The 144,179-nt window shown below is 32.2% G+C and overlaps 10 protein-coding genes and 2 long non-coding RNA genes across 22 annotated transcripts; 6 read left to right on the forward strand and 6 right to left on the reverse strand.

The window, feature by feature from the left end:
- Window positions 1–9,154: 9,154 nt before the first annotated feature.
- On the forward strand, window positions 9,155–42,671 carry LOC105779651 (indole-3-acetic acid-amido synthetase GH3.17-like). 5 transcript variants are annotated; one of them, XM_012603260.2, is made up of 4 exons: window positions 9,155–9,520; window positions 9,612–9,713; window positions 9,975–10,780; window positions 10,908–11,669. In XM_012603260.2, the coding sequence occupies exons 1-4, from the start codon at window positions 9,243–9,245 to the stop codon at window positions 11,462–11,464; spliced, it is 1,743 nt and encodes a 580-aa protein (XP_012458714.2). In that variant the 5' UTR covers window positions 9,155–9,242; the 3' UTR covers window positions 11,465–11,669. The 5 variants fall into 5 exon arrangements, with proteins under 5 accessions (XP_012458714.2, XP_052485706.1, XP_052485707.1 ...); XM_052629746.1 differs by lacking the exons at window positions 9,612–9,713; window positions 9,975–10,780; window positions 10,908–11,669 and adding exons at window positions 25,261–25,362; window positions 25,624–26,429; window positions 26,569–27,264 and having other exon boundaries at window positions 9,164–9,520; XM_052629747.1 differs by lacking the exons at window positions 9,155–9,520; window positions 9,612–9,713; window positions 9,975–10,780; window positions 10,908–11,669 and adding exons at window positions 24,737–25,169; window positions 25,261–25,362; window positions 25,624–26,429; window positions 41,863–42,605.
- Window positions 29,828–35,390, forward strand: LOC105779652 (indole-3-acetic acid-amido synthetase GH3.17). Its single transcript, XM_012603500.2, has 4 exons — window positions 29,828–30,247; window positions 30,339–30,440; window positions 33,720–34,525; window positions 34,654–35,390. Exons 1-4 carry the CDS (start codon window positions 29,835–29,837, stop codon window positions 35,208–35,210), a joined length of 1,878 nt encoding a protein of 625 aa, XP_012458954.2. The 5' UTR covers window positions 29,828–29,834; the 3' UTR covers window positions 35,211–35,390.
- A 2,504-nt stretch (window positions 42,672–45,175) lies between the features above and the next one.
- On the reverse strand, window positions 45,176–48,413 carry LOC105779655 (uncharacterized). The gene is made up of 4 exons (XM_012603505.2): window positions 47,999–48,413; window positions 47,859–47,912; window positions 46,554–46,679; window positions 45,176–45,810 (listed from the first exon to the last, which is right to left on the reverse strand). Exons 1-4 carry the CDS (start codon window positions 48,365–48,367, stop codon window positions 45,631–45,633), a joined length of 729 nt encoding a protein of 242 aa, XP_012458959.1. The 5' UTR covers window positions 48,368–48,413; the 3' UTR covers window positions 45,176–45,630.
- Window positions 48,414–50,541: 2,128 nt separating this feature from the next.
- LOC128040606 (F-box protein PP2-B10-like) lies at window positions 50,542–52,530 on the reverse strand. Its single transcript, XM_052629749.1, has 3 exons — window positions 52,184–52,530; window positions 51,434–51,552; window positions 50,542–51,243 (listed from the first exon to the last, which is right to left on the reverse strand). The coding sequence occupies exons 1-3, from the start codon at window positions 52,493–52,495 to the stop codon at window positions 50,790–50,792; spliced, it is 885 nt and encodes a 294-aa protein (XP_052485709.1). The 5' UTR covers window positions 52,496–52,530; the 3' UTR covers window positions 50,542–50,789.
- Window positions 52,531–59,370: 6,840 nt separating this feature from the next.
- On the reverse strand, window positions 59,371–63,745 carry LOC105779653 (putative F-box protein PP2-B2). Its single transcript, XM_012603502.2, has 6 exons — window positions 63,366–63,745; window positions 62,338–62,456; window positions 61,541–61,996; window positions 61,283–61,433; window positions 60,033–60,151; window positions 59,371–59,797 (listed from the first exon to the last, which is right to left on the reverse strand). Exons 1-6 carry the CDS (start codon window positions 63,672–63,674, stop codon window positions 59,371–59,373), a joined length of 1,581 nt encoding a protein of 526 aa, XP_012458956.1. The 5' UTR covers window positions 63,675–63,745.
- Window positions 63,746–64,858: 1,113 nt separating this feature from the next.
- On the reverse strand, window positions 64,859–68,834 carry LOC105779769 (uncharacterized). Of its 2 annotated transcripts, none has more exons than XR_008195396.1 (2): window positions 68,747–68,834; window positions 64,859–67,791 (listed from the first exon to the last, which is right to left on the reverse strand). It is a non-coding gene; the product is annotated as an uncharacterized LOC105779769 (long non-coding RNA). The 2 variants fall into 2 exon arrangements; XR_008195395.1 differs by having other exon boundaries at window positions 64,859–67,796; window positions 68,747–68,819.
- A 4,525-nt stretch (window positions 68,835–73,359) lies between these two features.
- Window positions 73,360–75,675, forward strand: LOC105779766 (probable serine/threonine-protein kinase PBL25). Its single transcript, XM_012603690.2, has 5 exons — window positions 73,360–73,471; window positions 73,822–73,985; window positions 74,130–74,319; window positions 74,393–74,784; window positions 74,878–75,675. The coding sequence occupies exons 1-5, from the start codon at window positions 73,360–73,362 to the stop codon at window positions 75,586–75,588; spliced, it is 1,569 nt and encodes a 522-aa protein (XP_012459144.1). The 3' UTR covers window positions 75,589–75,675.
- Window positions 75,676–80,059: 4,384 nt separating this feature from the next.
- Window positions 80,060–85,539, forward strand: LOC105779767 (protein TRIGALACTOSYLDIACYLGLYCEROL 3, chloroplastic). Of its 4 annotated transcripts, none has more exons than XM_012603692.2 (3): window positions 80,060–80,879; window positions 81,502–81,630; window positions 85,377–85,539. In XM_012603692.2, the coding sequence occupies exons 1-3, from the start codon at window positions 80,826–80,828 to the stop codon at window positions 85,488–85,490; spliced, it is 297 nt and encodes a 98-aa protein (XP_012459146.2). In that variant the 5' UTR covers window positions 80,060–80,825; the 3' UTR covers window positions 85,491–85,539. The 4 variants fall into 4 exon arrangements, 2 of the variants coding, with proteins under 2 accessions (XP_012459146.2, XP_052485710.1); XM_052629750.1 differs by lacking the exon at window positions 85,377–85,539 and adding an exon at window positions 82,040–82,381 and having other exon boundaries at window positions 80,062–80,879; XR_008195397.1 differs by lacking the exon at window positions 85,377–85,539 and adding an exon at window positions 82,006–82,381 and having other exon boundaries at window positions 80,063–80,879; window positions 81,502–81,616.
- On the reverse strand, window positions 82,781–83,595 carry LOC128040607 (uncharacterized). The gene is made up of 2 exons (XR_008195398.1): window positions 83,361–83,595; window positions 82,781–83,144 (listed from the first exon to the last, which is right to left on the reverse strand). It is a non-coding gene; the product is annotated as an uncharacterized LOC128040607 (long non-coding RNA).
- Window positions 85,540–102,551: 17,012 nt separating the features above from the next.
- On the reverse strand, window positions 102,552–105,438 carry LOC105779765 (receptor-like protein CLAVATA2). The gene has a single exon (XM_012603689.2). It carries the CDS (start codon window positions 105,084–105,086, stop codon window positions 102,888–102,890), a length of 2,199 nt encoding a protein of 732 aa, XP_012459143.1. The 5' UTR covers window positions 105,087–105,438; the 3' UTR covers window positions 102,552–102,887.
- Window positions 105,439–128,438: 23,000 nt separating this feature from the next.
- On the forward strand, window positions 128,439–130,558 carry LOC105781012 (auxin efflux carrier component 5). Its single transcript, XM_012605579.2, has 5 exons — window positions 128,439–129,184; window positions 129,275–129,360; window positions 129,756–129,913; window positions 130,112–130,188; window positions 130,265–130,558. The coding sequence occupies exons 1-5, from the start codon at window positions 128,511–128,513 to the stop codon at window positions 130,335–130,337; spliced, it is 1,068 nt and encodes a 355-aa protein (XP_012461033.1). The 5' UTR covers window positions 128,439–128,510; the 3' UTR covers window positions 130,338–130,558.
- Window positions 130,559–138,207: 7,649 nt separating this feature from the next.
- Window positions 138,208–143,527, forward strand: LOC105780445 (uncharacterized). Of its 3 annotated transcripts, none has more exons than XM_052629751.1 (14): window positions 138,208–138,413; window positions 139,008–139,130; window positions 139,418–139,471; window positions 139,588–139,683; window positions 139,796–139,876; window positions 139,970–140,088; window positions 140,182–140,283; window positions 140,757–140,873; window positions 141,027–141,095; window positions 141,278–141,359; window positions 141,648–141,701; window positions 141,779–141,895; window positions 142,619–142,657; window positions 143,047–143,527. In XM_052629751.1, the coding sequence occupies exons 1-14, from the start codon at window positions 138,396–138,398 to the stop codon at window positions 143,140–143,142; spliced, it is 1,167 nt and encodes a 388-aa protein (XP_052485711.1). In that variant the 5' UTR covers window positions 138,208–138,395; the 3' UTR covers window positions 143,143–143,527. The 3 variants fall into 3 exon arrangements, with proteins under 3 accessions (XP_052485711.1, XP_012460239.1, XP_052485712.1); XM_012604785.2 differs by having other exon boundaries at window positions 141,293–141,359; XM_052629752.1 differs by lacking the exon at window positions 138,208–138,413 and adding an exon at window positions 138,478–138,610.
- Window positions 143,528–144,179: the final 652 nt, after the last annotated feature.

A 144,179-nucleotide genomic window follows, 5' to 3' on the forward strand; every position in this document is an offset into this window, starting at 1 on the left:
AAGTTTATTATACCTCTCTAGCTTTGTACACGAGTCAGCATAGCGAATCACTTGAGAAGGCAGTTCTCTATTTTCTGTTACTTGGGTAGTCATCGAATGACCCACATCTTAGGAGGCATGCCTCCATTCAACCCTCCAATCTTTTCATAGGGTTTTGGCCAATAAGTTGTTCACTGTTGTGAACGAATTACCCGCTCCCTTCAAAAGGCCTTGTCTACCCGTCTTTGTAAATAGGCCACCTTACATATGAATGAATACAAACATTCTCTCAAAAATATAAAGATCTACTTTTTCGAGAGAAGTTTTCGTAGTGTCATTCTCAAAGATGTCCATTCAATCCCTCAATAAAATGTATAATCTTCTTGGGAAGGTTTTGTCCCTCTCTACAGAGAGCGGTGTACAGTTCATGGAGGAAAGTGCTTCAACCGTACGTGGGACGTACGACTACCCATCAAGAGGTGAATATGTCCCACGTACAGTTGAGGCGCTCCTTTTTTTGAAATTCTATTTTATTATTATACTACATTTACTTAATAACCCCATGTGTTGACTTAATGATCAAGGTATTCACTGCCCCATGAATGATCTGGATTTGATATTATACAATTATTGTTTTGCTAATATTGTAATAAATGATACAATATTATTTTAACTAAAGTAAACACACATTTTCAAGATATTGCATATGTTAATTAATTATTATTTATTTTCTAAAATTAGACTAATAACAATATTTTCAAACAACTATTTAGAGTAGATATTGACTATATAAAATATTGACATCATAATTTCATTTTTTAAATGCTAAATTTTCGATCATTTTAATGAATATCAATAAATTATTTAAATTTATTTTAAACATTCAACATATTATCTTAATTCCAAAATTAAACATTTATATTATTTATTTTACTTTCTCAATCATAGCATTCCTGAAATGTTATATTTTTTAACTAATTAATATAAAATTTTAAATTTGATACATATAATCTAATCCCGCATCGCATTTGAGATAGAAAACTAGCTCATTCTAAAGTTAAGTTTCACTTTAAATATAACTAAAAAAGAAAGCATTTTGAAACTCAAAGAAATAGCCTAAAATTTAATATTTCCACATATGCTTTTTTTTTGTATTGATACTAACTATTTTACGATCGAATGTATTAATTAAAATATATGAAAATATATATTTTTAAATTGAAGTGTTCCAATTAAAAATTTTTAAGAATATTTAATGACATAAATGTTTCATTCATTAGTTTGGATATATTACATTAAAATGATTTAAAAATTAAATATAAATTCGTATGTTCATAAAACTAAAAAATTAAAACTAATATTGTAACACCCTCATCTGACCCAATCTCCGAATCTAGGTATGGGGAGTCACAAATGGACCTGATTTGATTCACAAATTTTAATCTTATCAATAATTATTCTTACAATAAAAATCTTAAATAAGATTGACAATCTCAAAATTTCTGATTCTAAAGAAACAACTTAGATACAATGTAATGGACCTTGTCACATCTCTTTTTTGTAGATGATTTGATTTTGTGCGGTCAAGCGGATAAGACTCAGGCATAGGTTATCAAAGGAGTCCTTGATACCTTTTGTAACCTCTCGGGCCATAAAATTAATCTACAAAAAACTAATATTTTCTTCTCGCGAGGTGTGGATGATGATCTAAGGTGCAAAATTTGGGATGTTATCTAAGAGTGCCCCTATTCCATGACAAGGTAACCAACACTACCCTTCGTTTCATTGTTGATAGGGTGCGTAATAAGCTCTCAAGTTGGGATGCTCGAAAACTTTCTCTATCTGGAAAAGTTACCTTGGCTTAATCGGTGCTTCCAGCAATCCCAAGTTACTTCATACAATCCATGATGATTCTCAAGGGCTTGTGTGACGAAATTGAGCAGATGGTCAGGAAATTCATATGGGGTCTTATAACGAGACTCGAAAATCAGTTTTGGTTAATTGGGATTCGATCTGTCAACGTAAAGTGCATGGTGGACTTGCGTTGAGATACTTGAGAGATCACAACACTTCATTCATGATGAAGATTGGTTATAAAATTGTGACAAACACTACACCAAAACAGGCTTTTAGCGGCACTTTTAGCGCGTTTGGATAAAAAACGCCACTAAAGATTGAGCATTAGCGGTGTTTTTCTAAAAACGCCGCAAAAAACCTAAGCCCAACGATGTCATTTTTTGACCTTTCGGGGATTTAGCGGCATTTTTGAAAAAGCGCCGCTAATGGTAGGGGCTCTAGCGGCGTTTTTAGAAAAGCACCGCTAAATCTCAGGTCCTTAACAGCGTTTTTAAAAAAGCGTCGCTAAATCTCGGGTCTTTAGCGGCGTTTTTAAAAAAGCGCCGCTAATGCTCGGGTCTTTAGCGGCGTTTTTAAAAATGCGCCGCTAATGCTCGGGGCTTTAGCAGCGTTTTTAAAGAATCGCCGCTAATGCTTGGGGATTTAGCAGTATTTTTGAAAAAGCATCGCTAAATCTTGGGGCTTTAGCGGCGGATTTGAAGAAGCGCCGCTAAAAACATTAATTTAAAATAAAACACATGGAAAAATTATATTTTTTAAAATGAAAATCTTTCTTTTTTTCCCCCCTTTTTTTCCCAAAATCGACCCCTCATCCCTCCTGAAATCTCTTTTCTTTTTTCCTCATTTTATTTTCCCAAACCATTTCTCCCCTAAAACGATTCCTTTTATTTCCCCCCCCCCCCCAATTTCCCCAAATCGGCAGCCCTTTGCAGCCCATACACACTAATTTTGTTCTTTTTTCTTCCTGATTTTTTATTTTCTTGGTTGTGGCGGTGGTTTTATTTTTGAACGATTTCACGATCTTTCAGTTCCAAGAAGAAAATGAGTGCGGATTCTTCTAATTTGAAACGAAGCTTCAATTCAAATTCTTCGAACAATCAAAGTAATAGCAACAAGAAGAGGAAAAGTAAACAGAAAACCCTAGGCATGGCTTGGGGCAGCAATTCTCTATCTTCCTCTCGCTCCTCTTTTCGCGTGAAATGTCAATGGGGAAATGTTAGGTGATGCTGGAAAATGTTATGAAGACTACGAAAGTAACAACATAAAGTAGTTCCTTATTCTTTAAATTTTCCGATTTTCCTCAAAGAATGTGCCAACATTTTCCATCACTCTAGTGTCTTAAATCAATTGATCCAACAAAGAGTTTTTCTTATTTATTTTTGCGTTGGGGAGTATATTATGTTTCATTTTACATTGTATGCAGTAATCAGGTAGCAGTTAGTTGCTACTTTTGCTAACTCTCTTGCTAACTGTTTTTTGCTCACTGAAGCAAAGAGAAGAAGTGTGTATGGAAAATATTTTTATTGCTAGCTTTTTACTTCAACATTAATTAATAACTATGTTCATTTTATGTTATATATTAAAGCTATTTGTTTTTTTAATTGATATGATTTTTCTATTATTATTATTATTATTATTATTATAAAAAATCGAGGATTTTAGTAAGAAAACATAAAAAAAGCCTCAACCAACAGATTGGCTTCAGATGGGTGAGGTAGTCTCTACAATTCCAAGTAGGTTTGCCTTTGCTGGCTACTCTCTCAATTCTTCTTTATCATTCTTGTTTTGGGTTTTCATTTTTCTTCTAAATGACTGACAGCTTCGATGCACCATTTTTTTGAACTCTTTTTTTTGCAGCGATTGGGTTTAATGTAGAGGTTGTACAATACAACAACATCAAGTTTCAAGTATGGGATTTAGGTAAGTTAACGTTAATAAATCTGAAATAGCAGCTGATGTAGTTTATACAAATAGAGTTCAATTTAATTTATCGAATCATTGAAATTTGCCTTAATCCTTTTACTTAAAATTGAATCATTTAATTGGTCTAATTTATTTAACGTTAACTGTTGTGGTGTGTCTTCTAACTAATGGAGATGCAACCTCTTAAGTTACTTTGCTTCCTCTATTGATTTAATTCTGATATGCGGATATCTTGTGGGTTTTTCTGGTTGCTCTTTAGCTGGACATAGATACAATCAGTATATGTCCAGCTGCTCTTTAGCTGGTTACATAATTTTTTATTCAGTATTTGTCATATTCATGTCTTTGAACCTTACCACAAAGCTCTGCGAGAGCCATTTGACTACTATATGTTTGGTCAAAATTATATCCGTCCTTTGATTGATTTCAGGTGAGTGGACAGCTCCCATACTATTGTATCCGGTTTCTCTGCTGATATCAATTTCATTTGTAAAAGCTTCCTGAAAATTAAGCATGTGCTTTGTTGAAGGAATTTGTATTTTTAATATTTCATAATTCTATTTTGTAAGCCATGGTAATAAACTTTGAGGTTCATGGATATAGATATATATATAGAGAGAGAGAGAGAAGTGCAATAGGGACTGTAATTCTTTCTTAATTATTAGCTACTATTTGAGACCATCCAAGGTTAAGCTTATTCCATGTTTCTTATCTTGTGCATTCTTTTTTGTGTTTTTTTCATTGAGGGTTTCATAGGGTCTTTAGTAGTTTTTCTCTTCTTCATGTTTGATTGTTTATCATCAACCGAATTGACAAAAATGCAAAGAAAAAGAAGCATGTATTTTGTATATTTAACTTATTCACCTTCTTTCATGTGCTTCATATAACATTTATGTTATTCATATCTAAAATCACTGAAGGACATGTTCGGTCTCTTTTTTTAAAATTAAAAAAATCACTTCTCTTAACATCCGTGTATTATGTTCTTTGCAGAAATTCATATGTTGGCAATCTTTCTCTTTTCTATGAAATAGAGGAGAAGCTTAAGCAGGTGACTATGCTCAGTTTTCTTTTTCCTTTTACTTGATTCCTCTAAACAAGACCGAGTTTTGCTCCAGCATCTTTTTCACTAAGATGTCCTTGTCATTGTTTACATTTTGAACAAACATACTTTTAAAGATCATAACATGATTTATCAATCATAGAGCTGCTTGGTAGTAAGTTGATGAAATTTTTTATTCTGCATGCTACAATACTTGCATATTCTTTGATTAATAACTAACAAGAACGTGCATCTGAGGAAGATATAAAATAACAGGTTTGTATGTTAAATTTGTGTCCATTTTATTTTAATTTCTTAATTTTCATCAGCTTTAGATCATGTCAATTTATACTTTTGTTATGCAAGCAAGGCCGAAGTTATATATTAGTATTCAGAAGGAAAGTTTAATGGTGTTTTCCTTTCAATTTTGTATTGGCATAAGCTAAACATGGTCATATTAAGTTTTCAACATTCAGGAAACTTTTACGTGCAACTGGGACTTGACTGTACTTGGGTTCTGTGGTTGCAATAGCTGCCGGGATGGTACATAGCATGGCTATTACTGAAGATGGAGCATTATTTTATTGGGTTTCCTCAGATCCTCATCTTAGATGCCAACAGGTTCTATTCCATTGTCTTTGTTGATTTTAACTTCCCCTGGAGTGAAGCTTTTATTTACTTCATTTGGATGAATTTGTACAGCTATATTCCCTTTGTGAGAAAACAATCGTAAGCATTTCTGCTGGTAAGTACTGGGCTGCAACTGCTACTGCTATAGGTGATGTTTACATGTGGGATGGCAAGAAAAGTATGGAAAAACCACCTGTTGCAACTCGGTTACACCGAGTTAAGGGAAAAAAGATCCCTTAAAGAGTTGATTTTGAGAGTTGGTCATGAGAGAATGTAACTTGTAAACAATTTTCTAATATAGAATGTAACTTGTAAACAGAACTTATGTAATTCTAATGTAATTCTAATATAGAATGTAAACAATTTTCTTATGTAATTCTAATATAGAATGTAACTTGTTTTAATTTTCTTAATTTAAATTCATTAATTTTTATATTTAGCTTTAAAGTTAAAATTTTAATAGAAATTTTAATTTAATATTTTTTACCCTTAAAAGTATATAGTTTAAAGTTTAAATTTTAAAAATAAAACATAATATAATATTTATGATAGAAATAAATATTATTAAATTAAAATTTTTTTAAGTCATGTTTTTAGGGGCGTTTGTGGGAAAAGCGCCGTTAAAGGTCCTGGTCTTTAGTGGCGTTTGTGAAAAAAGTGCCGCTAAAGTTATTGGTCTTTAGCGGCGTTTGTGGGAAAAGCGCCGCTAAAGGTCTTGGTCTTTAGCGGAGTTTGTGGAAAAAGTACCGTTAAAGGTCTTGGTCTTTAGCAGCGTTTGTGGGAAAAGCACCGCTAAATGTCTTGGTCTTTAGCGGCGTTTGTGAGAAAAACGCTACTAAAGGTCTTACTCTTTAGCGGCGTTTGTGGGAAAAGCGCCGCTAAAGGTATTGGTCTTTAGCGGCGTTTTTTCTAAAAACGCCGTTAAAGTTAGAGACGCGTTCTTTAGCGGCATTTTTTTCGGCACTTCTCAAAGCGCCGCTAAAAGGCCTAAAAAAGCGCCGCTAAAAGCCTGTTTTGGTGTAGTGAAACTTTAATGCTCTATGGGTTTGTGTTCTTAGATTGAAGTATAATGTGAAAGATAGTTTGCCAGAGTTCCTTTCGAGAGGGCAAGCCTCTTTTCTTTGGCGTTCTCTTCACAAGGTATGGCCCTTAATGCGTGAAAACTTGCTGTGGTCAATCGAGAATGGAAAATATATTAATTGTTGGAAGGATCCTTAGATCCCAAAAGATTTGGGCTTTGGAAAAATATATCACTTCTGCTACGAATCTAGACATGAATTGTCCCCTCAGCGAGATGGTCGCAGATGATTGTTATTGGAACCTTGAATTCTTTAGTCTTTATTGTTTTGATGACATCATTGCAAAGATGGTAAGAATACCACCACCACATCCTACTCCAGGACCTAATAGAATCACTTAGGGGTGTTTTGCGACAGGCTATTTCTCTTTGAAAACCACATATGGCAAACTAAGAGAGGATTCATGGAATTCGAAAGAGGCCGTTTGGAAACTCCTTTGGAAGTTTTAAGGACCACAACGAGTTCGGGCCTTCATTTGGTTGGTTTTTAAGCAACGATTACTCACGAATGTGGAAAAGGTAAGATGGGGTATGGGCAGTGATAGTTCCTGTAAGTTATGTGGCCATGAGTTTGAAGATTTGTTGCAAACTTTGATTAGGAGAATTCAACAGCTCTTGATACAAGTGCATCATTGGCACATTCAACATATTCTGTTGCGAATGCTTTAGCCAAGATAGTTCGTGACAAAATACCTAGTGTGTGTATTTTGAATAAACCTCTATTAGAAAGTACATAAATACCAAGGACCTATGATATTTTTTTTATATTGAAAACTAGAAAATTTTGAATTTTCTAGCATTTGATTAAAATCCGGTCTAAAAGACAACAAAATGAAGCAAGGGAAAAAAACAAGGAAACTTAAGTTTTTCTTTTTTATTTTTCAACTACCCTATTCTGTCACGAGACTAAAACTTTAGTTTGGCAAACTGCGCGGCCTTAGGCGATTTTTTTGTTCAATCTGTCTAAGTCAGCCTTACTCTTGAAAAAGTGAGAACTCTGTCAGAAATTCTGTAAGGCAACGAAATAAAGCGAAAGAAACTCGAAAAGATAAAGGGACTTGAGTCGAACAAAAAAGCAATGAGAAAATAATAGCACACCAAGCGTTTGAGTAAATGCTCTAAAAATATTCTTTAGCTCAAGAATATTGTACAAGGGATGAAGTGATTATAAATGAGGGGAAAAACATCTATTTATAGTTGAGCTTCCCTAGATCCAGTAATACAGATTAAATTACATCGACGATTAAGATTAGTGCTTATCTACAAAATGAGAGTCTTAAGGGATTTAAACTCTATACATCTTTATCTCTTATGATTTACAATAATTACCCTGGTAACTCTAGTTTTACTAGAGTGTTTCACTAGACCACCAAGACTAAGTATATGAACTTCTTCATGTGTTCCACGAATTTGGCTAATTCAAGTGGGTCAAATAAGTTTCATTTAATTAATTGATCTTCATGGGACAACCTGCGTGCATTTCATCACAGGCTTTGATACAACGGCCTATGACATCCCATTAAACATGAAAATAAGAGAGGAAATAAATGCCTTTTATATACGGGAAACGTGAAGGGTTATTTGCAACATAAACTCCTTAATATTTTTAATTTATTCTATCAATGGTTTTTGCCTTTTTAATTTTCTCATTTAGTCCCCACCATTTAAAACATTATATAATTTTAGAAATATGTTAATAATATTAACTATTTTAGTCTCTATAAATTTTATGTTACTTAAGAAAAGGAATTTATCTTATTTAATTTTCATTTTTGAACCATTAATTTCCATTTTAATTTCTAATATCATGCTTTTATGAATCTTTTAAAAAATACTTCTACTACAAACATTATCTTATAAAAATAATTATATTATTTAAATATTAATAAAGTATTTTTCACATACATCATTTAATTCTTTTTATTAAAAGCGACAATGATTGTCTGAATTATTGTAATATCTAAATTTTATATTTTATATAGTGTTTTAATTTATTTATTATTATTTATTTATAATTATTATTAAGAAAATTTTAAAAATATCAAAATGATTTTTTAACAATAGTTCATGGACCAATTAGCTATTAACCCTTTACATTAAGGTGCATCGTTACTTTTTTAAAGGAAGAGTGATAAAAAATGTAACAATTTGATAATGTTAATGACTATTATATAACTTTTGAAAGTTGAGTGACTGAAATATAATTTTAAACAAAGTGTAGGGACAATTGATATAATTTACTCTATATAAAAATTATTTTATTTATTCGAGAAGTTTGTGGAGATTCGGATTTGTCCCAATTTTTTATTTCAAGGTGCGTTAGTGTTTCATGTCATTTATTACAAAAATCAAATATGTACCACAAAATATTTTATCAAATAAAATTGTAGATAAAGACAAATTTTTTATGATTTACTAATTATCCTCTCTTTGTTGGGTTTTTATTTTATCATTCTTTTAATTAATTGAAAATTGTTCATAAAAAAATAAAATAAAAATATTTTTATTTTATCAGACACACATGTCTAATTAGCTTTTGAAAATTGGAAGAGGCATAAATTGGTACGCAACCATTTCGTTGATGCCACGTTGTGTATTATGCGTGTCGACATGTGTGGGTCAAGTCCCATGAATCTTATTCTATTTAGCGTAGGTAGAGACTCCATTGCCAATAGCTAGAACATCCCCAAAAAGAAAACAGAAAAAGCTGTCTGGATCTCAGTAATAGGGCTGATGGCAACGAATGGGTGTGAAGGTAGGTTGAAGATGATTGAGGAACTTACCACAAATGCTGAGCAAATTCAAGACGAGGTATTGGGGGAAATACTACGTCGAAATGCAGGAACGGAGTATTTAAGGGGATACCTCCATGGTCAAACCGAGAAGCAGCTCTTTAAGAAAAATGTTCCCATGGTTACTTATGAAGATCTCAAGCCTTACATAGATAGGATTGCTAATGGGGAGACATCAGATATCCTTTTAGCTGAACCCATTACAGGGTTCTTTTTAAGGCATGCATGAATTTGTTGCTTTGTTTCTGTGTGTTTCGGGGTACTGTTTGGTTCCTTCTAATAGTTCTATCATCTGTTTGATCAAATGCAGCTCTGGGACTTCAGGCGGGCAGCCAAAGCTGATGCCTGTCACTGCTGAAGTTGCTAATAAGTGGGAATTATTTCGTGGCTTGTACGAGTCTCCTGCGATGAAGTAAGGAACCCATCCCTATTTTCTTCTAGTTTTTCTTTCAGCTGCTTGTGAATATATGTATATAAGTTACCAGATTAAGCAAATACATATAATATGAATATATGTATAATATACCACGCAGATAGTAACACCCGTATTTAGTAAATACTACTTGTACATATATAGCTATAATATACATAGTTGCTTTTCTTGCTTTTTGCATTTACAACGGCAACTTAGTCCTAAAACTAACTATTTGCCTTTATCCGTCTAATTTTAAAGGCACTTTGGTGACATCAACCAAGCCGGTAAAAGACTGGAGCTTATGTTTGCCAGACCAGAGATTGAAACTCCTAGTGGCCTCAAGGCAGCATCTGTTTCAACGAGCATATACAACGAGTGTAATTTTAGAGCCAATTTGCCTAAGCTTTACACAAGCCCCGTTGAGACCATCTTTTGCCCAGACCCCAACCAGGGCTTATACTGTCAATTACTTTTTGGTTTAATCCAACGAGACGAAGTTGTCAAGGTTGGTTCAGTCTTTGCATCTACGGTGCTAAGAGGTATCAAGTTTCTAGAAAATCACTGGCAAGAGCTATGCTATGACATAAAAACAGGTCGATTAAGCGATTGGATCACCGACTCAGGATGCAGAAATGCAGCATCATTGGTCATGAAGCCTAATCCAGAACAGGCTGACTTGATAGAAACTATATGTAATTGTAAATCATGGGAAGGAATAATCAGAAAGTTATGGCCTAAAGCAAGGTATATTTGGTGCATTTGTACTGGCATTATGAGACAGTATACTACAGAACTCGAGTTCTATTGCAGAGGGCTCCCTTTAGTTTCAGATTTATATGCTTGCTCGGAAGCTATTTGTGGGATGAACTTAGAACCTCTATGCAAACCTTGTGATATCTCCTACACATTTCTCCCTAACATGGCTTACTTCGAATTCCTTCCAGTAAAGAATGAACGTGATGGATCTATTGAAATGAAGAGCAACAATGAAGATACTGAACTTGTTGATCTTGTAAATGTGAAGGCTGGTCAGTGTTATGAACTAGTTGTCACAACTTGTGCAGGTAAAAGTTCCTGTTTTGAATATAATCAATTAATCAAATGCCATGTTCTAGTTTGCATTATGCTTCCTAGTTCCTACATTAACCTCTTAGATAATGATCTAATGTAGTTTGATGATATTCCTTTCAGGATTATATCGATATAAAGTTGGAGATGTTCTTATGGTGAGTGGTTTCTACAATAATGCACCTCAATTCCAATTTGTGGAGAGGAAAAATGTTATCCTAAGTGTTGATCAGGAAAAAACAAGCGAAACAGACCTTTTCAAGGCTGTGACAGAAGCAAAGGCTCTTCTCGATCCACTCGGATTCATCTTGACAGAGTACACTAGCTACGTTGATACTTCTTCTGCACCAGGTCACTATGTATTATTTTGGGAGATCAAGGGAAAAGAAGGCACGCATTGCAAAGAACTTGACCCAAAGATAATGGTAGAGTGTTGCTCTAGAATGGAAGAGTCATTGCATTATACATATAAAATCTATAGGAAAAGGAACATAATTGCAGCTTTGGAGATTAGGGTGGTAAAGCAAGGAAGTTTTGAGGCACTAATGGATTACTATGTGTCCAAAGGAACTTCATTGAGCCAATACAAAAAACCTAGTTGCATTAAATCTGAGGAAGCCATGAAGATATTAGATTCAAGAGTGATAGGAAAGTATTTCAGTCCCAAATCACCGTTATAATTAGTTTGCATCAGTTCTTGTTTAAGATTACCTAATCCTTCCTATGTATAAAAACTCAGGAGAATAATCCTTCACTTTATTGTGTAGGCATACATTAATGTTTGGTAAAGTTATTAATATCTTGTTTCGAACTTAAAGTCAAGCAATTGTTACACGCGTATTCTCATGTAAATTTTCTTATGAATCGTTTGATACATTGTGGGAACGTTGATATGGCTATATGAAAGGGCTTTATATGCATGGAAGAACATATTTGGGATATTTCTTAACGTAGTGGCTGATGCTCTCTATAAGGTAGGTTAAGTGGAAGAAGTTGTAGAATTGGGTGATGAGATGAAGGGTAATTTCCCCCTGATATTATTCACTACACCACTTTATATGCTCTTTATAACGTATTCTCATGTAATTTTCTTATGAATCATTCGAGGACATAACGAGCTTGTTTAAAAAACAAATGTAAATGTAGAAATATAATTATTAAAAATGAAATAAAGGTATAAAAAATTATATTTTTACCAAAAATTAATCCCTTATTTTATTCTTAACTAAAATGAGAAGAAATAATAAATTTGCTTGTTTAAAAACAAATGTAAATTAAAATGATATTTATTTTATTGTATTTATTAATTAATATAATTTATTATTAAAACTTAATTCTAAAAAGGGAGTCACTTTAAATATAATTAAAAGAAAAGGAAGTATTTTGAGTTTTTGATTAGCTCTTTCAGTTTCAAAATACTTTCTTTTTTAAATTAAGTTTATTATAAGCCAAATTACCAAAAAAAAGCCCTTTTTTTTAATAATTACGGAAATGGGCCAGTTTTTTTAATTATTTACCGGAATGGGCCATTTTTCGCGAAATCGCGGCCACGCCGTAGCGATGTCGGGTACATGACGAGAGATCGCGTCACGTCGGTAGCGACTGCCGACGTGGAAGGAAATCGTGTCCTTGAGGAAGCGATTTCCTTCACGTCGGCAAGCTCGCACCGACGTGGACGCGATTTACCGACGAAGCTGATGCACGGGACGCGATTTTGACGCCGATTTTACGTTTGTGTTTTCTGGCTTTTAGGGTTTAGGGTGCAGGCTTTTTAGGGGTTAGGGGTCCTGAGAAAAAAATTTTCGAGTTGACGTATCCGGTCAAATAGTGGGAAATCGCTTCTACTAGGATGCTATTTGAGAAGAAATTGTGAAATCGTGGCCTCGTGGACGCGATTTCGCTATAGTGGTCATGTAAGAAATAAATTTTTTTTGACGTTTTCTGAGCAAATAGTATAAAATCGCTGATACAAGGATGCTATATTAGGCAGAAATTGTTAAATCGCGCCCTCGTAGACGCGATTTCGCTACAGTTTGTCATGTTGGAAATAATTTTTTTGACGTTTCTGAGCAAATAGTGTCAAATCGCGCCCTCGTGGATGCGATTTTGCTACAGTAGCAAGTTTGGGCTGAGGCTATAAATTAGGCAGAAAATGTTCCATAGAATGCATAACTCACAGCAGAAACATTTTAGAGAGGCTAAGAAACTTAGAGTTTCAAAATGAGTGAACGTATTAGTGCTGTTATTTACTACGATGGTGAGGTTTGCCACACCGAGAATGGTGTTATTTTTTTGTCGGAGAATACGGTGCGACTGTCATTTAGCCAAAACATAGATTTGACAGAACTTTGTAAAAGAATTAGGCGTAAAATCTTGAACGACGCCAATGAAAGTTCATCAATGACGATCGATTTTGTTCTTCGTTGATCCGGTGACATATGACTCATTCGGACGTAAAAGGTGCTCGTAGCTTGGAGGCAATGGTGCGACTCATCTTGCTAGCGAGCAACTTATATTGAGTTATATGTACGCTTTACGCCGCCAAATGATGTACTTCGTCCGGTGTTCGAGATGTATACGACCCGGCCGACACTCGGTTAGCGTGTTACAAAATACGGAACAGCCTATGTTCGGTAGCGGTGTCGAATGCACTTCCCCCCCAAGACACTCTGTCGATGGATGGGACATGTACGTCGGTGGCTCGACGTTTGACGCAGGAAATACGAGCTGGGGTTCTGCATCAAGTTCTACTAGATGGCAATCTACATCCAATTGGGGACGTTATCAAATGCCCAGAAGAAGGTATGACGTACTACCTACGACATCAACCGGTGAGGGGACGTCGTACGCTGCAGATGATTGTGGGTCAGAAGGTGACTCTGATGTTGATTCACCTCGAGAGCCCGGGCCGGATGGTGCAGAGGTGGGATTATTTTCTGAACCGGAGCCTATTCCAACAGAAGGTGAAGATGGTGATAGGAGTGCAGATGATGAAGAAAATCCACGATTCAGAGCATACTCACCTCCAGCCCACATGCATAATGTCGATCTGTCAAATGATGATGCGTTAGAGTTTCCAAATCTACCACACCGGGTGCGTGATCGTACAAGTTTGGGGGTAGATCTCGGTGAACTTGAAGTTGGTAATCAATTTACCAATAAGGATAGTTTTATTGGTGCTTTGAAACAGCATAGCATCAAAAACGACGTTAATTACCACGTCGTTAAATCAAAATCTGAAAAGTTTGAGGCGAAGTGTGCGGTGTAAGACAGCACATATTCATGGAAAGTCGTCGCCTCGTTAAGGAAGAGGACAGGGTTGTGGGAGATAAAAAAGTACAGAGGTCCACATACATGTGCTGCAAGTACAATTAAGCATGTCTCTGAATAATATTTTTATTTTCTAATGTTGCATTATTTAATGTACTCCCTCCCTCTGTAGGTGTTTCAGAAGATCATCCAAAAATGGATTCAGCTATGTTGGCTAGCTTGATACTACCCACGATAAAAGCAGATCCTCGAACTTCAGTGCCGGTGATAATTGCCAATATCCGTAGCCAAATGGGGTACACGCCCTCTTACCGCAAGGCTTGGATAGCTAAGCAAAAGGCATTGGAGAAGATGCATAGTGGGTGGGACGCCTCATATAATGAAATATGGCAATGGTGTCAGGTGCTAGAGAGATACATCCCAGGTGCCATCACAGACCTTCAAACGGAACATGCGTACTACAACGGCCGATTGCTACGTGGATGCCAAGTGTTCAAACGCCTATTTTGGACCTTTAAGCAATGCCGAGACGCATTTCCGTACTGCAAGCCGTTGGTACAAATTGACGGTACCTTCATGTTCGGTAGGTACACTCATCGGCTATTGGTTGCAGTGGCACAGGACGGCGGTGGGAGAATTCTTCCAATTACATATGCAATAACACCGGGGGAGTCGTCTGATGACTGAGATTTCTTTCTCTCTAGGTTAAGGATGCATGTGTGCCCCCAACCTGATATCTGTGTTATTTCAGATCGGGGCGCCGGGATACTAGCTGCATTTGATCGGGAGGGAAGCTTATGGCAGCGTACACACCATAGATATTGCCTGAGACACGTTGCTTCGAACTACTACAGGCAATATCCGTCTAAGACGGAACGACGACAAGTGACCAACATGGGTATTTACTGTATAACTGTATTATTTCGTTTGTCAAATTGAATTAGTTTTATTGCTAGAAGCGGTATAAAATATTCGCTATGTTCTTATATTGGTAGGATATGAAATGAATAAAGATCGTTTTCATGAGATGTTGGCAATCTTGCGATCCCAAAACATAGAAGGGGCAGACTACCTTTGTAATATACGTTTCGAACAGTGGGCACAAGCATACGACGGAGGCCTACGATATGGCCATATGACGTCGAACCTGGCGGAATGCATAAATTCTGTTCTTAAAGGAACGCGCCATCTACCGATAACAGCGGTTGTACGAGAGACATATTTCCGTTTGGCGGCGCTATTTCCAAAGCGAGCAGCAACTTATGCAGGCCAGATGCAGGGTGGGCATGTATGGTGCAGTAAGGTAGTTCAAGAAATTAACAAGGCGAAGGCGAGGGCAAACATCATGCACGCTGTGTGTCACGATTGAGACAATTTATGGTTTCGCGTGACGGAGTTCGACATACTGCACCAAGGTGTTGTTGGCGGGCAATATCGTGTACACTTGCGAAACAGGACTTGTGACTGTGGGAAGTTCGATGCACTTCGTTATCCATGCGCTCATGTTATTGTAGCCTGTCAGAAACTCCGCCTGGATCCGCTTAGTTATGTGGACGAAGTGTACAAATTAGAAAACATGTACAACGTATGGAGACACGTTTTCCCACCGGTCCCAGATGAATGTAAGTGGCCGCCCGTATCTCTTGCTCCTTTTAAGTCATACGGATAGAGAATTACGTCATAGTCGAAGGGTCGACCTTGCTCCGAAGAGAATACGGAACAATATGGATATCCAGAAAGCATACGATCAACGTAAATTGTGCGGATGGTGTAGGAACCCAGGCCATTCAAGTCGATCATGCCCTAATCGCAATAGTTGAATGTAATTATAGAAAAAGCTACCTTTTATTCAATTATAGAAAAAGCTACATTTTATTCAATTATTAATTGATAATTGTATTAATTGTTAGTAAAATTATCAAATTACTACAATTTCTTAAATGTTAGTACCAGTCAAAACAGTTTACGAAATCCAACATTATGTAAAACTACAATTTCTTGAATGGTTAGTAAGATTATCAAATCCGCTGTTGTATGTTAGGGTTAGGGTTTATTAGCTTAAGGTTAGGGTTTTACATTAAGTTAGGTTAGGGTTTAGGGTTAAGTTAGGTTAGGGTTTTAAATTAAGTTAGGTTTTAATTTTAATTAAATTAGGTTAGGTTAGGTTTTTAATTCAATTAGGTTAGGGTTTTAATTAAATTAGGTTAGGTTAGGGTTTTTAATTCAATTAAGTTAGGGTTTTAGGGTTTTAATTAAATTATGTTAGGTTAGGGTTTATAATTAAATTAGGTTAGGGTTTTAGGGTTTTAATTAAATTAAGTTAGGTTAGGGTTTTTAATTAAATTAAGTTAGGGTTTTAGGGTTTTAATTAAATTAAGTTAGGGTTTTAGGGTTTAGGGTTCAATTAGGTTAGGTTTTTAATTAAATTAGGTTATGTTAGGTTTTTAATTAAATTAGGTTAGGTTAGGGTTTTTAATTAAATTAGGTTAGGGTTTTAGGGTTTTAATTAAATTAAGTTAGGTTAGGGTTTTAATTAAATTAAGTTAGGGTTTTAGGGTTTTAATTAAATTAAGTTAGGGTTTTAGGGTTTAGGGTTCAATTAGGTTAGGTTTTTAATTAAATTAGGTTAGATTAGGGTTTTAATTCAATTAGGTTAGGTTAGGGTTTTTAATTAAATTAGGTTAGGGTTTTAGGGTTTTAATTAAATTAAGTTAGGTTAGGGTTTTTAATTAAATTAAGTTAGGGTTTTAGGGTTTTAATTAAATTAAGTTAGGGTTTTAGGGTTTAGGGTTCAATTAGGTTAGGGTTTTTAATTAAATTAGGTTAGGTTAGGGTTTTTAATTCAATTAGGTTAGGTTAGGGTTTTAATTAAATTAGGTTAGGTTAGGGTTTATAATTAAATTAAGTTAGGTTAGGGTTTTAATTCAATTAGGTTAGGTTAGGTTTTTAATTAAATTAGGTTAGGTTAGGGTTTTTAATTCAATTAAGTTAGGGTTTTAGGGTTTTTAATTCAATTAAGTTAGGTTAGGGTTTTTAATTCAATTAGGTTAGGGTTTTTAATTCAATTAGGTTAGGTTAGGGTTTTTAATCAAATAATGTCAAACAAACTCGGAAAAATTTCTATGTGTATTACATCGTCATTAACTTCTATTTCATTACATGGGTATTGATACATGTTAATACGATAGTCAATGTCTATGACCGGGGGATTCGGTTCCACATGGCGGCCGTCGACGGTTACGCGCTGGATTCCTCCTTCCTCTAGCTTCCGGCGGCGGTTGTTCTTCCTCGGGTGGTGATTGTTGTTCTTCCGGTTCGGCATCCGCTTGTCAGACTTGGGACGATGATCCACCTTCAAAGAATAGTGAATGTGGAGGTGTTTGCATCATGAACGGCGATGGAGTTTGAAAGCCATGTGTTGCTGGCGATTGGTAAAAAGGAGAGCTCCCCGACAGCCCCCCTTGCGACCTCTCCTGCGGCGATGGCCTAGTTATCGGTGGTCCGCTCGGCATTACAGGAAATGGAGCTGATCCGGGCATTTGGCTCCAACCTGCCATAGGATTCGGAAAAGGATACATGTACGGGTTAAGGTACATATAAGGGCTAGGAAACTTACCTGGCATCATAGGGAAAGGCGATTGCGTGGGTATCATCTGTTGAATTGCTGCATCAGGTGTCTGCGTCGGTGCTCTCGTTGGGGACGGTGCTTCTATGGCCGTTGATGATGAGCCGGCTGACTGTCTGGGCCTCGTTGATGGGCTGTCCTCGTACTCTTGTCCCCTTGGATTTAGAGGCTCGCGCCTTTCCCTTCCGACACGTATTTGCCGCCGCCTCTCCTCTGGCGTAAGTAAATACGGCTTCCCATGGATCCTAAACCATGGCATGTATTCTGGAACGCACGCTAACTCGGGAACGATGATTTGTTCCCGAGTAGGTAGATACTCATGCCGATTTTCCCACATTTCCGTGTAGTCTGACCAGTATCTAGGCCAATCCGTACCTAATAGCCGAAGGTCGATTTTGTGGTACTCGTCAAACACCTCAGGGTCCGCAGGGATCGGTTGTCTACATCCAAACTGTCGTAGGACTCTGTCTGTCTGGTGGGGCTCCACAGTTGCGTAGTTGATCAACACCACTTTCACGTGCCAAGAGTTAGGGTTTTGTAAAAACTCTTCCGGGATTACTGCCCGGATTGCCGGATCCTCGTATGGTGTCCATTGAAACTACATGAACATGATAGAAATATTACTTATATACATAATACTAAATATCAATCCACTAGCGAATGTATGGAAATATCTATTTGCAATAATACTTACTTCTGCTTCCGACCGTTGGTCCAATAGAAGCCGTATATCTTCAAGTTCGGACGGTAATCCACGATAACTCGCCGGATGGTTCCACCTAACTAAATAAATTTTTAGCATACTTTTATTCTTACAAAATCTACATAACAATTTCAAAATGTAATATAAAATTTACCTCGTTACGAGTGGGAATGTCTATGGGTGGTTCACTCGAGGATGTAGAAATGGAAAGCGAAACCGTGCCCATGATTGCAGTAGTGACAGACATCCTCCGATTTTTGCTCTCCTCAGTTTCGTCGCGCCACACATCTCCCGATATAATGTTGCCAAGACGGCAGACCCCCAACTAAATTCACCGGCTCCTCTAAAATCAACAAGTTTTAGCAGCCACCTTAGATGTACACGGTTCCGTGACGTGTCGGCCATGAGATAGCCTCCAATTATTTGAAGAATGTATGCTCGAGCATATCGGAGTCTTTCAATTTCGGTTGAATCTTCATTCAGATCGGGGAAGGTCGCACGTAACCAGCCCATCTCCACCTTATCTCCATCCATTTTATCCGGAGCGGCGCCCAAAAGCTCGTAGCACACCGCCTCCCAATTACTAGATTGGGCAGACCCGGTCACTGGGTGCCCGTCCACCGGCAATCCCAAATGTAGATAGACATCTTCTAAAGTGATATAGTGCACTCTCCACATGGAAGATGAAATGTGTGCGTCTCGGGTCTCCACCTCTCGATCAACGCACTGATCAGTTTCGGCTCCAACTTGCATCCCCGGCCTACCGTCGCCACGTGCCAAAATCCCGCTTCCCGGAGGTAGTTCTCTACTAACGGTGATGGAGGAGCATGCATATTCCGAATATTGCATTCCAATACGCGATCTTTATCCTTTTATAACAAAAAATAAATTAATAAATATCTAAAAATACATAAATAAAAATATCTTAAATACAATTTAAAATTTAAATTTAATACTTACCATGTTCATTTGCTCCACCGATATGTGATTCCTATCAAGACGAATCAATGATCCGGCCATTGTTGAAAATTTTAAAAATTTTAAAATTATTTAAAAAAAATTGTATAATTTTCTTAAAAAATGAAATTTAATGGAAAAATAAATTTAATATGGATTTGGAGATTTTTTGAAGGAAATTGAGAGGATTTTGGAAGGAATTTGAGAGTTTGAGAGAATTTTGAAAGGCAATTGAGAGAATTTTTGAAGGGAATTGAGAGAATTTTTGAAGAAATTGAGAGAATTTGTTTGTGAAAATAAAATGGGTGGGGGGTTTATATAGTTAAAAAAAAGTTACCGTTGGCACGCGCGGGGCAAATCGCGTCCACGTCAGCGCGACCTGCCGACGTGGAAGGAAATCGTGACGTGGACGCGATCTCCTGTCATGTACCCCGACATCGCGCTGACGTGGCTGCGATTTCGCGAAAAATGGCCCATTCCGGTAAATAATTAAAAAACCGGCCCATTTCCGTAATTATTAAAAAAATGTGCTTTTATTAGTAATTTGGCCTTTATTATAGCCCTCTATCTTTGAACAGGAGTCAGTATAGCAAATCACTTGAGAAGGTAGTTCTTTGCTTTCCACTACCAAGGTACTAATCAAACGATCCACATCATGGAGGGCATGCCCCATTCAACCTTCCAATCTTTTCGGAAGGGTTTTGACCTCTCGAGGATAAGTCATTCATTATTGTAAATGAACTACCCACTCCCTTCAGAAAGGCATTGTCTATCTACCTTTGTGAATAAGCTACCTTACATATGAATGAATATAAACATTCTCTTATAAATATAATTATATTTATTTAAATATTAATAAAGCATGTTCCAAATTCATTATTTAAATAAGGGTAGTCAAAAGTCAACAAAGGGCACCTTAGTTAATATATATATTAAAAAGTAATCAGGATTGAATCTTAGGGTCTGTTTGGTTGACTAAAAATGGTTTCTGAAAAATAACTTACTTTTCTAGAAAAGTTAATATTTTCTGGTGTTTGGATGAATCTGTGTAAAATATTTTCTGTTGTTTGGCAGATTTCCTGAAAATATTTTAGGAAAACTATTTTAAATAAAACAAACATTTGAGAATTTATTATTATTTCATTGTTTAATTGAGTTTATTTTATATATATTGCAATGATTTATTTATAAATAAATACATTAAGTTAAATATATCATAGTCTTTGGATTATTAAGCTCGAATATTAACAATAAAAAATTGAAAACAACCAAAGCGAATAGATGATTACTAATTGTGTTATAAAAAACAAAGATTAAATAATAATAATAAATTAGCTTCCAAACCACAATTAATACTACAAATTAATAATATTATCCAAGTGCATAATTAGTAGTATATCACATGGTAACTACAATATTTTCCAAGTCCATAACTAGTATTAGACCACATAATTAGTACTACACCATATTAAAGCATCAATATATTCAACCTTGTGAAAATTTTTGAAGTCAAATTTTTCTATGCTTCGTACTTTTAGTTAAAAAAGCTTTGGCCTTAGATTTATAACCCACAAGATAATCAAATACACTACAAAAGAAGTCGTCATTAAATCCTTCTAACTCCATCCATGTCACTTCTTCGTAAGGAATATCTCAAACAAAGGAACACTAACTAAAGCAATAACGAGCTGCCTGACATAAAAGAGAATCAATCAAACAAGGTCAGAAAACAATCATTGAAATTACAAATCAATAAGTACGAGCAAGAAGTATAAGAAAACTTGAGCCAATTCAAAATGTATAAACAAGAAATGCTCGTAACAGCAACACAAATACATGTACAGACCAACAAACAAATGATGTATAATACATATGAAAAACGGGAGTGATTACCTAGGACACAAAATTAAACACTATCATTCAATTGAATCAAAATACATCTACAAACCAACAAACAAACGTAAACTTATACTAAAATCAATGATTAAGTTCTCTTTTAGAAAATACAAAGGTATTAGTTGTCTTGTTGTGATCATGAATCTATTTACAATATCAGATATGGTTTTGTTAAATACAAATATGGCCCAAACCCAATAGGAACTAGGGTTTCAGAACCCTAGTCCCTCCTCCAGCGCCGCGCCACTTGCTACTATGTGCGTCTGACGCCTCCTGCCACTGCTACACGGTCACCTGCAAACACGCAACAAGAGAAGCAGAAGTAGACAAGACTAAACAATAGCAAAAATTGAGTTTTTATTTTCTTTCGGCTATAAAGTTGAATGTTGTAAAAAGAAAAATGGGGGCTTCTTTTTGTACGAAGACATTAAAAAGAAATACAAAAAAGAGAAAAGGTTAAAACTTTTTGAAAGGTTTTTTTCAAATATATTGTTTTTTTATATTTATTTTATACAAAAATAAAAAGAAAATAGGAACGTACCTAAATCGCCCAGTGGTTCCATTGACGGAACTCCTTGCGCCGTCGTCTAAATCGGGCTTAAAGAAGGGGTATAGTTTTTTTTTCTTTTGGCCTCTCGGGTTGAAAAGGGTCGGGCCTAGGAGTGCACTGTGAAACGAGGCTGAAACACTTTTTTTGTGCAACACCAGCCACCGGCCACGTGGCTCTACGGCAGCGGCCACGGCCGGAAACCTAGGCTGGATTTTGAGGGAGGGTTTGAGTTGAGAGAAAGTTTTGTTTTTTTTAGAAGAAAAGAAAAAATGAAGGATTTAAATTTTTTTTTTTGGATTTTATAGCATTAGAAAACGACACTGTTTTGGAGTTTGGGTTCAGAGACCAAAACAATGTCGTTTTGGTCTCTGACCCACGCACGACCCGACCCACCAGAGAGGATTCGCTTGTTTTCAATTAGGGGGATATTTGCGCAATAGATTCCTCCGCTTTCGCGCCGTGGTGCAATCTGGTCCCTATTGTTTATTTTTATTTTGGCCACATAAATTATACATTTGTTTCATTTTGGCCCGCATTGAAACGCTGCACTGCGAGGCTAGAAAATTGCCTAGTTGGTCCCTCATCCTTTGAGCGTGTCCCATTTTAGTCCCAAACCACCCCTTTTTCTATTTGTTTACAATTTAAACTTTCGAAATTTCATTCAGATTTCAGTTTAATCCTTAACATATTTAATTTCAATTGTTGTTTATTATTTTTAAATAAAAAAGATTTTATTAAATATTCCATTTAACATTTTATTTATTTATTTATTTATTTACTTGTCTTTAACTTTTAATCTAACTTATATTAGTTTTTATTTTATTATTATTATTATTATCTGATTGGCTTGTTTATATTATTTTTACCATCATTAGTGCCATGTTATTCCATTATTTATTTATTTATTTATTTATTTGCTATTTTTTATATGCTTTCAAAACTTTGGGCTCGTTATTTTTATGGTTGTCGTCGTTATTGCTGTTACTAATATATTGCCATTTGTATCATTACTTTTATTCATGTATGTTTGCATTAGGGTTTGTTAGTATTAAGGCTATATAATTATTCTATTATGCATGTCATGTTATGGTTATTTACTATTAGTTATGTATGACCCTTTTCATTTCAAGTAAATTTTTAAATAATATATTCAAATTGTATATATATTATTTTAAATATTTCATAATTTTTATCCAAATTCAAAAAAGGAAATTTTTCTAAATAATATAATATTTTGCGTTTGGAAATTTGAGAAAACATGCCGTAACGTGCTGAGTTTCGATTTCTCGTTTGACCAAATAGTCAAATATACTCTTAAAATTTCAAAGTATTGGTTTTGGAAACCATAAGGTGATCTTGGTTTCGAGGGTTTAAAGTATCGTATCCTAACGTGCTGGATGTGATATTTTTTCAGAACAAGAGAATCCTAAATTCTAACCCATGTTATTCGAGTTTTTTTTAAGGATTGTATTTTTAAAACTTTTCAAAATTTTCAATCTTCGACATTAAGACACTAATTTCGTACGTAACCGACTCCCGAACCTATTTTTCTGAATTTCGTAGACCAAAATCATTGTTTTAATAAAATCAAATCGCTTATTAAAAACAATTACTTTTCGACGTCTTCCGATTACACCTCATCAAAAAGGATTGGTAGCGACTCCCATTTTCATTTTCATTTTCAAAATCCAAGTCGATCCCGTATTGTCAAAAAATTGGTGTCAACACAGATCATTTTAACTTAAAACAAAATTATGTCCAAGACAATAACACCCATAACTTCTGCAGCAGATTATCAGGAAATTACTAACCAAAATCTTGTTGCATTACGAATCTGAATTACCTAAAAGTTTACAATAATTCATCGAAATGAATACAAAAAGAGAAGAAAAAACATGCAATTGATTCATTAGATCAATTATTAGAGAAGGGTAAATAGAGAAAATGTACCATAATGGGTCAAAATTCGAGCTAATCAATTATTTATATAAGAAAAAAAGGTTCTTTTTTACCCCAAGAAAGAGGGGAAAACAAAATTGATTTCTATTGGAAGAAAAAAGAAAGGGAAGAAAACAAAATCATGCCCACTAATCTCATTTTGAACAAATAATGTGTGAACTTAAAGACTTTGAGTTTTTGCTCATTAGTTGTGCCTCAGCCACCACCACCATTACCATATCTTAATTATTCCATTACCACCAACAAGAATCCAGCTTGCACAGTTCAAGGAAGATGAAACGTAAAAATAACAAAAACCATAAAAAAATATAAAAGAGGGATTAACCAGCAACCAATTGGGCCAAAACAACATGTTGCTACTAAAAAACAACCACATATTTCTTCCTTTTTTTCATTCTTACCTTCGAGAGAGGAAGATGAACACCATCGTTGATTGGTGCAGTGAAAATTTCGACAACGAAAGGCAAAAAGAAGGAAAATCAAAGGTGAATGCCGACGACTGGTGTTGGGAACCGTTGCTGGCTGACTGCAAGCACTAGACCAGAGTGGGAAGGAAGGGGGAATTGGAAAGAGGCTTTGGGTTAGTTTACTGCTTAAGAAAAAAATTTTGGAAAATGTCTTACCAAATGAAAATGTTTAGATATTTTCCTAAAATAAAGCCTTCTTTTCTCGTGTTTTGGAGAAGGTTTTACGGTGAGAATTCATTTTCTATCAAACAAACAGTGAAAAAAGATGTAAATATTTTCCTTAACATATTTTACAGGTAAACAAACAAAGCCTTAAACAAAGTAAGATATAATTGATGACACAAAATTATATAAATCATATCAACTACACCACTTTCGGCGTAAAATTAGCTGTTACATTGGCTTTTGAAGATTGGAAGAGGCATAAATTGGTACTCAATTCCATTAAATACAACTTTCTTATAATTATTTTATATCCACGCTTAGTTTTAATATATTACTAATTCACGTTTTAATCATTTCATTGATGCCACATTGTTTATTATGCCTGCCGACATGTGTGGGTCAAGTCCCATGAATCTCTTATTATATTTAGCGTAGGTAGAGATTCCATTGCCAATAGCTAGAACATCCCCAAAAAGAAAACAGAAAAAGCTGTCTGGATCTCAGTAATAGGGTTGATGGCAGCGAATGGGTATGAAGGAGAGTTGAAGATGATTGAGGAACTGACCACAAATGCTGAGCAAATTCAAGAAGAGGTATTGGGGGAAATACTAAGTCGAAATGCAGGAACAGAGTATTTAAGGGGATTCCTCCATGGTCAAACCGAGAAGCAGCTCTTTAAGAAAAATGTTCCCATAGTTACTTATGAAGATCTCAAGCCTTACATAGATAGGATTGCTAATGGGGAGACATCAGATATCCTTTTAGCTGAACCCATTACAGGGTTCTTTTTAAGGCATGCATGAATTTGTTGCTTTGTTTCTGTGTGTTTCGGGGTACTGTTTGGTTCCTTCTAATAGTTCTATCATCTGTTTGATCAAATGCAGCTCTGGGACTTCAGGCGGGCAGCCAAAGCTGATGCCTGTCACTGCTCAAGTTGTTAATAAGTGGGAATTATTTCGTGGCTTGTACGAGTCTCCTGCGATGAAGTAAGGAACCCATCCCTATTTTCTTCTAGTTTTTCTTTCAGCTGCTTGTGAATATATGTATAAAAGTTACCAGATTAAGCAAATGCATATAATATGCATATATGTATAATATACCACGCAGATAGTAACACCCGTATTTAGTAAATACTACTTGTACATATATAGCTATAATATACATAGTTGCTTTTCTTGCTTTTTGCATTTACAACGGCAACTTAGTCCTAAAACTAACTATTTGCCTTTATCCGTCTAATTTTAAAGGCACTTTGGTGACATCAACCAAGCCGGTAAAGGACTGGAGCTTATGTTTGCCAGACCAGAGATTGAAACTCCTAGTGGCCTCAAGGCAGCATCTGTTTCAACGAGCATATACAACGAGTGTAATTTTAGAGCCAATTTGCCTAAGCTTTACACAAGCCCCGTTGAGACCATCTTTTGCCCAGACCCCAACCAGGGCTTATACTGTCAATTACTTTTTGGTTTAATCCAACGAGACGAGGTTGTCAAGGTTGGTTCAGTCTTTGCATCTACAGTGTTAAGAGGTATCAAGTTTCTAGAAAATCACTGGCAAGAGCTATGCTATGACATAAAAACAGGTCGATTAAGCGATTGGATCACCGACTCAGGATGCAGAAATGCAGCATCATTGGTCATGAAGCCTAATCCAGAACAGGCTGACTTGATAGAAACTATATGTAATTGTAAATCATGGGAAGGAATAATCAGAAAGTTATGGCCTAAAGCAAGGTATATTTGGTGCATTTGTACTGGCATTATGAGACAGTATACTACAGAACTCGAGTTCTATTGCAGAGGGCTCCCTTTAGTTTCAGCTTTATATGCTTGCTCGGAAGCTATTTGTGGGATTAACTTAGAACCTCTACGCAAACCTTGTGATGTCTCCTACACATTTCTCCCTAACATGGCTTACTTCGAATTCCTTCCAGTAAAGAATGAAGGTGATGGATCTATTGAAATGAAGAGCAACAATGAAGATACTGAACTTGTTGATCTTGTAAATGTGAAGGCTGGTCAGTGTTATGAACTAGTTGTCACAACCTGTGCAGGTAAAAGTTCCTGTTTTGAATATAATCAATTAATCAAATGCCATGTTCTAATTTGCATTATGCTTCCTAGTTCCTACATTAACCTGTTAGATAATGATCTAATCTAGTTTGATGATATTCCTTTCTTTCTTTCTTTCAGGATTATATCGATATAAAGTTGGAGATGTTCTTATGGTGAGTGGTTTCTACAATAATGCACCTCAATTCCAATTTGTGGAGAGGAAAAATGTTATTCTAAGTGTTGATCAGGAAAAAACAAGCGAAACAGACCTTTTCAAGGCTGTGACAGAAGCAAAGGCTCTTCTCGATCCACTGGGATTCATCTTGACAGAGTACACTAGCTACGTTGATACTTCTTCAGCACCAGGTCACTATGTCTTATTTTGGGAGATCAAGGGAAAAGAAGGCAAGCATTGCAAAGAACTTGACCCAAAGATAATGGTAGAGTGTTGCTCTAGAATGGAAGAGTCATTGCATTATACATATAAAATCTATAGGAAAAGGAACATAATTGCAGCTTTGGAGATTAGGGTGGTAAAGCAAGAAAGTTTTGAGGCACTAATGGATTACTATGTGTCCAAAGGAACTTCAATGAGCCAATACAAAAAACCTAGTTGCATTAAATCTGAGGAAGCCTTGAATATATTAGATTCGAGAGTTATAGGAAAGTATTTTAGCCCCAAATCACCGTTATAGTTAGTTTGCATCAGTTCTTGTTTAAAATTACTTAATCCTTCCTATGAAGAAAAAGTCAGGAGAATAATCCTTTTCACTTTATTGTGTAGGCATACATTAATGTTTGGTAAAGTTATTAATATGTTGTTTCGAACTCAAAGGCAAGCAATTGTTACCCTTGCACGCGTATTCTCATGCAATTTTCTTATGAATCGTTTGATACATTGTGGGAAAGTTGATATGGCTATATCGAAGGGCTTTATATGCATGGAAGAACATATTTGGGATATTTCTTAACGTAGTGGCTGATGCTCTCTATAAGGTAGGTAAAGTGGAAGAAGTTGTAGGATTGATTGATGAGATAAGGGGTAATTTCCCCCTGATATTATTTACTAAACCACTTTAATCAATGGATATTTTCTTCAAGGTATAGCTAAAGATGCATTGAACTTGTTCAAGGAGATAATGGAGAATAGTCACAAGCCTTTGATATTGTTTCTTACGGTGTCTTTGTTAGGGGCTTAGCTAGAACTGCTCTTACAGAAGAGGTGATCAATCTCTGGGATTATGTAGAGACGCAAGGTTTGAAGTGTAAAACTATCGTGCACAACATGGTCATTAAAGGTTTATGTAAAAGTGGGAAGGTGAAGGAAGCTAAAGCCTTCTTACATACGATCAATTTTGGGGATTAATTGTTACACCTCAAACTTGACTTGAGAGTCCAGTCAAATTCGGACTCGATCAATCATTCAATTAATGCGATTAACAAATTAATTCATTTTAACAAATTTAATTATCAAATTTAAAACTAAAAAGCTCGAATAAATTAATCGTTCAATTCAAACACGCAAAGATCGCTTTCCTTAAACTAAATATTTAACCAATATAAAAATAACTCACAAATCCGATGGACCTAAGTACATGCCAAAGCTAAACTAAGTGAAAACATCGTGACAAACTAAGGATTGCGAGGACTCTTTAGTGATGTTGCTCGATCTGAACTTACGAATCATCTATATTTAATGTATGAAATTAAAAATCCAAACGCTAAGTAGTTTACAACTTAATAGTAATCTAATACATTTTAAACTACCAAATATATATATCTAACTCTACTTTGAAATTAAAAACCAAATATATCACAAGAAATTAAACACCTAATTTAACTTAGCTAACCGATATCCAATATCGACAACTATTTGAGCGAGCGATCAGCGGCTATTTTGACGATGGACCAGCGATATTTTGGAGGAAAGCAATGGGGCAATAAACAAGGCTTTTGGATGGAGATTCGAGGGCAATTTGGAGGCACTTTTCAGGGGTTAGCCAAATCTTGCATAAATAAAAATCCTATTCTAAAAAAACCTACAATCCCAATTTTTTAGGGTTAGCCACAGTTCTTTCAGAAAAAAAAATTCCCTAATTTGATTGTATAATATAATATTTTATCAGTCAAATATTCATATATTTGGTAAGGGAGATACAAAGCAAGTTTTCCAGCAAAACATATGTATATTAAAATATTGTATGTAAGCTAACACTGGGTTGCCTATTGCAATGTTGGTGTTATTTTGGTGATGATTTTTTATTTTCATTTTCTTCTCTTTTCCTTTTACATTTGAAATATATGCTACGAGTGATTAAAAAATTGTTTCTAAGAATCCCCTGTGTTGGCCTAATGACAATGATGTTCATCGCTCTAAGTGTGATTTAAGTTCAAATCGTGTTGCTGTTAAAATTTTACCCTCCTCTTATAATCCATCCAAGAAAATAAAAAAAATATTTTTTAATCTTTTACATTCTGGTTAAGCTAATACTAAAATTTTATATTATGCTGATTACTAAAATTAATTTTTTATTTTTATTGAATTATATTCATAATTTACAAACGTAAATAAATTAGAGAATGAATTAAGTATACGAATTAATAATATAAAATTATATATTTTATTATTGTAAATTATTAAAAATGAAATAAAGGTACAAAAATTATATTTTTACCAGAAATTAATCCCTTATTTTATTTCTAACTAAAATGAGAAAAACAATACATTTACTTGTTTAAAAATGTAAATTAAAATAATATTTATTTGATTGTATTTATTAATTAATATAATTTATTATTAAAACTTAATTCTAAAATGGCAGTCACTTTAAATATAATTAAAAGAAAAGGAAGTTGATTATACCTATTTAGTTATGGACACGAGTTAGTATTGCAAGTCATTTGAGAAGGTAGTTCTCTATTTCTTACTATCTGAGTAGTTATCAAATAACCCATATCTTTGAAGACATGCCTCCTTTTTCTTAAAATAAGTGTTTACTGTTGTAAACGAATCACCCGCTCACTTCAGAAAAGTATTGTCCGTCCATCTTTGTGAATAGGCCACCTACATATGAATGACTACAAGCATTCTCTTTTAAAATATAATTATATTTATTTTAATATTAATAAAGCATGTTTCACATTCATTATTTAAATAAGAATTGTTTGAATTATTTCCGTCGAAAGACAGCAAAGAGCACTTTAGTCAATATATATTAAAAAACATATTATTTAAAAATCAACTAAACCACTTTCGGCGTAAAATTAGTTGTTACATTGGCTTTTGAAGATTGGAAGAGGCATAAATTGGTACTCAATTCCATTAAATTCAACTTTCTCATGCTTAGTTTTAATATATTACATATTCATGTTTTAATCATTTCACTGATGCCTCATTGTTTATTATGCCTGCCGACATGTGTGGGTCAAGTCCCATGAATCTTATTATATTTAGCGTAGGTAGAGATTCCATTGCCAATAGCCAGAGCATCCCCAAAAAGAAAACAGAAAATGCTGTGTGGATCTCAGTAATAGGGTTGATGGCAACGAATGGGTGTGAAGGTGGGTTGAAGATGATTGAGGAACTGACCACAAATGCTGAGCAAATTCAAGACCAGGAATTGGGGGAAATACTAAGTAGAAATGCAGGAACAGAGTATTTAAGGGGATTCCTCCATGGTCAAACCGAGAAGCAGCTCTTTAAGAAACATGTTCCCATAGTTACGTATGAAGATCTCAAGCCTTACATAGATAGGATTGCTAATGGGGAGACATCAGATATCCTTGTAGCTGAACCCGTTACAGGGTTCTATCTAAGGCATGCATGAATTTGTTGCTTTGCTTCTGTGTGTTTTGGGGTATTGTTTGCTTCCTTCTAATAGTTCTATCATCTGTTTGATCAAATGCAGCTCTGGGACTTCAGGCGGGCAGCCAAAGATGATTCCTGTCAGTGCTGAATATCATAAGAAGGGGGCATTAGTTAGAACCTTCGGCCAGTCTCCGATGATGAGGTATGAACCCATATCAATTTCTTTTTTTCAGTTTTTCATTCAGCTGCATGTGAAATCAAACCTTTTACTCATTGCTCAATTACGGATAAAAATCCCTTGCCTAGAGTTGCCATTAACAATAAATTGCGGTTTACTTCTCCGATTAAATAAAAAGATACAGGTAAACTACGTAGTTACTCATCTAACAATTAAAAGTTCAAAATAAAAAATAAATAAAAAAATTGTTAGTTAAGCAATCAGTTAGGCTATTTTGTTCGCTCCCGTTAAAATTAAAATCACAAATGTTAGCATGGTAGTTAAAAAAATCGGTATAATAATAAATTTAGCCCTAAATTTTTGCATATTATATCAATTTAGTCATAATTTTAAAACATTAACCCTCAAAATTTACAATCTCAATTTGATCTTAATTCTAAAAAATAAAAATAAAACATAAATATTTTCAAAAATTATAATAATTGTTATTAAATAAATAATAATAATAAAAGTAAAAAAGAAAGAAAAGAAATAGGAGAACAAAGAGAAATGCATATTTTATTGATCAATGGAGATGTGTACAATGTTGTTCCAAAATCCATATTTATAGACATAATACATATAAATGAAATAAACTCTACTTCTAATTAGTCTTAAGAGTCTTGAAGTACATAAAATTTATCTTGATATTGATGGACATCCACCTAATAAAAAATATTTATAACAATAATAAATTTAAAATTTATATTAATAATATTAATATTAAATAAATATAATTATATTAATTACTAAATTGATATAATATGTTAAGGGCTAAATTTATTATTACACCAATTCTTTTAATTGCCACATCAGCCTTCTGTTGGTGATTTTAACGAGAGGGACCAAAATGGCCGAACTAGGTATCGTGGGTGTTCAAATTGTAAATATTTTTTAGTGTCTAAAATGAATTTTTTTATAACTGAGTAACTATTTGTATAGTTTTTTCTTTAAAAATGTTCTCCTCAATAAAGACAGCCCAATACTAACTCATATATAATATTATAATGTAAATATTAAGATAATTATGTATAAAATTTTAATAAATAAAAATATATATAAAATATTAAATATTAGATAAAAATAATATATATTAAAAATTCCAAAAATAAAAGTAAACTTAAGTTAAACATTTACAATTATAGGGGAGCTTGGACAATTTTAAATCCATATTTCAAATCGGGCTAAACTTAGATAAATATAAAATTCGTTAATATCATATTTAAGCTAAAATCATGAACACTTTTGCTTAAAGTGAACTATTAAATTATATTGTTGATTAGAAGATTCAAACTCGATAGGATAATAATCCATTTTAATATTAAATAAAACATTATATTAATGATATATTTAATTAGAATCGATATTAAACATATTATAATATATTAAATGTATTAGGAAAATATTTGTACGTTGCAAGTAGAGTTTTTAGACTCTACAAGTAAGGTTAACAGTTGATACATATTATATAGGATATAATAAAATATTAAAAAATAAATATTAAAAAAAAGACAAATGAATTTTTTAATTATTTGTAAAATAAAATAAGCTCACTACTAATATACCAAATATTAACCCAATATATTATATATATTACTTATGCATAGTACTAATATAAGTTTATTATATATTTAAATATTATACAATATAGCATTATTTTCTATGATATAATAATATTTTAGCTTCCTAAAAATATATATAATTTTAGCTTTCAAACAAGAATATATTTTTAATTTTTGTATTTATACTAATTAATAAATTCCTTAATTAAATTGGTGTCACATGTTAACTGAGCACCACATGTTTAGTTAGGAAAATTATAAAAATAAAATTCCGTACTTAAAATAAATTATATTATTTAAGGATATTTTACCTTTTTAATAAAATCTATTCATATTGTGAGATTTGAATCCAAACTAGGCCTGTCCATGGGCCGGGCCGAGCCGAGTTCGGGCGGGGCCCGGGAAAAAAATTCGGCCCGACTCTTAGGCCCGGGCCCGACCTGGCCCGAAATATGGGCCTGAAATTTTGCCTAGGCCCGGCCCGGGAAAAAAATAATAAGCCCGAGCCTGGCCCGGTTTTTAATAAACACAAAAAAATATTTTAAAAAATAAAAAATAATAAAAATATTTTTAAAGTATTTTAAAATTAAAAAATAAAAATAAAAATAAAAAAAATATTTATTATATTCGGGCCGGCCCCGGGCCAAAAAAGTTGAGCTCGAGCCCGGCCTATTTTTTAAACGGGCCTCGCTTTTTTGCCAAAGCCCATATTTCGGGCCTATATTTTTACCCGAACCCTCCCTTATTAACAATGTTCTTGATTGAGTTATTGTCACAAATTAACAAAACACCAACTCAGGACTGATAACACAACAATGATAAACAATTATATTAGGGTCTGTTTGATTGACGGAATTGATTTTCCGGAAAATCATTTCCAACTTTTCCAGCGTTTGATTGGCGGAAAACATTTTCCATTTGGAAAATGAACTCCAAAACAAGGGAAAATAGGTTACATTTTAGGGAAAATGTCTTACCCTTTCAATTTCCGTAAGACATTTTCCGTGCTCTCCTCTCTATCGCCTCCTTCATTCCTTCTTTCATTTCCGTAAAAACTCGCTTCATTTATCGATTTTCCAAGAACTTATTTTTTAATTATTCAATACTTGTTTTTTAACACAATTACAAATAATTTATTTGGTATTAGTTTTTCAATTTATAACGATTAATATTGTAGCTTAATAATTGAGTATTATTATAAATAAATCATTGCAATATATGTAAAAATAATTTAAAATATAAAATTTATTAATATATATTAATATATGTAAAACAACTTTTCGAAAAATATTTTCAAAAAATGCCAAGCAGAGAAAATATTTTACAGATTCAATCAAACACCGTAAAATATTTTTCAGAAATCATTTTACGAAAAGTAAAACATTTTCCGAAATCATTTTACGGAAAATATTTTACTGGCAATCAAACAGACCCTTAATTTAGTATTTTTAATCGATGTGTTTTTATGTTTAAATTTCATTTTACTCACAACTGAATCTATTTTTATTTTATTTTAATATCACAGATATTTCACGTGTTACTAATAATTAGTTCTAAATTATTTATTGTATATTATTTTTAAACAAGTCTTTATATTCTAAATATGTGATTTCCTTATGTATACAAATGTAATAAAATTTCTAATTTTCATTAATTAAAGTCATATCATTTTAAACAAGCCTTTATCCGTCTAATTTTAAAGGCACTTCGGTGACATCAACCAAGCCGGTAAAAGAATGGAGCTTATGTTTGCCAGACCAGAGATTGAAACTCCTAGTGGCCTCAAGGCAGCATCTGTTTCAACGAGAATATACAACGAGAGTAAGTTTAGAACCAATTTGCCTAAGCTTTACACAAGCCCCATTGAGACCATCTTTTGCCCAGACCCCAACCAGGGCTTATACTGTCAATTACTTTTTGGTTTAATCCAACGAGACGAGGTTGTCATGGTTGGTTCACTCTTTGCATCTACGGTGCTAAGAGGTATCAAGTTTCTAGAAAATCACTGGCAAGAGCTATGCTATGATATAAAAACAGGTCGATTAAGCGATTGGATCACCGACTCAGGATGCAGAAATGCAGCATCATTGATCATGAAGCCTAATCCAGAGCAAGCTGACTTGATAGAGAGCATATGCAATTATAAATCATGGGAAGGAATAATCAGAAAGCTATGGACTAAAGCAAGGTATATTGGTTGTATTTGTACTGGCGCTATGAGACAGTATACTACAGAACTTGAGTTCTATTGCCGAGGGCTCCCTTTAGTTTCAGCTTTCTATGCTTGCTCGGAAGCTTTTTGTGGGCTTAACTTAGAACCTCTATGCAAACCTTGTGATGTCTCCTACACATTACTCCCTAACGTGGCTTACTTTGAATTCCTTCCTGTGAAGAATGAACGTGATGAATCTTTTGAAATGAAGAGCAACGATGAAGATACTGAACTTGTTGATCTTGTAAATGTGAAGGCTGGCCAATGTTATGAACTAGTTGTCACAACTTGTGCAGGTAAAAGCTCCTCTTTTGAATATAACCAATTAATCAAATGCCATGTTCTGATTTTGAATTATGCTTCCTAGCTCCTACAGTAACCTGTTAGATAATGATCTAATCTAGTTTGATGATATTCCTTTCAGGATTATATCGATATAAAGTAGGAGATGTTCTTATGGTGAGTGGTTTCTACAATAATGCACCTCAATTCCAATTTGTGGAGAGGAAAAATGTTCTCCTAAGTGTTGATCAGGAAAAAACAAGCGAAACAGACCTTTTCAAGGCTGTGACAGAAGCAAAGGCTCTTCTCGATCCACTCGGATTCATCTTGACAGAGTACACTAGCTATGTTGATACTTCTTCAGCACCAGGTCACTATGTCTTATTTTGGGAGATCAAGGGAAAAGAAGGGAAGCATTGCAAAGAGCTTGACCCAAAGATAATGGTAGAGTGTTGCTCTAGAATGGAAGAGTCATTGCATTATACATATAAAATCTATAGGAAAAGGAACATAATTGCAGCTCTGGAGATTAGGGTGGTAAAGCAAGGAAGTTTTGAGGCACTAATGGATTATTTTGTGTCCAAAGGAACTTCATTGAGCCAATACAAAAAACCTAGTTGCATTAAATCTGAGGAAGCCTTGAAGATATTAGATTCGAGAGTGATAGGAAAGTATTTCAGCCCCAAACCACCGTTATAATTAGTTTGCATCATTTCTTGTTTAAAAGCTCAGGAGAATAATCCTTTTCACTTTATTGTGTAGGCATGTGTTAATGTCTGAAATGTTAAGTAGGGACATACAATCAGATAAACATACCATGTCAGCTTTGCTACATGATATCTTGGAAGCTAATAAAGTCCTTTGAGATTCACAGGTGCAGTGAAATGTTTCTAAGTACATCGAGATTCACTCATATGGGATGTTGGAAAAATCGATGAACATTATCTTTAATCTTCATGCTCGTTCAACTTGTCTTTTAAACATGTCTATGCCCCTTCAGTTAGCAATTTGTATAAGTTCATCGATGAACTTTATCTTTACTCATTTATTTGCTGTAATTAATTCGAAAATCGAATATACGAAACAATTAAACCACCGCACCATATAGCACATACAATATAAAATTACACCACACCAAGTGCATAAAGTGCAATCGTATCATAGAATCCTTCCCTCGATAGCACATATCATTACAAACATGGCATTAACCTCCACTACACCAAATGAGCACAAAAGTGCAATATCAATCTCCATATTATACACATCTCATACTTAATTAATCCCGTACACGAAATAGACGTGATATTGCTAATAGTTTTTATTGACATGTCAACTATATCTAAATCATCCTAGGGCATTCAACAATTTCTCGTATATTCATCACAACCAAAATCTATATTTATAGACATAACACATAAGACATATAAATGAAATAAACTCTACTTCTAATTAATCTTAGAGTCTTGAAGTACATCAAACTTATATTGATACTGATGGAAATCCCCACCTAATAAAAAATATTTATAATAATAATAAATTTAAAATTTATATTTATATTAGTAATATTAATTATTAAATAAAATAAAATCTCCCACCTCCCTCCCTCCCTTCCTTGGTTGTAGAGGCTATGGAAAGAAAGAAAATTTTAATTTACTAAGAATGTTTGAATTGCCTTATAGAGAATTCTCTAATGAAATTAAAACCCCAAAATAATTCTCTAAAAGGAAAAAAGGACAACTTCCTAAACAAGACATACTTAGAATTTTAGATTATATTTCTTAAAAATATTTATGTATTTTTATATATTTCGTTGAACTTTTTAGAATCGGGATGAAATTGAGTCTATTTGTAAATTTTAAGGTTTAATCTTTTAAAATTATAACTAAATTAATATCATATGTTGAGGGATAAACTGGATATTATATCGACTTTTTTAATTGCTACGTCAGCATTCCATTTGTGATTTTAACGAGAAGAACCAAAACGGTCAAACTAGGTAACATGGATGTTTAAATTGCAAACTTTTTCTTAATGTCTAAAATGATTTTCTTTTTTCTTTTTATAATTAAGTGATTATTTGTTTTTTCTTTTGAAAGTTCTAAATAAATTTCAGTGTTTAAAAATTAAATGTATAGTAATATATATAATGAGAAAATAATTGGTACACTACGAGTGAAGTTTTAGACTTCACAAATAAGGTAAGAGTTGTCAAGTGTCTTATAGCCTATAGGAGTATGATAAAACATTAAAAATAAATATTTTTAAAAAAGTACAATATTAGTGTACCAAATACTAACTCATATATAATATTATAATGTAAATATTAAAAAATAGTAAGATAATTATATATAAAAATATTGAATATTAAATAAAAATAATATGTATTTTTAAAATTTCAAAAATATAAGTAAACTTAAAATGAACTTAAGTTAAACATTTACAAATATAGACGAGCTTAGACAATTTTAAATCCATATTTCAAGTCGAGCTAAACTTAGATAAATATAAAATTTGTCGATATCATATTTAAGTCAAACTCATGAACACTTCTACTTAAAGTGAACTATTAAATTATATTGTTGATTAGAAGATTCAAAACTCGATAGGATCACAATTTATTTTAATTAATGATATATTTAATTCAGTAATCGATATTAAACATATTAGAGAAAAATTTTGGCACATTGCAAGTAGAGTTTTAAACTCCACAATCAGGTATAATAAAATATTTAATAAAAAAAGATAAATGATAATTTTTTTATAATTACTTGTAAAAATAAATAAATTCCCTACTACTATACCAAATAAATGATCATACGATTCCACATGTTATGGAAAAAGCTTACCCAGTGTCGCCTTTTACAAGTAAAAAACAAGTGATAAAAAACTAAACAATTTAAATCATGTTATGGAAAGGATGAACGCATGTTGCAGAAGTCATCCCTTATGTCTTGCATTACATACGCCATCTTATAGCAGTAAGTGATACCTTAATAACAAGATTATTGGCAACAGTCCCAATGAGAAGAGGTCCAGCAATGAGCAAATGGTAGTATCCATGTGGCAAATATTAAGCATCGAAACATCCAACCAGATAATGCAAACCAAAGGAAGAAAATTGTCTGCAAACAGATAAAAAATTTCTATTATCCATTTGATCTATACCAAGCACAATGTATGTTGGTTATTTTAATATTAATAAAACATGTTTCACATTTAAAAATCAACTAAACCACTTTCGGCGTAAAATTAGTACTCAATTCCATTAAATTCAACTTTCACATGCTTAGTTTTAATATATTTAATATATTACTAATTCATGTTTTAATCATTTCATTGATGCCACATTGTTTATTATGCGTGCTGACATGTGTGGGTCAAGTCCCATGAATCTTATTATATTTAGCGTAGGTAGAGATTCCATTGCCAATAGCCAGAGCATCCCCAAAAAGAAAACAGAAAAAGCTGTGTGGATCTCAGTAATAGGGTTGATGGCAACGAATGGGTACGAAGGTGGGTTGAAGATGATTGAGGAACTGACCACAAATGCTGAGCAAATTCAAGACCAGGAATTGGGGGAAATACTAAGTAGAAATGCAGGAACAGAGTATTTAAGGGGATTCCTCCATGGTCAAACCGAGAAGCAGCTCTTTAAGAAAAATGTTCCCATAGTTACGTATGAAGATCTCAAGCCTTACATAGATAGGATTGCTAATGGGGAGACATCAGATATCCTTGTAGCTGAACCCGTTACAGGGTTCTATCTAAGGCATGCATGAATTTGTTGCTTTGCTTCTGTGTGTTTTGGGGTATTGTTTGCTTCCTTCTAATAGTTCTATCATCTGTTTGATCAAATGCAGCTCTGGGACTTCAGGCGGGCAGCCAAAGCTGATTCCTGTCACTGCTGAATATCTTAAGAAGGGGCCATTAGTTGGAACCTTCAGCGAGTCTCCGACGATGAGGTATGAACCCATATCAATTTCTTTTCTTCAGTTTTTCATTCAGCTGCATGTGAAATCAAACCTTTTACTCATTGCTCAATTACGGATAAAAATCCCTGCCTAGAGTTGCCATTAACAATAAATTGCGGCTTACTTCTCCGATTAAATAAAAAGATACAGGTAAACTACGTAGTTACTCATCTACCAATTAAAAGTTCAAAATAAAAAATTGTTAGTTAAGCAATCACATTATATAGTTAGTTCGGTCCCAGTTAAAATCACAAATGTTGGCGTGGTAGTTAAAAAATTTGGTATAATAATAAATTTAGTTTTAAATTTTTACATATTATATCAATTTAGTCATAATTTTAAAACGTTAACCCTCAAAATTTACAATCTCAATTTAATCTTATTTCTAAAAAAATAAAAAAAACATAAATATTTTCAAAAATTATAATAATTGTTATTAAATAAATAATAATAATAAAAGTAAAAAAGAAAGAAAAGAAATAGGAGAACAAAGAGAAATGCATATTTTATTGATCAATGGAGATGTGTACAATGTTGTTCCAAAATCCATATTTATAGACATAATACATATAAATGAAATAAACTCTACTTCTAATTAGTCTTAAGAGTCTTGAAGTACATAAAATTTATCTTGATATTGATGGACATCCACCTAATAAAAAATATTTATAACAATAATAAATTTAAAATCTATATTATTAATATTAATATTAAATAAATATAATTATATTAATTACTAAATTGATATAATATGTTAAGGGCTAAATTTATTTTTATACCAATTCTTTTAATTGCCACATCAGCCTTCTGTTGGTGATTTTAACGGGAGGGACCAAAATGGCCAAACTAGGTAACGTGGGTGTTTAAACTGTAAATATTTTTTAGTGTCTAAAATGAATTTTTTTATAATTAACTATTTGTATAGTTTTTTCTTTAAAAACGTTCTCCTCAATAAAGACAACCCAATACTAACTCATATATAATATTATAATGTAAATATTAAGATAATTATGTATAAAATTTTAATAAATAAAAATATATAAAAATATTAAATATTAGATAAAAATAATATATATTAAAAATTCCAAAAATAAAAGTAAACTTAAGTTAAACATTTATAACTATAGGGAGCTTGGACAATTTTAAATCCATATTTCAAATCGGGCTAAACTTAGATAAATATAAAATACGGTAATATCATATTTAAGCTAAAATCATGAACACTTTTGCTTAAAGTGAACTATTAAATTATATTGTTAATTAGAAGATTCAAACTCGATAGGATAATAATCCATTTTAATATTAAATAAAACATTATATTAATGATATATTTAATTAGAATCGATATTAAACATATTATAATATATTAAATGTATTAGGAAAATATTTGACACGTTGAGTAGAGTTTTAGACTCTACAAGTAATGTTAAATGAGTTGATCCATATTATATAGGATATAATAAAATATTAAAGAAAATAAATATTTAAAAAAAGACATGAATTTTTTTAATTATTTGTAAAATAAAATAAACTCACTACTAATATACCAAATATTAACCCAATATATTATATATATATATATATATTACAATATCATTATTTATTTAAATATGTATACTTATGCATAGTACTAATATAAGTTTATTATATATTTAAATATTATACAATATAGCATTATTTTCTATGATATAATAATATTTTAGCTTCCTTAAAAATATATATAATTTTAGCTTTCAAACAAGAATATATATTTTTAATTTTTGTATTAAACTCCTTAATTAAGTTGGTGTCACATGTTAACTGAGCACCACATGTTTAGTTAGGAAAATTATAAAAATAAAATTCGTACTTAAAATAAATTATATTATTTAACGATATTTTAGTTTTTAATAAAATCTATTCATATTGTGAGATTTGAATCCACACCAATTGCATTGGTACAGCTTTAAATTTACCACTCAACCAAACTTTTTTTATTTCTTTATACGTTTTAATTTTATTATGCACAATTTATTACCTCCATCAATTGTATATATTGTATTCTAAATACATAATTTCCACATGCATACATGTTTGATAGAATTTCTTGTTAACAATGTTCTTGATTGAGTTATTGTCACAAATTAACAAAACACCAACTCGGACTGATAACACAACAATGATAAACAATTATATTAATTTAGTATTTTTAATCTGATGTGTTTTTATGTTTAAATTTCATATTACTCACAACTTAATCTATTTTTATTTTATTTTAATATCACAGATATTTCACGTGTTACTAATAATTAGTTCTAAATTATTTATTGTATATTATTTTAAACAAGTCTTTATATTCTAAATATGTGATTTCCTTACATACACAAATGTAATAAAATTTCTAATTTTCATTAATTAAAGTCATATCATTTTAAACAAGCCTTTATCCGTCTAATTTTAAAGGCACTTCGGTGACATCAACCAAGCCGGTAAAAGAATGGAGCTTATGTTTGCCAGACCAGAGATTGAAACTCCTAGTGGCCTCAAGGCAGCAACTTTTTCAACGAGCATGTACAGCGAGAGTAAGTTTAGAACCAATTTGCCTAAGCTTTACACAAGCCCCATTGAGACCATCTTTTGCCCAGACCCCAACCAGGGCTTATACTGTCAATTACTTTTTGGTTTAATCCAACGAGACGAGGTTGTCAAGGTTGGTTCACTCTTTGCATCTACGGTGCTAAGAGGTATCAAGTTTCTAGAAAATCACTGGCAAGAGCTATGCTATGACATAAAAACAGGTCGATTAAGCGATTGGATCACCGACTCAGGATGCAGAAATGCAGCATCATTGATCATGAAGCCTAATCCAGAGCAAGCTGACTTGATAGAGAGCATATGCAATTATAAATCATGGGAAGGAATAATCAGAAAGCTATGGACTAAAGCACGGTATATTGGTTGTATTTGTACTGGCGCTATGAGACAGTATACAACAGAACTTGAGTTCTATTGCCGAGGGCTCCCTTTAGTTTCAGCTTTCTATGCTTGCTCGGAAACTTTTTGTGGGCTTAACTTAGAACCTCTATGCAAACCTTGTGATATCTCCTACACATTACTCCCTAACATGGCTTACTTTGAATTCCTTCCTGTGAAGAATGAACGTGATGAATCTTTTGAAATGAAGAGCAACGATGAAGATACTGAACTTGTTGATCTTGTAAATGTGAAGGTTGGTCAATGTTATGAACTAGTTGTCTCAACTTGTGCAGGTAAAAGTTCCTCCTTTGAATTTAATCAATTAAATGCCATCTTCTAATTTTGCATTCTGCTTCCTAGTTCCTACATTAACCTGTTAGATAATGATCTAATCTAGTTTGATGATGTTCCTTTGTTTCTTTCAGGATTATATCGATATAAAGTTGGAGATGTTCTTATGGTGAGTGGTTTCTACAATAATGCACCTCAATTCCAATTTCTGGAGAGGAAAAATGTTATCCCAAGTGTTGATCACGAAAAAACAAGCGAAACAGACCTTTTCAAGGCTGTGACAGAAGCAAAGGCTCTTCTCGATCCACTCGGATTCATCTTGGCAGAGTACACTAGCTATGTTGATACTTCTTCAGCACCAGGTCACTATGTCTTATTTTGGGAGATCAAGGGAAAAGAAGGGAAGCATTGCAAAGAGCTTGACCCGAAGATAATGGTAGAGTGTTGCTCTAGAATGGAAGAGTCATTGCATTATACATATAAAATCTATAGGAAAAGGAGCATAATTGCAGCTCTGGAGATTAGGGTGGTAAAGCAAGGAAGTTTTGAGGCACTAATGGATTATTTTGTGTCCAAAGGAACTTCATTGAGCCAATACAAAAAACCTAATTGCATTAAATCTGAGGAAGCCTTGAAGCTATTAGATTCGAGAGTGATGGGAAAGTATTTCAGCCCCAAATCACCGTTATAATTAGTTTGCATCAGTTCTTGTTTAAATGCTCAGGAGAATAATCCTTTTCACTTTTTTGTGTAGGCATGTGTTAATATCTGAAATGTTAAGTAGGGACATACAATCAGATAAAAATACCATGTCAGCTATGCTACATGATATCTTGGAAGCTAATAAAGTCCTTTGAGATTCAGAGGTGCAGTGAAATGTTTCCAAGTACATTGAAATTCGCTCATATCGATGAACATTATCTTAATCTTCAAGCTCGTTCAACATGTCTTTTAAACATACCTATGCCCCTTCAGTTAGCAATTTGTATAAGTTCATCGATGAACATTATCTTTACTCATTTATTTGCTGTAATTAATTCGAAAATCGAATATAGGAAACAATCAAACCACCACACCATATGGCATGTACAATACAAAATTACACCACACCGATCGAATCATAGAATCCTTCCCCCGATAGCACATATCATTACAAACTTGGCATTAACCTCCACTACACCAAATAAGCACAAAGTGCAATATCAATCTCCATATTATACACATCTCATACTTAATTAATCTCGTACACGAAATAGACACGATACTACTAACAGTTTTTATTGACATGTCAACTATATCTAAATCATACTAGAGCATTTAACCATTTCTCTTATCCTCATCACAACCAAAATCTATATTTATAGACATAAAACATATAAATGAAATAAACTCTACTTCTAATTAATCTTAGAGTCTTGAAGTACATCAAACTTATATTAATATTGATGGAAATCCCCACCTAATAAGAAAATATTTATAATAATAATAAATTTAATTTTATATTTATATTAATTATTAAATAAAATAAAATCTCCCACCTCCCTCCCTTCCTTGGTTGTAGAGGGTATGGAAAGAAAAAAAATTACTAAGCATGTTTGAATTGCCTTATACATTGTGGAAGATTGTTAAAAGTAAAAGTTATAGAGAATTCTCTAACGAAATTAAAACCCCAAAATAATTCTCTAAAAGGAAAAATAAGGGACAACTTCCTAAACAAGACATACTTAGAATTTTAGAGAGCTGAATGGCGTTGAATTTATTATTATATTTCTTAAAATATTTATGTATTTTTATATATTTCGTTGAATTTTTTAAAATTAGGATGAAATTGAGATTATTTGTAAATTTTAAGGTTTAATCTTTTAAAATTATAACTAAATTAATATCATATGTTGTGGGAGAAACTGGTTATTATATCGACTTTTTAATTGCTACGAGAAGAACCAAAACGGTCAAACTAGGTAACGTGGATGTTTAAATTGCAAACTTTTTTAATGTCAAAATTATTTTTTCTTTTTATAATTAAGTGATTATTTGTATAATTTATTTTCCTTTCTTTTGAAAGTTCTCAATAAATTTCAGTGTCTAAAAATTAAATGTATAGTAATATATAATGAGAAAATAATTGGTACACTACGAGTGAAGTTTTATTAGTGTACCAAATACTAACTCATATATAATATTATAATGTAAATATTAAAAATAGTAAGATAATTATATATAAAATTTTAATGTATAAAAATATTGAATATTAAATAAAAATAATATTTTTTCAATTTCAAAAATATAAGTAAACCTAAAATGAACTTAAGTCAAACATTTACAAATATAGACGAACTTAGACAATTTTAAATCCATATTTCAAGTCGAGTTAAACTTAGATAAATATAAAATTTGTTAATATCATATTTAAGTCAAACTCATGAACACTTCTACTTAAAGTGAACTATTAAATTATATTGTTGATTTGAAGATTCAAAACTTGATAGGATAACAATCCATTTTAATTAATGATATATTTAATCCGTAATCGATATTAAACATATTATAATATTATTAAACATATTAAAGAAAATATTCGCACATTGCAAGTAGAGTTTTAAACTCCACAATCAAAGTTAATAGGTGTCACATAAGGTATAATAAAATATTTAAAAAAGATAAATGATAGTTTTTTTAAAATTACTTGTAAAGTAAAATAAATTCCTAATACTATACCAAATATTAACCTATCATATTATATATTACAATATCATTAGCTATTTAAATATGTATACTTATGCACAATACTAATATAATTTTATTATATATTTAAATATTATGCAATATAGCATTATTTTCTATGATATAACAACATTTTAGCTCCTTCAAAAAAAATTAACTTTCAAACAATAATATTATCTTAATCCAACTATAAAATTTTCAATTTGGTCACTAATATTTTGAAATTTGATTCTTTTGGTCATCTTACCCTTAAGTAAGTCTAATGTCTATTTTATTGGAATAATAATAAACTTAGCATTCTAATATTTACACATTCTATTAATTTGGTCCTATTTCTAAAAATAATATAAAAAAGTTAGTATTTGATATACTGAGAGTGTACTATTTTTATTTCACAAGTAAACTTAAAATTGTCATTCGTTTTTTTTTTAATTTAAACTTTAATATTAAAAAGAGAGACATGATAATTTTTAAAGTTTCTTGTGAAATAAAAACACACACTGTGAGTGTACCAAATATTAATTCAATAAAAAATATCTAAATAATTTTAGAAAAACATAAAAATATTATTAAAAAAATACACTGCCAGTACACACTGATCCAGACTGGTATTGATAAAAATGGACCTAAACACATCGAAACACACCAAAATTTTGACATGAAAGACACTTAAATTATTTGGCACTGATTTAGGACTGAAACAGAATGGAAGAGATCAGCACAGATTGAACACCAATTTTACTGAAATCCAACTCTTCCTACCCCTAAAATAAATGGATGAACCATTTTAATTTACATTTAAACAAGGCCACTTCTTTTATCACATATCAAATTCTGCTACTTGTTCTTCCCACTTCACACAAATATATAAGCAAAAATTATTCTACAAACATAGAGCATTGTGATGGCTTAAGACATCGGAGTTCAAACTACAACCTATACCTTATGAAATGAAACATTTTCTATAAGAAAAATATTAGCGTCCTCTTTCTTTAAGTTTCCTTGTATATAAAGAGACTAAAACTGAGAATCATGCTATACACTACAGACAGGTACCAATGGCAACACGAGATTTTCAAAGAAACCAAACCTCGAAAGAAGTGAGCAAGAACTGCCTTTCAGTCTCGTTTGACTCCAGAAAAAGTGATGGATCACTTGTATGATTTGAGAACATCTTGTCATTTCTCCTCAAATTCAACGTCGATAATGTCAGGCTCTGACTTTCTTGAATTGGTGCCCTTGCTATCTCTGCGAAAGAAGTCTCCTTCGGGTTGCCATACAATGTTTCCACAGCTCACACAACGTACTATTTGGTTTTTATAGCCAACAAACTGTCTCTTACAAGCTGGACAAGCACCCTGTCCAATTTTAACATGGAACGAATTTTAAGTACAGTTTTACAACTAAATAGAAATTGATGAAGGTAATACATGGATTTCATAACATAGACAACGCCAAAGCACATTGATATATACCAAGCCACAAGCACAATAAAATAATTTTAAAATGTTTTTGGAGTGAATTTGAGAGAATAAATGGACTCCATTTTCTTTTCATATGACTCCTGCCGAAACCACGCTAGCAATAATTATTTGAAGGAAGATCTTCCTACATTTTAAGGATGTTCTTAATTATTATCTTACATCGGTATTAGATTGAATCAACTATTACTATAGTATGGCATTTAAAACTATATATGCTAGTCTGTCTAAATTGTAGTCCGTCATTCATATTAGTAAATTCATAGTTAACAAGAAGGAAAGAAATGTTGGAAGCTCTGAACATTCGTTGTCACCATTCTGCACCAAAATAACCACACTAAAGCAGCTTAAACTGTAATCATCAGAATGGCATGTAAATATTTGTTCAGTATTACTGAAGTAGAATTAAAGAATCACATGCAGGAAATACACTTTAATTTTGATCATACGATTCCACATGTTATGGAAAAAGCTTACCCAGTGTCGCCTTTTACAAGTAAAAAACAAGTGTTAAAAAACTAAACAAATTAAATCATGTTATGGAAAAGATGAACGCATGTTGCAGAAGTCATCCCTTATGTCCTGCATTACATACGCCATCTTAGAGCAGTAAGTGATACCTTAATAACAAGATTATTGGCAACAGTCCCAATGAGAAGAGGTCCAGCAAATGGTAGTATCCATGTGGCAAATATTAAGCATCGAAACATCCAACCAGATAATGCAAACCAAAGGAAGAAAATTGTCTGCAAGCAGATAAAAAATTTCTATTAACCATTTGATTATACCAAGCACAATGTATCTTGGTTATGATAAAAACTCTCCATAAAAATTTGACTAATGTTCTCTGCATTGAAAAATAAACTCTTTGAAAAGATTATATTTCTAGGCAAAAGATATTTACGAATGAGTCATAAGCATCATACCTGAACCAATTCATAATAAGTTAACCAACTTGAATTTAAGATCAGTACACAAACAAATAGTGAGTTGACATGACATGTAAAACCACATAACACTCTCCCTTAAGTGTGGTCCATATATAGAACACTTGAGAACAATAGGCCTATCATATTGACTCCCAGAATGAAAGCAACAAACAACTCAGGCATATTAAATTTTCAATCTAAAGCTAACTTGTAATAGGTGTTGAAGCTCAACTTCCATAAAAGGCACCATAAACACCAAATATAACTGATGTTGAATATCCACTACTTAACATACGTAAATGACCCATCCTCCTAAATTAGCTACAGACCACAAATACGTGATATTGGATATTTGCAAATTAAACTATTGTCACAAGAGTTTTGAACTTCACCAATTACTTAACAACCCCCCACCTGCAGCAACCCATGCTAATAACTTCTTTCACAATATAATCATTTTTAAACCAGATAAACGGAACAGACAGGGAGAACGGGGGACATATGAACATAAGGTATTATTAGCATCTATGTTACGCGGACTTCAATGTGAGTGCTAGAGACGAGCATGGTTTCCATGTTTTTTCATCTATTTGGAGGATTTTTGAAGACCATATCCCCATATTTATGTGTTGGAGAGTGTCAGTAAGGCTAGCATCAAAAGCAAATCGAAAGACAAGCATTTAATACTTTTGTCTAACTGTTACTTCTGCTGCTTACTCTTCGGCATTACTTTTTCTTTCAAAAGGCAAATCCAGCATTTAGAAGTGTAAGTTGCAAAATTTTTGAAAAATTATTTTTTTTTCCTAGAGAGTAAAATGCACGAGTTTAGGTTTAAATAAAAAAATAATCATTGAATTAAACTTTGAATCAAAGTAAAGTAAGTATTTTTAATCAAGTTAGAACATTTGCATTTTACTTCTTTTGCTTTATGACAAATTTTATTTTTATAATTACCAATGAAAGCAAGTCATTGATACTGGGCCTAATGTTACTTACAGCAAAACTTCTTCCCAATGGAGTATCCAAGAAATCATTCAGCTGCTTCCTGTACTGCAACCATATCAATAGAACCCCAGAAATATGTAAGCATATAAGTTCCAAATAAAAAATAAATACGAAAAAATAAGAACACCAACCCTAGGCCAATTTCTACTAAAATCCATAGAAAAAGTCCGCCAACGGAGTCCAATCTCGAACTCCCGGTCAATCTCACGAGCACGGTCCGCAGCGGATTGGGCGGCGGAGGAGAGCCGGCGGGAAACGGAGTACTGGCGGTCCAAGCGTTCAGCGGTCTTTTTAGCTTCGAAGACGAATTGCTCGAAGCCGTCGTTGGCGGTTCGCCAGGCGTCCTTCAAGGCCTCACCAGAAGCCATACGGCGAGTGAAGGTGTCGAAGTCGCTCCGCCTAAAGGATTGGACTAATAAGGGGCGCCGACGCTGAAGAAGCGGAGGTTGCGGCTGAAACTTTGTTGCGTGCCATACTGTAGATGGCAGAGCTGTGGCCATAACCCAGAATCTGAAATGATGATTTTTCAGTTTTTTCTCTCTTTCTTTTTTTCTGCCCTTTTAAATATATTTTACCATAATTGAAGAATTAAAAAATTAGGTAAACTACATAATTACATTTTTTTTTAATCACACTTTTTATTGAGTATAATGGTAATTTTATTTTTTATTTTTTATTTTCTGATTTTAATTAAATATTATCAGTTAAATTAACATTAGCAATTTATTTTTTATATATTTTATACTTGTTTTAACCAAAAAATAAAAATAAAACAGATAAATTTCAGTTCAATTAATTTTTTGAAAAAATTCAATTAAAGAATTAAAAATTTAGGTTAATTTTATTAATACTAGTTCCATAATTAACCAAATAATTAACCTTTTGAATACCCCAAATATAATACTAAGAAATAAAATCCTATTAATATTATCTTGATTACTCCAAATATCATACTTTAAACTAATTTCTAATACTTTATTTGACTCATTTTACAACAGTTGAATAAAATTATATTTACAAACTCTTATATTAATATTTGATTTACTATTTAAAATTAACTTTGAAATGAACTTCATGTTCTTTTTTTTATAGAATAAGCTCAATACCCAAAAATTGGATAATAATATGAATATTATAGTAATTGAAGACATTTTAAACTTTATTTGTACATAAAATGTGATGACACTTTTTAAAATAAATTTCTTTTATTATAATACATTCTTAATTTTTTTATATTAATATAAAAATATATTTTGGATAATACATTATTTATCATAAAGAGTAAAATATTGACCAATACATAAAAATGACACAAACAAATTTATTAATTCTATAACATATAAGTGATAAGAATTAGAGGTGAGGGTTCGATCGAATCGAATGAAAAAATTTCGAGTTAATCGAGTTGACGAATCATATTTTATCATCTTAATTTGGTTTGAAATTTTCTCGAATCGTGTCGAGTAAGATGGAATTCGAATCGAATATATTTGTTTGAGTTAAATTTTAAAAAATAATTTTGGGTCCTTATAACTACTGTCACCCACCGTAATAAAATTTGTCCACTGTAATCAAATTTTTTATTAAGTTTTATCACCTCATAATTTATTTATTAATCTTTTATATACAGGTTAGCTTCTTTGCTTGCTTAGTTGTTTCAATTATCTTCAAATTCTTGTCACTATGTATTTTGGAATTAAAAATATATTAAATCTAAAAATGTGATTTTTAATAAAAGCTATTAAAGATAAAATGTGAAATTGATACCAATATAAAATTTTAACACGAATATTTTATGGTATCATTGATAATTCAATTTTAATATAAATATTCAATATGACTAAACAATTCAATTATATAAATAATATAAAATGTGAAATTTAATTTAATAATATAAATAGTAGATATAAATAAAATTATTACTATTTATGTTTAGGGATTTTTTTTGGATAATTTTGATTTTTTGTTTGGGAGTAAAAGGTGAGAAGTAAAAGTTTAGGAGGAAAATAAAAAGTTTTCGGGAGTAAAAGTTTGAGGGAAAGTAAAATTTTGGAGGGTTTGGAGTAAAATTTTGGGGAAAAATAAAAAGTTTTGACCGTTTTTTAGAGTAAAATTTTGAAGAAAAGTAAATGGAAGAGTAAAAATTTAGTGAGAAATGGATTTTGGGTAGATGGAGGTTGGGATGGGAGTAAAAGTTTCGGAGGGAAAGTGGGAAGGAGTAAAAGTTTTGAGGGAAAAAAAAAAAGATTTGGGAGTTTGGGGTAAAAACGTAAAATATTAGAGTTTGATATTCGATTTATTCGAATTATTCGAATTTGAAAACTCAATTCGATTCGAACTTGAAATTTGAAAAAGAAATTCGAATTGACTTGAATAACTCGATTCGTTTAACTCGAAATTCGAATTTTTTTCGATTTTTTCGAGTCGAATCGAGTTTTACTCACCTCTAATAAGAATATTGGTATAATGAGAATATATATATATAACACCATATATAAACGTTGAATTGTTTCACGTAATATATATTTCGACCGTCAAATTTATTTTCCTAAATTTCGAAAAAAAATAATTTAAAATTCTAATTTACGTTTAAATATATATATGGGTGAAATTTCAAATAATTCATGTTTCAAAGTATTTTTTCTTTTCAAATGTAATTTTTACTTGCGTTGAATTACTCAACAATTAATTTATTTGCCAGCAATATTGTTCTTCTTTTACAAAAGAGAGCATGGCTCTAAATATCAGAAAAGTAAACTATGAGACGATATTGTAGGGAGCTATGTTCCTTCTTCCTCTGTTTCTAAATATCAGAAAAAGTAAACTAAGCCATCTGAAACAGTAAACAAGAAGTCTCACCAATTTTATTTATCTTAAACATACACTTATAATTCACTGTGTCTGAGCCAAGTCCTAGGCATATCAATTAGGTGTGATGGCCCTGATCTCAATCCCCTGGAAAATGAGGCTACCTTTCCAGCTACCGCCCTCAATCTCCACTGCACTCATTTCCAGTTCCCCATCATCAACGCATCCCTCATTGAAGAACTCACCCATCTCAACCTCTAACCACCTGTCTACTCTAGCCTTTGGGAACTGAACATCATCACCCGGTGTAGGTTGTTCCTCTCTTATCTGCCAATATAGCCGTCTCCGTCGTTCTTTTCTTGGTTGCAAATAGGCACTTCTCTTGCTACCTTCAGTGCCAACAACTCCAACACTAAGATTCACTGGATGATAGTCAAACCCATAAACCTTATTTGCTCCGAAAACAAGGTAAGCCTTGTAGTGCGTCATGGGTGAAAGCATGGAGATACTAATCCTTCCACGGATTTCAAACCAGCAAACGCTCCGAAGCTCTGCTACCTCGTCAAACCTATTTTAACAACAATGGAAAATGAATTGCCAAAGAGAAGTTCTCTTATTCAAACACAGGAATCCATCAAAGATGAATAAGCAAGTATTTTCTCTTAAAAGATTTTCAATTATTTTGAATTTAAAAGATGGATAAGCATCCTATTGTTATCATTTACACCCAACCAGCATGGCAAGGAGGAGAGAAAAACCTGGCCTCGGGTATAGACACCCATCTCCAATAATCTGGGGTGTCACTCCATATAATGGAGAGGTCCCTGGGTGACAGCATGTAACATTTCTTCCCACTCACTCTTTCCAGCCAAAAACTCTGTTTCATCAATACCAACTAAGTTATATGTAAAGAACAAAAGAATTAAAAATAGATATAAACAACACATAGGAATTGTTAAGAAAAAGATTCAAGCAACAATGGCATAGCTCATAATTAATATGTCAAAAGCTTCTCCAAAGTACTTTCTAAGCTTCTTACTTCTGTTAGTTGCTTTTTTTTTTTTTTTTTGGTGAATTACGCAAATCCGAACAACAAACACGATTAGATAAAATTAGACATATAAGACAAAGTTTCCATATAAATTAAAATAATATATCTTAATAATTCAATTATTTAAATTTGTTCTTGTTTTATCCCAATACAGTTTTTGCCTTCAAAATCAAAAGAAAAAGAAAAGAATAACCAGATAAAATTCCTTGCTGATTTTCCCATGTAAGGAAACAAGCCATATTCAGATCAAAGGAAAATAATATTTCAAGAACTTAAAATTCAAAATAATAATATGATTGGACAAAACATGTGATATTAATAGAATTACAATGATTTTGCTTTCAGAAAATGAAGCATCCAAAAGCTAAATATGACTCTTAGATTTTCAGATTTTTAACCTGCAAAACCCTAAATGGACATTAAATTATATAACTTGAAAGAGAAAGGATGAAATTACCTTTCGTCCAGCTTCAATGAGAAGGGGATTTTCACAGAGGCTAAGATAAAGTTGTTTCTTGGACGAGAAAGAGAGCGATGAGGGAATTAATTCCTGGTATTGGGATGGCAAGAAGCTTTCCCAAACAGCATCGGATTCAGCAGCCGAATTAAAAGCAGTTGAAACAAGCGACAATCTACAGGCATCTCGAGGGGAGGTCAAGGAAATAATGAGGGTGACACAATCTAGTGGGAGAGCAGTCAGGTCGAGAGTGCCGCACATAACCTCACCCTTTACTTTTCTTTCTTTCATTCCAGAAACCTCGGTTTTCATTAGATCAGAAAAATCGATTTGTAGTCACCGAGAAACCAAGTACATATATATATATAGACGTAGAAAAATAGGGAAGGGGAAGGCACTGAGCTTAGCGATTAAGTCATTGACTTGACCAAAATCAGTTAAGTTGAATTTTTAAAATGTAGATTACCCATTATTTTATTAAAATATAAAAAATAAAAATATTCTCGTATTAATATTTTCTGCTTTATAAAAAAATAATGTCAACCAAGGTTGAGTTTGGATGGGCGGTGCGTTTATCTACGGTTAGTGTAAAAATAGTAGTGGCAGAGAGATTAAATACTGTAACAATGTTGTAGCATGAGACCAAAAAATAAGCTAAACGCATTGCACCACCTATCCAAACCCACCTTAAGTTGATTTTGGTTGACACATGATACAACTCAATCAAATGCTTAATATATGACAAGTGTTAGTGCAATAGTAAAACACATTATATTTTTAATAAGAGAACCTAAATTTAAACTTTGAGGTGGCTTTGTTAATAGGGATAACTATAAACAGTACCGAACAAGAAAAACTGAAAAACAATTTAAATTGAGGTATTTGGACTGTTTATGAAATGCAAATTTAAAACCTTAATTACTCAAACCAAATCAAATTTAATTTTTTAATTTTTATAACATAAAATAAATGTTTTATATTTAAAATAGTAAAAAATTAAAAGATCTTGAAAAATTATTGTATTTTAAAAATATTTATAATTTTTAAAAATTTTATCAAATAATATTAAAAATCATAAAACAAAATTTATTTTATAAAAATAAATTTAAAATTTATATAGAAAACCAAAAATAAAATCAAGTCGAACCAAATTATACCATGAATTTTGAATATTAATATAAAAAACTCTAAAGGACTTAGTAATTATATTTTAAAAGAATGAAAAGGTAAGACGTGACAATGGACCATGGTCCCATTACCAACGTTTGGGTTCGGGTTTAAATTACTTTTAGGTTCGGATTAGTTTAGATTCAGTTCTTTTGAATTTAAAATTTTTTTGGTTGAGAACTTCTCGAATTCGAATTGGTTCAAGTCGGAGTAATTTAAACAGATTCACATAATTTTGATGTTTTATAAATTATATTTCGAACAAAATAATCCATTTTACATTTACGTAATCATAATATAAAACAAAATTTTTATATAGATGTTTTGTTTTAATAGAAATTTTGTATATGACATAATTAAAATATATAATGTTTATGATTATATAATACATATAAGAATTTTATAAATATAATTAATATTATTATATGATGTTATTTATATGAATTTATATAAATATTTTTTTGTTTAGTTGTATGTAATATTTATGGTTATATGATATGTATATAAATTTTATTTGTTTGAATTATTATCTAGAATATATAAGGCATGAGTTCGGAGAAATTTTAAATTGACAAAAACAATCTTTATTATTCATTAAATTACTAAAATTATATTTGAATAATTTTATTTTATTATTAAATTTTAAATATTAAAAAATATTTTTACATGCTTAAGAATAAAAAGTCTTGAGTAAAATAATTAAAAATCAATTAAACCGATAAAAATGCATTCAATTGAAAAAAATTTACATTAAAATTAATTTATATTAATAGTGAATGTTTTTAGAATTTGTTTAATTTATAATTGAATATACGGTTTATTTTTAGTGGTGTTAGAAAATGGTGGTTTTGGAACTCCATTTTCGATGTTTGAGTCCTTAAATATTATTATTTAATATTTACAAGGTTAATGTAAAGGTTAATTAAAGTTTGGTCCCTTAATTTTGTCAAATGGATAGTTAATTAAGGTACAAAGACTAAATTGTCAAAGTTGTAAAAGTTTATCGCTATAGATTTTTCAATAGCTGAAGGACCAAAGGAAAAATTAGCCCATTTTTAATGTGACAATCGAGGCGGATATTCATTGGAATCCACCAAAATTGTTAATTATGTTTAACATTAACTTAATTAAGGTTTGATTAGTTAATTATGTTTAATTAAAGGTCAATAAAGTATAAAAGACAAAAGTTAATTATGTTTAACATCTTCTTCTTCTTCTTCTTCTTCTTCTTGAGCAAACGAGAAAAAAAATAGGGTTAGGTAAGCTCAAACTTTTGATTATTAATAGGTGAGTTCAATTTAATCATTTTCTTGTAATTTTATATTTTTGAGGTAGTGGGAACTTGATTTAGCAGTTCATGTACCAATTTGTAAAATTGTTAAAGTTTATAAAAGTTTCTATTGATAAATTCTTGAAGCAATTGATATTAAATTGTTAGATTTTAAGTTTAGAAGTGAAAAGATTAGATTGTAAATTGTAATTGCTAGTTATTGAACATAAGAACTAAAGTGTATAGATTTCAAAATTGATGTGAAATTTTGTAATTATACATAATATAGGATTATAGAAGGATATAATTGAGATCGGTTTCGAAATCGAAGCTCAAATTTGAAAGATATTACATTTTCAATTTTAGGGGCTAAATTGAATAAAATGTAAAACTTTAGAGACATTTGAAAAATGAAATTGGATTGATTCATGCATTCGGTAGGATTTTATAAAATTTTTGGGAATTGATAAATTGAATTGAATTATTGTTTAGATCAAGAATTGAGCCAAACCAAAAATAACCGAGGAAAAGATAAAATTATCGATTAGTCCTTACAAATTCGACTTGTTTGTTGATTTGACTAGTTAAGTTAAGTCGGATCAAAGTGGAAGCTCACACTATTCCATTTTTGATTCGGTTGTCTTTCAAACGTTTTAAAGTTCGGTTATGTGGCATGTACATAGGTGTTCATATGTGTTAGCTTGGAATGTAGTTCGAATCTTATCTAATGTTTGATATTTAGGAAGGTTAATGCCAACATGTATATGTATGTTTGGTAACATGTTATGGATTTGTGAATGGCATTAAAATGGTATGTTTAAGTATGAAATAATATGGTAAAAATGATGGCATTGGATGGCTAGGTGAATGGTTGATTAAGTTAAAGTTGATTAAGTTTAACTGATATGTTTTGATGCCAAATTATGCCTTTGGATTGGTTGATTTATAATGATTAAATGAAATGTTGGAATGTGTTTTGGTATATTTTGTATGAGAAAAGTTTGGCAAACATGCACCAAATGTGAAATTGGTTAGGTTGACATAGAATAAGTACCAAATGGTAAAAGATGTACCAAAAACAGAGTCCACGTCGCGATGTCGGGCGATGGTTGTCGCGACGAGCTCTGGACTTCAGGCTGCGACGTGATGAGGAACCCCGTTGTCACAACAAGGCCAAGTTAGTATGTCACGTCGCGAAGAGGAAATCCCTCACGTCACGACGTCGACCTAAAGATTTAAGGCTTTTAAAAATTGGTCATTGTTCCATTTCAGGCCAACTTTAGAGCATATGTAGGTTTGTATAAGACTCGAGAAAGGTGGTGTATCATGACTATGGTTTAAAATGTTTATGTTTGCATGTATTGCGTTGTGATTTGAATGTTAAATGTTTATAGTTGCTTCAGCAACAAATGTGACATCCTGTAGCTCGGACCCGATGATCGGGTCAGACAAGGGGTGTTATAGATTTATTGTTACTTTTAAAGTTTAATATAATTATATACTATTTACAATATATTTACATAAATTAAATACTTAACAATTTACATTTTATTTTTATTTAAATATTATCATATAATTATATTGATTATTAATGTCTGTTTCATTATAAATTTGGACTTTTTCAAGTTTTAGATCAAAACTATCACAAACATGAGCTTGGATTGATCTCAAGCCCAAGTTGATCTTAGGCTCAAATTAACTCGAGCTCAAGCTTTCTTGGATTTAGATTTTTCTCGAATTTAGATTTTTTTGAGCTCAGGTCATTATAGGTCCGGATTTTCTTGAACACGGATTGTTACGGTCTTAGACCGGCACGAGCGGGCTTTCAAGCTCAAGCTTATTTTTTCAGCTCTACTAAAAGTATATGTTTTTTAAAGATAACTTGACATCTATGAGTGTTAAGGTTCTTTATTTTTTGTGACTGGCCAAGTTTCTTGAGCCCTCCGGGATTAAGGAGGAGATTATGGAAGGAATCTAGACATCAAAAGGAACCTGGACACCTTTTAATGCCCATATTCTTTCTAGAGTCCCCTCTCTAATCTCAAGGTGTCGAAATCATGATTTCCTTAAAATTTAAATGCATTTCAATACCTTTAGTTGTCAATGTCCATTTAGATTTTGGAAAATCTTAACCCTAGTTGTTAAGTTTTTTTTTAAAAAAAAAAAACAATTAGAGAAATGGAAAATTAAAACGGACTATGATGCCCTTGAGGGTCAAGATTAATTTAAAAATCCTAATAGAAAATATTTTAAAAAATTAAACAGAACTAAAAATTCATGGTGTCGAGATCCATTTAAATAGTTTATCTCACTTGTTTATTTCTCATATAAAACTAAAAACCATTTATATTATAAATTATCTACATACTTATAAATCTCTAACCCAAATTCTAAAATTTTAAACAGTTGTCTCCTTATTAAGATTAGAAGAAGTACATGTGACTCAATATGCAACAATGGATGAAAATCAGATGTCTCGATGTCACAATAATATGAGAATAGAAGCCCACAAATCTATTTTGTGATCACTTACATGATTTTGGTTTCTATCACATTTGGGGGTATGACTTAATGCTAGCATTCATTTCTTCTCTAGTTGTTAATTGTATGATGTTATCAAATTCGAGCCTATGATGATTTGAGCTCGAGAAAATCTGAGCAAAAATGCTCTCTTTTTCCTTTTTTTGTCTCATTTTGAAAAAAAAAATGGGTGGTAAAAAAAATCAAAGTTCACTAAAATTAAATGTATGCTCCATATTTGACCCTTTTTCATTAATCACATCCAATGGATCACATTCATCTAAAACATACAATATCTCATCAAAATAATATTTCCAATATAAGATTCAAGTGAAATAACCAAAATGCTTTTTTATAGAAAAATTGAACAATAACCCCTTTTTACCTTATTAGACTTTCTTCACATCATATAGGTACCGATCAAACTCAAAATTCATCAATCACATTTAATTTCTAATATAAGTCCATGGGTGGTAAAAAATACACGTTTCACGTTAAAAATGGTAAAATCACAAATTAATCCACGTACTTTCAAATATTTTCCAATTTACTCCGAAAATGATTTTCATCGCATATATTCATTTTCCAAGTCGTTCTCTTGTCAAATAACCGTTAATAACTCACATTTTCTCTTTCTTTCTTTTTCAAATTGTATATTTGTCAACCTTTTCAAAAATTTCAATTTGGTCCTTTTTTCACTTTCACAAAATTTTCATTAATTTCCATCTCTAATATAAATTTTATTCCTTAAGTATTATTTTTATTCGACTCAATTCCATATTCTTCAAATGTTAACAAATCCCAATCACGAATTAGTACCAAATATACCGAAAATTTTGGAGTGTTACATATTTAAGTAATTCTCTCTTTGGAGCGGGATTGGGTTAATCATTTGTTTATTATTCGATTGAAATGTGAATTGAGTGTAGATTAAATTTGGACTCCACCTTTTTCATGTTAAGTAATTAATTTTAAGTAATAATTAAAATGATTGTTGTCTAATAGCTAAAATATAACCTCAAATAGTTGTAACAAGAAAGAAACAAACTAATTTAGTTTGTACAATTTTGAAGACTAAACTTCACACAACTTTTATGGCTACCAGAATTGACTATTTAAAATATAAAAAATATTAGATTTGATTTAGTCTAGATTAATAATACATTGGATTGAACTCAATATGAATCAATTTTATACTGTTCATGGATTAATTTACTACGTTTATTGAGTACTTACCTTGATCCTTTGTAAGTGAAGGATTATGTATGTATGACTTAAATGCTTTGATACACTAAAACCTATGTGTCTCAAGAAGTAAGAAAAACATTGGTATATTGGGTATGTAACTTGTACATGATGTAGTTTCACTTACATATGGTGGAATCGTAGCTTATATAAAAGTTAATAATATCCTCTCAATGATATTATTTGATTTATGAAAATAGAATATGCACATGGGTCATTTATCTTTGAAAATGATTTAGTCATTATTTAGAGGAGTGATGATCATTTTCATTATCGAATATATAATGGAACAATGAGATAAAAGTTAACAAATTAGGTGTATGGATCTAATATTAACAAGCCACTAATATCAAATAAGATTAATACACAAATGAAATCAAACATAACTTTTGTAGTTATATATATATATTATACTATATTAAAGTTGTTGAGTATTTTTTTGTGTCCATCTTTTAAAGGGGTTTAAATTCTCTATTTATATTATACGGTCCCTATTCTTGGATGACATCCTAGGTAGGCCCCCATGCATGCCAACACATGCCCTATTATAAGATTAACACGTGTTCACAATGTACGGATTCACCTGCATGATGGTGCGAATCCAACCCGTGCGAGTTCATGTGAGGATGTGAACTTATCACGTGTGAACTATGTAGGCTTATGGGTTAGTCCCAGTCGAATAACCAGGTAGCAGGTTGATAATAGCAAACACAACAACAAAAGTCATTTTATTGAAATGTTATAATGAAACTGAAAATAACTCGATAAAAAATTTATAAAAGGTTACAATATAAAACATCAACAAAAATAAATATAAATTAATAATATTTATTTCATAAGACTTTTTCATTATTTACATGAACCGGTTTGAATCAACTGAAAGACTCACCTATTTAATCACAAATCCAACTCTTAAAAGGTTTGAAAACAAAATAAAAATAAACTTATGAGTCACGAGTCGGAGCTCAAATCCGATGCACATAAATTAGGCGATGGCCCTGATCTCAATTCCCTGGAAAATGAGACCACCTTTCCAGTTACCGCCCTCAATCTCCAAAGCACTCATTTCCAATTCCCAAGCATTCATGCATCCCTCATTGAAGAACTCACCCATCTCAACCTCTAACCACCCATCTACTCTAGCCTTTGGGAACTGAACATCATTAGGTGTCAGTTGTAGGTCTATTGGAATACGGTCTCTTTCTAGTTCCAAATAGGCAGCTCTTTTACTACCTTCAGTGCCAACAACTCCAACACTAAGTTTCACTGGATAAAATTCAAACCCGTAAACATTACGTACTTTGTATACAAGGTAAGCCTTGTAGTGCGTCTTGGGTGAAAGCATGCACACACTAATCTTGCCGCAGATTTCAAACCAACAAACACTAATAAGTTTCGGTACCTTTTCAAACCTATTTTAACATCAAAATGTTTTACATGTTACGAGTAGTGGATTCAAATATTTGAATATGTTATCGACAAAAACAAAGCGAATTTAGATAATAAATATTCAATGATCAATATTAATATCCATTTTGAATCTGTTGCAAATAATAATTAAAATAAATGGATCCGAATAATATCCGAAGTCGCAAAATGTAAATTCATTGCCATTCCTAAATCCAACGGCAAGGGGGAAAGAGAGACCTGGCCTCGAGTATACGAACCCAACTCCAATACGTTGGAGTGTTAACCCATTCAATGTAGAGTTCCTTGGGTGATAGCATGTAACATTTCTTGCCACTCGCTTTTTCCAACCAAAAACTCTGTTTCATCAATGCCAACAATATTTGCTAGAATTAAGTTACATGCAAAGGAAAATGAAAACATAAACAACCAAAACATTGCATGATAAGTTAAGAGCTTCCTACCTTTGTTACTTGCCTATTTTACTTTTCCAAAAAGATTTTCAATATAAATTGGAAACATTAAACATAATTTTCATATAAATAAAAATCACATATCTTGTTAATTTAATTATTTAAATTTGCTCTTTGTTTTATCCAAATTCACTTTTTGCCTTCAAAAATTAAAAGAAAAAAGAACCACAAGAATAAAATAGTTGCTATTTTTCCACATATAAAGGAAACAAACCATATTATCATGAAAGGCAAATAATATATTTCAAAAAAAAAAGTTCAAAGTTCAAAATAGTAATAATGTTGGACAAAGGCAATATGTGATTTTTCATAGGGCGGGCTACTTGCTCAGGTTTGAAGGCCTACTCGAAATTTAGGAGGGTTTGGGTAAAAATATTAGACTCGAAAAATGAGTTTAAGAAAAAAGTTAGGCCCATTTAAAATATAATTCAAGCTCGGTCTTGAACATTCAAGGTCTGAGCCCAACTCAGCCTGACTTATTTTTAAGTTTATAATATTTTATATTATGTTATTTTTATATATTATCTAATTTAAAACATATTAAAAAAATAATGTTAAGATGAGTATATAAAGAAATTCAATAAATAAAAATTTTATAAAATTATTAAACATTAAAATAATATAATATAAATATTTAAAAAAAATTAAAAATAATATGAGTGGGCTTAAAATAGGCTTGGGTTAATCTTTTGCAATTATAAGCGGGTTTAGGCAAAATTTTAAACCCATATTTCGGGTCAGGGCGAGCTTGGGCAAATATAAAATATGTTAATATCATGCTTAGGCCTGACCTAAACCCGGCCAGACCCAACCTATGAACACCTCTGTATTTACTGTATAATTTTGCTTTTAGAATATGAAGCATGTATCTAAATTTCATTTTTGGGTTAAAAATTTAAAAATATTAACTTATCTGTCCTAAATGTAAATTAAATTATATAAAAATGCTAAGGAATTTTTCAATACAATTTAAAGAAGAAAAAACCTAAAGGAGAGACAGAGAAAGGACGAAATTACCTTCCGTCCACCTTCAATGAGGACAGGATTTCCGCCTAGACTAAGATAAATATCTTTCTTGGAAGAGAAAGAGACCAATGTGGGAACTAAATCCTGGTATTGACATGGCAACAAGCTTTCCCAAGCAGTATCAGATTCAGCAGCCGACAATCTGTAAATTTTATTATTATCCGTAATTCAATTGGTATTCTAACAAATAATAATTTAATCATATATATATATATATATATATATATATATATATATATATAAACTCACGAATCCAAGCCCAAGTTTGAGTCACATAGATTAGGCGTGACGGCCCTGATCTCAATCCCCTGGAAAATGAGACCTCCCTTCCAATTACCGCCATCTATCTCGATAGCAGTCATTTCCAATTCCCCATCACAAGCGCATCCCTCATTGAAGAACTCACCCAACTCAACCTCTAGCCACCCGTCTACTCTAGCCTTTGGGAACATCTCGTCTTCAACTGGTGTAGATTGTTGCTCTGTTAGAACATGTTCTGGATCCAAATACGCAGTTCGCATACTACCATCAGTTCCAACAAGTCCAACACTAAGATGCACAGGATAATAGTCAAACCCATAAACATCATGTACTTTGAAAACAAGGTAAGCCTTGTAGAGTGTCATGGGTGAAAGCCTGGAGATACTAATCTTTCCACGGATTTCAAACCAACAAACACTCAGGAGCTCCGATACCTCTTCAAACCTATTTTAATATCAAAATATTTTAAGTGATAGCAACAATAGAAAATGAGTTGCTAGATAAAGGAATGTGAAGGGAAAGAGGAATTTTGGATTATTGATATGAATAGTAAATTTAGATATTTAAATATTAAATAAAGTAAATTCAGATAATAGATATTCAATGATGGATACCTATGTCAATTCTGAATCTACTACCAATAATGAGTAAAATAAATAAATTTAAATATTATTCAAATTTGTAATATCCAAATTCTCGAAAATGTATATGAGATATTCTCAAATATCAAAATATACACTATTCATTTTAATCCCTGAATCCAACGACGAGGAGGAGAGATAGACCTAGCCTCGGGTATAGACACCCATCTCCAATAAGTTGGGGTGTTAACCCATTCAATGTAGAGGTCTTTGGGTGACAGCATGTAACATTTCTTGCCACTCACTTTTTCCAACCAAAAACTCTGTTATATGCAAAGAACAAAAGGATTAAAAGTAAAAATAAACAACATAAAGGAATTGCTAAAAAAAAAATTCAAGCAATAACCAAGGGCCAAATTAGAAAATTTTTTTGGAGGGAGGGGCGAATTCAATTGTATATTTTATTATAGTAAAAATACAATTTTATCATTTTGAGATGTCAAAATGTAATTTTATCAAGCTTACTAAAAAAAGAATAGTATAATTAGCAAAAGAAACTAAATCCCAACTGGTTCAATATAAATTAAAATCATAGTGAAATAAAAGTTGATTTAATGTGCAATTATATACATGAACTTTCATTTTGTATAATTTTATACATGAAATTTTGATTTAATCCAATTCGTAGGCTATTAGCATAATTATTGATATTACATCATTTTATGTTTATATATTGCATATATAATATAATTATATTTATTTAATATAAAAATAAATTAATGTATTTATTTCTTTAACGTGTATGATTCAATCAAAATTAAAGTTTCATGTACATATTTGAAACATAATTAGAGTTTCACGTGTATAATTGCACCAAATTACAATTCATGTATACAGTTGCACATTAAATCAAAATTTATGTATAAATTTAAAATTTATATCTTTATTTATAAAATATTTTAATTGAATGATTCAAGTAATAATATAGATAAGAAAGAACATTAAACATATTAATTTAAAATTAATTTTATAACTCTAATAACTTAACCCGATTAAATTAAAATTAAAATTTTTTTAAAAATAATTTTCACTCTTAAAAAATTCAAATTATCAAGTTATACGTCTTAAATGGAAATTAAATTACATAATAATTCTATGGAATATTTCATTGTAATTTGAAGAAAGTAAAAAAAAGTAAAGGAGAGAGAGAGAGAGAGAGAGAATGAAATCACCTTTCGTCCACCTTCAATGAGAACAGGATTCTCACAGAGGCTAAGATAAAGCTCTTTCTTGGAAGAGAAAGAGAGAGACGAGGGAATTAAAGCTTGGTATTGAGATGGCAAGAAGCTTTCCCAAACAGCGTCGGATTCAGCAGCCAATTTAAATATAGTTGAAACAATCGACAATCTACAGGCATCTCGAGGGGAGGTAAAGGAAATGATGGTGGCGATACAATCTTGTGGAAGAGCATTAAGGTTGAGAGTGTCGATGCTAAGCTCTCCATTCCCTCCTTCTTCCATTTCAGAAACTTTAGATTTCATGAGATCCAGTCAAAATTAGAAAAAGGAAAAACCGTTTGGGATTAAGCGTGAGAATTGCGATGGGATGTGAAGGATATATATATATAGATGGAAAAATAAGGAATAAAAAATCTCTAATTAAAGTCAAGTCATTCACTTTTGGTTATAAATTTAAAATTGGAAGGTAATGCGTCTCAATCGGCAATGAAACCTGTATCTTATTCCTAAAAGGTGCTTTATGTGTTGGGTCATTCATATATGTCTTAAGGTCTGAAAAAGTACGAAGAATTTAAGTAAAAATATAAGTACGAAAATTAGGTTTAAAAAAAAAAGATTCGTCTTTTAAATTGGCTGAGTCTTGAGTAAATTTTTTGGTTTGAGATTCGGGTGCCTGAATTTGTCTAAATTTTTTTCATTGTTGTTTACTACTATTTTGTTGTCGTTTGTTGGCATTTTGATGTTGTTTTGTTGCTATTTTGTTATTATATTGCTCCTATTTTGTTATTGTTGTTTGGATATTGTATAACTTTTGTTTTATTATTAATTTTACTACTATTTTGGAGGTATTTGTTTGTTAAGTTGCAACTATATTAGTGTTATTTAAGTATAAAAAGTTTTTTTAATGTATTTTTAATTTGTTAAGAACATTTATTTTAATACTTTTAATGTATTTGATGTATTATGTTTTTAAAATTTATTTTTATATAAAAATGATACAAAAATTTAATCTACGCATGCTGGGCTGGACTTTGACAAAATTTTAGAACCATTTTTCAAATCGGGCCAAGTTTAAACCTAAAAACGAGTCTAAAGCTTTATATTAACGCGACCTAACCCATAACCAGACCTATTGCAAGTTCTAAATTTTGCAAATCACCTCCCAATTAATTTTTAATTTACAATAGGACTAATACTCCACCAATTCAAATGGTTAGTAATTATAGAAATTGGACCGACACCCTAATCACATTCTCTAATCTTTAGAGGGAATGTAAAAATTGAGTAACATATATAGAGTGATTAACCATGATAATTACTATTATTTAAATCTCTGATTAAATATGTCACGAGTTAATCGAGTACTATTTTAATTAGGAAAATTATGAAAGTGTTTTCAGTAATTAAAACGAATTATATTTATACATTAACAAAATATTAATTTTACTACTGATAATATATCAACTTTATTTGCATTCTTATTAATATGTATAAATGGTACTTTTTATATATTGTGTATAAACTAGTTTATATATAAATAAATTATTTCATCTCTCTTACTACAATAAATCTAGAACGAACTTCTTATAAGTACACTACAATTCTTTTCTCTTTTTTCAATCTGTCACTTCTACTCTCTTTATCATTTTGATCATTCACTCGAAAGAAATGAATAAAAGAATCGGTTTTTCTGCAAAAGGCAAAGACAATAGGGCTTTAGTTGTCAGAGCCATGAACGACGATGTTCAAGACACTCCTGCTGTGATACCTGCTCAACAATTGGAAGTTATCAGTGCACCTATTGTTTCCTCTCATGATGATCGGATTTGACCTCTCTTGGATGTCGTGGAAAAACTTAGGAATTTGACGGTGATGAAAGGAGGGATTCAACTATCCACCATTGTTGTGGTTGGTGATCAATCTTCAGGGAAATCCAGTGTACTTGAATCTCTTGTAGGTATTAACCTTCCCAGGGTACAGGGGATATGCACTAGAGTTCCTCTCATAATGAGGCTTCAAAATCATTAGGCATCGGCACCGGAGTTTTCGTTGGAGTTCAATGGTAGAACTGTCTCCACGGATGAAGAAGACATTGCCAATGCTATAGTGGAAGCGACCAATGAGATTGACCCTGGTTGTTAAAAAGAATATAGTTCCTGATTTAACAATGGTTGATCTACCTGGTTTCACTCGAGTCCCAGTTCATGGGCAGCCTGAAAATATCTATGAGCAAATTAGAGATATCATCATGGACTATATCAAGCCTGAGGAAAGCATTATCGTCAATGTTTTATCCGCATCTGTTGATTTTTCAACATGTGAGTCCATTAGGATTCCCGGCAAGTAGACAAGACGGTGGTCCATACACTTGCTGTCGTAACGAAAGCCGATAAATCACCTTAAGGATTGCTAGAGAAAGTTACAGCTGATGGTGTTAACATAGGGCTCGGTTATATATATGTGTGCAACCGTATTGGTGATGAGTCATACGAGGAAGCAAGAATCGAAGAAGCAAGGCTGTTTCAATCACATCCTCTTTTGTGGGAATACCAGTATTGGCTCAGAAGCTTGTTCAAATTCAAGCTACAATAATATCAAAATGTTCGCCAGAGATCGTACGAAAAATTACTGAAAAATTGAATCACATCATCTCGGAGCTAAAGAAAATGCCAATGTGTTCGTCTTCCCCAGCGGAGGCAATGACGGGGTTTATTCAGATTATTGGCGCAGCTAAGGAGTCGATGCAGAAAATCCTTGTTAACGGAGAATTTGAAGAATATCTGGATGAGAAAAGGATGCACTGCACAGCTAGGCTAGCTGAAATGCTCAACAATTTCTCTGATGATCTTCAGAAAGGTTCCCAATATAACTTATCATTCTCAACAAACTTTTTGATGGATGAAATACTCGTTTTGGAGGAAGCTAAAGGTATTATTCTGCCAAATTTTCTTCCAAGAACAGCATTCTTAACTATTCTGTAGGAGAAAGTGAGAGAAATTTCCAGCAAGCCAGTTGTATTCATGAGCGAGGTGTGGGAATATTCGGAGGATGTTGTTATAAATGTGTTGATGAATCATTCCGAGAACTATCCTAAGCTTCAGGCATCGAGCAAAAGAGCAATCCATAATCTGACATTGAAGTGTGAATGGGGCCAAATGGTAGTGGCTTCCAGCATATTGTGGAGGAGTCACCTGTTGTTGCAGCCAAGCGTGAGAAGTTGAACAGGAGCATAAGCTTGGCGAAGGAGTCTAAGGATTACTGATAAGCTTGGTAATTAGCATTAATGGTTTACTTTGAAGGACCAGCTCTAGGTTTTCTGGGTTTTTTTTTTTTTAAATGTTGTCTGGTAATGGAAAATGAAATTTAAGTTTGTTATGAATGAAACTCTTGTCCAAAATATATATATATATATATATATATGCTTTTCCTACTGTTGGTAATGTATGAGTAGCATATAAAAATACAAACATATTTACAAGCACATCTCCCACAAACAGAGACATTATAGGAAGCTTTGACAATTTAATTAAAGTCAGAGGTGCCTAAAACTAAAACCATACCTTCACTTCACAATTACGATTGTGAATGAATTAATGGAGCCAAATGGTAGTGGCATCCAACTCTAGTTTATGAATACATTTTCAAAAAATAACTAATTATTATTTATTTATATTTTAAGTAATATCATATTCTTTATTTATATTAATTATTAATATGTCGGTTTAATTATAAATTTATATTTTTCCAGACTTTGGGTCAAATTTATCTCTAGATCAATCTCAGACTCAAATTTATTACCTGTTCTGTTAGCTCTACACAAGACCAAAATTAACTTAACAAAAAAAAAAAGTCCAAATATCAATACAACTAAAACATAAAGAGACATTACAAATGGAAATTGAACACCTGAAATTCCTCGGAGGTGGAGCCAACACACGATCCGAATCAAATCAACAGAGACTTGTGCACGGAACATGTTAGATAATAAAAGCATACTAAGCTTAAATTCAACAACATATAATCATTACGACATGAATTCAGACCACAAATTACAACATTTTTATAATTTTCTTAATCATTTACGCCACGAATCATTTATTCTCATAATTTTCAAAGACTACTACTCATACTTATTACCAAATACTTTGCTCATACACAACATTCAATTTTATTATAACATAGTTAGATTGTAGCCTTTATTAATCAAGCATGAAAATCTTGGATACATGATACTCCTAAACACATCAAGTTACACATGAGTGCCATAACATAAATGAAACCCCATTGTGAGTAATAACACAACTTCCAACCCAACACACCATACAAGTGCATAGCACTAAAACACCCTCCAATCACGAACATGTATAAGATCTAACAAGAAAACCCTCCCAGCACACCAAAAACTCCTGGGCGCATTAAGCTAATCTAACAATAATCACAAAAGAATTAAGCTCATTATACCATAGCATCCCAACTATACCTGATCACATTCCAAGATTGTTTAATAAGGCTGTTTTAACAATTTAAGCATATTTACTAATAATAATAAGCATCGAAAGCATCACCTTGACACTCACATATATCAGTACTCCTAAGTTTCATACAAAAGCATGCTCAACCTCAACAAAACATCTCAAATGTGTAATTGACTCATGCTTCCATAGTTCTAAGACTTTCTCCTTCCCCTTAGCTTTGGAACTTTCTCCAATCTCATTAACTTCATTTTCAAACCAAAACAGTAGAAAGGGTTCGTAAAATCATAATTCAACCATTGAAACACTTAGAATTACTGAAGCAACGCAATTCGATGAAGCGAGATTCCATTTCGTTTCCTAATATTCGCAAGAGAACTCTTTCTACCCCCAACCAAAGCTAACCAAATCTAATTCCTATCGATTCAACTGTGATTCAAAGTCTATAACTTTATCAAAACTCCTCTAGAAATCAAGAAAACCTCAACACAACTCACTTTCTCTCTCTAGACTGTTTAATGACAACCCTCCAAAACTCAACTTAAATTCCAAATAAATATGAAATTTCCTATTCCCACATGATTCTAGAATTAAAACCATTGAGAAACTAACTAAAAAACAACACAAAACCAAAGTTCTCTCTAGCATTGAAAAATGACGAAAATGAATATCTAAAAAAAAAAAAAGATTAATTCTTGAAAGATCTTCAATCCTAAGAGCTTAAAATGATTTAAAATCTCAAAACCATTAAATCTTTAACCTCATTTCGTTGAAAATCATCAGGAATAGAAAATCTACCTTTCTTGGAAGCTAACGTGAAATGCACAACGGAAGAAGAAAATTTGATATTCAAGCTTGTAAAACTAAAAAGAATGATAAAAATTAGTAACAACATAAATTTACCTTGCTGGAAATTGATTGATGGAGCCAAATATTGAAGAAAATGAATACAAAATTTGAGAAATGTGTTTGGTTGGAAAATTGAAAAATGATCGGGAGAATGGAAACCCCTATAACTGTTCCCTCCAACCACTTTTACCCATTGGGAAATTTGCTAACTCATCCTTGGTCTAATAACCACTCTAGTCCTTCTTATGAATTAAAACTAACTTCTCGTTATTTAGACATTGACCCAACAAATTTTGCTATTGTTGCAATCTAGTCCATAGGCCATAGATTCTAACTCCTAAATACTAACTAATCAATGCAATCCAATAACACAACTAACAAATTAAAAATATTTTAAATCCGCCACCTTGCTTATTCCTAAAAATCTCTTTGTTTTATATCTTAAAATGGTTCGATTTAATAAGTTTACCACTGAATCGAACTTTTTGTCACGAGGAAATTTGAGCGCGTTATACCCCCAACTTTTACTTTTTTTTTTAAGTGTTAAGGTGAAATTATGTGATATATCACCTCCAATGTGTAATTATCTGGTCATTAAAAAAATGACGTGTAAATAGAGAAAAAACCATGTGATTGAACTTAAAGGACATAATGGAAAGTGTTAGGCCAAAGAACTAAAAAAGAGAAAAGCAAAAAGTAGAGGGATCAATTTTGATAAATAAAAATAGAGGGCCTAAATTTGCACAAATAAATAAGTATAGAGACTATTCACATAGTTTTACCTATAAAAACAAAAGGACAATTTAATAATAATAAAACAACAAATTTTAGTTTTGGTAATCTAAACGTTTAGATATCCTTACATTGGTTAAAATACCTCATTTAAAAAGAAAATATAATTTATTACACTTACTCTATGGGTAAAGAAACTAAAGGTAAAAGTTAATTAAGTCTAACTCAATTGATATCGGTATTGTTGTTAGTATAAGAGGACACGAGTTTGAGTGCGCTAAAGTACATTATCCTCCTCTAATAAAATTAATGTTAAAAACTTAAAAAAATTAAGTGGTTTTAATATAAAATTATTTTTGAAATGAATATATTAAAATTTAATTTTCATTTTTATTTTAAAATCACAATACTATTTTGTTAGTATAATCTTTATGTAATTTAATTAAAAGAATCTAATTTAGAAATTAAGATTTTAATTTCCATTTAACTTGATATAAATAAAAGAAAAACTATGATGTCCATAAGCAATGGCAAGCATTTACAACAATATTTATAGGTAAAAATACTTGCATTTTGTTTTTCCTATTCAAAAAATACTTGCAATTTATAGGTAAAAATTTTCATCCCTTTTGTAATGCCCCTCGTCCGACTCGATCACCGGGTCCGAGTTACAGAATGCTACAACCATTATCGGGCAATTACACCGAAAACATAGTGAATACTTTACATAAACCATCAAGCAGTACCTAATTATAATAATTATTTAACGAGGAGACTATCTGAGATTCAATCGAACTTCTGGGAACTTAATTGTTGATCCGAGCATGAATAGTGCTAGTTTGTAAACTTTCAAAATTTTGGAATAGGCATCGATACATCTTGTAGGTACCAATACCAAATCTTACTTCGATGTTTGAAAAATTCATCTTTAAAACACAAGTATCTATACTTGGCATAAGGTACCGATACTAATGTAAATGCATCGATACCAATTTATAGTATAGATACCATTTTACAATTCTGTTTCTTTTGTAATAGTTAATCAAAAGCCAAATGTATCAATACCATTTTGAAGTATTGGTACCTTGATATAGTAATGGTACCCATACCATTTTTACATTTTGTTTAAAAATCTAATTGCACTAAAATGTTAAGTATCGATACCAGGTATCGATACTTTAGTACCAAAATGGTCTAAAACTTCCATTTTGTGCTCATTTCATGCCCAAACCAATCTTGATTCAAAAGATGACATTATACACTTAAAAGATTCACAAAACTAGCCAAAATGCAACCATTTCATCATTTAAGCATTTTCATAAACAACCAAATCAACATGCCTTAATTTGGCACCAAAAACACATCAGACAACAAATTAGAACACAACTACTTTTCCATGCATTCACACCATTCAATCAATACATCAAAATTTGCTATCCCTAGGCTCAAAGCATACCATTGTACCATCAACTATCATTCATGAAGACTCACAAATATGATTCATTATATTGCCAAAACATTCATTTATACACCTATGTTTCATACTATTATCAACCTAACATTAACATTCATACAAGGTTTATCAACCTCCAAAATTAACCTTCAAATTAGTAAAATATAAAGGATTCTCCTAGGTACATGCCATAAAGCTAACAAATAATTTCACCAACTTTGAGGAGTCCAGAATTACGGCTGGTTGCTGATGTCAATAAGAGGATCACGATCGAAACCTAATGCGTACGGAAAATAAACCAATGGCTGAGTAATCAACTCAGTGGTATTTCTATAATTCAATAATTAATAAGAGCAAGATAAAAAAGGCATTCATGGATTTCACCAAAATTTAATAATTCACTAAGTGCACCATTATGTCTTATAGATTTGTTTAAGCAAGTGTTGTTAATCGATTCAACAACTTACCGCATTAGCTTACAACATCCCAATTCTCAACTATTCTTACAAAATATTAGTTTGTGTCTAGCGCTCATCGATGTATTTGGCACCTAGTGCCTCATCGGATAAAACGAAGTATGACATGCACATTGACTAAACAACAAATCTTCAAATTTCCACAAGATTTCAATTCTTACCCAATCAATCACAATTCATAGTTCAACTCATCAATGTACCACATAGAATAATAGGTTTTAGTCCAACTCAGAGCCAATTTCATACTTCCCTCCAATGACACTATTTGCTATCCCTTTCAATTTAGTCCTTTCTTTCGGAAATCAACATTTTTATATCAATTTCATTCAACTGATCTATTACAACTAAATTCAATATTTTATCCTAAGCAGTAAAAATATACAACAATTTAAATGAGTTGAAGAATAGAAATACAAATCGAAAACTTTGAGCTATTCATCGACGGCTTTAGCTTTTCCCTTCCCTCTCGAGGAATCTGGGTCGATGTTAGCTACAGATTAACATAAACATATAACACCATCCATATACAACTAAATTCACAATCACTTGTCATTTTATACAAACTTTTCATTTTATTCAATTTAGTCCCTAAAATCGGGACTAACACAACTTTCAATTTAGAGCTCCAAATTTAATTCTTATTCCACTATAATCCATTAGAGACCTCCTATTTTTGATTTCTACATAAAATTTTATAATTCATTCAATTTGGCCCCTAATGTACTAAATTATCAATTAACTTCACAATTAAGTCATTTTTCACCTCAAAGCTTAAATTCCATCAATTTAACACTTAAACGTCAAGAAAACAATAATGATAACTTTCTAAAACTTCAACAGTTTTGTAAATTGATACACGAGCTAGTTAAATTAAGCTCCCATGATCTAAAAAATATAGAAATTACAAGAAAATGACTAAATTGAACTAACCAATTAAAACTTTGAAATTCAAAACCCTAAGGTCGATTCTCCTTCTCCCTTTTCTTGCCGAAATCCGTTTGGAATGGATGAAGAGAAGAAATGTTCTCTTTCCATCCACTTTGACTGTTTTTATTATTATTACATTTTATATATTTATTAATTTACCATTTTAACCTTATTATAAACCTAACATCACTAGCTACCATCCATTATCATTTCTAAAGTGGTATAATTTCCACTTTGGTCCTTAATCCATTTCTAATTAATAAAAAATTATAGTATTTAGATTTTTACCACTTTTACAATTTAATCCTTATACATTAATTAATTAATTCGGTGAAATTACCTATTTAAAATCTAATTCCTCTATAATATAACTTCGTAAATATTTTTATTAAATATTTACGGGTAAGGTTTACTGAAACAGGGTCCCAAAATCGTATTTTTTGACACCACTGATTTTCAAGTCGTTGCATCTTTATACTGTTCAAATTTGGTTGAGCTAACATAATAACTAGACAGTAACATATAGCATGCCATGTGTACCACTTGCTGACGTATAGGGATCGATTTTTATTCATAAAATTGGATGAAATTTTTAATAAATGGATCAGTTTGCTTATTGATTTAACGTGGAGGGATTAATTTGCCCATTTTTTTTAGTAAAGGCAAAATACAATCAACTTCTAATACAAAGACCTCCATAATATTTTTACCGATAACCTCTATGTCTCATATAAATATATCTTTTTTTAGAAATCCATTTTCCCAAACGAATTGTCCACTCAAATCTCCCACTTTTTTCTCCTAAAGCTCAAAGCCGAGGAAACCAAAACAAAACAAAAAACTTGAAACATTTTTGTTTCTTTGGTTTTTGTTTTGGTTTTTTCCAAAAACATGGGTTCTCAAGATCTCTTATTGTTTAATGGTTTTTCCCTTGTTCCTCCTTTTAAGAGCCCTTCAATCTCTTGAAGGCTCCTCTCACCATTTTGCACACATTGTCTCTCACAACATTGATTACAACTTTATTCATCGTTAATTTGTTGGTGTTGAAAGTCATTCGCGGTTGATATCCATCGCACAAAATGAGTTGTTTCCCTTGTTTCTCATCACAAAAAAGCAAGAAGGAATCCAGTAGCAGAGGGGATCCCAGTCACAAATCTTTGTCTGGTGAACCTATTCAGTCAAAAGCACCTGGTATGACTTGTGCTAGCTTTTTTTTTTCCTTTAAAACTTTTGGATTATATAAGATTTCATAATTTATGTAAAAAATAATAAAAATTAATAACTTAAAAAAAATCAATTAGTTTTCATTATTAATTAATTTTCAATGAGTTTTCATTATTTATAAAAATTTCAAAATTTATATTTTTAAAAATATTATAAAGAAAGTTAAAAATTTAAAATTTTCTAAAACAATAACTTTGAGACCTAAATAAATTAATTAATGATTTAAGTTTCTGATACTAAAGTATTTGTTTTTATCTTAAATTTGACATGTTTAATTTTTTTTAATTTAAAGTTATTGTTGGTTTGTGTGAATTAAGAACCCAAAAAGGAAAACTTGGAGGCAGAAGATGGAAACATAGAGGCTCAAGCATTTACATTCCGTGAGCTAGCCGCCGCCACTAAGAATTTCCGTCAAGAATGTGTGTTGGGTGAAGGTGGTTTCGGTAAAGTTTACAAGGGGACCCTTCAGGGTACTGGCCAGGTGCTCTCTTTTCTTTCTTTATTTTATTGCAAATAAAAAATTGATAAATACCATAAACATTTATAGTAACCTTTCTTTAGATTGCATTTCATTTTTATACCTGCCACAATGTTTGATTCACCCTCGGTTGGAATTTGGAGACAGGTTGTTGCTGTGAAACAACTTGACAGGAATGCAGTGCTAGGAGACAAAGATTTTCTTGCGGAGGTTGCCAAACTCAGTCACTTACAGCATCCTAATTTGGTGAGTCTTATTGGATATTGTGCTGATGGAGATCAGAGGCTTCTGATTTATGAATTCATGCAGGAGGGTTCTGTAGAAGATCATCTACAAGGTATATATATAAACTTCTCGTTTTGTCTCTTCATTTTCATAAATGTTTCTGCTTTTGAGAAATGTAATTTCAGGCAAAAAGGCTCAAGAAAAGCCATTAGAGTGGATCCCAAGGATGAAAATAGCCTACGGTGCAGCTCAAGGTCTAGAGTATTTGCATGATAAGACCAATCCTCCAATTATATATCGTGATTTCAAGTCCTCAAACGTTTTGTTGGATGAACATTTGAACCCAAAACTGTCTGATATTGGACTAGACAAGCTTGATCCTTCAACAGACAAGATGCCTTTGCAGTCAAGGTCGATGGGAACTTATGGTTACAGTGCTCCTGAGTATTCAAGATCAGGTAGACTCACCCCTATTTCAGATGTATACAGTTTTGGAGTCGTTCTACTAGAACTTATCACTGGGAGAAGAGTCATGGACACTACCAAACCTGTTGATGAGCAAAACTTAGTTGCCTGGGTATGTAGATTTGCTTCAGTGATAGCTTCCCAATTTTCTCGTACCATCCAACTTTTAATAATTGACCATCTGCTGGTTCTTTGTTTGAAACAGGCACAACCAATATTCAGGGAACCAAAAAGGTTTCCAGAAATGGCGGATCCTTTGCTTAAAAAGCGATTCCCTGAAAGGGACTTGAATCAAGCTGTTGGGATAGCAGCCATGTGTTTGCAAGATGAAGCTACTGCCCGTCCTTTGATGAGTGATGTGGTGACAGCCTTGAGTTTTCTTTCCATGGCCAAACCAGAGATTTGTATTCCGCCTATTTCATCTAAGCCGCAATCCCAGCAGTGTGTTAATCATGAGAAGCTGAACAAACAAGATAGTGAATCAGATAACGAATCAGATCATGACGACGATGACGACGAAGACGAAGACGATGACGATGACGATGACTGCAGTAGCCGTAGCCATAGCCGTAGCAGTAGCATTAGAAGTAGAAGTATGAATAGTAATGGAGAAAGTCGTGTGAGTCGTGATTATAGTAGAAGATCCAATCATGGAAGTTCCCGTTTAAGAGAAGAAATCAGCAGCCATGGAGGAAATGTGTCTTCGAGACGAGAGCACCGCAGAAAATCAAAGCCTTCAATAAGCCAGGACTACAGCCAAGGGGCGGAGGGTTCAAGTGAGGAAGATAGAAGGAAATCAACAAAGTTATCAAGCCGCAAAAGCAGCGAATCGGCGCATGGAAATAGCAGTAAGAACCGTAGGCAATATTCTAAGAAGGTTACTAACAATCCTCGCAGCAGTAATGGAGAATCATAGGATGAAAGCCAACTACTCCACAAAAAATAAGAAAAAAGAACCTTCACAACAGCTACATACATATACATATTCAAATATTTACATGAAATCATCTCATTAAAACTTCTAAAAGAAATACATATAATTATTTATATATACATGTATGAACTGTGAATGCAATGTAGATATTAAATAATAAAATCTGAGTTAATGGGAAAGAAAAGTCTTGAAAACTTTAGGTTTTCACCATGTTTGGGTTTCATAGTATTAGTAATATTGAAGTTATTCAAGTGTATTCTCATTTAGATAACTTTTAAATGGTTTATAATTGCAATTTCAAAAGGAAAGAAGAAATTATGAAGTTGAGTTTACCGAATCACATTATACAGGGACTAAGTTAAAAAATTTATGTTTTTATTTTTTATTTATCAAAAGAAATCCTTACAGTTACTTAAAGTGATTTTTTTTTTAGTGTCAGAACTACTATTAAAATCTTCATCGTTCCAGGTTACACGCAACGATTTTTTTTCCAACATGTTAGAACACTAAGACTAAGGGTGAGTTTGGATGGGCGGTGCGTTCAGCCGTGGTTAGTGTAAAAATAGCGGTGGCGGTAAGATTAGATACTGTAGCGATACTGTAACGTGAGACAAAAAATAAGCTAAACGCACTGCACCGCACCCAATCGTCCATCCAAACCCACCCTAAATGTGTCCAAACCCATGACACTCATGACATTTGATTCCTTTCTTCTTCTTTTTTTTCTCTTAGCTTCTTGAATCTTTGGAGTACTGCTTCTTGAAAGCTTTGCTAAAATTCTGAGTAAGCAAATCAATTTGCTCTTGAAGATCTTCAATGGCAGTTGAGACAAAACCGGTCACTGTATTTGTCACTTGCAAAGCAATTCTCCTTTCTCCCTTGGCTTTGCTTGATTTCGGTTCATCTAGGGTTATCTCAAAGGTTTGTAGAAATCTGATTCGTTCATCAATCTTCATGATGGTTAGAGTTTTTGCTCCTTCAGTGGTAGTGACATTGATGGCAAATCTTTTAAACAATGACCTCAATACTTTTCTAACCAGTTTTGAGTGAGATAGTATTCTCCAAGTGCAAAAGCTTGACTAGACAGATTACAAAGCTTTGCATAAAAATCACCAATAGTTTTTGAATCCTCAAATTTAGTAGTTACAATCTGCATCTTAGATTGCTTTACTATGCTTGTGCCTTCATGAGCAGTTTCAAGGATGTCTCATGCCTCGTTAGCAGCTGTCCACTTTGAAGTCCTCTTAAATTCTTATGCATTGACATCATAGAAGATAGCTTAAAAAGCTTTAGAACTAGGTTTGCAAATTGTTCTTCATCAATGGTCCAAGCCAACTTCGACTTTCGAGTTCTTTTTGCTTCTGTCTCAATCATAGGTGATTCTCAACTAGTGAGGACAAAGCATCATGCTTTCTCATCTGTGGACTTGATACGGGATTTCATTCATGTCTTCCAATAAGCATAATTAGAACCCTCCAACTTAGGAGGACAAACAATTGAAGATCCTTCCATATTTAGAAATTACCAACACTAGTAAACATTACTAGCTACGTTAAGTGAGAAGCTCTAATACCAATTGTTGAAACGAACAGTTGATAATTGCTTAGAAAAGTAGAGTGTTTATATGGAAGTGATGGTTGCAGTGGCCACTAAAGGGAGCAACGTGATAAGATTAAAGAAAACAAAAACACAACAAGTTGTAGACGCAGTTTGGTCCCTTATGTCTATAGAGCTTAGCTAAGTGAGTAAATTTGTAACAGCCCTCACCCATTTCAGACAACTGGTATGGATGGGAGATGCCACCAAAGAATGTACAGGTAAGAAATCTTGGCTTTATTTAAGAATTGAAAATTTAAATTTTTTTTCTAAAACAATTAAAATATGTTTTAGACAATATTTAAAGTTTTAAAATTAATTTAAAATCATTTAGGATTTATTCGAAGTTAATTGGAGGTGATCAGAACTTAAAACAATCTTCGAAAGGTCAAAATGACTTTAATTAGTGTAGTGCTGAAACAGGTTCGATGTTGTGACGAGGAACATTTGACATCATGACGTGACTGACTATGTTAATGAGGTCACGACGTGAGAAAAGAGAAGTTGTGATGTCAGACATCGAGTTCGCAATGTTGCAACTCTGTGGTCGCGACATGACTCACTAAGTTCACCCAAAACACTTAAAATCACTCCAAAACATATCCCAAATATCACCATATCATTTCAACATAAATCTTGTCATTGTAAATCAAATCTTAAACTCATTTAAGCTTAAAAGCTTAGCATAGACACATCCAAAACAAAAGATACATATTTGTTTAAGAGAAACACAAAAGATGCTCAAGTTCATCATTTAACTTTACAATTGCTCGAGTATTCTAAGTCATTCTATACGTGCCAATAATCCAATACAAATGATATTTAAACACTTGAATTACAACCTTATAAGCTCGATGCATGATGCGATGCTCTCAAGCCAACACCATGACTTCTTGATAAGTGCAAACCTATGCGTTTTAAACAACTAATGCATGAGCTTAAAAAGCTCAGTAAGTAGCCAGGGATAAACTTACTTATCTTAACCCTTATTAGTGTTGAGCCCGTTCAATGGATTTCATGCTAGTTTCATTCAAGCCACATTTTAGTACCATTCGTTGTTTCATTTTGATTTACTAAAGTGTAAGGGTTCAACTTACCTATTAACAGTTTGTTAACCAATCCATTTAATGAAAACATCTATTTCAAGACTATTAAGTAGAGTCCATAATATCTTGAAATGTTATTTCACATTTCACATTTCCCATTTACAGTTGTTAATCTTTAAGTGATTCATATACATCATTTTCATTTCTTTGAACTATAGCATGCTTAAATCATCAATTTCCTTAATATTGTTTAAGGTAAGTTCACTAGGCCACACACTATTAAAGCTTATTATCATGTGAAATTCTTTTTTGCTTACTAATACATTTACCTTATTTTCATCTCTTTTAAGTTACAAGATATTTAGTTCATGACACTTACTTTTGCTTTTAGCCATCTATAGTAACATTTAAAGTTTATTAATAACATTTAACTCATTTTTGCCCATAATAAACTCTAATAAAATTGACTTAGAGACGCACGACTTCTCCACCACACCAATGACCACTAAAATGATAAACTATAAGATAGCACGAACATCTTTCCATCACACCAAAGAGCTTTTTGGAGTGTAAGTTTGCATATATTTTAAGAAGTTTCCAATATGTTTGATGACTTAATGTGCTCGTAAGCTATCTTTTGGTTGAATTTTGTATTTTGTAGAATAAAAAGAGAGTTGGAATCATTTGGAAGCCATATAGAGGTTTTATGGACAAAATAAAGTTTGGGTATTTCATGGACTAAGAAGAAAAAGTCAAAAGAATAAGGCGTGCTCATGGCTTATGCTCGGAGAAACAAGGATGCGCTGATTTTTGAGCTTTGAAAAAAATTTTAAAGTCAGATTTTTCTATGCTTCGTACTTTTAGTCATATTTTGCTTTGCGTGCAAAAAATTATATGAGGATAATTATAAAAAAATTATTAATGTGATTTATGAATAATTTTATTTACCTGTCTATTTGACAAAAATACAAATGTACTTGGATGAAAATATTACATTGAGGGTACCAGATCCAACACTTATGTCATATTTTAATATTTATACTACAAAACATTTTTATTAACATATTTATAAATATAATAAATATTTATTGTTAAAATATTAATATTTAATATTTTCAATAATATGTTAAGAATATTATTTAAATTTATTATTTTTAAATTTATTATTAAAATAAAATTGAAATATTAAATAATTTATTAAAATAATAAATTATATTAATAAATTATTATATGATTAAATATAAATAATTATATATGTATGTTTAATAATATTAAAAATTATAATATTTTATATTAATATATTAATAATTTTAAATCTTTTAAAAATAAAAATAAAATTATTATTAATATAACAATATTAACATTGATTTAAGTTAATTTTCATAGAGGAGCTCTTTATTAGAAAAAAGTGTTTATTTTTTATTGACATGTAATTCATTTTTCGTTGACGAGTTGTTTTCTATGAAACAACACAAAAAGAAATTGTAGAAAACATTATCCATAAGTTATTTTATGTGAAACAAACATACCCTTAAACATTTTTTACAGTTTCTTAGGAAATTTGACACATTGGAGCTAGAAAATATTGAATTCACTCGAATTGCAGTCAACGGAATTGAGAAATGGCAATCATCTCCATTAATACTCTATAGGAAACTACCTAAAAGACATAATATAGGCATATTGCATTTTTGGTTGGGATTTGTGTTGTTGTTGGGACGGTAGAAATTTTGTCACTAGGTAAGGTGAGGCTAAGACAGCTTTCTCTATGGGTCCTCTGCCCATTCGTAGGCTTTAGCTGATTCTATAAACCTTTTCCCCCCTTTTCAACTCATATCCTTAATTTCTATCTCTAAATTGCTTTTTCAGCAATGGTATGATGAACCATTCATTTCTTTGAGTAAATTATGTGGATAAGAAAAAGTAATTCTCTTCTAAATTAATAGGACACAATAACTTTCAGCAAACAATTGATCAAAAATAGAAAAACCGTCATAGGAAAAAAAATTGTTGAGTGGATGATAAGTGGATGAATTTAGCTATCGGCTAATGTGTAAGATCCTTATTCGGACTTATGATTAAATTTTAAACCTATGCTGAAGCAAACTCCCTGGTAGAGTCAGAAGCATACTTCCATCATCAAATTTGACCCATATGAATTTTTTGGTTAAAGAGGCCCAAATTATTGAAAGGAAATATTTTCCATTTCTTTCGTTCTGTTTCCTTCATTGAAAATCAAGGTTAGATTCATGACTCGCTCTATTCAAAACCCCTTTACTAGTTCCTCTGGGTCTTCTCTAAATCACTATTTCCAGTACCCAGAACTCCATTTTTAACTCTCTTCGCAACTTCGGCTTCAAAATGATGATATTCTAGTACTTTTTGAGGGTTTCAAAGTAATATTCAACCTTTTCGTTTCCTTAAAAAAATGACGAATACTGTTCTTTTGTCAAGTTCATTGGGTTATCTCCTAGTACAACAACATTAACTACAAATTGTGATTTGGGTATAAAAAGAAGCAAATTTTGTTGTCAAATAAAGTGGAGGAACGAGCAAAGAAATAGTATCCGTGCTTTTATGGCACCTACTAGGAACTTGGGACATGATGGATTCCCTGGAACTGAATTCACTGTAAGTATATTTCTGCTAACCTCATTTGTTAGTTTCTTCATTTTTCGGTATTTTAGTTGAGAATGATATTTTTGGCAATTTCTTTAGGCTGCTTGAAATTTGTGCAGTTTGATTGAGTTGATTGTGTTTCATTGCTACAACTGTCTTTGCACATATTATGTGTCTTGCTATTACTTGTGATTTCTTTTTCTTGTTTCCAAGTTGTTTATGTAATTATGTTTACCATTTTCTGCTAGACGTCTGTTTTTTCATGATAACATTTACTTCCAAATTTATGCTTAATTTTTGTTTCTGCAAACTGAACTGCTTAAATATCCGCATCCTGTTTTACATTTGGGGATTTCGGCTCTGTTAGCTTCTTGCTATTTGCTTTTGCTTAAAAAGAATTGCTAAAAGGCTAAAGCAAAGTTGCAAAAGTGGAAAGCCTAACCGGTATATTACAAATGAGCAAATAACTAAATCGCAATATCTTTTCTAACATATATTATATATATATATTTTATTTCAAGTAAAATAGCCTTAGAACCTTAAAGACTTGATTTTAGATATATATATATATATATATATATATATATTTAGTTTTCCAGTCTCACCATGGTGATTTGCATGTATATGTTTGCAGGAATCATCTAAATCTGGGAATTGGAGCAAGGAAGTGAACCATGAAGATGATTCTGATGTTCTCATTGAATGCCGAAACGTGTACAAATCATTTGGAGAAAAGCACATCCTGCGAGGTGTGAGCTTCAAGGTTATATTTTTATTTTTTTGCTTTTATGTTTTCTTTTATTCTAGAGGTACTTGGGGGACTATATGAGGGTCATTTCAGGTTATTAGTCACCTTCAAATTCCCCAATTGAATATTCTCTTTTCATTAGTGTTTTGGGGTTTCGACATGCTTTAGAACAATATTAAAGGATTGAAGCTAAGGCTGCATGCTGTCATTGATTCTTAAAGGCCAGTTATCTGGTTGTTTGGTTCTAAATTTGATTAGTTTGGTCTGTTTCCTCTCCTGTACAATCTTCCCTTCTTTCAGCCTCATAGTTTTTATTATTAATGTCCTCTTTCATCAGTGTATAAAGCGATGACATGATTACAATAATTGGTTTTAATCTATGATGCTCAGACTTGAGATACTTGGCTGAGTAATTCTATGACAGCTTGATACTGACAAGAATTTTGGATCTGGGTCAAACATGGTTGATGGCTGGAGATATTGACAACTCATTGGCTGCCTTGCTGGTAGTCTAGTAGGTGTAATGGTCCTTGGTTATCTAGAACCTTGTTGTCTATTGATCATGGTTGGTATGCAGTCAACGTTTGACATGAAAAAAATGGAAATCTCCACTTCAAATTTGATGTTCTGATAGCATGTGTTTTCTGATATCATCAAGAAGGACAGAGAGTAAAAGTGAAGAAGTGCAGGTAATTTTGTGATTCTAATTTGAAGAAACTATATTGACTTGAAAAACATTAAAACTAAACTGAAGAAATTTTGATTATGTATCTGGACTTCTAAAACTTCCTTATACAATACGAAGATAGTATATATATATAGATCTTAGAAGTAACTACTTCTCTTAACAGCTAGCTAACAACCTGAGCTAAACACCAACTACTTGAATAACTATCTTCAACAATACTAACAGACTAGCTATATCCTTAACAAAAAGAATGTCATATAATATGCCATCTTGGCTCAGGATTGGAAGTAGTTCTATATTGAACCGAAGCTCCTCTTTATCAGTCCATCTCAAATCAGACTGGGCAAATTGTGTCTAATGATGTGGGTGCTGCACCTTTTAAGAGCATCATTTGCTCACAGCCAAAACACGTTGAAATGAGGATACTTTAAGGCTGCTAAACTATACCTAACAGTTTGTGCCATAGAGAAAATGGGATATATAAGCATCGTGTTAACCATAACTTTGTTACATCTTTAAATATTTGTGCCAAGTATATGTTTACAGTTTATGGTCATATACACATATCTTGTTCTATTCTCCATGATGCATCAATGTGCTCATTGTACAACCCAATTTTGCCCGGGCCCAAATGGCCCAATACCCGAGGCCCATTACAAACTAAACCCCAAACAAGCCTAGACTGCCCAAATAACCCACTACAAAAAACCCAGGCCCAATTATAACCCAAGCCCAATTACAATAGAATAATCAGAAAAAAGACCCTAACCCTAGGTGCGCCGCACCTAAGGCCTTCGTCCACCTGCCCTCTGACCGGTGCCGCGCCTGCTCTCTGCGCCACCTGCAAAATTGACCAAAGTAGAAGTTAGCCAAATCGGCTATATAGGGAAAAATAAAAACATTGTAATGGCCACTGGCCTTTGAAAAAAACATTAAGAAAATCAGAGAAAAAAAATGGGTGATTTTTTGTGTTCGAATATCCTTTCTGTTTTCATTTTCTTGTTTTATTTTTTACCTTTTTATACTAAATAACAAAGAAACAGAAGAAAAGCCTTACCTGCGCCGCGCCGGAGAAAGGGGAAAGCGAACGGTTTCCTCCTTTTCCCTTCGGTTTTGGCCCATTTTTTAACGAACCCAACCTCGAATCCGGGTTCCAAGGAATGATCGGCTTCAAATGGGGCTAAAAAGACCCGATTTTGCACCTCCGACCGCCGCCGCCGCCCGCCGGAACCTCGGGCCGGAGTAAGGGGGGAAGTTTTCGTGGAAGGAGGGGAAGGATTTAGTTTTTTTTTTTTAAATGAGGGGCTGAATGTTTTAAAAAAAAATTATTAACTTAAATACCCTAATTAAAACGGTGCCGTTTTTGCAAGGGGTCAGGAGCCAAAACGGCGTCGTTTCGGCCCTGACCCGCGTAGTGACCCGGCCCCGGGGGAAGGATCCGCGTGTTTTCGTTTATGGGGTCATTTGCGCAATTGGCTCCTCTGATTTTGTGGCATATTCAATGCAGTTTTCTATTTTACTTAATTTTGGCCATAAAATTTTGTTTCTGTTTCAATTTGGCCCATATGACATGTGCACGTACCTCTCTGGAACGGCACTGTTTAATCAACATGGGAATATTTCCCATTTGGCCCCCCTCTCCTTTCGCACGACCAGATTTAACCCTTTCCTGTTTTCTTTTCTTTGATTTTGGCCCCAAATTTCGTTTAAGTTTCAACTTAACCCTTCATTTATTATTCTAGTTATTTTATTTCTAAATTAGCTGATATTGTTATTACCGTTGCATAACATCATTAATATTATATTATTATTATTGCCATGTACTCTGTTGATTCCAAGTTTTGTTATATATAAATATATATATACATAGATTTTTACTTTTTTTTAATTTATTTATTTTCATATTGTTACTATTGTTTTATCTTATATTTATTTATTTACTTATGTGTTCATCATTATTTTTATGAAATATTTTAGCCCTAGTGGTTTACTATATCATGTATAATTATTTTGTCATCTTTTAGTTATTTATTTATTATTTTGTTGTGGTTGCTCGCGTTATGTTCACATCATCGTATTGTTTTGTTACAAGTGTTAATATCGTGTTTTATTTTTACTATTTCGTGTTAGATTAATTTTATTCAATTCATAAATTATGATTTTTGAATAAGAAAAATCTCGTGTTTAGATTTGAGAAGGTCGTACCCTAACTTACTAGGTTTCGATTTTCACAATGAATCTAAATACACGGATCTTGTTCAAACTTAAGCTTTAAACGATCTCAGAAATTAAGAAAAGATCGAGTCTTAACTTACTGGGTCTGATCCCGTTTTTAAAATTCGAGATAGTTAAATATCTTTTAAATAAGCAATTTTTAGCATTCATTCGCGTATCGAGAATTCGAGACATTGTGTCCTAACTTACTAAATATGATTCTCTTTCTTAATTAACGTGAAATATGCTCTTTTCCCGAAAATTTTTAACATTTTAAAACAAAGGATCATATTTTAAATCTCTTCAAAAATTTCAATTTTCGACTTTAAGACATTAACTAATCAATTAGGTGCCAATTTTTAGGCGTTACAAGGGTGCTAATCCTTCCTCGTACGTAACCGACTCCCGAACCTGTTTTTCTAAATTTCATGGACCAAAATTGTTGTTTTAATAAAATCAAATCATTTATTAAAAACAACTATTTTTCGAGGTGATCCGATTACACCTTATCAAAAAGGATTGGTGGCGACTCCCATATTCGTTTTCATTTTTAAAATCTAAGCCGACTCCGTTTCCACAAAAAAAAAGGTGTCAACACTCATATCCTAATTTGGATCCCTTTTGACAACTTCCCCATGTCTAAGAATTCTGAAATGGTGAGACAGAAATGCAGACATTTTGTGTTGGATACTCGTATCCCACTTTATGCCATCTAGGTCAAAATCATTCATTGAGTATGATCATAGCTCAAGTTTTTTGCTTTCAAAGTTTCAGGTCATTTTGTAGTTTTATGTTGTGTTTTTTTCCCTTAATCTTACTCTCTTATCTGTTGATTCCCAACTTTTCCCCTGATCGATAGATTAGGCATGGTGAAGGTGTTGGGATTATTGGTCCTTCTGGCGCTGGGAAATCTACCATTCTGAAGATTATTGTTGGACCTCTTGCTCCAGACAGGGTGAGTAATGCATATTGAGCATGGTTATCTAACTATGTTGTATATATATTCGTTATTACTTGGTTCGGGTACTCAATAGCTGCGGTATCATGACCAGTGATCCAGTAACCAAAAATCTGCTTGGCTAATACAGTATTTGTAACTCATGGTGAGTCAGAACCAAATGATACCATGGAAATGGAAAATGAATGGTATATTGGGATCATTTTAATGGGTGGGATTCCACCTTTGAGGAGAGTTTCACAATCTCTCATAGTTGAGCTTCTCTGACTGAAAGCAAGAACAGGAACACGCTACCATGGTTGCTATAAATGCTTCTAATTAAAACAAAAAATGGGAAGCAATTTGCCAAGTTTTGTTACTTGCGACTATCAATAGCAATAACATTAGAGGTGTCCATGGGCCAGGTCGGGTCGGGCCCACAAAAAATTTCAACCCGCTTCTTAGGCCCGGGCCCGGCTCGGCTCAAAATATGGGCTTGAGATTTTTCCTAGGCCCGGCCCGAGGAAAAAATATGGAACCCGGGCCCAGCCCGACCCGGTCTGGCCCGTTTTTCATTTAAAATTAAAATTATATTTTTATTAAAATTAAAACTAATTGTTATTAAAATTAATTGTTATCAAAATTAATTGTTATTAAAATTGTGTCAAATTATATATTTTTTTGCTAGTCAACATTTTGTAAAATCTAACATTTTGTTAGTAAAATTATTAATTGTTAATTATATTAATTGTTACTAAAATTATCAAATTATATCAAATTATTAATTATTAATTGTTACTAACATTTTGTTAGTAAAATTATTAATTGTTAATTGTATTAATTGTTGTAACAAAATCTAACATTTTGTAATTTAAAATAAAACTAAAACTAGTAATAGTATATTCTAAAAATAAAAATATATATCTAATATATTTTCGGGCCGGGCCTTGGCCAAAAAAATTTTGCCCGAGGCCCAGCCTGTTTTCTAAACGGGCCTCATTTTTTGCCCAAGCCCATATTTCGGGCCTATATTTTTACCTAAACCCTCTCATATTTCGGGCGGGCCGTCGGGCCGGGTCGAGCCACCCGGCCCATGAACACCTCTAAATAACATGATCTGGGCTGAACTTTGCTCAGCTCATTAGGAACAAGCAAGGCATCAAAGCTTATGGAAAGAAGAAGTGTCCATGGTTTTAAACAGATTTTTATGTATCTATTTATTGTTCAAAGGATTAAGCAGATTTCAATTGTCAAAAAATTGATGTTTACGTATAACACTAAACAATAAGTTGAAGAAAGAAAATTTAGTATTGGGAGTAAAAAATTATATTAACTTATAAATAAATTAATTTCAATACTGATACTTGTCATTTCATTTACAATTGTTATTCTAAATTTTATTTGGATTTTCTCGCGTATCAAATTCAACGGCATTTAAAAAAGCTGGAATTAAGGTTTCACTTTATTTTGCTTTTTCTTTTCTTTTCTTTTATAATCATAATTAATCCAAATTAGACCTGTCCATAGGCCGGGTCCGGGCCGGGCCCACAAAAAATTTCAGCCCACTTACTAGGCCTGGGCCCGGCCCATAATATGGGCTTAAGATTTTGCTCAGGCCCGGCCCGGGAAAATATGGGGCCCGAGCCCAGCCCTGCCCGTTTTAATTAAAATTAAAATTATTTTTTAATAAAATTAAAACTAATTGTTATTAAAATTAATTGTTAGCAAAATTATCAAATTATTCATTGTTAATTATATTAATTGTTGTAATAAAATCTAACATTTGATTAGTAAAATTATCAAATTATTAATTGTATTAATTGTATTAATTGTATTAAATGTTTTAGCAAAATCTAAGATTTGATTAGTAAAACAAACTTGATATTTTATTATTATTATTTTGTAACTTAAAATAAAAAACTATTATATTTTAAAAAAATTATTATGAAAGTAAATGAAACTTAAAATAAAAACTATTAGATTTTAAAAATAAAAAAATATTTTTTATTATATTTTCAGTAGGGAACTGGGCCAAAAATTTTGCTCGAGGCCTGCCGTTTTAAACGGCCTAAATTTTTCCCAAGCTCATATTTCGGGCCTATATTTTTACCCGAACCCTCCCATATTTCGGGCGGGCCATCGGGCCGAGCCGGGCCGCCCGACCCATGGACAGGTCTAGTCTAAACCATCTTTGGCTTTAACTGGGCAAGTTGGTTGTGTTATCTCATTTGCCTTATCCAGCTTTTATCTTTTGATCTTAATTTCATACTGCGAAAATCAGAAATTAAACCTATTCATAGCTTAGATTATGTGTTTAGACTTGAAGGCTCGGTTTGAGAAAAAAAATAATAGACCTAAAAAAAATGGTTTGGATAACAAAATTAGGAAAATATGAGCCAGGCATGGTTTAAACCTTCAAGGCTTGGGCCGAGCCCAGCCCGATCCTACCCATTTCTAAGTTTATAATACTTTATATTATATAATTTAGAACACCTTAAAAAACAAACATATATGAAGTATATAATACTATTTCAATATAATGTTAAGATACTATATAAAAAATTTCAAAAATAAAAATGCACAAAATTATTAGATATTAAAATAAAATAAATATTTTAAAAATTAAAAAAATGTATAGATCAAAAATGAATTTGAATTAATATTTTAAAAATATGGATGAAATTTAAATAAAATTTACGTTGAAAGGGTGGATGTTGGTATTCCTTGTGGAACCATAGCAAAATGGTCTTAACCCTTACTTGTTACGAAAACGAAAACAAATTATTATGGTTTTAAAATTAATATAATTTGATATAATTAATATATTTATGTTAATCATTGTTAACCTTTCAAATTATTTCTACAAAAAAATTAAAATTAAGTTAAATATAAATATAATTTATTTAGCAGTTAAATCATTATATCTTATTTAATTAATCTTATAAAAATTCACATCAATATTGTAACAAATAATATTATAAAACAAAATAAGTCTTTATATCCACATATTTTATTAATTTAATTTCTAAACAATTAATGGGTTACATATAAAATGTAAGTCCCAAAATTTTACAAATAATCCATTGTTTTCTAAACATGATTTTTTAATATTTTAATTAATAAGCATAACTATTATTCAAAAATGTACATAAAAAATTGTCAAACCGTAACTACCACTAAGCATTAAAAAAATCCTAAATCGAAATTTGTTAATTTATTTTTACTTAATTTCAATTATAAATATCGCTCTTTTAATTTGGAAAATAAAAGTTGGTCACGGCAGATGTTGGCCTCAATTAATATAAATGTCGCTCTTTAATGTATTTCTAAGCACTTCAACTACACCTGCCTTTGCTTCACATACTTATTCCTAGCTTACTAATCTGTGAAAAACAATGGAATTTCCTGGCAACTCTTCATCATCAACATTTTCTTTCGGTTTCTCCGGCAACATTAATATTAAGGGTGACACGAAAATCGTTACACTAATCCAACTTACAGCCATCTCTGCCATTTTTCTGTTCAAGCTCGTGTCACTTTGCATCCAACGACGAAGATGTGCCACTACCGGTTCAAATCATCTTGGTAGCGTCTCTGAGGAAGCCGAGGTTGAATTAGAACTTCCCGAAGTATGACGGTAAAATACTCATCCTCTTCCATTTCTAGCTGTTGTACAAAGCATATACTCTCGAGATTTTATTTTTATAAAACAAACGAATTCCTCAAACATGTTTATTTTTATAAAAAATATTTCTATAATGTGATCCATTTCTCTTTGAATACTCTGTTTCTTTGCTGTCATGTTCAGTATTTTAAAAGTATGAAATATCGAGCCAATGGAAAGTTTGGATTCCCTTTGGCCTTAATTCAAACACACACTATGGAGCTTCAGAGGTACAAAATTCACACACACTCCACGAAAGCATGGTGGAGCTTCGGTGTGTTCCCATAGGGCTTCGGTATCATGATCCGTAGTGGATGCCTATGAAGCTTCGGTCACCCAAGGCCGATAAAAGGAGTGTTACAAAATTCACACACACTCCACCATTAAGGCCAAAGGGAATCTAAACTTTACATTGTCACCAGCTTCATAGTATCATATTTCACACTTTTAAAATACTGAACATGACACCCAAGAAACAGAGTATTCAAAGAGAAATGAAATCACATTACAAGGTATATATGGTGTAAAGGTCCGGTCTTTGTGGCCAAACTTTTGGTGCCTTATTGGGGTTCATTTTCCTTGGAGATGATGGTGAAGAAGGAATAGGGGGAAGAGAGGGAGAGGGCAATGGTGGGGAGGTCTTCAAAGAAAGTAAAGGGGTTAGTGATAGGGGGAGGGATGGTGGGGAAGAGGGAGGGGATGGGAGAGGGATGAAAAATGGTTAAGTGAATAACAGGAAAGGATAGCTTCATTACAGAGGTAATGGAAAATGGTGAATGGTAGCTGTTTTGTTATTTTTTAAAAGTTGAAGCTATTCTAAAGTTGGGTGACTGTTGGTGCAATTTACCCTACTTATTATAATTTGATCAAATTAAATTTATTTTATTATAAAAACTATTTTTTTCAATGTATTTATCTGCAGATCACTCGGAGTTATGCTTCGTTCTATAATGGTGTTTGATGGTGGTACGGTCGGGCGAGTTTGATGGTGTGTTTGGAACCAAGTTGTGTGCTTCTGCTAGCTGCTTCTATATTGATTCTTATTTTGTTGCTTTTGGGCTTTGAGGTGCAGAAATGAATCAATTTGTGTGCTTATGTTTTTTTGCTTTTGGTGGTTCGAAACTGGGTTTTATGTAAGGCTTTGAGTTACGTTGTATGGTGCTTTTAAATAAGATTTGGGTGTTTTTGGTTTTAATTGCGTTGTGCTCCTTAATTTTGTCTACTCTTTTTATTATTAAATTATTGATTATTGTCTTAATAAGCATGAGTGCATAGCCAAACAATATTAGTTCAATGGACTTATAGTTTTTGAATAGTTACTGTATAATTTAATGAATTAAAATTTTATTTTTATTATAGAAAAATAAGTTCTTTCAGTAATGTATTTATCGCATATCACTCCCCATCCGGCGGTTGGTTAGAGGTGCTCATGTGCCGGGCGGCCCGGCCCGGCCAGACGGCCCGCCCGAAATATGGGAGAGTTTGGGTAAAAATATAGGCCCGAAATATGGGTTTGGGCAAAAAATGAGGCCCGATTAAAAAATGGGTCGGGCCTCGGGCACCACTTTTTTGGCCCGGGCCCGGCCCAAATATAATAAATATATTTATTTTTTATTTTTTAAATTTTAAAATACTTTTAAAATACTTTTTTAAATATTTTTTAATTTTAAAATATTTTTTAATTTTTTTAATTTTAAAATATTTTTAAAATACTTTTTTTAATTTTTAAAATAATTTTTTAGTATTTATTTAAAAACGGGCCGGGCCCGGGCTTATGAATTTTTCTTAGGCCGGGCCCGGGCAAAAATTTAGGCCCATATTTCGGGTCGGGCTGGGCTCGGGCCTAGGACCCGAGCTGAAATTTTTTCCTGGACCCGGCCCGGCCCATGATCACCTCTACGGTTGGTACGGTAGCTCTGGCGAAGGAGTTGGTTTTAAATGATAGCTTAATGTTGGGTAGACTTGTCCATGGGCCGGGCGGCCCGACCCGACAGCCTGCCCAAAATATGGGAGGGTTCGGGTAAAAATATAGGCCCGAAATATGGGCTTGGGCAAAAATTTAGGCCCGTTTAGAAAACGGGCCGGGCCTCGGGCAAAATTTTTTTGGCCCGGGCCAGGCCCGAAAATATATTAAAAAAATATTTTTTATTTTTAAAATATAATAGTTTTTTATTTTAAGTTACAAAATAATAATAGTTTGTTTTACTAATCAAATGTTAGATTTTGTTAAAACAATTAATACAGTTAATACAATTAACAATTAATAATTTGATAATTTTACTAACAATTAATTTTAATAACAATTAGTTTTAATTTTATTAAAAAATAATTTTAATTTTAATTAAAACGGGCCGGGCCGGGCTGGGCCTGGGCAAAAATCTCAAACCTATATTTTGGGACAGGCCGGACCCGAACCTAATAAGCAGGCTGAATTTTTTTGGTGGGCCCGGCCTGAACCCGGCCCGGCCCATGGACAGGTCTAATCCAAATAGGTCAAAAAGTATTAGTGTCACACACGTGGCGTGCTGCCGTCCTGAATGAAGCTAACCAATTGCATCATAGCTGATTGAAGCATGAAGTCTTGCATACAACACTATCGCCAAAGCACCCAACAATACTTTAGACTATTTTTTACTACAAAAGTCTGGTTTTAGATGTGAAGTAAAAGGACCATGACATTCGCTTCTACTTTTTGTTGGTCTAGAAAAAGTTGTAGGCCAACAGCACCCACTCAAATTCGATTATCATTTATAAAGGGAGGGGGAAAAAAGGAAAAATTAAATTGTTTAAAAATATAAAAAAATATAGGAATTAGTTTTAAAAATAAACGTTTTCCAGTAAATTAAAAATAAATTAAATAATTTTTACTTAAATAATATTTAGATAAGTATAACTTAATAAGCAAATACCTTGAAATAGTAACAAAATTAATAATAAAATAAGAATTATACAATATTCAAATAATAGTAACAAAATAATAAAAATACCAACAAAACAACAAAATGCTTTTTTTTTTACAAATTTGGGCCAAACCAAGATAAAAAATTCTTACATAATGCTTGACCCGTTTTTTAAGCGAGGCTTAAATCTCTTCATTTATTATTGTTTTTATCTGTAGTATCAAAATAAATTAAACTATCAAAGTCATAAAGAATATAAATAAATAAATTAAAAAGTTATAAATTTTGGTACCTAAAGGTAACAATGTTAACTTTTAATGTCTAATTTGGGTTTTAGTGTTAATTTGATAAAATTCAATTGCTAATATTAATTTGATTTTAAATAATAAAATGTTTTAATATATTGTTTAGTATAATTTGATATACTAAATTTGCTTTAATATATTTTAAGTTAATTAAATATGATATAATAATATAAATTGCTAAATAAATTATATTTATATGTAGGTTAATTTTAAAGGGTTTTTTAAGAAATAATTTTAAAGGTTAATAATTATTAACATAAATATATTAATTAAAATATTTTAATTATATCAAATCATATCAAATTCTAATATATTATATCAAATAATATTAATATATAATATATTAAACTATATATTAAAAATATGTTACTTTTAAAACTATAATAATTTGTTTTCGTTTTGTAACAATTAAAGGTTAAAATTTTATTTTTATTTTCGGTTTTATAATTAAATTTTAATTATATTTAAAAAGTTATTTTTATTTAATTTAGATTAAATTAATTTTATTTATTAAATTATATACTATATTACATATGTGTATAAAGTTATTTGAAATATAATATATTCTATGATAATTGGGATATACTAATTCCATGCACGCTTAGTTTGTTATAAGTCTTTTTAATATGTTGTTATAGAGATAATTGTTGTAATTTTATTACAAAATTTTATGAATTTCCATTAAATAAATAAAGTATAACATATGCATGCATTATTTTCACATGATTAATTATAAAATTCATTTTGGGTTACTAAATTCAAGTAATTAATATTCTAAATTCCTAATAGAATATTTAATCGAGAACTTAATAGTTTCTTGAATTGATATTTTAATTCTATTGATTGAAGATTATTCTTATTTAGTAAAATATGATTAATGGATTTCTTCACGTTAAATTTAATCCTTTACATGTCTAATAAAAGGTTAGTTTATTTTTTATATTAATTTTAATTCTATTTATTTTAAGATAATTTTGGGTTTTAACTGTGATGTTATGTTTTTTTTTAAATAATTTAGTTTTTAATTTTAAGTTTTAAATTTAGATTTTAATTATGATGTTATTATATATTTTAATTTATTAAATATTATATTTATTGTATAAGCAAATTGTTCTTCATCAATGGTCCAAGCCAACTTAAGACTTTCGAGTTCTTTTTTGCTTCTGTCTCAGTCATAGGTGATTATTGTAATAGCCCGATTTTCAAAAATGTCAGAAACAGTGGTTCGAGACCACCGTTTTCGATAAATAAGCTCGTAAATTTTATTATTTAATAATTACGAGCCAAATGTAATTTTTAAGAGATGTTTGAATTAGTAATTTGTATTTTATAAAGATTTATTAAGTCAAGAAATTGAGGGAAAGAGGTATCGAGACCTCGATGTTATAGACCGAGCAGTAAATATTTTTATAAATATTTATGGAGTGTCAATAAGGTAGTATTAAAATTTCATCAGAAAATTTTAATGTTTCGGTAGTCAATTAAATAAAAATGACTAAATTGAAAAAGATGCAAAACTTGTTAAAGTGATTAAATAGCTGAACAATTAAATAAGGAAGGACTAAAAGAGGAAATGGACCAATTTAAGTGGCTGAGGCGGCATAAAAAAATCAAAGATTTTTATGTATTAGGGACAAAATTGGAATTACAATAAAGTTTATGTGGCCAAAGTTTATTTTAGTAATTTCAAGGCCATTTCTTCTTTAACTTTCTGTCAAAAACAGCCATGGAAGAGGATTTTGAGCTGGTCTTTCATATTTTAACTTCAAGTAAGTTCAATTCTTGCTTTTTCCTAGAAGTTTTTATATTTTTGGACTTTTACAATTAGGTCCAACTTAGTATTCTATTAGTTTTTGATTTTGTTGAAAGTTTTGGAAGATACCAATTGATAAGTTCATATGATTTTTGTTATTTGATGATGAAATTGAGATGTTAATGGATGTTTAAAGGTATTTTATTAAAGAATTTTGGATGAAAACATGTTTTAGGGGTGTTATAATTCTCAACTAGTGAAGACAAAGCATCATGCTTTCTCATCTGTGGACTGATAAGGGATTTTCTTCATGCCTTCCAATAAGCATAATTAGAACCCTCCAACCTAGGAGGACAAACAATTGAAGATCCTTCCATATCTAGAAATTACCAACACTAGGAAACATCATTAGCTACGTTAAGTGGGAAGCTCTAATACCAATTGTTGAAAAGAACAGTTGATAATTGCTTAGAAAAATAGAGTGTTTTTATGGAAGTGATGGTTGCAGTGGCAACTAAAGGGAGTAATGTGATAAGATTAAAGTAAAACACAACAAGTTGTATACGCAGTTTGGTCCCCTATGTTTACAGAGCCTAGCAAAGTGAGTAAATTTGTAGCAACCTTCACCCGTTTCAAACAATCGATACGAATAGGAGATGCCACCAAAGAATGTACAGGTAAGAAATCTTGGATTTATTTAAGAATTGAAATTTTAAAACATTTTTCTAAAACAATTAAAATATATTGTAGATAATATTTAAAGTTTTAAAAACAATTTAAAATCATTTAGGATTTATTCGAAGTTAATCGGAGGTGATCAGAACTTAAAACGATCTCTGAAAGGTCAAAATGACTTTAATTAGTGTAGTGCTGAAATAGGTGCGATGTTGTGACGAGGAACATTTGACATCGAGACGTGATTGACTATGTTAATGAGGTCACTATGTGAGAAAAGAGAAGTTGTAATGTCAGACATCGAGTTTGCAAGGTTGCAACTCTGTGGTCGCGACATGACTCACTGAATTCGCCAAAAACACTTAAAATCACTCCAAAACATATCCCAAACATCACCATATCATTTCAACATAAATCTAGTCATTGTAAATCAAAACTTACACTCATTTAAGCTTAAAAGCTTAGCATGAACACATCTAAAACAAAAGATACATATTTGTTTAAGAGAAACACAAAAGAAGCTCAAGTTCATCATTTAACTTTACAATTGCTCGAGTATTCTAAGTCTTTCTATACGTGCCAATAATCCAAAACAAATGATATTTGAACACTTGAATTACAACCTTATAAGCTCGATGAATGATGTGATGCTCTCAAGCGAACACCATGACTTCTCGATAAGTCCAAACCTATACGTTTTCAATAACTAATGCATGAGCTTAAAAAGCTTAGTAAGTAGCCAGGGATAAACTTACTTATCTTAATCCTTATTAGTGTTGAGCCTGTTCTATGGATCTCATGCTAGTTTCATTCAAGCCACATTTTAGTACTATTCGCTGTTTCATTTTGATTTACTAAAGTGTAAGGGCTCAACTTACCTATTAACAGTTTGTTAACCAATTCATTTAATGAAAACATCTATTTCAAGACTCTTAAGTAGAGTCCATAATACCTTGAAATGTTATTTCACATTTCCCATTTACAGTTGTTAATCTTTAAGTGATTCGTATACATCATTTTCATTTCTTTGAACTATAGCATGCTTAAATCATCAATTTCCTTAATATTGTTTAAGGTAAGTTCACTAGGTCACACACTATTAAAGCTTATTATCATGTGAAATTCTTTTTTGCTTACTAATACATTTACCTTATTTTTATCTCTTTTAAGTTACAAGATATTTAGTTCATGACACTTACTTTGCTTTTAGCCATCTATAGTAACATTTAAAGTTTATTAATAACATTTAACTCATTTTTGCCCATAGCAAACTCTAATAAAATCGACTCAGAGACACGAGACTTCTCCACCACACCAATGAGCACTAAAATTATAAACTGTAAGATAGCGCAAATATCCTTCTATCACACCAAAGAGCTTTGTTGGAGTATAAGTTTGCATATATTTTAAGAAGTTTCCAATATATGTTGATGACTTAATGTGCTTGTAAACTATCTTTTGGTTGAATTTTTTATTTTGTAGGATCAAAAGAAAGTTGGAATCATTTGGAAGCCATATGGAGGTTTTATGGACAAAATAAAGTTCGGGTATTTCGTGGACTAAGAAGAAAAAGTCAAAGAATAAGGCGTGCTCATGGCTCATGCTCGAAGAAACAAGGATGCGCGATTTATCTAATTTGCTAATAATCTTGTGCCTGCATTATACCTGCATGTAATATATGTTATTTCTGCCATCTTAATCCAAACCTAACTTTAATAATATATTTTGGAGTTCTTATTTGGGGGATGGTTTCCTAAGGGTCCTTATACCCTCCACCTCCGGCTTCAGCCGTGGTGATGATTTATAAAATCAGTTGTCATTTGATCTGCCATTTATTTAACTAGCAATGACTGCATGTTATTTATATTTGAATGTAGATAACAGATGAACAAAGCTAGGAATTTAAACTTTCTCATTTATCTGATTATATCTGTATTCTAATTGAATGCGGTAAGTCTAGAATCTTACTATTTCAGAGTCGTTGCAGTTTCTTTGGGCCTCTTATTCTGGCATTCTTGCGAGTAGATTAGAGAGATCTATATGGAAGATTGAAAATTTGAAAGTTATGGTTTGACCTAAGCAATAAGGTCATTCGTAGAGTTGCTTAAAACTCCTGATGTTTTTAAGATAAGTAGAACTTTCAAATGGCCCGATGATGCAAAAATTAAACCTGTACGGGAGAGGAAGAGTTAGTAGCTTTGCTTCTGAGATCTATTTTTCTTTTCTTTTTATTAATTTACCTTAAGGTAGGTCATATCTTGACCTTTGGGGCTGGTAGAAAATGTCAAAGCGAGTAGCTTGAAGGCTTATGCGGCTGTGCCAGTCAAGCTTCACATCATCCACATTGATGTAGTAAAATAATTATGCTATTTTATTATTGCTTCAATGTAGAATGAGGGTTTTAGACATGCTTACTCTTGGTTATATATGACTCTTCAATTTGGTTGAACTCTCTCTCTCCCCCCTCTTTTATTGTTTTATATCATAGATGTACTTATACTTTAGCTGCTTTAGATAGGGTTAAGCCCCTTTTAGTTAGCACTCTTTAAGTTATTGCAATTTTTTTCGTTAATATCATAAAATAAGGCCTCAGTTTGAAAATCATGCTCTTGTCTATATTCAAAAGGGAGAGCATGACAAAATCTCTCCTAGATTCGGGTGACTGTTGGATGCAGATATGGGTCCAGCAGAGATATGCTTAATTTAGTATCTTTTTGTGCACATACGAATTAACACATGCAAATGTACATGTATTCTAACTTCCAAACAATCCGCGCTTTGTTGTTACCTTTCACAGTTTGCATCTGGGAGTTTGGATGGTCCAATCAGATATTAGAGCACATACGAAGGTTGTGGAAGATTAAATATGGTCACTAACGTTCTGCTGCTGTTGAAGTTGTTAGTATGGCACACCCAAATTTTGGCTTCCTTTGAGCTGTTATGCAAAGTTGTTGACATCAGAGTAGAAATTGTGGCACTGAATTTGCTGGCCAACCATGAATTAGTAAGTGCCCCTTTTACCTTTAGCAATCTGTAGCTTCAGTATAGATATAAATCTTAATTACCATACTTGCAAAAATTACAAAAATTCTCTCTTCCTTTTATTTATTCCCAACATTCTTTTTCAGTGTCTTGGTGGGGAATGTTTGCTGTTCATCACTTTTTTTGGAATATTTTCTTTCCATTGACCACAATGTACCAAATAGTATTATTATTTAGTAGTATTTTTGTTTTACTCGTAGGGATAATTCCTTTCCAGGGGGACTAGGCAGGTAAGATTTTTTAAAATTCCATGAGCGGATTGAGAGTGTGACAATTGTCGTATTTATTTATTTATATAATTTTATTATTATTTTATTACACCTATAATACACTTTAAATTTTAATCTAAACTTTCTGGCAGTGTATTAAAAATTTTTCCATGTTAAGTTGGTTAAATGTAGGTTGATTTGATTATGAATTCAATAATGATGACTAATTTACTTAGCCATTTTAACTTAAGCTTTAACTGAATTAAACAATAAAGTCCACTTAACTGACACTTACTTAACAAAATAAGTTAAAAGTAAAATTATTTGATACACTATGGGGTTTATTAGACTCTATAAGTTAAGAATTTGGCAAGTGTATTATAGAGCGTAGTAAAAAATAAAATGTGACACTTGTCATATCCTCAAGTCACTTTTGAAATCTAAAATCTCCGTTGATGGAGCAAAATAGTCTCTCTCAAAAGAAAGCAATTAGGTACAATTAATCACTTTATTAATGTTTTCTATCAATTGTATAATTTTAATTGGTATAATAACAAATTAAGCTCTTGATGTATACATATTTTGTCAATTTGGTCTTGATTCTAAAAGATTAACCAAAAAATTAAAAATATCTAAAAATTCAAAAGAATCAATAAAAAAGACTTTATCTTCAAAACTATACATAAAAATAGATGGAATGTGTAAACTTTGAAATCTAAATATACTATTATACCAATCAAAATTATATATATGAAAAACATTAACATTGGACCCTTACTTGCTCAGTTTTGAAGTTGGCAGGGATTCAATTGCTCTTGTTTTTAGGGATAAATTTGTTAATATTGAAATTTAGAAGGATTGAAGAAGTTGTAACACCTTATACTCGACCCACTCGTCGGGTCCAAGCACCGAAATGTTACATCCGTTGCCGAAGCAACTTCAGAGAAATTCAGGTCAATTACCCTTCCTAATCAAGTAAGTAGAACAACTTATATCTAATATAAAATTTCTGTTTTCATTCCAAGTTTTTAATGGAGCTTTTGTTAGCTCTTTCAACGATTTATAAGTCATTTAGGGCCTATTTGTAATTAAATTACTATGTCATATTATTCATATGCATCTATTTCCCATTTCGATATCATATGATTTCTCAAACAAAATTATAAAATTACAAAACTACTAAAGTATTACAAATAAGTCCATTAATACACCGGATAACGAGTATTCAATTAATGTTTCAACAAATCATTTATACTACTCTTATGTATAGCAAATTTATCACTTATTACAATTTATTAGCATCATACTTTTCTACTATTTTCCTCCTTTTCCTATTCCACATCCTTCTTGTGCGTGTATACATATGTATATATGTACTTTTGATTTAGAGTATAGTATGCTTATGTATATAACATCAATTAAGATTTCTCTAAGTGTATATGTCATAGGCCGTCGATCAAAGCTCGTGACCAATGTGCACGGAATGTCCCTAGTGGTCAACAGATAAAATGGGGCTCATACGATCCATTAAAACCGTCCCAATTCGTGGAATGAAAGCAGAAGCCCATCTACTTGAATCTTGGTTAAGTTAAACACTCCAGTAAATTGTATTTTACCAGGATAATTATTGTAAAATCCTAAAAGATAAATATGTATAGAATTTAAATCCCTTAGGGCTCTCTTATTGTAGATAGGAACTAATCTTGACGGTTGATGTAACTCAATCTGTACCTTTAATTCTGGGAGAGCTAAACTATAAATAGAGGCCTTTCTCTTTATTTGTAATCACTTCATTCGTAGTTGAATATATTTGAGAGCAGTTACTCAAACACTTAGTATGCAATATTTTCCTTTAGCTTTTCTAGCCCCACGACATATACACACTCTTATTAAGGTTGTCCATTTGAGTGACAATAACTAAATTATAAATTATCTTGGTTAATAGGATTCGGATCTGCTTGTTGTCTCTGAAATTAGAGTCAATGAAATTTTTACCATAAAATTTTCAGAATTTCCACATAACTCAATTAATACAGTAAATTCTTTAAATTTCTCATGTTTTGCTTCTAGACAGCTTTGACCCTTCTCCATTAAAAATTAATTATCTTTCAATAAAAGGTTCATTTTATTATGTTGTTTGTTTCTTATGAAAACGAATTCATCAATCTTTAAAAATATAAATTTCTTCTCTTAAATGTTTTTGTACCATTTATAATAAATTTTCAAAGTCAAAACAGGGAAACCCAAAATCAGTCTGAACTTGTCTCACAAAAGTTCATATATCTCATAATCTAAGATTCCACTTCTTACACCGTTTCTTTTATGCAAAACTAGATTCATTAAGCTTCAGTCCCATATTTAATTCAACCTTTAAATCGATCTCTACAATTTTAGGTGAATTTTCAAAGTTAAATCACTGTTGCTGTCCAAAACTATTTTGATGAATATATTTGCCCGAAGCATCAATACCTTATAAAGTATTTGTATTTGGCTTAAAGTATCGATACATTTAACCTAGTATAGATACCATTTAACGATTTCATGTTTAGAAAATTAAAGAAAAATTCAATGAGTTATTTCTTCATAAACCCATTTCATTTCAATAAATTTTATAAGATTAATAAAGGTATTTAGATTCTACAATTAACTTCACTTATGTTCGAATTAAACTTTTGTATTTACTTCAATTTAGTCCCTAATGTTATGAAATTTATTTTCAATACATAAGTACTTTAATCAGATAATTCATTATAATATATCTTTGTTTCACACATAAATTTTATGTATTTCACTTTTATTATTTTATCCACATATTTTCTCAAATTTGACAATTTAGTCCTTGTCATCATAAAAAATTCATATTTTCCACGATTTCACTTTTATTATACTTTAAGCTTATTTCATTATCTCATAACACATATATTAAGCTTCCATCATATTATCCTTATTACACATTTATAAATATTCAAGAGTTTACAATTTAATCCCTATCATCATGAAAATTCATTATTCTAACACTTAACACTCCATTTTAAGCCTTTATTTTGATGCTTTATTTAAATCACAAACTTTTTCACTCTTTACAATTTAGTCCCATTATCATAAATTCAATGTAACTTGGAAATTTCATCACACATTCACTTTTTATAATCACTAAATCATCACACTTCATTCCATTCCACATATCTTATTTTGTTTACTTTACAATTTAGTCCTTTCTTTACTACTTCAATGCACTAATTTATACATAATATTTGTACATTCATAATTAATTCAAATTTGGATTAAAATGAAATAAAGTAAAGTACTTGAACTACTTACCTTGTCTCCTTAATCTCTTCACTTATTTTCACAACTTTCTCCACTTCCACATCTAATTTCTTTCTTACAAGATGATATTCTAACTCTTTGTATCTCTACTTCACTTCTCCTTTTAGGTGGATATGAAAATTATCAAAGAATTTGAGAAAAAAGTATGATTTTCGACAATGGACCAAATTATAAAAAATGAAAATCTCCTTTACATACATATGGCCAAACTTGAGAAGCATGAAGAAAATGGAATAAATTTCTACATGTATTTTCAAAATATCTCATTATTTTAATTAATTAAAATATTAAAATATCTTATAATAAAATATTAATTAAAATAATCAACCAATTATTGTCCAACAATTTTCATCCATCATCATTATACCAAACAATTATCTATTTTGTAAAATGATTATTTTACCCTTGAACCTTCTTTTAATTTCCCTCACTTTTTTGAAGAATTACAATTTAGTCCCTCACATTTCATTCTCTTATTCAATTTGGTCCGAACTTTTTAGTTTCCTATCATAAGAAATTGATTTAATTTCACTTTTGGTCCTTCAATTTTTCTTGTATTTACGCCTCAACACCTTTGAATCTTGAATAATTGTGCTTGTGTCTCAAAACTTGGACATTTTCATAATCTAATCCCTACCTTAAATTTAACACGTCAGAACATACTTCTCTTTTTATTACCTTCGTTTCTTTATTTTACTTTATTGAAAAATCAATTGTTCATAATCTTAATTTATTACCACTTTTATAGTACAATGATTTTAGGTATTTTTACCCGTTAAGCAATTATGCTGATGCAAGGTTTGGTCGACTGCAGAGTTAACTGGTTCACCCTATTTAATGATATAGGCAGCTGAAGTTTGGAAAAAAATGGATTTTCTGTGAAGAAAGAGATGGAGAAAGATAAAGAGAAAAGAGCCCTAGAAGAACTAAGAAGTGAATATGTAGAGTTCATGACACTTACTATGGCCAAAGGTAACCATAGGGTGAAATATTATGTACAATAAGTTATAGGGTAAACTACATTAGTAATCAATAGTCACCCAATTATTATTTTTATCACCCAATAATGAGAAGTCACTTAATTATTGATAAATTTCTTTTTTGGTCACTCAACAATGAAAAATTACAAAATGATTACCCAACTATTCAAATTTGTTTTTCTTTGGTCACTAGATGGTTAACCTAGAAATAGAAACACCAAAAATCCAAGATAATTAGGTGAGAGAAGGAGCAGCTTGAAACCATAACATTAGGATAACATATTCAAATTCCACTTCTAACAATTCAATGAGAAATGTTATGTTGAAATTTGAAACCAGGAAGTGTAAACTTTTCATAAGTGACCAGAACCACAAAGACATGCTTTAAATCTAAACCCCTTGGCTTCTCTTCCTAGCAAAACTGTTGCAGTAGAACAAGTTCATGAATGACATAACAATCTAATCATTCAAAGCTGGATGCTATCATATATAGAACTGGTAGATTCAATATTTGGATCTTCTAACGTGTAGAGACAATGAAATGGAAAAATGTATAGAAGCAACCATTCACTGCATTAAACTTTTTTCTGAAGGATGTAACTCCTAGCTCGAGCCGAACAGAAGAGACCCACAACACCTAAATAGAAACTAACAAAGGCACTTACACAGAACACCCAAACCAATATTGGTCCCTCAACTTCTTCAAATGTCTTCCCAGGCTCTGCAGGGGGGCTTCCTCTTTCACATCCCTCACCAGATGACTCCACACATAAGTCCGGGTTACCAGCAAATGCTCCGGGGAATCTTCGATATCCCTGGTTAACAGGAACAGATCCAGAGAAACTGTTATATGACAAATTCAAGAGTATCAGATCTTTCAGGGTTGAGATATTTCCTGGAATCTGGCCAGATAAGGAATTATGTGACAAATCCAAGGCCCTTAAGTTCCACATTTTCTCCAAACTTGGAAGCTGTCCGTCGAGATAGTTATAAGATAAATTTAGATATTCCAATCCCTCTACTTCAAAGAGAACACTTGGAATCTCACCCCGTAACAAGTTATCCGATAAGTCAATTCCAACCATCGAGGACACCTTGAAAGTGAAGCTTAATTCACTAGTATCAATGACCATGGCAGAAACTTTTATCTCAATACTTTTAACTGAAATAAATGGCACTTTAGGGTCTCTAACACTGTTACCATTGTTACTGCGGAAGCTAATATTGAAGTTACCATCTGGTATGAAGCCCGAGAATTTGTTCCCAGAGAAATCGATCACCTGAATTGCTTCAAATGTGAATAACCAGCTGGGTAGATTCCCACTAAATTTATTATGAGCTAGGGAAAGATACTTGAGGTTCAACCATTTGGTTATCGCGTCATTCAACGTTCCAGACAGGTTGTTGGAGCTCAAATCTACAACTTCCAGTGATTTTAACCCTGCCAAGGTTAGTGGGATTTCACCAGATATCTTGTTGTGGCTTACATCCAATATCTTCAAGCTATCCAATGCGTCGAGCTCAGGTTGAATTTCACCGGAAAGATTGTTGTTGTTGAGTATCAATGCAAGTAACTGAAAACACCCAACAATATCTAATGGAATTGAACCTGATAAGGAGTTGTGCGACAGATCGACCACTTGGAGATAAGTCAAATTTCCAATCCTTGCTGGGATTTCCCCTGTAAGAAGATTATGAGAAAGAAACAATGCTTGCAAGCTTTTCAGCTCGGTGATCTTCAATGGGATTTTACCAGAAAACCGGTTGTGAGAGAGGTCGAGAAGAACAAGGCCTGATTTTTCTGTTGCCTCTGCAATTTTCCCCGGAAGAGGGCCTGATAAATCATTGAAACTCAAATCCAATACAAGCAGCTTTTCTGTAAACACAAGTCTCGGAGATATGCCATAACTCAGGTGATTAAATGATAGGTTAAGATGTGCCAATGCTTCCAATGAGGCAATACAAGTAGGTATTCCTCCAACAAGAGAATTGTTGGCCAATGTCAGAACAGTTAGACTCTTTGTAGAAGCAGAAAAACAAGGTAAAGTACCAAACAACTTATTCGAAGCAAGACCGAGAAACTCCAATGACTGATAAAACTCATGAACATTCCCTGATATATAATTGTCTCCGAGATCCAAATGCCTCAAAGACTTCAAATGAAATAAGCTGTCAGGCATCTCCCCATTGAATGAATTTGAACTCAAATCAAGTTTTTCCAAATTACTTGAGAAGTTACCGATCCACCACGGCAAATCACCACCGAGTTGCCGGTTTCCATTCAAGACAAGTTCTCTCAATCGCCCAAGTCTAGTGATATTATCAGGTAGAACCCCACTAAAGCTATTGTGGCTAAGATCAATGGTTTTAAGACTAGCCAATGAACCAAAACATGTTGGAATTGTGCCATTGAAATTATTCCCAGATAAATTCAAGTATTCAAGAAATGATAGGTTACATAAACAAGGGAGCACTTTACCGGACAAGTTCATATTAGCCAGGTTCACAGAGACAACACGACCGGTTCGGTTTTCACAAGAAATACCAGTCCAATTCGTGCAATTCGACCCCACCCAGGTTGCTAAGCTCCGGTTAGGGTCTTGAACTGATGAATTAAAGCATAACAGTGAGGATTTGTCGTCAGGGTCAAGATCAAGACACTTAGTTGGGCTAAAGAGACACAGAGATAGTACTAGCATTAGCAAGAGTGGCACCGAAGGTAATTTTGAGGGTATCCAGGGGCGAAAAACGGGAACATCCCATTTGAGTTCCATGAGTGAAACCAACTCAAAACTAAACTAAACCGTGAAGAATCTACAGAGAGAAGCTAAAATACAAAACCCATTTCTGTAGATGCTCTGAAGAAGCTAAATGTTTGAAGCCATGAATCACAAAAAAGAATAATAATAAAAAACTCAAAAAAGAGTAAAGAAAAGCAAAGCAGAGTGGCAGAAGAAGTAAACAGGGAGGAAACCTGGAAGGCTTGAAGAGGCAGAAGCATGAATAAGGTGATGTGAGAGAGAGAGAGAGAGGCTTACCAGAGAAAGTGGAGAAGTTTGGCAGAGAGATAAGCGGAGGAATGTTGAAGTGAGGGAGTAGGGAGAGGAGGAGGAATAATTAGTAATTATGCAAACATTCTCTTGCTTTATTATTTATTCTGCTCTTTCAAAATGGACGTCTGTGGTGAAGTCCCCATCATTAGTCATTACATCATGGTATGATTCTTTTAATAACATTATTTATGCTCCATTCCAACTCATAAATTATAGGATAATACGCTTCAGTACACTCGAGCTCACCTCCTCCTATAATAACAATAATATTCATTCCAATCGAACTAAAACTCAATCGACTAACATATTAGTGTTTTTAATCTTATTTTTTTATTAGTGAACCACTAAAAGCCCAAAAGACAGAAACGAGTATGGACTTTGGGCCGCAAATGTGGGCTCGCTCTCAAGTTTAATTGGGCTAAGTATATAAGGAAATGAATTATTTAACCAAAAACATTTAAACAAAATGACTTAATAATAATCAATATAAATTATATTTGTTGTAAAATATTATAAAAGTATTTTTTATAATAATTTAATATTTTAAAATAATTATATTTTATATAGACTTAATAATAATCAATATTTAATAAAATATAATTTAAACTCACATATATTATATATATGAGAGTGAATAAGCGCACATTAGGGTTGAAAAGATAAATAAAACTAAACAAGATTTATACAAATACTCTTATTTATATTATTAAAATATTTATATTCTATACTATTAAAAAATATTATAGTAAGATATAAATTGTAATATATATTATAATGTTAAATTTTTATTAAAATAAAATTATAATATCAAATAAATTTATTAAATTAATAATTTATTATGTTATAAAATATAATTATGCATGATTAATATTATTGAAAATGATAATATTTGACATCAATACTTAAAATATTTACCAAATCAAATTATTACTTTTTATACCAATAAACATTTACCAAATTAGTATTTGTGTTTTGGGTTAAGCCATTTAGTTTTTCTTTTTTTTTTTTCTTTTTACTTTCTATTAACATGATCTTTTCCGTTATTCTCAAACACTAGGTTTGCATAGAGAATGAACTCTAAATTCACAAACTGAATTCACATAATGCAAACTTATTTATTTTCCGATGGGGAAAATTAATTCTCTTTATGGGCTAGATTGAGCTCTCTCGGAATATAAAATTTATTTGTAGGATTAAATCTCACTATAGAACGACATAGTAACAACGTTTGCTCTGGTATATTTCGACCTGACACATGGTATCTATTTATAGGGAACAAACACAAGAGTTCTAGTTGAACAAGAGAGAACAAAATAATAATAGTTTAATAGAAAATACATAAAGTATGGACAACACCACCCTTTTCTAGGAAATAGGGTTGTCGTCTATCGCATGCTAGATGAGCCTATTGGGTTTGTCTCATGTAGATACAATTATATGTAATTAATTCACTCAATTAAATTTATCCAACCCGGTAATCAATTTTCTATTATCAAAATATTATTTATTTTAAATAAATTTAATTAATTTACTCAATTAAATTTATTTTCTCAACTCAATTGTAATGTCGTTAAAATCTTGATGACTTTACCATGTTAGAATCTATGAGTAAATAGATTTAATTGTCTTGTTCAACAAAATTACAATGACTAATTAATTTAATTTTCACTTCGAACTTCAATTATTTAATTAAAATCAATTAAATGATAATTCGAATCAAAGAAACTTATTTAATCTCTAAGTCATCTGGGACCGCATTCAATATGAATAATGATACATGCAATTTATTTCTTTAATTCGTCGTTTTCATTCATTCATTGTATCGATTCAAATGTAATCCATAAAGGGTTGTGTTGAGCTAGCTAAGGGACCGATTGAACATATATAATTAGAGCTCAAATAATTTGTAATTAAGTTTTGACTCTTCATCTATTAATTACAATATTATTTAGTCGTGAAGTCAATCCATTAAAAGTACCACGACTAAACTCTCCCTATTATATACCAACTTATTTATGCTCATCCAATGACCTTATCATATGTGTGTTAGCATCATAAGATATCCTTAACCTCTTTGTTTAAATCTGTTCACCTAATATGATCCTATTTTATCTCATAGTAATCATTATGTCTTCCTTAATGGAAAAGTCAATTACTAACATATAGTAATTAAATCCTTCGTCCTAGACAAATAACTCCTGGCTACGCTACTTTTTCATCAACCATGTAATGCCTAAGACTGGGGATACCATTTACCCTTTATTGGGTTATGAATTTCACTATTGTAAATGAAGTCATACCATGCAGAAGTTGTATACCTAACGTACCAACTTTCAACACTATTACTAATTGAATTCAGTCTTTTAATACATCAAAGTATACGAGTCACACACACATAATCAGTCACTTACTCGGGGTTGAGGTACGTCATACTTTGAATGTCAGAAGAAATAAAATCCATAAATGGATCTAGGATAAATTCAACATGGGTCATATCCGATGTATTGTCAATCCAGAAAATCACACCTATGAAAGTCATCTATTTTAATACTCAAGATAAGAAATCCCCCCAATTAGACTTGATATGTAACACCCTCACTCATCTCGACAAATGGAATGAATGAGAGGTGCCACTAAAGCATGTGCTTATCAAAAAGCTTAGGTTATTTAAAATTTCAAATATTAAAACATTTTATAAAACTATACAAGTTAATTTAAAATTATTTGAGGGCTTTAGAAGCAATTTAAAATCATTTAGAATAGATTTGTGGGTGATTAGAAGTGTTCGAGTCAAATCTGAGCTTTAGTGGGCTAGAAAAACTCGAAACCGTGCAGTGACACAAATTCAAGGGCTATGTATTAGCACATAACATCTAGGTGCAAATACATGGGATAGGGTACTGATACATAGGACCTATGTATCGGCACCTGGGCTAAAAGCTGTAGCTTTTCAACTATTTCCTTGTCATGTTTCGATACTTATAATATAGGAACTAGAACCTTGATCCTTGAAGCTGAAAATCAATTCAAAAACACTTAAAAAACATATCCACACACTTCCATACCATTTTAACTAGTCTCAAAACATATAAAACACATTCTAAACCCATTTCAACTCAAATACACATTACAAACATATTCAAATGACATAATGATTCAAAGCTTAATTGATAATGCTAAAAGGGGTTGAAATATAAATTAAAATTTATATTTTACAAATACATATCTCGGTATTTATGTGCATGATGTGAAGAAATATAAGAATGAAACATTGTTAATAGTCTCTCTGTATGTGGATGATTTGTTGGTAACTGGTAGCAGCAATGATCTGCTTGCTGAGTTTAAGGAGAAGATGCAAGACATGTCTTAGATGTCTGACTTGGGTGAGATGACTTACTTCCTTGGCATGGAAGTTTCATAGACTCAATAGACCATCTTCATAAGCCAAAAGGCTTTTTCCTTGAAGATTTTGAGCAAGTTTTGCATGGAAAACTGTAAGCCAACAAGCACTCCTGTTGCTCAAGGAGAAAAGCTCACCAACAAGGGTGACTTTAAGAGGGTAAATGAAAAAGGCTATAGAAGCCTTGTTGGATGTTTGCTTTATTTAACAACAATGAGGCATGGCATTATGTTTGTTGTTAGTCTTTTATCCAAGTTCATGTATTGCTGCAAGGTGATCCATTTTAAGGCAACAAAAAGATGCCTATGATATGTTAAAGGAACTCTAAGCTTTGGAGTTAAATTCATGAAGGCTGACAACTTGAAGCTAGTTGGATACACAGGCACTAACTGAGCTAGATCAACAGATGACATGAAGAGCACATTTAGCTACTTCTTCACACTTGGTTCAACAGTGTTTTGTTGGAGTTCAATGAAACAAGATACAATAGCATAGTCAACAGTTGAAGCAGAGTACGTTGCAGCTGCAACAACTGTCAACCAAGCCATTTGGCTAAGGAATCTATTGAATGCTTTGAACTTGAACCAAGGGGAAGCAACAAATATTTATTGTGATAACCAATCTGTTGTTGCAATTGCAAAGAACCCTGTCTTCCATGGCAAGACAAAACATTTCAAGATTAAGAATCACTTTGTGAAGGAAGTTGAACAATCAAAATAAAGTAAAGCTAGTTTATTGCAGCTCTGAAGATCAACTTGCAAACATTTTAACAAAGCGCCTTGGGACTACCATGTTCGAGAGATTGAGAAATAATATTGGTGTCTGCTGCATAGAGGCCAAGGAGGAGTGTTGCACTATGGTCAGCAATGCAATAGAGTGCATGCGCATTCTCTCTAGTTTGCATGCTAGTCTTTTGTTTAGTTCTTTATAGTTTCATTTAGTTAAGAATGAACTTACTTTGTTTATGTTTTGATGTGTTTAGGTGCTGATTGACATGATCAACTTACTTGCAAGCAAAGTTTTACTAGTTACAAGATAATTAGTGGGAGTAGTTAAGGGTTTGGTTGTATTTGGTAATGCTATGACTTCATATAATGTATTTTTTCTTGCTGAAATATAGTTGAGATCAGTTTTCTCAGCATTACTGCACGTTGTGCTTCATTGTTCTCTGCTTCCCTTTCCCAAAAACACCAACATTATCTAAGTCAACCAACTGAAAGTTCCCCGTCAGTTTCCAGAGAAATTGTATTCTCCCAGCCCAAGGCTCAAAAACAACTACTCCTGCCTAATAATCTAATAACCAAGTGTTTTTTTTTTCAAACTTTTATATATTAGTTGTTGCACTCGATCCCAAAATCAATTCTCCGGATATTGTCCTTCTCTAGAAACTGTCACCTCTTCATCACTCAACAAAACTTGGCCGCATCATGCCTCCGCTTGCGGCTATGTTCTCCACAAGCTTCTGCAAAAGGATCCTTATTTTTAACCTTCTTAGTCGCTTTCTCCAGCTGCGATGAAATAGGAGAGCTAGGTCTCTCCTTGCTCAGTGTTAGGGTGATACTCACCGTCTCCATTAATTTTGAGTCGGCAGACTCTTTGCTTGGGTCTATTTTTAACCAAAACATTTTATTTTTCTAAGGCTAAAATAGTTTTTCAAACATTGATTTTCTCAAATTATTCCTATTTATGGAAATATAAAAACAAACCGTACGTATGATACATATGGTTTCCATCATCCATTCCGTGTGCATCTTGCACTACTTCTTGTGGCGCCTTAGAGAAAACTTGTTATGATCATCTTGCTGCGTTGCAACACAGGAGTGAGGATCAAGTTATGAGTCTTTGATCACTTAATCATATACGTTTCCACTTCTTGAAATTGCCATATGACCACTTGTACATCACAACATAAAGATTCCCAGGAAAACAACTATTTGATTGTAGATTGCTTTCACTGTCTTTAATCTTTTATGTTATATGCATGCATGGGGCCAAAACTTTCCAGATATATATATATATATATATACAGAGATGTGTTACACAATAGTGTCCTACCTGGAGAGCACCTGGGACGTGTGTGAGAGAAGTTAGTAGAGCTTCCAATGGAAGCTTGGAGCAATTGCTAGAGAGCATTAGAATATTCAGATTGGCCAAATTGAAGAAATAATGAGATCAGGAATTAAAATTGCACCCAAACAGTTGATGTATTGGTGGATCTTTCACTTGTCCTTGTTTGGAAGGGTTTTCCCTATAATAGCCTGGGGGACAGAAGACTTCGGCTCTTGAAACGTGTCAGTTTAGAAACCACCCATTGTGGAATCTATTTAAAAGGTAATTTGTCTCAAAACTTAGGTCACTACAAAATAAAAAGTGAGAATAAAATAAAGTTTGATGTTAAAGTTGTTTTTATAATATAAAATTTTTCAACCCACCATAATACATTTTATTTTTTTAATTATATTATTAAAATTATAATATTTAATTTAAAAATATTAATTAATTTGTGGTAATTATATATTTAAAATAATTAATATTGATATTATTTTGTGTTGCATATTAATTATTTATTATTTACAAATTATCATAAAAATAAAAATTGAATAGTAAAAAGTGAAAAGTATGGAGTTTTTTACAAAAATATTATAAAAAATAAAAAATAATTAAAATGTTATAACTTTTTTATTTACTAAAAAATATATATATTTTTTATTTACCAAAATATAAAAAAACAAAAAAAAAAACCTAACATCAGCCTGATCAGGCCAATTAAATTGGCGGCACCAAAGGTGCCAAATAAATTGGTGGCACCAATGGCGCCAAAGTCATTGGCGGCACCATGGTGCCAAAGGAAAAAAAAAAGTGTGTAATTGCTTTTTAAGTCCTCCTCATTTATTATTTTTTTTTATTCCCCTTCAACTCTTTTTTTATTTAATAACTCTATTTTAATTTAATAAAATATTCTCATTTAATAACTCTATTTTAATTTAATAAACTATTAAGTAATACTTAATTTTTTTAAATTAAAATAGAGTTATTAAATGAGAAAATTCTAATTAAGTGACCATCTGCAGTTTCAAGGACCTGATATGCAAATTTACCATTTTGAATTTTGAAAGTGAATTGCTTGTGCTTGCGCACTAAAATTGAAATGTGGCTAATTGCCTTCTAAGCCCTCCTTATTTATTATTTTCTTTTTATTCCCCTTCAACTCAATTTTTTATTTAATAACTCTATTTTAATTTAAAAAATTAAGTATTACTTAATATTTTATTAAATTAAAATAGATTTATTAAATGAGAATAGTTTATTAAATTAAAATAGATTTATTAAATGAGAATATGCTTCAAGGAGTAAGGTATGTATTAAGCCAAACATTAATCTGCGTTTGGTTATAAGTCCTAATAACACGAATAAAAAGCTTATTTAACACATAAGTTGTAAAATAATTAGACATAAAATAAAGAATAACTAAGACAAATTTAAACATACAGTTAGAAAATTGAGTAAAAATTCTCGTAAAAAATAAAACCTCTTCAAAATAAACGGAAAGTTTCCCTTCTTTTCGCTACAAATGACTAAAAATTACCGATTATAATTATTTTATATTTACTCAAGAATGCCTCATTAGTAAGCAATTTGGGTGGAATTGTAGAAGAAAATTTTGTAAAATTGATCAAAGTGATAGATGAAAGGGTGTGGTGAAGAGATGATGGACTACCAAGCAAATGTAAATTATTTAATTGAGTAATGGATTAACAAAAAGCTCTTCTTTAAACTGCAAACAACACCTTTATGTGTAGGATATGGCTTTTGTCTAGCACATAGTTCTGTCTTTTTTTAAACAAACATACATATTAAGATGCCACCATAAATATTTAATAATTTAAGAAAATTTCAACACCAATTATGTCAAAACAAATAAGCATTATTATGGGCTATGGTTAAAATTTTAAAATTATCAAATTAAGGTACAAACATTTCAAAATGATTCAATTAAGGTAAAATTTTTTCGAAAATGTTTAAATAAAAGCTATTCAATTGTAGTATAGCATGATTCAAGTAATATCAAGTAATAAAGGCTTCTCAGTTGTTAGAATCAATAGGTCTTCAAATCGTTCATTTGAGAAAATTGGAACCTTTCTTATTGGATGATCATAGTACTTCTCAAAAACCGGAATTCTTGATCAGTGGAGGAACAATATCACCATTTTTGGTTAATAAGATGCCAAAGTGGATGATTGACTCATTCCATATTAGAAATAATCGTAGGAAATTTTTGATGACATGGATTCTTATTTCTCAATGATATCCCATGATCAAGACAATTGGCTGAATCCCGTGAAACCATTTCATAGAAGTTCATTGATATCTTCTTTTTATAAAGCAAATTGGCTTCGATTCTTGAATAATCCACATCACTTTTGTTTCTATTGTAGCAAAAGATTCCTTTTTTATGTGGAAAAAGCCTATATCAATGATTATGATTTTACGCATGTACAATTCCTCAATATCTTGTTCATTCGCAACAAAATATTTTTTTTATGCGGTGGTAAAAAAAACATACTTTTTTTGGGGAGAGATACTATTTCACCTTCACCAATAGAGTCGCAGGTATCTAACATATTCATATCTAATGATTTTCCACAAAGTGGAGACGAAAGGTATAACTGTAGGAGATTTAGCTCCAATTTGAGTATTTAGTCATTTTTATGTGGAGTTTAGTGTTATATATGCATGTATAAGTAGTTCAAAATGATGATTTAATTTAATAATATTTGTTACATACATTTTTTTCAGGAAAAATATTGTTACATACTTTTTTATATACATCTCCTAAACTATACATCAACTTTTCAAACCTTTAAATTAGAGAATAATACATGCTTAAGTGCGCTTGAACTCACGCTTTCATGGTTTTTACAACAACAACAATGATGCGAACTGAGTTAAGACTCAATCTATAAAACTATGGCATATTTTACTTGTAATTGTTACATACTTTTTTTTTAATAAAATGCCCTGTCATTAATCAACGGAAGCATAAAAGCATCATAAAGAACAATATCATAGAGCACAATAAGATAGTCCATACCAAACAAAAAATCATTAGTTCTAATTAAGCTTAAACGTCTTAAAATGTCTGCTAATCTATTGCCTATATGCACTGCATACTTAAAAAATAAAGAAAAACATAAAAGAAGTATTCAGGCTTCATTCAAAAAATATCCCAATAAAGTTAAATCATTAAAGTTGCTCTTAAGTTTAGAAGTGACTAAGTATGAATCATGTTTTGTAATTATGTCTTAGTAGCCTTCATCTCACAAAAATTCGAGGGTTATAATAGTGGCTTAAGCCTTCTCCCATGTGGCAATATGCATAACTACTGTATGCCAAGCAAAGCCAACCCTTACCAGGTTGTCCACATCTCACACAATCACTTCTAAACTTGAGTGTTGTCCCAACCCATCAAAGGCCTCATTGGTGTTAATTTTAATCATAGAGCTCATGAGAGCCTACCAAAGTACCTACTATGGCTATTTAGGAAAGATAGGTCAATTCAACACATTATGACTCTTGAACTCAATCTAAATGCCTTTGACATAATCTAAGGCAATAAGTTGTGGAGTTTTCATTCCTAGAATAATTTCATTATTGTACACATTCCTAAAGTTCCAAATGTAAGCTATCAAGCTCATGAAAATTTTTTTTCTAGGAACTTATTGCAAACTCTAACCAATATACACAACTATCTGCATCAAAGTTCAACCATCATTAATGCCACCTAAAACAAGAGTGTAACGAGATACCTGACAATCTTAAAGAGCATGTATCTTTAATTGTGCACCATGTCTTCTACACTGAAATTCATTAGAAATTGATGTTGATGCTATTCAAGTTTTTGGTGGAACCAATTCATGTCCAAGTTGTCACGTAAACAACTTGATTATTGGTAGTATTCTAAGCTTTTGAATCTATCTCAAAAAACATTGTGCAGCCCATACACATTCCTCAACTTAGGAGGCACAACAGGAGCTGAGAGAGAGTCATTAACCTCTTTATCATTAAACAAATTGCACAAAAGAGGCTCATTCCATCCTCCTTCATTCATTTGCAATAATACCCTTACCTTTGCATCTCTCGACAATTTCCTATTAAAACTTAAGTGTTCCCTATTCAAACCATTCTTACCCCACCAATCCTCCTATATTTCCATATTCATACCATCCCTTACCTACCAATAGTAGTCTAATAGCAAACTTTTAGTGAAAGCTAACAAACTTTACCATGCAAAAGAAGGCTTAAGAATTTGACATAAAACACTTAGAAAGAAAGAGTGTCAGTATTATGAATTAACCTCCAAACTTTCCCACTAAGCAAATCAATGTTAAAAAGCCAAATGTCTTTAAAATCAAGGCAACATAACTTTAGGCATCCTCAGATTCTCCCAAGCAAGCATAATCCAACCTCGATCTTTCATGCCTACCAAAACCTGCGCATGGTACTCATAACAACATCAATAATAGTATTGCGTAAAAGAAACACACCTATGGCATACATAAATAATGTTTGAAGGATTGATTTGATAAATACCTCTTTACCCCTTAAGATAACAAACATTTGGATCAACTTTGTATCTTCTTATGAAGCCTATCAATCACCTTCTTAAAAGCATTAAATTTATTTCTACCAATAACAAATGATAACCCTCAATAAATTTTTATCTTGTTAACAACCCTCACTTTCAAAATCTTACAGATTGCAACTCTATGTTTATTTCGTGTATTCGAGCTAAAATACACCAATGATTTATCAAAGTTTACCTATTATCTAAAAGAGCTCTCCAAAAAAGCAAATAGATCTTTCAGTATTCTAACATTAAATGTCTTATTTCTAACAAACAAAAGGTTATCATCTGCAAAAAGGAGATGGCTTACCTCAAACTATTTTAGTTAGCTCTAATTCCCTTAATAAACCCCTTGTTCTGTGCCTTAGTAAGCAATGTCGATAGACCTTCCAAAAATAGTAGAAAAAGATCAGGTGATAAGGGGTCTCCTTGCCACTAACCATATTGTGGCCTAAAAAAGTCTGTCAATACACCATTAAACGAAAAAAATCGTTGAAACACATCGAATTATGTTCACAATCCATTTTTCATTAAAACACAATGATAACTCGCAAACCCTAATTCAAGTAAAAGATTTTGAGCTTAATAATCTGAATTGATAGCTCCATGATTGGGTTATTTTGATGCCCAACCAAGGCCTATGTAATTACACCAACATTAGTTGCAAAACTCGAAATCGTATTGTCACTTTGATTATCTTTTTGGGTTTGGAATATTAGATGGTTTCCCTTTAAGTTTTTTTAGATTCAGACCCTTCGAACTCTCTCTCTCATCAATAATTTTCTCAATGGTTGACTATTTTCTTATGCTATCTTTCCATGTTCTTGTCTTTAAGAGGTTTTGTTGAATCTAGTGCCTTAAGTGTAATATATTCGTTTGTACACTTGTAATTTTTTCAAACAAATTAGTTAATAAAATTATTCATGAATTATATTAATACCCTTTGTATATTGTCCTCACGTGGTTTTTGCATGTAAAGCAAAATAGAAGCAAATATTAGTTCACTAGTTGTCTAATGTTTAACTAATATTAAGTGGTATTACAAGGTCAGATCATAATACGAAAAGAAAACTTATATAAGTAGACGAACCTAAACATGTCTTTAGTCTAATTGGAAAGGAGCAAATCGATTGAAAGACTAATATGTCGTCTATCAAGCCCAATTGGGGAGATGTTTTGTCTTGGCATTAGAGCGGATGACTCTTAGAAGATATAAACATAGATGTGACTGACTGGACTAATAGTACATCTAACAAGACCCAAGAAAAATAGATCCTGAATTCGTTTGTGGATTTATTCACTTATGAAATTCATAGTGTAACATACTTTAATCTTGAGTGATGGACTATGTATTCATGACTTGTATACTTTGATGTGAGTAAAAGTCTGAGTTCCAATAGATAAGGAACCGGAAGCTAGTGCGTTAGGTATACGAATTTTGTAGTATGTAGCGACATTCACAATAGTAGAATTCATAGCCCAAGACATGGGTAAATGATATCCTCTTATTGGCATTACATGATAGATGAAAACTAAACGTAGTCATAGGTCATTTATTTTTTTGATGAATGACTTAATTATAATATGATAGTAGTTAACTTTTTATGAAGAAAGATGTAATGGTTACCATGAGATAAAATAGGATCATATTGGAAAAACAGACTTATCCCAAAGAAATTAAGGATATCCTATGAAGGTAACACATTTATGACAAGTTCATTGGACGGGCACTGAGCGAGTAGCTTTCGTAATGGTATGTAATTGGGGAGAACTCAGTCACGATACTATAGTGAAATGACTTCGTGACGAAATGAGTTTATAATTAATAGGTGAAAAACTAGAACTTAATTATAAATCATTGGAGCCCTAATCACATATGTCCAATCGATCCCTCTGTTAGATCGTTGAAACCATAAATAAATTGCATGTTGAATTAAATGAACAGAAATTGTCACATCCCAAAAATAGGGTTAAAAGAATTGAGTTTGTGATTGATTGGATTGGATTTAAGCCTGAACATGCATGATTGTTAAAGTCTGTTAATGTATGTTTTAACATAACTAAGCATGGTTTGTATGATCTATGTATGATATGTTAGAATAGGAAAATTGGCATGAAAACACGAAATAGTATATATAGGTGTCAATGAGTCATATGTAGGTTTGGCATGTTTTGTTATCTTTGCAATTGAATCCTGATTCTTATGCTATGTAATTAGAGTTCTTAAATGTTATGAAATGTCTTGAAAATTCGCAATCGATAATTCGAACACATGATAAGCATGTCTTTTACTAGGGTATTAATTTTTTATCAGTATATTAATTGCCACCGTATTAATCCATTATAAGCATATTATTTGCTACCATATGGAACTGTTATGAGCATATCAATTGCTACCATATTGATATGTTATAAGCACGCCATATTGTATTGCATCGGGTGAGACAATATGTACGAAGGAAGATTGACAGTTTATCTGCAACTATTTGTTGTGCAAACCACAACCATCAACAATCTATCTGCAAACTTGTTGTGCACCACAACCATTTGTAGTTTTTATCTTATTAAGTGCAAATATGTTGTGCATCTACAACCCATTGAAATTTATTATCTCCAAACATGTTGTGCATCTACAACCCATTGAAAGCTATTACATCCAAACATGTTGTGCATCTACAGCCAGTGGTAGATTTTATCTGCATTTTTGTGTTATGTATCCACAGCCAATGGCAACTCTCATCTGCAAACTATTGGTGGTTAAACCATAACTCGGTGTATAAGGTTGTTAGAGTTCAGGGAGAACTCCTATTGTGGTGTGTAGCAGAGTTGGGTATGCCTCCCTTTTTTATATATTGAAATTGCATTGCCATATACAAACATATGCATACATAAACTATGAACTCTAAATTGATAATTGATAGTGCTTCTTCTATGACTTGTTATCTAGTATGTTTTAACAATTGTTTGCATTAATTTTCTTGTGATAGAACTCACACTGAGCTTCAAAGCTCATTCCCTTTTTTTTTTCCATCCTTACAGATAACCCACCAGGTTAGGACACGGGCATGGCATCCAAAGAGACTCAACGGAATTGTTTGTTTTTATAAAATATCTTAAATTTCTCATTTAATATTTTTATTTAGAGACTACATTATTTTAATTTTGAACTGTGACTTAGGATTTAGGATTTGATTTCTTTTTATATAGCATGCATGACATCTTATTTGGTTTTAGGTTATTGAATTTTGGATGTTATTTAATTATGTATGAACTTCAGTTTTTATTAAAACTAAGTTAGATATCACTTTTTTTACTGCTAAAAATATAATTAAAATTTTGAGTGATAAAAAATGAGAAATTAACCAAGTTTTCTGAAAAGGTAATCACCATCACATAGGAAAGTTAAGCTAATTCGATTTTTGATAGCTCATGGATTTTTCTAAAAATAGACAAAGTCTCTTCTAAAGATAAACAAATGTTTTAATTTTGACTGTTTTAAAAACTCTAATCATACTAGGCCATCTTGGTGGTCAATGTAATCTCCAAAATTCGGGCCTAACGTCTAGGTCGGGTTGGGGAGGTTACAGAAATAGATAGAAATGATAAAGTTAGAGAAATGGGTAACATTTAGAAGTGAATGTGGTTTTCTCACTAAGTACAAAAATGACATGAGAATTAATTTATGATTTTTTAAATTATTAATTAATTAATTAATTGAATTACGAAAATGGAATTAAATTAATTGATCATTGTGAATTCATTGAATGTAGAAAAATTAAATATATTTTCTTATAGATACTTTTATGGTTAAGTAAAAATTAAATATATTTTATCATAAATACTTTTACGTAAAGTTGTCATGATTTTAATGGAATCGATTCGGGTTGAGAAAATTATTTAAAGGAAAAATTAGTTAATTAAAATTAATTTATAATATTTATTTTATTTTGAGAAATAAAAAAAACATGTATTGGGTTGAATTGAATTATAAAGTGTTAGGTTAAAAGTTCAGTAAGCACGTATAACTGAACCAAATACAGGAGAGACCCGAATCTCCATCATAATACATATGAGGGGAGACACACCCTATCAGTCCTCTCTCCTAGTTCAATTAGGGGATTGTTTTTCTATTAAATAGACATTAGGTGCTTCTACTAATTCAACTAAGGTTTTACTTCTTTTCCCTATTAATAGATGACACTGATAGGGTTAAATACACAATAAATTATAAACAACTTTGATATATTAGTATTCTACCCGAAAGTGGTGAGAATTTATTTCTACGTATAAATTTTATTTTTCGAGAATAATAAGTTTTTCATTTTCTATTTGGGAGAAAGTTTTACTTTCCCACTAAAAGTAAAAGAAATCATTTCTAGTTCTATGCAATTTGATTCAAAAGTGTTCGAGTCCACACTTGAAGCAGTTCATGATACGATAATAGCGGAGAAGACCATTCGATTGAAAGCCAGTAACGATAAGGATCCATTTAGCCCAAAAAATAAATTCAATTTCGAGAAAAAGTTTATTACTATAAATATCACAAATCGATTCAGTTTTCAAATTTTTATATATTTTTTTGTTATGCAAAAAAAATTATTTTCGAACTGAATTTTATCTATAAAATTTACCTTTGGAATAACTTATTCACTAGTGAGGTACAAGATTTCTGATATGAGAAATTAGAAGTTCATCATCTAACATAATTTCACTAGTGATATCCACTAAGCTTTGGAAGAATGCAATCTCTTAAAGTTGTTTGACTCGACGGAAAGATTACTTTGTTTCTAGGTTATCTTACCAAGTAAACTCACTTTAAACTTGGGTACAATCCTTTTAAAGTGACTCTGTTGTTGAATGAGATGGAACACTTGTCAAAGCTCAAGGTTTTATGGTTGACCAACTCAAATCTTGTGGGCAAAATTTCATTTTCGATTGGGAATCTCATTTCATTAAAGAACCTCGATTTATCATGTAATTTTCTTGGCGGTAAAATCCAAAAAGCTTATCAATGTTAAATAATATGATGGAAGTTGAGCTTTATCAAGACTAGTTAATCGGTGAGTTACTTGAGAGTTTGGCTGAGTTGACAACTTTGCTTCGACTCAATGTTTAACAGCACAATCTCACGAGAGAATTACCAAAGAAAATCACTACAAAACCGTCTTTGATCTCAATCACAACTATTTCACCGGAGAAATCCCTGAAGTTTAGGCTTCGAATCATCCAATCTCGTGCGCATAAATCTCTTTAACAACAATTTCACCATAAAGTTAACATCCAATCTCTCTAAGTTTTATCCTTCAGAAGACTTTTGATGTTTCAACTTATAATTTCACCAGTAAGTTACCCCATTTCTTTGTTACAAAAAAAGCTTCAGCTTATTTTCATTTTTAAGAATCAATACTCATGAGCCGATTGAGTCTTAGCTCGATAGGCATGAACATTACTATCAATGCAAGAGGATGTGGGTTTGAGTGTGCTGAAGTGCATTATTATCCTATTTATGAGTTAAGAGATTTTGACTTAGGAGCTTGACAATAATGAGAGACGACTCTCACTTGTATGAACAAAAAGTTAATGAGGGGAGGGAGTATTTATAAGCACGGTAAAACAAAAATGTTTGACACCCATGGATGTCAACATTCAATGCATTTATTAACATTGGATTTGTGGTAAATGAGAAAATTTCAAATAAAAAAAAGGAACTCAACTTCGCAAGTGTTATGCACCCTTGAATGTATATATTAGGGTTAAAGTTTTCAAAAAAGTTAAAAATTTAATTAATGAAGAACATCGATGGGTGTGAAGTGGGGTTACAACTTAACACCTATATATGTTAATACAAATACATTATTTTGAGTTATTAGCAGCTGGATACTGATAAATGTCGAGATATATTCCTTCGAAAACCTAAAAAATAACTTTTGGCAGATATGATTCTCTCCCGTAAAATATAGGGAAAATCTCTATAATTCCACGACTACCGTCAGTAGAAAATTACCACCCAATTACGTAAACTTGGTTATTCTTGTTTCTCCAACAATTTACTTTGTCCTACTCATGCAGACAAGAATAACATGATGGACAAGAATGGAGTAGTGAATAAATTCTAAGACAAATAAATTGCCCCCCTAAATGGGAAAATATATAGTAATTATATATTCTCTATCACCTTTAGGCTAGAATTCCCAAGCACATTTGAATTCAACAAGACAAAATATGTGGTAGCCATTCAATATGGTTATGTGTTATTCAAAATGAGTATAAGAAAACATATACAATAAAGGCTAAGACCAAGCTTTTTGTTTGTCATTTTTCTGCTCCAACCATTTTTTTCTTTTTTAGGGGTAAGAAAAGAGAAGGCTCAGCCTTATACAACCAAGTTGCTAGGAGAACAAAGCCTCACTTCAGTGATGCCTAGCTTGTCCCCTAAGAAAAGTATATTGATATGCTGATCGAGCAAGGCGAAGGTGATGGATAGGTAGTTCACATTGTTTGGTAGATGGCAGAGAGCCGCCACTCAAGGTGGTTGGAGTGAGGAATAAGGAGGAGAATCGAGAAATGAGACAAAGAAAGAGAAGGAGAATCTATTGGAGGTTCGAGCCTTATATACCCTTAGCTCAAGTCTCGAGGTGCTACATGTCAGACCTACATAGGGAGGTCATAGGCAAGTGGCCAAGTGTTTGTTATTATATGTCTAGGTAGGGTGGGACTATGACGTGCCATTTAATAAGTGGGGCCCAGCTTGGAGGTGTTTTTTAAGGGTTACTTTTGTATGTTGTAGGGTGTCTACAAAGGTGTGATGGTATTGTTTGCAAGGTCATTGCCCGGTCCAAGCAGTTAGGGTGTATCAGTTGTCCCTAGTCAAGGGGGAGTTATATAGTTTCCTCCCTCAAGACGTTGCTAAGTGTTTAGTGCTCTGAGGTTTCATGTAGTAATTAATATGAAACAATTAAAATTTGAAACGACAGGGCCTGCGCATGGGATATATGTGCAATGTATGTTGCTCCAGGGCACGCCTGTACATGTATGCACATTAATGGTTTTGCATTATAATGCATTATCAGAATTATTACTTGTCGTTTGAACGTTTGAAATTTCCAAAAGTAGCATTCTCATTGACGGATAATAATTGTGCTTGTCTTCTTCTAGAAGCTTCTTGTACATTGAAGTGAATATAAATCCCTGAACTTCAAGCAATTCTTCTTTTTATCGGAGTTAGATAAAATTTCAAAAAATTTCACCTTTGATCGAGTTGTCCTTCTTGTAGTTTGTGATCAACATCTGTGTGAGTTCTTAGTAAGTTTTGTTACTTTCTTTTGATTTTAGTGTTTCTTTTGGTTTTCCTTTAAGTCAAAATGGTGAGGAGAAATTGGGATGGGGAGGCCAACAGTAGCACATGTTTGTGTTTGGCAAAATCTAATTTGAAAATTTTTAAAAACCAAGCCGGTTTGTGATATTTATAGCAATAAACCCTTTACCGCAATCGCACATGTGTTTTCGGCTAGACGGATCCTTGTGGTTCCTTGTAACGACCCAAAATCCGTGGGCACCGGAAAAGTGTGTGTTATCGAGCCTCCGTCTTAGTAAACTGAGTCATAAATAATTATTAGAAGTAATTATGAGTTTAGTTGAGTGATTAATTAGGTATTAATTAAGTGAATTTAGTCTAATTAAGGATAATTAAAAAAAGATTAAATTGCAATAGAAGTGAAAGTTTAATTATAGATTAAAAGAAAATAATAGGCACTAAAATGGCAATTAAGCCATTTGGCATAATTGAGGCGGCATAAAGGAATAGAATGTAAGGTTTTATTTGTTTAATAATTAATGATATTTAAATATAATTTATATTATATGAATTTATGATAATTAAATTATAATGATATTATATTATTAAATGAATTAAAATATGCCAATTGTATGGATATGATAAAATACATGTGTAATATGTGAATATATATATATATATATATATATATATATATATTTGTATTAAAATTATTTATTTGCTTCAAAATTTAAGTAAAAGATATTTATAATATTAATTAATATTATTATCATGATATTGTATTTGTACCAAATGTATGATGATTAAATAATACATGTGTAAAATACATAAAAAATACACTTGTAATATATTTGTATATTTTCTTAAATAATAAGCAAAAGATATTATTTAGTTATTAAAATATTATAAAATAAATAAAGATAAGTGTATGGTAATGATTTAATACAAATGTATTAATAAAATACATACATTTTAATACTTATAATTAATTAACTAAACATAAAGTAAATAAAATAAAACAAAAGAAACAAACAAAGAATAGAAACAGAATAGAAAGAGACGAAACAGAGAAGAAAACAGGGGAGAAAGAAAGAAAGAAAAGAAAAGGGGAAAGAAAGGAAGAACTAGGGTTTAAGGTTTTAGAGCTTTAAAGGTAAGTCAATCAAGTCCTTTTCTTTTAATTTAGATGTTTTAGAAGTTTTAAAACAAAGTTTTGTTAAAAATAAGTTGAGGTTTTGGAAGTTTATAGATTATTAAGCATGGTTCATATTGAATAAATTGTTAAATTAGGGATGTATTTGATAGAAATTTTGATTGGAATTGAATAAAGGATTGAATTGTAAACTAAACTATAAGTTTCAATTTTAGGATTAAATTGAAATAATTTCGAAATTATGAAAATATGATAAAAACTAGATAGTTAATTGTGAGTTTGGCAAGAAATTGAGTAGCAAAAAGGTATGAATTAAGAAAGAAAAATATATAGATTTAGTTAGGATTAAATTGGAATTAAAGTAAAAGTTAGATAAAAATTTCAGCAATTAAATTGTGTTGTGCTAATAATTATGAAAATTATCTTAATTTTTTTTCGTAGTTAATATCGCACCCGAGGCATCCACGAAGAAAGGAAAAGAAAAAGTGGACAAGGAATAGACACGAGAATCACGGTTTGTATCGCTATAATTCAAATTTTATTATTATTAAGTGTTTAAATTGCTAATTATGTGTGGTAAGTATTTTAAGGTAAGTGTTTAATAAATGATAAATTTATAATGTGGTATTGAAATTGAAACTGATATTGAACTGAATCATAGAATACTGGATATTATTTTGAGTACTGAGTGAATTGTGAAAATACTGAATATTGTATGTATAATGCATTGAATTGTGAAATTACTGAAGTAATGAATTACTGTAATACTGTGAAACTGATTGAAATAAGGAATTTATAATCGATACTGAACTAAAATGGAAATTGTACTGAAAAGTAAATTAAATGCCCTATTAACTAGTCGGGCTAGTCGGATATAGTTGGCATGCCATAGGATATGGAAAAGTACGGAGTATTTTGCTTCATCGATCGAGCACTTATGTGCCGAACTCATCATATCTTATTACCGATTCGGCACTTTGTGTGTCGAATAACAAGATCTTATTCTTATGCATTCAGCACTTTGTGTCTTGAATCACATCCATTATTCTTATCGCTACTCAATTATCGACATCGATATCTTGGTGTGTTTGGTTGGAATCTATGTATCCGTCGAGTCCGAGTCAAGTTAATAGGGATAAATGAAATAAATTTACTGATAAAACTAATCTCGAATGATATAGTATATGTGAAAATGTGAAATTTGAAATAAAGAAATAAGAATGATATATATATATATATATAATTAATTGATAATATTAAAAGATTGAATTGTTTATTAGTAGGTGATAATTGTAATGGAAAGTATGTGTTTGATTTAATGTAATTAATTATAAATTGAATTATAGTGATACCACTGAGTATATGCAAACTCAACGTACGGTTGTTTCCGTGCGCAGGTTGTAGAAGTCAAGTACTGAACCAGCATCCAAAGCCATACCCGACTTCAGCAAACTTTTGGTGATGTATATTTTCTTTTGGTAATGTGGCTTGTACATAGGATATGTATAAAGGTTATTATGTTTTAATATAAATGGTTAAAAATGTTAGTATTATAAGTTTATGAATTATAATGAAAGAAGTTTATCTATTTTTATTTAATTTAGTATATTGGTAAATTTAAATTGATATTATGTTGATTAGGTTGATTAGAAGATATTTGGAATAGAAATTGAGAATGTGAAATGAATTGGTTGAATTGATTGAATTGGTTGTGATTGGAAATGATATAGTTTTTAATTGCAGAGGGTTTTATGTAAAAATAAGCAGAAATGCTGCCGAATTTTTTTTAAAAAAAATAAAAATAAAAATTCGGAGTACTCGAACGAGTTTCATTTCACTTCTAATTCATGTTTGAAACTTCGAAAGTTTATTACAGAGACTTAGTTATACAATTATATTACGATTGATATTTTATTACGAACTATCCGTAAATTGCTTGATATGTCTGGTAATGCCTCGTAACCCTATTCCGGCGACGGTTTGGGGTTAGGGGGTGTTACATTCCTAGCTTCCAACCAAACAACCTTTCTTGTTATTCTTGTACCACGAACTGCTTCAAGTGTGGGCTCGAACGAATTCGAATGAAACACAAAACCAAAAATATTTCATTTACTTTTAGTGGGAAATCAAAATTCTCTCTTTAATAGAAATCGGTAGAAAAACCGAGATGGTAAGTTATTCTAGTAAAAGTCACCATCACAGGCAACAAATGAGCGACCATCGTCACTGGAAATCAAACCAGGATGGCCAATATTTATTGTAGTGGGTTTTTGGAGTGTCGAGCAATGCTCGAGAGCGGATAAGATGGACGGGTAGGAACTTAAAACATGTGTTGCATCATATATAATTGTTATTCATTGATTTATTGTATGTTTCATGAGGAATGCTTTAATTTCTACGGACTTTTATATGCATTATAGTTGTCAATTATATGTAATGATTTAGAATTTAGTCTCACATTGAGTCGTTGTAAGCTCATTTCCCTTTCCATTTTCTTTCCCTCTCAGGTAGCATAGGGAACTAAAACTCAGAAAGGAATCGGAGAAACTTCAGATTAGCAGTTTGTTTTTTGTTATTATTATTTTTAAGTTTTATTAAAGTTTTCTTTAATCATTCTCGATATTGTAGTTATTAATTATTTCTCACTTTTATATCTAGGGTGAAGTTGTTTAACTTATTCATTCTGGCACTTAAATAATACTTTAATATTTGCATGCTTTGCTTTTCCATTTAGAACTCCATCATTTTAAATGTTTGCCTCTTGTTTATAAAATTCTTAAAAAGTTTTGTTAAGTCCTTTCTTAAAAGCCTTTCTGTGTTTTTTAAAATCTCTACATTAATAATATTATAATTGAATTGTTAAGTAAAGCCGGTTTAAATTAAATGAATATTTTCCTAAAAACAAAAGAGCGTTTTTTTTAAACAAATCATCGCAAGGAAAAGAGAGGCTTTACAGGATCACCTTGGTGATCGAATGTAGCGCCTTCGACTTAGCTGAAACTCCTAGGCCGAGTCGAGGGTATTACAATATTTTTTACTAGAGTATTGTGCATCCTTCTCATTGTAAGTTTTTTTTTTTTATATATATTATGATAATCCATTTTAATATTTATATAATAATTATGCTTTTTGTAACCAAATGAGGCATATTCATTTATTACAAAGGTTGGATTCTTAATGAAAGAAATAAACCCATCAACTAACTTGCACCATTGAAACCATTCCTTCCCATGCATTTTCTACAGTTTCTTTTCGCAGTTCCATCAACAACTACGAAGAAGAATATAATAAGTGGATTTTAGTTCACAGAATGGCAAGCTAGATAGTGCAGTGATGGATATATGTGGTTAACACAGGATCTGATATTATTGGGCAGCATATATGATATAATCAACAAAAAATGGAACTTATTCTATATGCTTATCCTTCTTAATTATAAGGATTTCCCATGATGCTCTCTTACCAGCCATCGAGTTCTTGAAATTCTCATGCAATGTGTCACTGTTCAAGAGCAATGCTATGAATCCTACCTCAATTGTATATTAGAATTAGTCTTAAGATATAAATGCTCATATCATCTTAAACTTGTCTCTTATAAGAATAAAACTACAAGATTTAACGATCCCAAGTACACAATATTTTACAAATCCATATAGGCTCCCCCCCCCCAACACCCCTCACTATGAAAAAAACTAGCACCTTTCAAAACCAGTGATACAAAAGAGTCATGCTGTTGTTTTACAGTCGACTATCTCAGACGTTGTAAAGCAATTAGGATGCTTAAAATTAGCACAAGGTTTGGCTTTCATGCTAGAGTTCAACCCAAATTTTGCTTCTACTTTGGAACTCCTAAACTAATTATTTATTTATTCATTTTTCTAAGCAATGATGGATGCCTTTTAATATTTGGCCTTTAATGTTTCAACTTTCATAAGTCACTTCACAGTCATTATTTTGAATTTGCCCCTATCACTGGATGGCCCACTTTGGCATATAATATTGATGGTGAGAATAAATAAATACATGAGAATATTTGATGCAGGTTTCCACATAAATAATAATATGACATATTATCATTAACAAAATTCTTAAATTTAATATTCTAATTTGAAGAGTTATTAATATTTATTTATAATAGTTATAATTAATATTTAATTATGTTTACATAAAATTATTAATATTTATTTATAAATTTTTTATTTTTTTGTTTAATTTAATAATAATGTCATATTATTTTTTACTTATTAAATATTATTCGAATAAATAATTAATTACCCAAGATCACAAACTCTCTTGGCAATAGTGGGTGGAATAATTGCTGGACCTCATTCCTTATTCTGCTAAGAAAAAATGCTGATCATAGCACAATAAACCCATTTGTAGACAGCAACATTACACTTTAATGCACTCAGTCACATGCCAAAGGAAATTAAAACATCAAGTCACATACAACTTAAAGAATCCACGGTATAGAATCATTCATATACACCACCAATTGACTCTACAATATTTATTGTTATTTTCTACTAAAATAATATATATGTTCTGTGTCTTTACATGCATGAAATCCATATAAATAAACACCCCATACGATACTTTGTCAATACATATTTCATTCTGTCAATTGCACTAGGAGACCCTTGTTTTTAGTACAACTTAGAAGCCAAATAAAAATGATAGGGTGGGAAGACGTTTACAAGGTGGTTGTAGCTATGGTGCCTCTTTATGTTGCACTGATGTTAGGGTACGGTTCAGTGAAGTGGTGGGGGATATTCACCCCGGAGCAGTGCGATGCTATAAACCGCCTCGTCTGCTACTTCACCCTCCCGCTTTTCGCGGTCGAATTCACTAGTCATATCGACCCTTTCGAAATGAATTATCGGTTTATCGGAGCTGACACCATATCCAAGCTTGTTATCGTGGGGGTTCTAGCCATATGGGCCAAGTGTAGTAGCAAAGGAAGCTATTGCTGGTCCATCACGAGCTTCTCTTTGTCGACTTTAACTAATGCTTTGGTTGTAGGGGTGCCTTTGATGAGAGCCATGTATGGGGAAACAGGGGTGGATCTTGTTGTCCAGTCATCTGTTATTCAAGCCATCATCTGGCTGACGTTTTTGCTGTTCGTGTTGGAGTTTCGGAGGTCGGGAGTCTCCATTGCATCAGCAGCAGCTACAAAAGATGGCGGAGAACAGGAGAAAGATGTGGAAGGGAACACAAATGGTGATGGTGGGGTAAGCAGCAGGCCTTCTTTCTGGTATCTCTTGAAAGTTGTGGGGATGAAACTGGCTAGCAACCCTAACTCCTATGCTTGTGTTATCGGCCTTGCTTGGGCTTTTGTTGCAAACAGGTTACTTGATTCATTTATTTCCTTTTCCTTAATCTTTGGGATATTATTGTTTTCATTTTGATTCATTGCTAAAGTATGCTAATTTTGTAGGTGGCATTTTGAGATGCCAAGCATTATGGAGGGATCAATATTGATTATGTCCAAGGCTGGAACTGGCACTGCCATGTTTAGCATGGGTGAGATTATATAAATTAAAAAAAAAAAGAAAAAAAGAAGAAGAGAATAATATAAATTTTATTTAAGTAAAAATTGTGGACAGAATTTTATATCCCAACTACACCTGACCATGTAAAATATTATTTTATGCCCCCACATATACAAATCCTCCAAATTTAATCCTTAAAAGGAATCTCTTAAAAGATATCCATCCTTTTTACAAAGGACTCATTCCTCTTTAAAAAAAAAAAAACCCATCATTTTCATCAAATTTGTTTTAAATTTCTCTTAAATATATATATAAAAAAAAACCCTTCAAAAATGGAGAAATAATGTAATCAATCCTAGGACAGATGTAAATACAGGCGCATTGCTATGGTTAATAATGTAATGAGTTTGGTTGTATGGAACGCAGGAACATTCATGGCTCTGCAAGAGAAAATAATAGCATGCGGCACAAGTTTGACAATATTTGGGATGGTCTTGAGGTTCATAGCGGGACCAGCGGCAATGGCTATCGGCGCCATTGCTGTGGGTTTGCATGGTGATGTCTTACGTGTCGCCATCATTCAGGTTGCTTTTGCCTTTTATTTTCGATGTGCTAATCATTCATGCACCACTAATTTAATTAATTTATAGACTTAATGGAGATTTCGTAGTTCTCGCACTTGATGACACATGATTTCAGTATTGCCACATTACTCACCCAAATGACATGTGTCAGCTTGGGTTTTTCTTTTTGCTCATATATAAACAATGTTAAAAATGCAGGCAGCATTGCCACAATCGATTACCTCCTTCATCTTCGCCAAGGAATATGGAATGCACGCTGAAGTTCTTAGTACTGCGTAAGATCTCATTTCTTCCTACTTTCCAACTATCTTATGGTATATTTTACACAATCCCTTTTTCTCTGTTTTGCAGAGTGATCTTTGGCACCATTGTTTCCCTACCTGTGTTAGTTGCTTATTATGCAATTCTAGAGTTTATTAATTAATCTCCATCAACGATTCAAGGACTTCAGCTCTTCCATTTTCCCCTCTTTTTCCTTTTGATGATCAACTGTAACTCTAAATTATATTTAGTTTATAGAAATTAAATTAAGATGAAAATCAAATATTCAAAACATATCCTTCATGAACAAAAAAGAAAAAAAGAAAAAATTGAGGATGTGTAACTAATCGAGCATAATTACATCATTTCCCATTCTTATCTCTATTTTCTGCTTTTTTTGTTAAATAATAATAAAATGATATATTATTATTGGTGTAAAATAAAAATATCTAAGGGTTTAAAATTAAATATAAAATATTTTATTTTAAGAAATAAATGTTAAATGTAATTATTAAGCATAAATATTATTTATACGAACTAAACAAATAGCTCAAATTTCGAAGTGATATTATTACAATTCAATGAGTAAATACCATTTCTTTTCTAATTTTGGAGTTTTTTTTATATTTTGAATTTTCTAAAATGAATTATTTAAAATTTTTCTATTTCCATTTTGAATTTTAAAAGTTTTTATTTTCATAACTTTTGGAAATATAAAAAGAATATTTTTTGTTTTATTGAAAATATGAAAAAATGAATTTTGAATTTCTTAAATAAAATTTTATGTAATTTTAAATAATAAGGATCAAATTGATAAAACTATAGATATTGAGGGATGAAAATTTTATTTTTCTTTTTTATAATTGCCACGTTAAGAACACAAAGGAAAATTACGAAGTGGTCAAGATTTTAAATAAAAAAAGTACATGGATTCAATGTCTTGAAATTAAAATACAAGGATTAAATTTTAAATTTTAAAAGAATGTAGGAACCTATGCCATATATAAACCTATTAAAATTCATATATTTTTCCTAAAGGTTAATCGTCTAAACAATTTGTTTTATATATTATCAATTTAAGTTGGTTTCGTTTTTTCATATATATATATATATATATATATATATATAGTTTTAGATTCCTTATTTAAAGCCCTCAATTTTATTTTTGCATGGCACCAATGGCTTGGTGAAGAAGTCAGCCAATTGGTTCTCTATTTTCACATACTCTAGCTCAATTTTTCCTTCTTCAACAAGTTCTCCGATGAAGTGGTGACATATCGAGTGCTAAACAGGATTCTTTGATATGTTAATTGCACTCGTGTTGTCACATAAAATAATAGAGGTCGAAGTTACCACACCATAGTCAACAAGTATTTGCTTCATCCAGATAAGCTGTGCATAGTAGATTTCAGCTGTTATATACTCTGCCTCAACTCTCAACTATGGAAAGTGAGATGGAAGTTTGCTTCTTGCTATACCGGGAAACTAAGTTAATACCAAGATAAAAGCAACTATCAAAGGAGCTCTTTCGATCATCCACGTTTCCAGCCCAATCTGTATCATTGTAGCCTACCAAGGACACAACACTATCTTTAGATAAACAAATGACATAGTCTAAAGCGTCACTCACATACTTGATCACCTTTTTGACATCTTTGACAAGGGATTCCTTTGGATTGGATTAGAACCAAGCACACACATTCATAACAAAGCTAATGTCAGGCCTGCTTGTTGTCAAATACAATAAGCTTTTAATCATACTTCGAAATGTGCTTGGTTCTGTGGGCACTCCTTCAGCATCCAAACTGAATTTCACACTAGTTGACATAGGTACCCTGGTAGCCTTTGCAGATTCTAAACCAAACCTTTTGACAAGATTCTTGGCATACTTTTCTTGAGACAAGAACATACCATCTTCGAGCTGTTTAATCTAAAAACCAAGGAAATATGATAGTTCCCCAACAAGACTCATCTCAAACTCATTCTGCATCATTTTTACAAAATCATCATTTCCATTGACTGAAGTTGATTCAAAGATTATGTCATTGGTATAAATCAATGTAATGACAATGTGGCCTCGATGGTTCTTGATGAACAATGTTTTATCCACTGATTCTTTTTTATAACGTTGTCGTAGAAGAAAATGTGTTAACCTATTGTACTAGCCCCTAGTGTCACGGGGCTAGACCTTTCGTCTCGCAATCCGTGCGGCCTTAGGCAATCCGTTCATCCAAACTCACCCAAGTCAGCCTTAACTCAAATGAAGATTCTTTTAGAACTCCTCCAAGGCACCAAATTGAAGAGCGGAAGCGATTTATGCCAAAAGAAGCTAACCAAAGAACAACAGAAAGCCACAAAAAAGATTGCACACAAGGTGTTTGAGTAAATTCTCTCAAAATTCTATTACTCTAAGAATTCAGAATACAATGGAATGAGTACAAATGAGGGGGAGGCTCTCTATTTATAGTTGAGCTCCCCCAAAATCGACGGTCAAGATACATTTACATCGACGGATGAGATTTAACCATATCCCTTAATTTTAGGGATTTACAAGATAAGCCATATCAAATCTAATCGAATCTTTACAAGATAAGATTCCCTCTATCTTTTAAGATTAGTTACTATATTTAGCCTAAGTTGCCATCTCTTCATTACCGGGCCAACCAGGCTTCAATCTGACAGGCTTGTCCAATAGCTCTTTGAATCGGGCCAGTTCTTGTGGGCCAAATGATCCCCATCTGAGCAATAGACCTCCATTGGATGCATTTGGTGCGATGGTCACGGGCTTTGAACTTTGGCCCGTGACATTCTCCACCACCCATTCTCACAACGCCCTCGTTGCGACTTCTGAATGGCACTGACATGATTCGTCTTTGAACTTTCTCGTTGCCTTGGCTTCTCCCTGACTTGCCTTGTGATCAGGTTGTCCCTTCCTTCGGAACCTTTGCCTCGGCTTCTGTCGCGTCTTCCCTTGAACCATTGCACTCGTTGGTACATCTTGTTGGCAAGAAGTCTCTGCTCTAACTTGCCTCAACTTTGACTTGTTCTCTCTTGAATCATCTTGATTCTCACATCTTGGCTTCGTATTGCCCACAGTCCATTGGCCTCCTTGCTAATGAACTTTGAAAGTGCCCCTACGACCTTGCCAAGCCAACAACTCAGAATTGAAAACACTATTAAAGTGTTCGTAATGTACCTTACTTGCAACATTTACTCATCCCGACTGTTTTTGCATCGCTCCCTTTTCCTTGAAGCCCGATGCATAACCCACCTTTCCCAAAGGTGTCGGCTCTACAATCGAATCTGCGGGCTTCATATCGAACTCTTGCGCCACTAACACTTCCGAAGGAGCTTTCGTATCTTTCCGTTCTATTGAGTCAATGTTCCTCCCATACGAAACATCCTCGACTAGTTGGATTGATGATAACACCTTTGCCCCCACCTTCATATCTCGATACACCAGTACAACAATTCTTGTTAACGGACCGGTGATAACATGAATTTGATCGGCCCATGGATACAGAACTGCTTGAATCCTGTCAAGGAAGTTTAAGCCAAGTACAAAATCGTAATCATCTAATTGGATTACCTCAAAGTCTTCCTTGCCCTTCCACTTGCCGATTTGTAGCTCCACATTCTGAACTAGCCCCATAGTTCAATTTCCTAATCGGCAGACCAAGCTTCCCTGCAGCTTTTTCCGATATGAACAAGTCCGATGCTCCCGTATCAATAAGAGCACCCCACTTCTGACCCGCAATGTTGATGTCTACAAACATCAACCCTTTTTTACCATTCCTCTTATTAGGAATGAGCACCATCGAATTGACTCTCGATGGTTTTTCCTCAATAGGCTTTGCCTCTTTCGGCTCATCATTTCTCTGGATAGCCGAACCTAAAGATACCTTTGGGCAGTCCCTCTTCATGTGCGGTCCCTTACAAAAGTAGCATCGTAACCTTCCCCTCTTTTCTTTCGGGCTATTAGGTCTCCACTTCCCATTTTGTGGTTTCCTATCATCACCATCACTGCTACTACCGTTGCCATCATAGCTTTGTCCCTCTTCATCCTCCTAATGGTACCCACCATTGCCCCTCTTGTTGGGCTTGGAAGATTCAAACATGTCCATTCTCGGAACAAGTTCCACTATGGACTCCGCTACCATCATGGCCTTGGTAAGTTCCTTAACTCCTCGACGTTGCAATTCTTGCTTCGCGCATAGTTTCAGCCCATCTATAAAGGAGAAAAATGCTTCCTTCTCGCTCAAATCAGAGATCTGGAGCATGAGTTTACTGAACTCCCTCACATACTCCCTAACCGTGCCTCGTTGCTTTAGCCGTCGCAACTTTGCTCGAGCTTCATCCTCGGCATACTCGGGGTAAAACTGTGCTTTAAATTCATTCTGGAACTCCTCCCAAGTCCCAATCTCGGTCCCACCACGTCTCACGTCAGTGGACCTACGTCGCCACCATAACAAAGCAACATCAGTGAAATACATAGCAACAGTATTTACCTTTGTGACATCATCCTCGATGTTCATCGCACGAAAGTATTGCTCTATGGCCCAAAGAAAGTTATCCACTTCACTTGCAGACCTTGCCCCTTTAAATGCCTTTGGCTTGGGTACATCCATCGCTTATAGCTTCGGCTTTGAAGCCAACATTTCATTCCCTATGGCAGCCTTGAAAATCTTGAGCTCCCCCTTAAGCTCATTGATCTCCTCCTTCAAAGCTGTCACCATAGCCACGAGAGCATCGTCCTTCTCAGCCAGCTTACTCTCTGAGGAACCGATAGTATCCCACACAAATTCCCTGAGCTGCTCTTGCAATGTTCGCAACCCATCATTGTGTCTATCATCGACATCGTCGATCCTCTCCTTGACGTCCCCCATGGACTCCTCAAGAGTGACGACTCGATCCTCCAAAGCCGACAATAAGTCCCTTGATTGACTCATTTTTCTGGCCCTTCCTCGGGTCTCCATTGGCTCATTCTGACCAACAACTTCTTTCGACATCCCAACAGTGCCTTCGAACCAAAAGCTCCGATACCAACTGTCACGGGGATAGACCTTTCGTTTCGCAATCCGTGCGGCCTTAGGCAATCTATTCGTCCAAACTCACCCAAGTCAGCCTTAACTCAAATGAGGATTCTTTTAGAACTCCTCCAAGGCACCAAATTGAAGAGCGGAAGCGATTTATGCCAAAAGAAGCCAACCAAAGAACAACAGAAAGCCACAAAAAAGATTACACACAAGGTGTTTGAGTAAATGCTCTCAGAATTCTATTACTCTAAGAATTTAGAATACAATTGAATGAATACAAATGAGGGGGAAGCTCTCTATTTATAGTTGAGCTCCCCCAAAACCGACGGTCAAGATACATTTACATCGACGGATGAGATTTAACCATATCCCTTAATTTTAGGGATTTACAAGATAAGTCATATCAAATCTAATCTAATCTTTACAAGATAAGATTCCCTCTATCTTCTAAGATTAGTTACTATATTTAGCCTAAGTTGCCATCTCTTCATTACCGGGCCAACCAGGCCTTAATCTGATAGGCTTGTCCAATAGCTCTTTGAATCGGGCCAGTTCTTGTGGGCCAAATGATCCCCATCTGAGCAATAGACCTCCATTGGATGCATTTGGTGCGATGGTCACGGGCTTTGAACTTTGGCCCGTGACACTAGGAGCCTATTTTAGGCTACGGAGAGCCCTTTTCAATCTATAGATATGGTTTGGGTGTGTTGAGTTTTCAAAATCCTTTGGTTAAGCTACATAGACTTCTTCTTTTAAGTAGCCATTAAAAAAAATACTCTTTTATCTCCATTTGATACAATTTAATGTTCAAAGATATATTTAAATATGATTAAGAATATTAAATGCACTCCAATTATTTTCTAGCTCTTATGGTCAATTTTCATAGCACATTGAATTGTCATCATGCTAAGTAATATTATTTAACATCTTATCAAAATGCCGAAATGTTATCATGTTGGTGAAACAAAATTTAACATTAAAAATATAGTTAGAAAATGTTTATTGAACAATTGAATTATGTATACAGTGGTAACTTAATTTTTTTTAAAAATATTTCATCAATCTTGAATTAGTATTTGACTTGTGACACCGATTCAATCAACGCCATTATTAATAAGAAATTTGTACACTGTGAGTGAAAGTAATAAAAATAGAAAAAATTATTTGGTTAATTTTTAAAGTAAATTTCTTTGTTAATAAAAAAGGGATATAATTTATATTAATTGTGATGGTAAATTTGAGGTTATATTGGTTTTAATGATATGAGTTCAAATTTCAATATTTGTAAATTAATTTCTTTACTTTAAAAATCTAATTTATGTTTGTTTCTGACGGAAATTATTTTTCTCATTTTTCGGTGTTTAATTGTGTAAAATATAATAGATCAATGTAAAATTTTACGGAAAATATTTTTTCATTTTTTTGTATTTGATTGTGTAAAATATACTAAATCAATGGAAAATGCTTTGCTTTTTATGTAAAATGTTTTAAGTGTTTTTTTCCAGACTTTGCCCACTCTATACTTCAATGTAAAAAGATTTTAATTGTTGAAAATATATTAATACGATAATATTTGATAGAGATATCGAATCGATTCAAAAGTTTACATGCATGATAAGTACAAATATCTTGATAAATTTAACGGTTAAATTATTAATCATATAAAAATTAATCATTTAAGGTTAACACTGATGTAAGTGACTCCTCCTTTTGTTTCAATATAGTTTAATTATGCAAATAGTGCTGTAGGAACCTATTTAGTAAATTAAAATTTGGGTATAAAAATTAACCTTAGTTGATAAAAAATTATAAAAATCTCATTAAAATAACTTGGTTGGAAGAAATTTGGAGGAAGCTTAATTTATTATATTTATTTAATATTAATATAAAATTTTATTTTTATTTTTTAGAATTAATATCACCTTGAGATTATTTGTAAATCTTGAGGTTACTTTTTAAAATTATAACTAAATTGATATAATATGTAAAAATTGAGGGCTAAATTTGTTATTATACCGATTTTTAAACTGCCATATTAACTTGTTATTTGTTATTTTAACAGAGTAACTAAAATGAATGAGTTATGTAAAATGAGTGCTTAAATTGTAAACATCTTATTTTGGGTGCCTAAAATGAAAAATTTTAACAGTTGAGTAACTATTTATATAGTTTATCCTATTTTTAAACGCATCCTCATGTTCTATATAGTGATTTAAACACGTATACGAGTGTGATAAAATCTCTAGGTATTCTATTAAAATAAATGGGAAAATGACATAGGAAAACCGTGTTTTAGGTCACTCTAAATGAAAAACCCCAAACCTATTAATTATGTCGTTTTCACTCTCAAGCCAAACGTGGTAGTCACAAAAAATAAAAAATAAAAGGCTTTATTTACTATTTAACCCCTGAACTACATCTATTTTTCCACATTGATACTTAAACTTTTTTTGTCCTATTTTAATATCTGAACTATAGTTTTGTTATACTTTTGGTCCTCCTTGACTGAACAAAAAAATTAAAATATAATTTTTATTAAAATTATAAAAAATATTTAAAATCATCAAAATTTAAATTATCAAAATAAAAATAAAAATTGAAAAATTTTTAAAACATTATTTTCAATTATATATATTTTAAATAAATTTTTACAATTTTAATAAAATTTTATATTTTTAACTTTTTTTTCTTCGATCAACGTTAATCAACAATCATGTCATCGGTCAACAATTACATCAACGGTCAACAAAGGACACATGGCATATTTTGATTGGTTGCTGTTTCTTTTTAATACCAAAAAGTATCAATGTGGAAAAATGAGTATAGTTCAGGGGCTAAATAGTGAATAAAGACAAAATAAAAATCTAAACTGAAAATCCTGGGCGCGTGGGATACGAAACGAATCTCTGCCATGTCTTTCCACTTCACCGTGTTCTTCGGCTTCCTGCTTTTTTATTAATATTTATTTTTTCTTTTTATAGGTTAATTAATATTTGTAATTTAATCAGTGGTTTTTATTAACTGAAAATTTTAAATCAGAAAAATAAAAAATATTTTTCAAAATTTTTAATATTTTAATCTCTCTCTCCAATCATTATTTATTTGTCTGTGAAAAAACACTCAAGTTTTATTTATTTATTTTAGCTTAAAGCCAAAGAGTGGAAGTTCTTTCATGTTTCATTGATATGAAGTCAAGAGATCGTGTAAGTTCTTTTGTTTTTTAAAAATCTAATCATAATCATAATCATGTTATGCACTGCAAAAGTTACTTTCCAACTTTCCACTTCTAAATCTTTTTGTTTTCTCACTTTACTAGAAATTTTAGCTTGTTTCTGCTTTCTATAAAGCCATGTTTTGATTTATAGTTCTATGAGAACTCCTTCTACTGTTACTGGATTTCGTGAGTAGAGTGAACTTTTCCATCTTTAAAAAAAAAAAATTGAATTTCTTTCGATATTAGCGTTTGTAGTGATTGGGGGTAAAAGATTAAACGCACAAAAAAACATATATTCAGTGATGCATTTGTTGCCTGATGTTATGCTATGAAACTTATTAATGAACTGCTTCACCCTCACACTTCAATGAAGCTTGTTGGGGCGGGGAAGAGGCATCAAGCACTAATTACCTGACCCAAATTGCCATATAAAGCTGTGTCGGTGTTTATATTTTGCGGGTCACTAATGTTTATAATTTCGTTTTTATTGCGAGATTTGTGCCCTCTCATCTGCTTGTTGGCTTATGCCTCCGTTTCTTTAGAAAGTTAAATTATTGTGCCTTTATTTCCTCTTTCTTGACAGATACCTCTGGTTACTGAACGGAAAAGTTGTAGCTCATGTCTATGTAGCCTTATTCCAGCTACTGCTCTGCTTTGTATAGTTTACTTCCTTGGGAGTTCATATGTCGCACCAGCAAATAAAGAGGTATATGTGCCACTTTTTGTTTCTGTAATCCATATCATATGACTGTAAATCCACGTATTTCGCTTTCTATATGCGTGAATGAGCATCTTTTTGTGTGTTTTTCATAAAATATTACCTAGTTTAATTCATTATCATTCCGCAGGTTAATAATCTATAGATCCCATTCTTTTAACTTGTGTTATCAGTGTACAGTTTAAGTTACTATCAATTTATTTGGAAGTTGGTGTCACAGAAAAAATAGAAAGCAATATATTGATTGGAGAATAATAATTGTTCCATTCATGCAGAAATTGTCTATGTGGGGAGTGACTGACTTTTTGCAAAGCTCAAACAAGTGCAAGGTCTGTTTATGAGTCTTTGAAGGTTTTACTTAATCGCATTCCTTATTTCTGAAAATTTTTCTGTTCTAGCAATCAACATTCTGACTGTAGTTTCTTATGTTTGTATATATCCTTAGAGCCAATGCAAGCCCCTTGGAAGTGAGCCATTACCTGAAGGCATCATCACAAATACATCTAACTTGCAAATGAGACCTTTATGGGGCTTCCCAAAGGTAAAAGTTTATGAAATGACTGACGGAAGTTTCAATCAAAGCTATCATGTCTCCTCTATCAGACTTTAACATTGAACTGTGTTCTGATGATGTGCACACATTGTTTGTAAAGAAGGAGAAGGTCTCCACTAGCTTATTTGCAGTTGCTGTTGGAATAAAGCAAAAAGATATCGTCCATAAAATGGTCAAAAAGGTAAAATACAATTCCTTTGATCTTTACATATGATTTTTGCTTCTATATATATATATATTTGAATTTGATTGCTCTTTGTTTATAATTGTACAGTTTCTATCTAGTGGTTTTGTTGTAATGCTTTTCCACTATGATGGTATTGTTGATGAATGGAAGGATTTTGCATGGAGTGATCAAGTCATACATGTTTCTGCACGCAATCAAACTAAATGGTAAGACATCTTAGGCTTCTAAATCAATAGCAGTTTATATTGGAAGTAGCATTATTCTAAATCTCATTCTGGATTTTGTTTCTTGGTGACTAGGTGGTTTGCAAAGCGTTTCTTACACCCTGGTATTGTTTGGGAATATAGCTACATTTTCCTTTGGGATGAGGACCTTGGAGTTGAAGATTTTCACCCGAAAAAGTAAGTTGAAATTTGAACTATAACATAAATTTGACAGAAGTTTGCTCATTCCTGTTGCTTTATGAAAAGAAATACCATTACTATCCAAGTATAAAAATATTGCTAATAAGCATCTGCTGCATGATAACAAATGAAAGTTGCAGGACGAGGAAGTTTATGATGGCTTTTATTCAAGAATTCTTGTTCTAGCTTGTAGTACTTATAGCTATAGGCTTCTCTTAGTTATGCTCCGAAGAGTCGAGAATGACTGCAGAGCTGACAGAGAGCATTGGTTAAGCTGGTGATGTGTTGATGAAATTGTGATAGTTACTTTAAAGCTTATGAAATTGTTTCCTATGTCTGCTAACTTTTGCTATCATCTTTATTAAAAAGAACCGAGAAAGTGTTTGGGCCACATCTTTTATATAATTTCTACTGATAATCTATTTTATAAGTACTTGAAACTGAAATAGAAGTTAATTTGGTATTGTCAGATATGTGTCAATTGTTGAGCGCGAAGGGTTAGAAATATCACAGCCTGCTCTTGATACTGCCAAATCAGAGGTACACCATCAAATTACTGCACGTGGAAGGAAATCAATAGTGCACAGGTTCTTCTATTCATTTATTTCTTGTATCTATTCTGAATGCTACTTCCGTTATGAATTCATTGTATTTTCCAAACCACACAGGCATTATTTAAAATGCAGTCTATTTAAATTAGTTTCTTACATTGCATCATTGTGTATGGTTTCTATTTGCAGGAGAACTTTTAAACATGGTGTTAACAGGACAAGTTGTGATGGCCATAGTAAGGCACCTCCATGCACAGGGTAAAGTTTTATGTTGTGAAATTACTAAATATTTTCTCTCTATTTCTGTTGTTGTCAAGAGTATCTTTTCTATTGATACTTCCAAAAGAATTTATGCTTATCTTCAGCAATTACAGTGCAATTTGACAAAATTATTCAGTTTGAAAGTATTTCTCAAATGCTGGTTCTACTTATGAATTAAGAAGAGAATGTTACAGATGGATAGAAATGATGGCCCCTGTTTTCTCAAGAGCTGCCTGGCGTTGTGTATGGTACATGATTCAGGTTTGCCTTCCTTACTCTTTTTTCCTTATTTTTCTTCCTTTTTCTGAGAGGAGTAGGGAGGTCAATTGCTATATATATATTCGCTAGCATACTGTTTAGCGCAGAATACAAGATGATACATCTTTATTATGGAGCTAAATTAACTAAACATCTCTGGTTTTGCAAGATGGTGAATGTCCCTTAATGCTGTATTAAAATGTTTTTAAAATTGTCTCCTACATCAGATATTTTTTAAAGTCACATCCTTGGTCTGTTATTTACCTCTCCTTTATTTATTTGGTTTTCCAGAATGACTTGATTCATGCATGGGGCTTAGATATGCAACTTGGCTATTGTGCACAGGCAAGCTACTTTTAAACGGGTTTCCCTTGTATTTGTTAAGCCGAAATGAATGTTGCATAACTTGTTTTCTTTAATAGGGTGATCGAACTAAAAATATTGGGGTTGTTGATGCTGAGTACATAGTCCACTATAATCGCCCTACACTAGGGAGCACAGTTGAAAAGAATCACTCTACTCTTCAAGGTGGAAACAAGGTTAGATATTTAGCAGATTTATCAACGAGATATTAATGGTGCATTATGTTCTGTATTTAAGCAATATGATCCTTGGATATGGTTCTAAGCAAGTTGGAGATTGTTGCATCTCAAGTCCTGGTTCATTCTAGTACTTTAATGCTACTGTTGTGTCAATATAATCCCTCCCTCCCTCCCTCGTGTTCGTTAGAATTAACAAACATAATATGGAACACATTTGTTTAGGACATAATATCAATCATTGTAGAAAGTGTAGCTGAATGGAGAAATCTTTCTTGCTTAGACTCAATTATGAATGAAGTTAAGGATTTCTGTTCGATATTGGACCAATCAACTTCTCCTTTATTTTCCTCATTAATAGGAATTATAGCACCCATTTACATCTTCAGGTGCCTGAGATCTGTATTATATGGGTATTTAAAAGGGAAGAAAGGACCTTGGCAACTTTTGGACCATAAAGGAACTTTTCATCCTGAACCCAGTATTTTTCTGGCTAATGTCTAGTGCCTCAGGATCAATATAAGAAACTGGCCCAGTTTTGTATTAGTTATAATGTGAACTAATTCAGCAGTGCAGGTTAGCTTGCACTAGCTGATGTGCCCATCCATAAATATGAAAATGAAACTATATTAAATGTATGTTCATTGTTGTTCTATTCCAAGTATATTATGGTACTTAGGTATTTTGTCTTTGCTAACCATATTGATTGTTTCTTTATTGCAGACATATTCTCATCGACGTGGAAAAGATCCTAGAGTAGAAGTAAGTATCTGGGTATATTGCATTCTGTTGTCCCGCTCCCTTAACTAGTTGAACTTACCTTTTGTTCAATCTTTATCCATGTTTTTGAGACTCCTGCATTATGAATTCTTATTCTTGTTACATGCATATTATATTCATCATGCTGTTCTAAAATAAAAAACCATCTAGTTTCACCACGATGCAAAATACGTATGCGTAGGTACTTCTGTCATTGTTTCAACCAAATGAAACGAAACTGCTAGTTTTGAATGTTTCATTATTACAAGATGACAAAAACAGATGGAACACCTTTTCTTTTTTCCTTTGGTTGGGCATTGACTCCCTTGTAGTCATATAAGTTTGTAGAACACCATGTTTTCCTTATTGGAGTATGAATTTGATCTATATAGGTAAGGAGACAGTCATATATCGAGTTGGATATCTTCAGAAAACGATGGGAAAAAGCTGTCAAGAACGATAAATGCTGGGCCGATCCATATCAATAGCAAATAAATGAGTGCATCACCGTGTGATTCATCGGCTACAGCTAAAGCCATGTAAAATATATACATCATTGTGCATTTAAAGATGTTGCAAAACAGAAGAGACTGAGCTGGTGCTATGATCGGTTCTCTCCACTGGCCATGAGAACCTGATTTGATTGGATAGCATTTTTCCTCCTATGGTTGCCAAGTTCAGTTCATTTGTTTATATTCGATACAGGTCCAGAATTGTAGTCGCTCCATTTTTTAGTCGCAATAAAGAGATTATGTATATAGAAACTGTTCAGAAATAAGGTGCCTTTGTTTTGTTTACTGATTTCATGTTATAACGGTTACCATGTATCAATTTAGGATATGTTGGTGTATTTATAAAATTGTCTTTTCATAACTTATAGTCATCTTCCATCCACTCTCCATAATTACATGAAATGCATTTTTTGTCTGTAGAGACCAACAAGTAGATTTTATTCACGACTGGATTGGTCAGCTCCATTCATTTAGTTGTAGAGATGCATCAACCCACCCACCTTGTGAAAGATATGAGCCTGGACAAAGCTTTCAGGAAGATTAACAGGTCAAACCTATGGAAAGGGCCTTGGCAACAATGTGGGCTCTAATGTTAGAGGTATATCTAACAACAACTTCCTTTTCCATTCTCTGGAAGTGGTGGAATGACATTGGTCGATTCAAACTCAAGTAGGGAAAAATCCTCTTTTTATTCAAAAGTTGAGTCATGCGGAGATGGCTAGTTGAAGGGCCAAGGGTTTTGCTACAATTATGACGAGCCCTATTCATTTGGACATCAATAAAAGAAGTTGTTCTGGTTGGAAGTAGACTATCATGATGATATTGTGTTAGACCAAGGCTAAGGCTGTAAATAAATAGATTGTTGAACAAATTACTCGTGAATTACTCATATAATATTTGTTTATATTCGTTTATTAAGTTAAAATAAATGAGTATAAACGAATAATTTATGTTCAGTTACTACATGAACGAGTTTGAATAAAGATGTGTTGAGTTCGTTTATGCTCGCGAAC

This window comes from Gossypium raimondii, chromosome 4 (assembly GCF_025698545.1).
Source record: "Gossypium raimondii isolate GPD5lz chromosome 4, ASM2569854v1, whole genome shotgun sequence".
NCBI classification, from domain to species: Eukaryota; Viridiplantae; Streptophyta; class Magnoliopsida; order Malvales; family Malvaceae; genus Gossypium; species Gossypium raimondii.

What these genes read in the sequence shown, in the direction of transcription:
- LOC105779652 (XM_012603500.2), top strand. Translation starts at nt 29,835, where the DNA reads ATGCCTGCCGACATGTGTGGGTCAAGTCCCATGAATCTTATTATATTT. An exon ending in GGCCAGTCTCCGATGATGAG is followed by an intron (nt 30,441 to 33,719) that starts GTATGAACCCAT and finishes CTAATTTTAAAG; the next exon opens with GCACTTCGGTGACATCAACC. An exon ending in AGTTGTCACAACTTGTGCAG is followed by an intron (nt 34,526 to 34,653) that starts GTAAAAGCTCCT and finishes TATTCCTTTCAG; the next exon opens with GATTATATCGATATAAAGTA.
- LOC105779651 (XM_012603499.2), top strand. Translation starts at nt 37,898, where the DNA reads ATGAATCTTATTATATTTAGCGTAGGTAGAGATTCCATTGCCAATAGC. An exon ending in GTTACAGGGTTCTATCTAAG is followed by an intron (nt 38,281 to 38,371) that starts GCATGCATGAAT and finishes GATCAAATGCAG; the next exon opens with CTCTGGGACTTCAGGCGGGC. An exon ending in AGCGAGTCTCCGACGATGAG is followed by an intron (nt 38,474 to 40,924) that starts GTATGAACCCAT and finishes CTAATTTTAAAG; the next exon opens with GCACTTCGGTGACATCAACC.
- LOC105779655 (XM_012603505.2), bottom strand. Translation starts at nt 48,367, where the DNA reads ATGGCCACAGCTCTGCCATCTACAGTATGGCACGCAACAAAGTTTCAG. An exon ending in TTAGTAGAAATTGGCCTAGG is followed by an intron (nt 47,913 to 47,998) that starts GTTGGTGTTCTT and finishes ATATGGTTGCAG; the next exon opens with TACAGGAAGCAGCTGAATGA. An exon ending in CCAATAATCTTGTTATTAAG is followed by an intron (nt 45,811 to 46,553) that starts GTATCACTTACT and finishes AAAATTGGACAG; the next exon opens with GGTGCTTGTCCAGCTTGTAA.
- LOC128040606 (XM_052629749.1), bottom strand. Translation starts at nt 52,495, where the DNA reads ATGAAAACCGAGGTTTCTGGAATGAAAGAAAGAAAAGTAAAGGGTGAG. An exon ending in TCATTGAAGCTGGACGAAAG is followed by an intron (nt 51,553 to 52,183) that starts GTAATTTCATCC and finishes TTGATGAAACAG; the next exon opens with AGTTTTTGGCTGGAAAGAGT. An exon ending in GTGTCTATACCCGAGGCCAG is followed by an intron (nt 51,244 to 51,433) that starts GTTTTTCTCTCC and finishes TTGTTAAAATAG; the next exon opens with GTTTGACGAGGTAGCAGAGC.
- LOC105779653 (XM_012603502.2), bottom strand. Translation starts at nt 63,674, where the DNA reads ATGAAATCTAAAGTTTCTGAAATGGAAGAAGGAGGGAATGGAGAGCTT. An exon ending in TCATTGAAGGTGGACGAAAG is followed by an intron (nt 62,457 to 63,365) that starts GTGATTTCATTC and finishes TGCATATAACAG; the next exon opens with AGTTTTTGGTTGGAAAAAGT. An exon ending in TCATTGAAGGTGGACGGAAG is followed by an intron (nt 60,152 to 61,282) that starts GTAATTTCGTCC and finishes TTGATGAAACAG; the next exon opens with AGTTTTTGGTTGGAAAAAGC.
- LOC105779766 (XM_012603690.2), top strand. Translation starts at nt 73,360, where the DNA reads ATGAGTTGTTTCCCTTGTTTCTCATCACAAAAAAGCAAGAAGGAATCC. An exon ending in TATTCAGTCAAAAGCACCTG is followed by an intron (nt 73,472 to 73,821) that starts GTATGACTTGTG and finishes GTGTGAATTAAG; the next exon opens with AACCCAAAAAGGAAAACTTG. An exon ending in CCCTTCAGGGTACTGGCCAG is followed by an intron (nt 73,986 to 74,129) that starts GTGCTCTCTTTT and finishes ATTTGGAGACAG; the next exon opens with GTTGTTGCTGTGAAACAACT.
- LOC105779767 (XM_012603692.2), top strand. Translation starts at nt 80,826, where the DNA reads ATGGCACCTACTAGGAACTTGGGACATGATGGATTCCCTGGAACTGAA. An exon ending in TCCCTGGAACTGAATTCACT is followed by an intron (nt 80,880 to 81,501) that starts GTAAGTATATTT and finishes ATATGTTTGCAG; the next exon opens with GAATCATCTAAATCTGGGAA. An exon ending in TGCGAGGTGTGAGCTTCAAG is followed by an intron (nt 81,631 to 85,376) that starts GTTATATTTTTA and finishes CCTGATCGATAG; the next exon opens with ATTAGGCATGGTGAAGGTGT.
- LOC105779765 (XM_012603689.2), bottom strand. Translation starts at nt 105,086, where the DNA reads ATGGAACTCAAATGGGATGTTCCCGTTTTTCGCCCCTGGATACCCTCA.
- LOC105781012 (XM_012605579.2), top strand. Translation starts at nt 128,511, where the DNA reads ATGATAGGGTGGGAAGACGTTTACAAGGTGGTTGTAGCTATGGTGCCT. An exon ending in CACTGCCATGTTTAGCATGG is followed by an intron (nt 129,361 to 129,755) that starts GTGAGATTATAT and finishes TATGGAACGCAG; the next exon opens with GAACATTCATGGCTCTGCAA. An exon ending in GCTGAAGTTCTTAGTACTGC is followed by an intron (nt 130,189 to 130,264) that starts GTAAGATCTCAT and finishes TCTGTTTTGCAG; the next exon opens with AGTGATCTTTGGCACCATTG.
- LOC105780445 (XM_052629751.1), top strand. An exon ending in CTTTATGGGGCTTCCCAAAG is followed by an intron (nt 139,684 to 139,795) that starts GTAAAAGTTTAT and finishes TTGTTTGTAAAG; the next exon opens with AAGGAGAAGGTCTCCACTAG. An exon ending in AAGGCACCTCCATGCACAGG is followed by an intron (nt 141,096 to 141,277) that starts GTAAAGTTTTAT and finishes TTATGAATTAAG; the next exon opens with AAGAGAATGTTACAGATGGA.